This window comes from Rhinatrema bivittatum, chromosome 9, assembly GCF_901001135.1.
Source record: "Rhinatrema bivittatum chromosome 9, aRhiBiv1.1, whole genome shotgun sequence".
In the NCBI taxonomy this organism is placed as follows: domain Eukaryota; kingdom Metazoa; phylum Chordata; class Amphibia; order Gymnophiona; family Rhinatrematidae; genus Rhinatrema; species Rhinatrema bivittatum.
The window spans coordinates 170,807,403-170,951,581 of record NC_042623.1 but is presented as its reverse complement, the minus strand read 5'-3'; the positions used below and the strand labels follow the sequence as shown (position 1 = coordinate 170,951,581).

At 45.7% G+C, this 144,179-nt stretch overlaps 1 protein-coding gene across 3 annotated transcripts; it reads left to right on the top strand.

The window, feature by feature from the left end:
• Positions 1 to 42,507: 42,507 nt before the first annotated feature.
• On the top strand, positions 42,508 to 137,360 carry LOC115099245 (galactose-3-O-sulfotransferase 2-like). Of its 3 annotated transcripts, none has more exons than XM_029616726.1 (8): positions 42,508 to 42,791; positions 77,829 to 77,927; positions 107,317 to 107,596; positions 108,006 to 108,045; positions 109,300 to 109,386; positions 109,720 to 109,792; positions 110,566 to 110,683; positions 112,244 to 113,655. In XM_029616726.1, exons 1-8 carry the CDS (start codon positions 42,766 to 42,768, stop codon positions 112,445 to 112,447), a joined length of 927 nt encoding a protein of 308 aa, XP_029472586.1. In that variant the 5' UTR covers positions 42,508 to 42,765; the 3' UTR covers positions 112,448 to 113,655. The 3 variants fall into 3 exon arrangements, with proteins under 3 accessions (XP_029472586.1, XP_029472585.1, XP_029472584.1); XM_029616725.1 differs by having other exon boundaries at positions 108,006 to 108,138; XM_029616724.1 differs by lacking the exons at positions 108,006 to 108,045; positions 109,300 to 109,386; positions 109,720 to 109,792; positions 110,566 to 110,683; positions 112,244 to 113,655 and adding an exon at positions 135,864 to 137,360.
• The last annotated feature ends 6,819 nt before the right edge of the window (positions 137,361 to 144,179 follow it).

Sequence of the window (144,179 nt, the reverse complement as noted above, 5' to 3'; positions counted from 1 at the left end):
TATTTTAAAACTACTGATAAAAAGAATTTCTATTAATTAAAATCATATACATTTTTTACAATTTCCCAAACACCAATAAAATATTTCAAAACAGCACATGTATCAAATAACACCCAATAATTAAAACTAATAAGGATTTTAAAAAGCCCCTGCTGTCCATACATGGGAGCTCTTGATTTCCAGTCACCCTGATATTGTCGAGGATTAGGAGGTTATCCTCTCTCTCTCACACATACTTACATGTCCATTCTCTCCCACACATACACTGTCATATACAATACACATTCATGCTCTTACACCCACCATAACCTCTCGCTGTCACAGACATTGACACTAGGGATGTAAATCGTTTTTTGACGATTTAAAAAAATTGTCAGATATTTTTTAAATCATCAAAAATCGTTAAGAGTCGCGATACAATAGAAATTCCCCCGATTTATCATGAAAAATCGTAAATCGGGGGAGGGGGGAGTGCGGGGAAAACTGGCACACCAAAACAACCCATAAACCCACCCAGACCTATAAAACTAATCCCTTACCTTCCCCCACCCTCCCGAACCCCCCCCCAAAACTTTTTACGAGTACCTGGTGGTCCAGTGGGGGCGCGGGGACCGATCTCCCGCTCTCGGTCCATCAGTGCCATTTTGGCGGCGGCCATCGTAAAGATGGCTGCCGCCATCTTTAAAGATGGCGCCGGCCATCCAGTGCTCCTACCATGTGACAGGAGCCGGCCAATGGCACGGATACCCTGTCACATGGTAAGGGCAAAGGGCCATCGGTGCCATCTTTATGAGTGGCAGCCGACGGCTCGAGAACGGGAGATCGCTCCCGGGACCACCACTAGACCACCAGGTAATTTTAAAATGTTTTGGGGGGCTCGGGAGGGTGGGGGAAGCTAAGGGGTCGTTTAAAAAGGGTAAGGTGGGGGGGGTTTATCGGGCCATCGGCGCCATTTTTGAGTGGCAGCCAAAATGGCGTCGATGGCCCGAGAGCGGGAGATCGGTCCCCGCGCCCCCACTGGACCACCAGGTAAATTTAAAAAGTTTTGGGGTGGTTTGGGAGGGTGGGGGAAGGTAAGGGGTCAATTTTAAAGGATCGGGCCTCACTAAAAAAAAAAAAAATAACGGATTCCGATTCACATCACCACCGATCAGATTTTTTTCCCCCTCTAGCCGAGCCTGATGGTTAAGACGATCGGGCACATGAGTCACATCCCTAATTGACACACTCTCAGGCTGTAAGACACTCTCTCCCCCTCCACACACACACACACCCACACACTCTTACTCCCCTGGATTTTCTCATACACACTCATGCTCTCACTCTCACTGGCTCCCTCACATACACACAATCACACACACCCAGGCAAGCTCCCAATCATTCTCACACAAAAACACACACACAGGCAAGCTCCAAGTCATTCTCATACACACAGACCCCTAGGCAGGCACCAATTCATTCTCACATATACATATACCACAAACAGGCAGGCACCTATTCTCACACATATAAACCCCAGGAAGACAGCCATTCATTCTCATACACAGACACATCCTCAGGCAGGCACCCATGCATTCACACACATACATCCCCAGGCAGATTCCCATTCATACACATACACACACTAAAGGCAGACCCCCCTCTCTTTCTTTCTTTCTGTCTGACCATTTTCTCCAGGTGGACGGTAGTATACTCCTATCACTATACTCTTACCCAACACACATGGGATTTCTACCCATATCGATTCTACTGAGCATTTAGTCTCTTGTATGATCTTTATCCTGTTGGACTCTATATCCTCCTGGACATAAAGTGCCACACCCCCAACAAGTTGATCCTCCCTATCACTGCGATATAATTTGTATCCTGATATAGCACTGTCCTGTTGGTTATCCTCCTTCCACCAAGTCTCTGTGATGCCAGTTATATCAATCTCATAATTTGCTGCTATACACTCTAACTCTCCCATCTTACTTCTTAGAATTCTGGCATTGGCATACAGACATTTCAAAGTGTGCTTTTTGTTTGTATTAACAACCTGCTTTTCAGTTGTTAGGGATAATTCGGAAATCATTAGCTTCGGTGATTTTTTGCATATAGGCACATGGACTGCATTTGCTTTTATTGGAACCTCTCTGTTGGGATGCTCTAACTCTCCTGTTTCACTAGTACCCTTCAAGGATACATTCCTCCGAACCATGCACTGTTGAGTGACTGTCAGCTTTCCCCCTTGTTCTAGTTTAAAAGCTGCTCTATCTCCTTTTTGAAAGTTAGTGCCAGCAGCTTGGTTCCACTCAGGTTAAGGTGGAGCCCATCCTTCCCCAAAAGTTTCCCCAGTTCCTAACAAAACTGAATCCCTCTTCTCTGCACCATCGTCCCATCCATTCATTGAAACTCTGGAGTTCTGCCTGCCTCTGGGGACCTGCAAGTGGAACAGGAAGCATTTCAGAGACTGCCACCCTGGAGGTTCTGGATTTCAGCTTCCTACCTAAAATCCTAAATTTGGCTTCCAGAACCTCTCTCTCACATTTTCCTATGTCATTGGTGCCAGCTCCTCCCCAGCACTGTCTATAATGCTATCTAGTTGACGCTTTCCACGTCTCATTACGTAAGCCTCTTATTTTGTCCGAGTTTTCCAAAATTCCGCCTGAACCTCTGGCATCAGTAGAGGATATCACTTATCAGGTACAGGACGTCCTGAATATACGGAAAAGAGGAAGATGATGGGAATACCTAATAGCGTGGGAAGGCTTTGGACCAGAGGAAAACAGCTGGGAGCCCGTAGCTAATATTCTCGACAAAGAATTAATCAGGCAGTTTCATATGGCTCATCCTAGGAAGCCCAAACCCCCGGGGAGGGGCCCTAAGAAGGGGGATACTGTTATGCTCCGTGGCTGCGGCTGCTGTTGCTCACCTCTTTGTTTCCTGCCTTAGCTCCATTAGGGGAGCTAGCGGCTTCTGCCAGCTACCACCGGCCTTCCACCCTCTGTTCTCGGGCCTCCTCGAGTGGCATGAACGCTGCCGACTGTCATCTTACCTGTGGGGTTCCCTAGGCGCGCGTGCTCCCTGATCTGCTTTAACCACTACGTCATGGTGGGAACCTTGGGGGCGTCCCCACCAGATGACGTCACTCGACCTGGATACTTAAGTTCACCAGCCCAGACAGACAGTGACTTGGCAACGAGTTCATGTCCTACAACTATCTACTCTCTCTGCACTGTATCCCATCCTGCAGCCTAGACTCCGCCTCCCGACTGTGAGGCTCCTTCCCCTAGGTCAGAGCTTTCCAAAGTGTGTGTCGGGACACATTAGTGTGTCGCCTGTAGTGTGGAGGTGTGTCGCCCGGTCCACAGGGCCGGCAGAAGCAGGGAACTATAGCAGGAAGATCGGCGGGCAGTGGTGGAGCTTACATCACCACGGCCCGAAGAAGAGGGTCACGTTCACTCCTCCTCCTCCTTCCTGCCTGTGCAGCCCCGGAAGAAAAACGTTTCCGGAGCCGCGTGGGCAGGAAGGAGGAGGAGCATCTGCTGTGTACAGAAGAAGAGCAGCATTAATGGGCCGTTGCGGATCCCACGTCGCGACGGCCCGAGAAGAGGAGGAAACTCGATAGCAGGGCTGCTGTGGATGCCGAAAAGAGGAAACCCGATAGCAGGGCCGCTGCAGATCCCATGTCACGGCCAGGGAAGATCAGGGCCTCTGAAGAGCCCATCCTTCGGCAACCCGTGCAGAGGGACAGCATGTGCCAGTGAGAGCCTGTGCTTGAGCAAGAGAGCATGTAGGAGTGAGAGAGCCTGTGTGTGTGAGAGTGAGACAGCATGTGCACGAGAGAGACAGTATGTATGTATGAGAGAGAGGCATGTGAGAGTGAGAGCTGTGGATGTGTGAGATTGCATGTGAGTGAGAGCCTGTGTGTGTGAGAATGTGTGAGATAGACAGCATGTGAGAATGAGAACCTGATTGTGTGTTTGAGGGAAGAAGACAGATGGAGAGAATAGAAATAGAAAAAAAGACCCTGTAAAAGAATTGGCAAAAAAAACAAGAAAGGAAAGGTGGAAAAAAAAGCCTGTGACGAACCGATTAGAAAACTAAGATCAGACAGCAAACGTAAAAAAAATAAAATTACTTTTTAGTGATTGGCACATGTAATCTTTGGGAATGTGCAAGAGTAGCACTCTCTATGCCGATCTCACAATGTACGAGATCAGCATGAAGGAAGTGGAAGCCTGCAAATATTTATTATGAGAGGTTGTGTTGTGAAACATTTTATGTATATATTTAAGGAAACATACATAAATTGTTGAAATACATTTTGTTCGTTTAACCTTTAACTTCTGGTTTGCTGGTAGACTGAATTACTGTGTCACAAAATTATGTTTCTCTAAAAAGTGTGTCACTAACATGAAAAGTTTGGAAAGCTCTGCCCTAGGTAGTTCCACCTCTTGCCTCAGTCAAAAGGTCCACATACTTGCAAATCCTAACACTGACAATGCTACAAATTTGATCTTGAATTCCAAGGTTTATTGCCTCAAAACTTGGTCTATGGGAACGTGCCTAGCTGGGTGATCAATGAAAAGAAGTTGATGTAATCTGAAGAATCTACCTCCAGTTGTGGCTGCCATTCAAAAATACCAGTAATATATGGAGAGCAAGAGAAGAAATTCTCTTTTTATTTATTTTTTATTTTTATATATCAGTGTTCCTGTATGACATACAAATCACATCGGTTTACAGTGAAACATTGAAAAAAAGCAAAAGAACTTTGCTCGAAGGTGGTACATGGCACAAGGAATACAAACTGGGATAAGGGAGACTATTCTAGTTAAGTTATGGAATGGTCCCGAAAACCGGTAAACAACTAAACAAATCAACAAATAAACAGATAACTATAACAAGTAGTCAGTACAAAGAATGGGAAGAAGGGCCAATTACAGCTTGTAAGAGTAAACAGTAATCTGCAGCGTAGAATACTAGTAGGGTACATCATGCCCAGAACAATCTTAAATTAATCTGACATTGCTGATATATGGAGAAACAAGCAGGCAGGATATGGAGCGAAGGTCTTAGGTTCCTGGATAAGCTTGGCAGAAAGGCCAAGAATAAGAATAAGGGGCTTATGTTCCTGGATAAGCTTGGCAGAACAGCCAAGTTTTGAGTTTCTTTCTGAAAGTCGAGTGGCAAGATTCTTGTCAGATGTCTGGAGGGAACACGTTCCACTGTGTCGGGCCTGCTGTAGATAAGGCGCGTTTCCTTAGGGAAAATTTTGCTGGGGGGGGCATAGAGTGTGCCTTTGTATGCTCCTCTGATAGGTCTGGATGATGTATGTGGACACAGTTGGGAGCTTAGGTAGAGCGGGGAGATGTTGTGCAAGTCTTTATGGATAGTTGTTAGAACTTTAAAGAGGATCCTGTGTTTAATGGGCAGCCAGTGGAGGTTCTTAAGGATGGGGGTTATGTGATCTCTTTTGTTGGTGTTGGTGAAAATTCTGGCTGCGGAATTCTGAACCATCTGGAGTGGTTTAATGGTGTTGGTAGGGAGCCCAAGCAGGAGGGAGATGCAATAGTCAGTTTTAGATAGAATGATGGATTGTAGTACCATGCGGAAATCGTTGAACTGAAGTAATGGTTTGAGTTTTCTAAGGACTTGCAGTTTGTAGAAACAATCATTGGTGGTGATGTTTACAAATTTTTTAAAATGTAGCTGGTTGTCAAGGGTGACTCCTAGATCTCTCACATAAGATTGATTTAATTTTGGGATGGCTGATAGGCGGGTGACAGACGGGTTGAGAAGCCAGTTGTTGTCATCTTCTGATGTATTTACTGATGTGTCATCTTCTGATGTATTTCTGGGAACTTGGAGAGCAGCTTGTATTTGCGCTCTGGGATGACAGGTTCTTTCCACAGGACGTTACTGCACATGTCTGATGGTGGAGGGGTCATCGGAGCAGTATCCTCCAAGGCATCGTCATAACTGAACGCTCGATGATGCATTCCAATTGGTAGAGACTAGGGATGTGCAGCCAAAAAAATTTCATTGCATTCGTGATACGTATTCGTCGGGGGTCATTTCCGTTGCATTCGGACGTATGGAGAATCCGATATGTCGATATGTCAATACGTTTTCCGGTTCCCATTAAAGTCAATGGGGGAAGGATTTCCAGCCTATTTTTGGCTACAGAATTGGGGTTTTATTATCAATTTTCATGAAACTTCTGGGGAGCAATCATCACAACAACAAAAGAGATCCAAGTACTTAGACTGTGGCAGAGTGGCACCAAAGTGGCATGAATAGCCTAAGGCACTGGAAAGGTGCAAAGGGGTACCAGAAGTGGCAAGAGTGCTTTAACAGAGGCACAAAACAGCAGTGAGAATGTCAAAACCACACCACAGCTTCAAAAGAGAGCACTGAAAGCAGATGCATGAACCATCAAAGGCAGCACAACAGGCAAAGCGGCAAGACAAGTGGCATTGACATCCAACAGCACAATGAAGGGGGAACATATCAAGCAGATAGACTAGCACCAACACACTGAGGAACCATGAGAGTGGCAAGAACACCACAAGAAGTTAAGTGAGTCATCTGGTGTATGGCAGCAAAGCAGAGTGGCAGAAAGCTGATAGGGGCAAGACAGGCTGGCAGAGTGGAGGTAGTCTGGTCCCTTTGGTTTTGATAGGGGAAAGACAGGCTGGCCCAGGAGACAGTTCCCTTTCCTTTGTGCAGGAAAGAACTCCGTAGAACAGGTTCACCCCTAGAGTGGGATGTTTCCGTTGGCGTCTAGTGAAAACCGATGGCGTCTTGTGTATACCGTTGGCGTCTAGTGAATACCGTTGGCGTCTAGTGAATTCCGTTGGCGTCTAGTGAATACCGACTGTACTTACGCACTTCAGCTGATGACAAAGGAACTTGAAGAGCTCTCAGAAATAAGAATACTGCTATTCAAGCCCAAATCTGCAATATCAACCTATGTTGACTTTGTACCGTACAGTGCCTCTGTAAACAATGGGAACACAGAGGATGAACTAGAGTACAACTACCACCAGTTTTCTATAGCACTAGAAACAACATTAATGTAGCAACAAAGAAACAGCTTGGGAAAATGGCCCGTATTATGAAGGTCATGAAAACTATATCCTAGCTCCAAGCTGGACAGACAGGCACAGCGTTAGAGGTCGAGCCCTGGTAGGGACATAAGGCCTGGATGAACAGGCACATCAATCGAAGTCAAACACTTGAAGGAAAACAAGGCCCGGACTGACAGGCAAAGCAGTCAAGGACAGAGGTCAATCCCACCTAGGGACACAAGGCCTGGATGAACAGGCACAGCAGTCGAGGACAGAGGTCAATCCCACCTAGGGACACAAGGCATGGATGAACAGGCACAGCAATCAAAGTCAAACACTTGAAGGAACACAAGGCCCGGACTGAAAGGCAAAGCAGTCAGGACAGAGGTCAATCCCACCTAGGGACACAAGGCCTGGATGAACAGGCACAGCAGTCGAGGACAGAGGTCAATCCCACCTAGGGACACAAGGCCTAGTTGAACAGGCACAGCAATCGAGGTCAAACACTTGAAGGAACACAAGGCCCAGACTGACAGGCAAAGCAGTCGAGGACAGAGGTCAATCCCACCAAGGGACACAAGGCCTGGATGAACAGGCACAACAGTCGAGGACAGAGGTCAATCCCACCTAGGGACACAAGGCCTGGATGAACAGGCACAACAGTCGAGGACAGAGGTCAATCCCACCTAGGGACACAAGGCCTGGATGAACAGGCACAGCAGTCGAGGACAGAGGTCAATCCCACCTAAGGACAAAAGGCCTGGATGAACAAGCACAGCAATCGAAGTCAAACACTTGAAGGAACACAAGGCCCGGACTGACAGGCAAAGCAGTCAGGACAGAGGTCAATCCCACCTAGGGACACAAGGCCTGGATGAACAGGCACAGCAGTCGAGAACAGAGGTCAATCCCACCTAGGGACACAAGGCCTGGATGAACAGGCACAGCAGTCGAGGTCAAACACTTGAAGGAACACAAAGCCCGGACTGACAGGCAAAGCAGTCGAGGACAGAGGTCAATCCCACCTAAGGACAGAAGGCCTGGATAAACAGGCACAGCAATCGAGGTCAAACACTTGAAGGAACACAAGGCCCGGACTGACAGGCAAAGCAGTCGAGGACAGAGGTCAATCCCACCTAGAAACACAAGACCTGGATGAACAGGCACAGCAATCGAAGTCAAACACTTGAAGGAACACAAAGCCCGGACTGACAGGCAAAGCAGTCGAGGACAGAGGTCAATCCCACCTAAGGACAGAAGGCCTGGATAAACAGGCACAGCAATCGAGGTCAAACACTTGAAGGAACACAAGGCCCGGACTGACAGGGAAAGCAGTCGAGGACAGAGGTCAATCCCACCTAGGGACATAAGGCCTGGATGGGCAGGGATAGTAAATTTTTTTTCTTAATTTATTTATATTCTTATTTTCAATCGTTTCCAGCACTTCATAGTTGATTACACTCAGATACTGCAGGTATTTCCCTATCCCCAGAGAGCATACAATCTAAGTGAAACCCTTGTAGGACACAAGTCCCGCACTGACAGGCACAGCAGTCGAGGTCAAACACTTGTAGGAACACAAGGCCTGGACAGTTAACGTACAGGCACAGCGTTTCATGTCAAGTACATGTGCTGCAGTGCTTATATTATCTGGAGCATAGGAGGAAACTGGAGCTGCTGCAAGGCTTTGAATTGCTTTTATTCATCCTGCCATTCACAGGGAAAATTTGGAAACCCAAGCAAAGGCAGGTTTACTTTCAAAAACACTAGCATTTCCATCAAATCTGGTGCCAGCCTTGAGCGGTAAGGGCTCATGGTATCCCGTCATTGAAAAGACACGTTCACTGGGCACACTGGTTGGTGGACATGACAGATATCACTGAGCCACTTTGGCTAGGTGTGGCCAGACAGTGGACTTGTGTGCCCAATATGCCAGCGGATCTGTCTGCATTTTCTCTATCGGCTCTGAGAGATACTGTGTAACTGACAGCTGTGCTGCTGTCTCCTGTGCTTGGGCGGGCTCAGAATCCCTCAATCCAGCTGCTTTCTCTCTCGCCCATTGCTCAACTGATGAATCTTTATGGGCAACATGCCTTGGGTGTTATGACGTGGAGGAGGAGGTACTATCTGTCGCTGACACAGTGCTGCTCCTGCTTGGGCTAGCAGCACAACTCTCTGACGTGCCTGCTGTTTCCACCTCTGCTTCAAGCCTAATCTGTCTCCGCCCTTGGCGCTCCTGTTCACGGACCTTTGCTAACAGCAACTCCTTCACAAATGACAGACAATTGGACTGTAGGGCGCGTTTACCTTTCACACGGGGATCACAGACAGAGGCGAGCATGTATGTGCTGTCCTCTGTTAAAGGCCTTAATCTGTCTTTCACCTGTTGCTGCAAAACGTCCAGACACTGCAGCACCTAAGCAGTCATTCCCTCTTCCTGTTTAAAGGCCTCCAAATGTTCATCCAGGAAATTAACTATAGGGATGATGTCAGCCAAAGTGGCACTTCTGGAACTCAGCTCCTCCGTGACATCCTTGAAGGGCTGCAGGATTTTTACCAGCTGACTCATGACTAACCAATCATGATGCCCTAGGGGATTCTGCACACCTATGTCCATTGTACCAGAAAGTTCATGAAGGGGTGTCTGCATCTCCAGTAACCTCTCCAGCATCATAAAGGTAGAATTCCACCGGGTGGCAATGTCTTGAATGAGACGCTTGTGAGGCATATCCAAATCAGTCTGCTTTTGTCGGAGAACCTGCCCCGCCTTGACACTTCTGTGGAAGTGTGCTGCTATGTTCCTGCACTTCTGTATTAACCTATGCAGGTATTCATTCTCCTTGTCATTGGACTCCAAGCCCAGAGCTGACTTCACTACCAGGTGCAGAGTGTGTGCAAAACATCGGATGTTCTTAAACCACCCATCGGTTATTGCCTTAACCATGTTTGCACCATTGTCTGTGACAAACAACCCTGCCTGCGTTTTCCTGTCTCGCTGGTGTAGTTGCCAGCCCTCCAGCATCTGTCTGATGCATGCTAGAATATTGGCTGCGGTATGGGCCTGGTCCGTAAGGTGGGTGTGCAGTAAAGCCCACCTCCACTCTGATACTTCTTCAGTAATAGAGCTGCTGGCTGCCCCTGCCTCAGCCATGTCCCACCAGTGTGCTGTCAGAGAGAGGTAAGAGTGTGCAGCATTCATGGCGGTCCAGATATTGCAGGTGAAATGCACTCTTCCGTCTGCCTTAGCTAGCAGTGCTTGCATGCGACTGCGACACTGCTTGTACAGGCTGGGGATGACCTTTCTACTAAATGTGGTTCTGCATGGGATTTTGTAATTTGGAAGTACGACCTTCAAAAAACGCTTGAAACTCACATTCTGCACTAGCTGCAAGGGCTGGTCATCAAGGGCAATCATTTCCCCAATGGTCCTGGTTACAACTTTTGAGGCTGCCTGCCTCCTACCCCGGGATAGCGTTACCGCACTCCACCCCATTTCCTCCATGGTAGATTGTCGCTTCTGCCACATGTCAGGGGGTTGCTGGCCTGCCGCCTGACTGCTAGAAGGGGATGAGGGCGTGGGCTGACTCTGCTGCTTTCCTACCACTGCACACTGGTTGGAAGGGGTCCCCCGACTGGAACTGCCACCATCCCCAGATGGCAGTAATCTTGTTGGGTGTTGCCTCTTCATATGATGGTTCATGCCAAAGTTAGATAGAAGTCCCATTTCCTTGCCTCTGCTAATATCCCTGGCACAGTAATTACACTGAGCATAACGCAGGTCTTCCGTCACTTTAATGTGTTTCCAGATCGGAGATGTCTTTCGTGATCCTCCCCTATAACACCTTGGGGGTGGATGCTGGCACTGGAGTTGAGGTAGTGGGTGCACCCTGAGAAGCAATGCCAGAGGGGGCATCATTCACCCTCTGTGCCCGTACTGACTGCTCTTCCTCCTCCTCGTTATCACTGTCACCTCTCCCCTGCTGCACATTTCTGGAGGCTAAGACAGGACTAACTGATTCTACCGAAGATTCGTCAGCTATTACTTCTTCCGTTTCTGATGAGAATCCCACACAAGAAGATTCTTCATCTGAATCAGAAGCAAACAGTGACTGTGCTACCTTATCAACGCTAAGTGTTAGTCGAGACCTCTGTCCCCCTGCTGCTTTTGGGTGTCTACATTTTGTCTGGCATGACTCTGCCTCCCCTTCCCTCACATTCCAAAACTACAGGGCCAGAAACAAGTGGTGGCGATGGTGATGCATCATGGTCAGATTTCATTTTTTTTGGCATGGAACTACCATCCCCTACAAAGAGTTTAGATTGCGACAGTTGCCTTTTTAGCTGTACTGGTGGTGTTGCACTAGTGTCTTTTGAGGTGCCTCCTCTGCCAGTCCCAATCACTCGATTACATCTCTCTTTCCCTGACATTATGGATTTAATGTGACTGAGTAGTAACACTGCCCACTGTCACGGTGCCTGGCTGAGCACTAATGTGTGTGGTGTGCACACAGAAGCTGCTTGCTTGTAAGCACAAAAGAGGCAGACTCCCTGGGCACTTGACTGCACAGACCCAACCAAATACTTAGGATCAGTCTGTTAAAACTACGCACTGCCCACTGTCACGGTGCCTGGCTGTGCACTAATGTGTGTGGCATGCACACAGAAGCTGCCAGCTTGTAAGCACAAAAGAGGCAGACTCCCTGGGCACTTGACTGCACAGACCCAACCAAATACTTAGGATCAGTCTGTTAAAACTACCCACTGCCCACTGTCACAGTGCCTGGCTGTGCACTAATGTGTGTGGTGTGCCCACAGAAGCTGCTTGCTTGTAAGCACAAAAGAGGCAGACTCCCTGGGCACTTGACTGCACAGACCCAACCAAATACTTAGGATCAGTCTGTTAAAACTACCCACTGCCCACTGTCACGGTGCCTGGCTGTGCACTAATGTGTGTGGCGTGTACACAGAAGCTGCTTGCTTGTAAGCACAAAAGAGGCACACTCCCTGGGCACTTGAATGCACAGACCCACTCAATAATAAGGTTCAGTCTGTTTAAAATGCCCACTGTCCACTGTCACGGTGCCTGGCTGTGCACTAATGTGTGTGGCGTGCCCACAGAAGCTGCTTGCTTCTGAGCACAAAAGAGGCACACTCCCTGGGCACTTGAATGCACAGACCCACTCAATAATAAGGTTCAGTCTGTTTAAAATGCCCACTGTCCACTGTCACGGTGCCTGGCTGTGCACTAATGTGTGTGGCATGTACACAGAAGCTGCTTGCTTGTAAGCACAAAAGAGGCCGACTCCCTGGGCACTTGACTGCACAGACCCACTCAATAATAAGGTTCAGTCTGTTTAAAATGCCCACTGTCCACTAGAGATGTGAATCGTGTGATCAATCGTCTTAACGATCGATTTTGGCTGGGGGGGAGGGAATTGGATCATCGCGGTTTTGTTTTTTTAAATATCGTGTAAATCGTAAATCGGGGGAGGGCGGGAAAACCGGCACATTAAAACAACCCTAAAACCCACCCCTACCCTTTAAAATAAATCCCCCACCCTCCCGAACCCCCCCAAAATGTCTTAAATTACCTGGGGTCCAGTGGGGGGGTCCCGGTGTGATGTTCCACTCTCGGGCCACGGGTGCGTTGATAGAAATGGCGCCAGCGCTACCTTTGCCCTGTCATATGACAGGGCAAAGGTAGCGCCGGCGCCATTTTGGTTCCTGTCCCCCGACGTCACGAGTGCAGGAGATCGCTCCCGGACCCCCGCTGGACCCCCAGGGACTTTTGGCCAGCTTGGGGGGGGGGCCTCCTGACCCCCACAAGACTTGCCAAAAGTCCAGCGGGGGTCCGGGAACGACCTCCTGCACTCGAATGGCGCCGGCCATACGGCCATACGGCCGGCGCCATTTTGCAATACAGCAATATGGCCATACGGCCGGCGCCATTTTGCAACGAGTATTGCCATTTCTAGCAACGCACCCGTGGCCCGAGAGTGGAACATCACACCGAGACCCCCCCACTGGACCCCAGGTAATTTAAGACATTTTGGGAGGGTTCGGGAGGGTGGGGGATTTATTTTAAAGGGTCGGGGTGGGTTTTAGGGTTGTTTTAGTGTGCCGGTTTTCCCGCCCTCCCCCTTCCCCTCCCCCTTCCCCCGATTTACGACGATAAATCGTGGGAATTCCTATTATATATCGCCTCTAACGATTTTTGATGATTTAAAATATATCGGACGATATTTTAAATCGTCAACAAACGATTCACATCCCTACTGTCCACTATCACTAGCACAAAAGAGGCACACTCCCTGGGCACTTGACTGCACAGACCCACTCAATAATAAGGTTCAGTCTGTTTAAAATGCCCACTGTCCAATATCACGGTGCCTGGCTGTGCACTAATGTGTGTGGCGTGCCCACAGAAGCTGCTTGCTTGTAAGCACAAAAGAGGCACACTCCCTGGGCACTTGACTGCACAGACCCAGCCTGTTAAACTTCCTAGTGAAGCCCAGTGCACTGAGAGACTAAGTAATTGGAATTAAAAAAAGCAGGAATTTTTGTCACTCCAGAAAAATGGATGAAATTGAAAATAATATATCTCTCCAAGCCAGCCCAACACCCTAAATGGTGGTCAGTGCTAGCTGACCTGGCACAGCTTCTCTTCTCAGTTAGAGATGACCAAAATAAACAGCTTGAAAGAAACAGGACTAGTAGTAGCTGTAGCTGACCCTAGCACTGCAGCAAAACAATGAATAATTTTCTTTCCTTTACTAGTAGCAAGCCTATCTCTCATAGTTCTGCCTCCTCCCTCTTCCACCCAGCCCACCTCCCCACAGCATCGCTGGAAATAACTGCGTGGCTCCTCGTGCTGATGTTTATATACTGCTGGCTCATCAGTAAAATCCACAGAGAATGACAGCGCTATTGGCTGCATTCAGTGCAGCTCAGAAAATGTCAGCGTGGATACGCTGCGTTCCGGTATCCATGCCAACCTGTCCGACCCTTTCCTGTGAGTCACTATGACTCACAGGAAAAGGTCAGACAGGTTGGCATGGTTACCGCAGGGGCGCCGCCATTTTGTGCTAATCATAGGTTACAAGTAGCTAATGGGGGTGTGGAAAAGCGCGCGCTGCTGGGCGCGCCGAATTAAACAGAAAATACGTTAAATACGTGGGGAGTCGCGATGCGTTTCGCCTCCCCACGTATTTAACAGATAGGACAAAATACGTTGCGGATCACCAATACGTGGAAAACGGATGCACACCCCTAGTAGAGACATCTTACCTAGAAGCCCACCTGTACTGTGTTCGATAGTTTACCGGAAATGTCGGGTTGTCTTGGTTCCTTGACAGCAGATAGATGCGGGGGGTTTTCTACAGAATTCCAGAAATGTGATAAGTCAGCCACCACAGAGACATCAAGATGGTAAAGTCAGCATCCTGCAGGCCGGCGGCACTAGCAAGGGATCCCACAGTTTCCATGCAAGAGGCCTCAGCTAGAAGCACCAGCATGGCCCCCGCGCGTCCGGCACTTCTGCTAGGAGGACAAAACGCCGACCAATAAGTCTGAGCGGCCCTGGGATGGCCATAACCCGACAGCGCCTCACCGCCCCGCCAGTTCCAGCTTTTTCCTAAAACCATTTGAATGAGTGAGTGTAAGAGATGCAAACTGGAAGGGATGTAGCTGTGAACAAGAAAGCTTTGTAACCCACTGCTGCTCTTCAAATAAAGCTGGAGGTAGACTCTGAAGAAACCATTTTCTCTTGGTTCAGAATATTTCAGGTATTGTTAGAATACTTTGTAGAAAACATAAGTATGGAGTTAAGGCAAAACCTAATTTTGTATCTTGTAGCATTTTTAAGAATATCAGAATACAAGATGTGCCTGACTTGGTCAGAGTGAAGGTCTATCAAGATCAGCATCCTGTCTCCAACAGTAGCCAATTAGGAAGTACTCAGCAGATCCAAGTTCTTGTTACCCATTTCCAGGGATAATCTGTGGTTTTCTCCTAAGTCCACTTGGATAATCATTGTTTAAGGACTTTTCCTCCAGGAACTTGTTCATAGCCTTTTAAACCCAGCTATACTAGATGCCTAATCATAGTACTATTTAAAAGGGTGAATAACCATTCATGATTTACTTGCTCCACTCCACTCATAATATTTAGAGGTTTAAAAAATTATTAGTGGAGTGGAAATGGTAAATAGGGAACAATGAGGGGTAGATTTTAAAAGGTACATGCATACATGGATGTGCCAATTTTATAACATGCACATGCATGTTATAAAATCAGTGCGCTGGGCGCACATGAATGCCAAAATGTATCATCCATGTGCGTATGTGCGGGCAGCGTGCTCAGGGAGGCCTAATTTTTAAAAAGTATGTGCGGTGACAAGATCGAGCCTCTCCCAGTTCCCTCCCAGCCTACTCAAATTAAGGAACGTATTGGGAGGGAACTTTCCAACCCACTACCTAACCTCCCTTCCCCTTCCCCTCTTCTCTCCTCCCCACCCCCTATCCCTATCCTATATAAACCCTGATTTCTAATTTTACCTTTTGCTCCTCTTCCAGAGCAGTAGCAGTCAAAATTATTTTATATTGAAGCGATATATTTATTCTCTTAGTCATGTAAACCGTTGTGAAAGTTTTTACTAAACGACGGTCTAGAAAACCTGTTAATAAAATAAATAAATAACATAGTAACATGCGAGCACCAGCAGGCTGCCGGCGTGAATATCCCTGGCACAGTGGGAAATGGACGCTGTACTGGTTGCCTCCAGCCCTGCCTCTCCCCGCCCCTGGACTGCCCCTTTTTTTGGGCCCAGCACTTCGGCTCATAACTGGGGTTATGCGCGTAGCTAACATGGAATAGACTTAGTTTTTGGGTACTTGCCAGGTTCTTATGACCTGGATTGCCCACTGTTGGAATCAGGATGCTGGGCTTGATGGACCCTTGGTCTGACCCAGTATGGCATGTTCTTATGTTCTTATGAGCCCCTTTGAAAATGCCTGTGACCATGCTTGTAACTCCCGTTTTTTATGCGCGTGGTCCATTTAAACTTTACCCATTATTGACTAGGGTTCATTCCATGAAACTAACAAGAAGTAGATTTAAAATAATTGGGAAAAGTGTTTTTTCACTCAATGCACAATCAATTAATTTTTTGGTCCAGTTTCTAGTTCTTTAACATCTCTATTTTTTAAATTATATTTGAGTCTTCTATTTTTACTTCTACAAGTTCTACATCTGGCTCAAATTGCCACTCCCTGTTTAATATTTGGGGTATCACATTTTGACTATATTTATCCAACTTTACTAACTTTACATTGGCTTCCGATTTCACAGAGGATTCACTTTAAGATGATCCCTCTAGTATTTAAAGTGCCTTTCTGTGAAGCAGCATCCTCTTTTCCCTCTATCTCTTTTTATACTCCTGCCCACTCACTTAGATCTGCAAACAAACAGGCCGATACATTAAAGCGCAGCCGCGATTACCTTGCTTCTAACCCGCTTTTTACCCACAATTGCTTAAAGGTGGGATCCACTTCCTGGTACCTGTCATTTCAAATGTCATTTGAAATGACATTTGAAATGACAGGTACCAGCGCACCCAGGATACTGTATAGGTACTGTATAGCGCTCTATACAGTAAAATGGATTGCGCTTCATGGACGCTTCTTGGACGCGCTTTGGACGTGGCTTGCATTTGCATGCCATTTAAATACTGTATCGAGCGGTATGTGATCCGAACTGTGCGCGCGGCAAACAAGCGGGCGCCCGGCACTGCCGCACTCTTTCTACCGTGTCCTAACTGTATCAGCATTTGCTAACAATTTCCATGAGTAGTGGAGACCCTTTCTAGAACTTTTTCAGTAGTGGCACCAACATTGTGAAATGTTGGTGCCACTCAGAACCAATGTCAGGAAGTATTTCTTCATGGTGGTGGATGCCTGGAATCCCCTTCCGGGGGGCGTGGGATAAACACTGTGGATCCATAAAGTCTAGAGGACGTGAATGAAGAGTGGGTGGCTCGCGGGAATGAAAGCTACTGCCTGGAGATAATACCCTTATTCAATAAACATACACATGGTTAATGCAACTCCAACATTGCTCTAAGCTTCAACGGTAAGAGGAAATGTGGAAAAAAGGATTTGCATTCACAAAAAAGCGGGGAGTAGCTTGCTTGTTACCGTGGTTACTACTCGAAACCAAATAAGCCTGATACTTCACTTTCAATACATATCCAACATAGCTCTCTGCTTCAACGGCAGGGGAGAAAGACCAATGCTTCACAAATATTCAGCATAGCTCTTAGCTTATTGCGGCGGTTACTACCCCTAATTAAGCTAGATATTCACTTAGATGCAGTTCCAACACTGCTCTCTACATTAATGGTGGGGGTGCAAAGGAAATAGAACCAAAAGGTTATTAAGAGCCAAGACTAACAGAAGTATGAGAAAAAAAAAAAGTGCAAAGCTTACTGGGCAGACTGGATGGGCCGTTTGGTATTCTTCTGCTGTCATTTCTATGTTTCTATGAAATGCTTTGCCATGTGACCTTCAAGAAGTGGGTCATTCTCTCACTATCCAGATAGAAATAAAGACTTTGCTGTTAAATAGGATTGGTTTAATTTATGAGAATTTTTTGGTACATTATAAGAGTTATTTTTTTATGACTATTGCGCAATATTTATTGCAAAATATAAATGTTTTTTATTTAAATACAAATAAATAAATAAAGTTATTGCTGAGGATGTGGTCAAGGCATCTAGCATAGCTGAGTTTAAAAAGAATTTCAACAAGTTCCTGGAGGAAAATTCATCATTATATACATCCAGTTTTTCATTTTATTGTTTTTACTGTATTGGCTCTACTATTTCTGTTGCGCGTCCTGGCCGCGTCCGCTCTGCGGCCAGCCCTGCTCACTTCACTCTCCCGTCCACGACCTCTGGGCTCTCCTCCTCTGCAGCTGCAGCCAGTTCATGGCATCCCCAGCTCCCCTGCTCACAGTCTCCCGTGCAGTTCTCACAGCGGAGCTCCCGTCGGGGCTCCGCGTCCTCGGCCCCAGTCCTAGAGGCGCGCGTGGCCAACCTGCAGCCCTTTAAAAAGCCAAGCAAGGGAAAACCCCGGGAGACACACGCTGATGACATCACAGAGGCTCTATATATAAGGCAGGGCTCAAACCCCTCTTCCCTGCCTTGGCAATCAGGTCGTACACTCCGGTGTTCTCTAGTTTGCCTGTTCCAGTGTCTCCTGATCCAGTGTCTCCTGTTCCAGCATCTCCTGTTCCAGAGTCTCCTGTTCCTTAGTCTCTCCATCCCTGGTAGTACCCTTCAGACTGATCTCACGGTACTAACTTTTGCTTGCTCTAGACCTCGTCTGACTGCTGCCTGGATCCGACCTCTGCCTGTCCACTGACCACATCTGACTGGTGCCTGGAACTTGACCTCTGCCTGACCTGACTACTCCCAGATTGACTACAGGTACTGACCCCTGCTTTGGCTGACCATTCTGGACTGATACTCTGGCCTTGATCCTTGCTATCCACTCAGACACTCTATTCTGGCCTCCAGCGACCTCTTGACATTCTTGCTTGGACATCGACCGCGCACCTTTGTTCATGGTGGGCACTCCCCTGTGCTTCCTCTCTTGGAGACCCTGCGAGACCCACCTAAGACCAGGCGGCCCTGGTACCCAAGGGCTCAACCTGTGGAAACCCCAGTTGCTATTGGCGAAGCTCCAGCTAGCCTCTGTCTCCTCCTGTGCTCCACCTCCTGGTGGCAGGCGCTCTCTGGGTCCGACTAGAGGACTGTACCAATCCTGCATCAGGCCAATGGTCCACCTCCAGCGCAACAGGTTACTAAGGCCATGGACTCGGTGGAGCTTCCAGCCTTGCAGGCCATCCCTGGCTTAGCTGCTCATGTCCGAGAACAACAACAGGTCCCCGGAGCAGATAGGCGCTGGGAGAGAGGCCCGCGCAGCCGGCGCTTGAGCCCATCGGGGTAAGGCCATTAACTCTCGCCCTACCTCCTTGGGCCCCCGCTCCGGCCACGGGGAAGCTCCATACTTACCTCCTCCTGCTTCTGCTTCACATCGCGACGATCAGGATTACTCGCCGCTCGCTGCCCACCGCCGCAGGAAGCCTCAAGTCCGGCCCTCCTCAACACCAAGCAGACCGACGACGCCCCTGTCGCGCTGGTGACGTCAGCTATACGCGACCGCGCCAAATTTAAAAAAGCCGGCTCGACTGCAGACGCCCTCTTTACCGCCGACCGCACAACGAAAGCAGGTCCCCGGAGCAGATAGGCGCTGGGAGAGAGGCCCGCGCAGCCGGCGCTTGAGCCCATCGGGGTAAGGCCATTAACTCTCGCCCTACCTCCGTGGGCCCCCGCTCCGGCCACGGGGAAGCTCCATACTTACCTCCTCCTGCTTCTGCTTCACATCGCGACGATCAGGATTACTCGCCGCTCGCCGCCCACCGCCGCAGGAAGCCTCAAGTCCGGCCCTCCTCAACACCAAGCAGACCGACGACGCCCCTGTCGCGCTGGTGACATCAGCTATACGCGACCGCGCCAAATTTAAAAAAGCCGGCTCGACTGCAGACGCCCTCTTTACCGCCGACCGCACAACGAAAGCAGGTCCCCGGAGCAGATAGGCGCTGGGAGAGAGGCCCGCGCAGCCGGCGCTTGAGCCCATCGGGGTAAGGCCATTAACTCTCGCCCTACCTCCGTGGGCCCCCGCTCCGGCCACGGGGAAGCTCCATACTTACCTCCTCCTGCTTCTGCTTCACATCGCGACGATCAGGATTACTCGCCGCTCGCCGCCCACCGCCACAGGAAGCCTCAAGTCAGGCCCTCCTCTACCAATCACCCTCAACCAATCACGGAGAAGCACACAGGGATATAAACCCGGTCATCCTAGGCGTCGCGCGCCGAAGGAGCGCGACAAAGGGGCCCGCCCCTTTGTGCACCCCTTCGTGCAGCCCCTGAGAGCCACGGAGCACTCCTTTCTACTTACAACTTCCAACCAACATTGAGAGCTGGTTAAAACCTTCTATTACAACGAGACTCCCGAGCGCCCCAGAATCAGGACCGCTTACACCCTCCAGGTCATCCCTGGGAACGTTCACATCTATACCTTTAAAACACATTCTTCGCACTCAAATCAGGACAACTCATCCGGAGAAAAACAACAACACATGTGCCTTCATCAAAGTACAGAGTACATCACTCATCAATCGTCAGCAATTCAATCTTATCATATCCCAGCAACCATCCCCACAGTCTACTGCAATGCCTCTCAGAAACTACTCTTTCATCCTGCATCAAACAAAATCCTGCATCCACACATCTACCTTACCATCATCCATTCTTTTACCATCCACACAGCAACCGCTCATCTAATCGTCTCCTAACAGCCACCCATCTTTCATCCAACAAGCTACCAGACCTCCGTAATCTCAACCACATCTCCAGATTCCAAGAAAGGATTCAACTCAACACACCAGCACCTCAACATGCACCTTTCACCTATACCTACTATTCATTACACCCCCAAACTCAAACCCAATAAACCCAGGATTCTAGGCATACGACAACAGAGATTGATTCCAATCATGATCTCCCCCATTTCTCAAACGCTAGGATTAACACTATTCACACTCACACTATTCAACGCCCAATCGATCTCAAAAAAACTCCACCTCCTCAATGACCACCTGACAGACAACAACCCCGATATATGCGCCATCACTGAAACATGGCTGAAACCCACAGACACAGTACTATTAAACCAGCTACCCAACCATCTTTATGACATTCATTCAATCCCTAGAATCAAAAAAAGGGGTGGAGGGATCCTTCTAGCCACAAAAAAGGGCCTAGGGCTCTCACTCCAATTATCTACCACAATAAACAATACTGAAATCGCCTTTTTCAATTCGGACCATCTACAAATAGCTTTAGTCTACTCACCACCTGGAACTTTAGACACAGACCCTTCAACACTAATTGAATTCACAACAAAACATTGCAAACAGGACAAACCAGCTATTTTGATGGGAGACTTTAACTTACATGTAAACAGCACACCTCTAACCCATAATTGTGATATCCTTCTCTCAGCACTCAACCACCTAGGCTTCAATCAGATAGTTAAAGATCCCACGCACAAAGCGGGACATACCCTCGACCTGATCTTTCTCAACTATGGCATAACACCAACCAAGAACCCTAATTGCGTCCCAGTCCCATGGTCAGACCATCACGTCATCTCTGCAGAACTTCAAATTAAAGACCAGCCTCGTCCCATATTTCCAGCAACCACTATACGTTACAGGAAACCCTGCCCCATAGACAATCTTAGTAATATTCTTTCCAAAGAACTTGACCGACTGGATTTAACAGACGCTTCCACAGCTATCATCTCCTGGCTCAACATTACAAATGAGATCGCAGATCTCACATGTCCTTCTATCACCAAATCCTTAAAACCACCCCAAGCAAAAAGACAACCGTGGTACACTCCAACACTCAAAACCCTCAAACAAGAACTTCAGAAAAAAGAAAACAGTTGGCGCAAGTCTCCTTCCACCACCACAACACTAAACTATAAATCCCATCTCAACACATACAGATTAGCCATCCTAAAGGCCAAAAAAGACTTCTTTGCAAAAAAAATCCACAACTTTGCACTGGACTCAAAAGCTCTATTCTCATTTGTATCTTCCTTAACAAAACCCACTCCACCTATCATTCCAGATGAACAAGCAGCCAACAAAGCTGAGGAACTAGCAATCTACTTTGATAAAAAGATCACCAACCTCCTTAAGCCAATCTCCAACCAACAAACAACAGTACCACAGCTGACAACCTCAGCACATTACAAAGAATACAGCTTATCATCGTTCGAAACTCCTTCATCATTGGAAATCGAACTTATTCTCAAGAAGCTCAAACCATCTTCCCATCCTCTGGATACCATACCCTCCAATCTTCTCCTATCGACTCCTAACACCATCTCTAAATCAATAGCAGACATCATCAACTGCTCCTTAACCCAAGGAAAGGTCCCAGATCAACTCAAAATAGCCATTCTAAAACCTTTACTAAAAAAACCAAACCTTTCAACGGATGACCCTGCAAATTTCCGCCCTATCGCTAACCTTCCCCTGATCTCAAGAGTGATGGAAAGATTCGTCAACAAGCAATTGTCGGAATACCTGGAGGATAACAATATTCTCTCCCCTTTCCAGTTCGGCTTCAGGAAATCACAAAACACTGAAGCACTTCTAACATCATTATCTGACACCATCCTACTTAATCTCGAAAAAAAACAACCATACCTCCTTGCTCTTCTTGACCTATCCGCCGCATTCGATACAGTCAACCATTCCATCCTACTCGAACAGCTATCCGATATAGGAATTCAAGGAGAAGCGCATAACTGGTTCCAATCGTTCCTGGAGAACAGATTCTACAAAGTAAAAATCAATAATGAAGAATCGCATCCTATCAAATCAACTCGAGGAGTACCTCAAGGATCATCTCTCTCCCCTACGCTTTTTAATATTTACCTGCTTCCACTCTGCCACTTACTCTCTAACCTCAAGCTAAAACATTATATTTTCGCAGATGACATCCAGATCCTCATGCCCATCACAGAATCACTGCAAAAAACTTGGGCACATTGGAATAACTGCTTACAAGCTATCGACACTCTGCTATCCAGATTGAACCTCATACTCAATCCAAACAAAACAGAAATCCTCATCATCTCACCTGACGAAAACCATACCCTTACCAACTCCCAAAGCGCTACACAATTCTCAAAACTAACTATTAACCACTCCACCTCCGTCAGAGACCTGGGGGTGCGTCTCGACAACAAATTCAACTTTAAATCCTTCATTACCAACACAACTAAAGAATGCTATTTCAAACTCCAAGTGCTAAAAAATCTTAAACCTCTTCTTCACTTCAGTGACTTCCGGCTAGTAGTCCAGTCCATAATTCTGTCTAAGCTGGACTACTGCAACTCTCTACTGCTAGGCCTTCCAGCCTTATCCACAAGACCTTTACAGATGGTGCAGAATGCCGCAGCGAGACTACTCACTAACACAAATAAAAGAGCCCACATAACACCTATTCTTCACAGCCTTCATTGGCTTCCTATAAAAGCTAGAATCACCTACAAGACATTATCAATGATCCACAAGGATATCATGGGCATTGCCCACCTAAATCTAAACTCACAACTCCGCCCTCACACTTCACAAAGACCCATCAGGTACAACTACAAAGGTTCCTTATATGCTCCCCCGATCAAAACCAAACGAACAAAACGAGCACTCTCCACAGCCGGGCCCACCCTCTGGAACTCATTACCGCCGGATCTTCGCCAAGAGACTTGTCATCCAACTTTTAAGAAAAACCTAAAAACGTGGCTTTTCAGGCAAGCCTACACAGAATCACAAGATCACTCCGACACCGGTCAAAGAGAAAAATAGTCCAACATCTGATCCTCGATCAGCCATACTCCCCTCAAGATCTAACCACGTCAGATCTGAACTACACACCTGTTTAAGACTCCTTCTCTCATTCATCAGTCTCCTTTTACTCATGCATAACTCGGACTTTGCACAGCAACAAGGTCTATGTACCCACATATCACAATTTAGACTACCCCTCTAATTATTCAAGATATATACTCATGCCTTAAACATCCTTTGTATTTATCCACGTCCTGTTGATGAGTTATTATTATTATTATTATAGTCTATGTAATATTTAATTTGTATTATTTATTTTTTTTATATGATATGTTATATGTTACTCATATGTTAAGAAACGCTGTTTAATGTAACGCCTTTATTGCGACAGTTTTGTTCTTTGTAAACCGACCTGATTCGATACTTGTATTGAGAATGTCGGTATATAAAAATCCGAAATAAATAAATAATTACAGGATTCTGTTATGGCCAGTTCAGGGGGTCTGGCTCAAACCCTGCCCCTGCGGACATTATTGGCCCTCCCTGCTCCACCCCGTTTCAATGGGAATCCGTGCCTCTGCCAAGGCTTCATCAATCAGTGCTTTATGCAATTCGCACTGCAGCCTGCATTGTTTCCAAGTGAGACAACCAAGATTACCTTCGTCCTTTCATGTCTTGAAGGAAAAGCCCTGGCATTGTCTTCCCCACCTTGGGAGCGTTCTGATGATATCCTCTGTCATCTCTCCCATTTCATTTCCGTTTTAAAGCGGACCTTTGAAGGTCCCGGCTGACAGGCGGTTTGGGTCACCATCTTCTTCATCTCAGTCAAGGTTCGCATTCGCTCACCGATTCCACGGTAGAATTCAGGACTTTAGCCACAGAACTGGGCTGGCAAGAGGACTGCCTATGGGCAGTCTATCTAGAGGGCCTGTCTCCTGCTCTCAAGGACAAGCTGGCTGCTCATGAGATTCCCATATCTCTTGAAGACCTGATTTCCTTGGTTGGCAAAATTGACCATCACCTACATCAGTGACAGCAGGACATAAAGTTCCTCCAACCTCCTGCCGTCCGCCCAGCTCGTGCTACGAGCCCCCTAGTTAAAGGCCTTACCAGCACCTCCTCCATCACCAGAGGAACCAATTCAGATCAATCGCGGGTGCTTCTCTCCTGAAGAGCACCTCTGACGTAAGAACCAAGGCCTTTGCCTATACTATGGTGGTTCTGGACACCTTCTGCAATCTGGTCCCGTTCAGTTGGGAAACTGCAAAGCCTGAGCCTGGTGGGGGTCCTGAGCTTGGGTGCTACTGTTGCTGGCCCTCAATTACTACTCCCAGTATCCCTCTTTAGAGAATCACCCTCCTTTGCCAATACCACTCTCGTGGACACAGGGGCGACTGGCAATTTTATCCTGGATGATGTAATCACACTACTCCAGATTCCACTTCAACCCCTGAATGTACCTCTCTGCATCGCATTGATCCAAGGAGAGCACCTCCCTGGACACATTACTCATCGCACCGTGGCCTTCTGCCTCACTGTGGGAACCCTCCATGAAGGGGAAATTTCCCTGTTCATCTTGAAGCGTTCTACGCATCCGGTGATCCTAGGACTTCCTTGGCTCCAGGTACACGCACCTCACTTCGACTGGCAATCCCTGCAATTATTTCAGTGGGGACCCCAGTGCCAGAACCGCTGTCTGTGACAGATGTCTCCAGCGGTTACCATTCTGAATTCTGCAACCCTTTCTGGTTACCTGCTCCGTATTCTGACTTCAAAGATGTGTTCTCCAAACAAAATGCTGACATCCTGCCTCCGCTCTGAAAATTCAGTTGTCCCATTGAGTCCTACCAGGCACCATGCCTCCCAAGGGCAGAAGCTACACCCTCTTGCTTCAAGAAACCAAAGCAATGTCAGAGTACATTAAGGAGAACCTGAATAAAGGATTCATAAGACCCTCCGATTCCCTGGCAGGAACTGGCTTCTTCTTCGTGAAGAAGAAAGATGGCAGCCGCCAGCCTATGTCCTTGCATAGACCACTGTGGGCTAAATGCCATGACTTGCAAGGATCGTTACCCTCTGCCCCTCATCAGATAATTATTCAATCGCTTACAAGGAGCGCAGATATTTACAAAATTAGATCTCCGAGTGGCATACAATCTTGTGTGAATCCAGCCAGAGGACATCTGGAAGACCGCCTTCAATACGAGGGACAGCCACTACGAGTACATCGGACTTTGTAACGACCCTGCGGTCTTTCAGAATGAGATCTTCTAGGACCTACTATACTTGTTTGTTGTGGTGTATCTGGACGATATTCTGATCTTTTCCAAAGACCCAAAGTCCCACCGCTCACATGTTCAGACCATCCTCCATCGCCTCAGAGACAATCATCTTTAAGCAAAATTAGAGAAGTGTATTTTCAAACAGACCCGCCTTCCATTTCTGGGTTACATCATCTCCAATCGTGGCTTCACTATGGGCCCTGAGATACTCCAAGGTATTAGAAATTGGCCCCAGCCAGTGGGGCTCCACGCCTTACAAAGATTCCTTGGATTTACAAATTATTACAGGAACTCCAATGCTAACTAATCCACGCTAGCTGCTCTACTCACGGCCATGACTAGGAAAGGTAGTAACCTTCAGGTTTGGAGCCCCAAGGCTTAATTTGCTTTCCACGCCTTGAAAGAGGCCTTCTGTACCAGACCATGTCTACGTCATCTAGATCCTAACTGCCCTCTTAACGTCAAAGTTGATGCCTCCACCATTGGAGCCGGGGCAGTCCTGAACCAATATTCTTCCAAGGTGGTCTTAGTACCCTGCTCCTTTTACTCGTACAAGTTTTCTGCTGCAGAGCAAAACTACATGGTTGGGGATTGTGAACTCTTAGCTGTGAAAAGTACTGGTCTATTAAACCTTAATTATCGTTGGGGACAGGGTGTATGTCCGTGGTTCGGGCTCAAGGAAAATCACGGCCCTCGATGATGGCTAAGACTAACAAAAAAGAAAAAGAAAAAGTGTCAGCACCCGAATTCAAAATGGCGGCCGCGGCGGAAAGTGAGTCTCCCTCCCCCCTTGCGCCACTTACCATCGCGGAAATTAAAGTCGCGGTTCGGGAAGCATTAGAGGAAAAGCTGTCCCAGATCACCACTCAGCTTGGAGAGGTTCGAGACTCGCTGGCAGCGCTCCCCCCATGTTTGGAAACAGCAGAGGCAAGGATTTCTGAGCTGGAAGATGGCGGCCGGGGATAAAAATATACAGGCTCTCCAATTTAAAGTCGATGAGCTGGAAAATAGAGCGCGACGTGACAATTTGCAGTTCCTGGGCTTTCCGGAGGTGGTGGAGGAGTGCTCCTTGTGTTCCATTTTGGAGACCTGGCTCCCAGAGGTGCTTGCTCTGCCTCACTTACAGGGGAAGATTGTGGTGGAGCGCGCTCATTGGCTGGGAGTTAGATCCTCACCGTCAGGACATCCTAGTCTAGTCATAGCCAAAATATTAAATTCAGCTCACAAGACAGAGCTCTGGAGGGCATCACGCTCGAAACAGGAATTGCTATATCAATCACATCCCATCAGAGTTTTTCAGGATTTGTCAGTGTCAGAGGCCAGGCGGGGTTTCTCACCCATTTGCTTCACCTTGCACAACCGGGGTATCAAATTCACACTTATGTTCCCGGCACGCTTACGGATCTGAAACCAGGATAAGGTTCATACTTTTGATACAGTGGAGCTGGCTCGGACATTTGTAGACTCACTGGCTTCCTAACATTTTTTTTTTTTCACTTAACTGACACACGTCTCTGACTTGGGCTTGGTGTTGGATGGAAGTAAGAGATTTATAGGACTTGCACTGAAACCAGGATAAGGTTAGCAAGGATAAGGGTTCGCTCCATCGAACCTGTCGGATGGCTTACTTATAACACAGGTTCTTTTTTCCTGAGCTCTCCTTTGTTACTCCCTCTTGGATTTTTTATATATTTTTCTCAAGAATTCACATTTGGATTGAGCGCCCTATGGCTACCTCCAGGGGGTTGGCTCTGAGTAGCTGCCTTCTGGGGTATTGTGTAGGAATCAGCGGTGTGGGGTATTCCTTCATAAATCACAAACGTCATGATTCAACACTTGGACTTAGTATAAAAAATACTGTTCTCGTTTTGGTACTGACTCAACTTCCACAATTAATGAAACTTTGGTTTCAGGACGGATTACTTCAGAAATATTGAGGGACCATATCTCTAGGATCGTTTCTAGAGAGTGCATGAGAGACTTATAATGTTAAGGCCCTAAGTTTGTTTGTTTGTTTTTGTGGGGCCTGGCTATGTACTGAACTGTTTCCCTGATGGATTTCTTTTTCAGACTGGTTATAGGACACTTTCTTGGTTACCTAGGTTTAGATGTTTTTTTTCTAACCTAGGGGTTTTTAAAGTGGTGTCTATTTATTTGATGTTCAAGACTATGTCTCGTTAGTATATGCTCGAAGGAGATGGTGGGGCGAGGTCATGGGCACATCTACATGTGATCTACCACTTCCATTATGGAAGCGCAGGGAGGTGGGCTGAGGGAAGGTGGTCAGGGGGCAAGTCATGAAGACTTGGGAGGGTGGAGCTGGGTAGGGTTGGGAGGGGAGTTTGCTGGGTTGGGGGGAGTGGGAAGTGGGGGGGGGATTGTTTGGGGGGGAAGAAAGAGGTGAGATTACACAGGGTAAAAAGGAACTTGTAATACATGTGGAGGAAGATATATACCAATGTCTTGTTTTTTCATTTCTGTTTGCAGTCAAGTGTTCCACTGAGCAGGAGAAAGTTGGGGGAGCCCTAGCTGGGGGGGGCTTCTGCCACGTTGTATTGTATTTCAGTCTTCAAATTATCCTCTTGGGTTAAATACTGAGTAATCACACAAGGTTTGTTTCTTGGAATGTCTGTGGGATAAATTCACCTGTCAAGCGCTCTAAAATACTTTCCCTGTTGAAGAAAAAAGCGACCTTGGTGGCCTCCCTGCAGGAGACTCATCCCTCTGCGGCAGAACATGCTAAACTGCACCACGACTGGGTGGGGGAGGTGTGCTGTGCATCGGCCCCCTCGAGGTCCGCAGGCGTTGCTTTCCTGATATATAAGAAGCTTCCTATTAAAATCACCAAAGAAATAGTAGACCCTCAGGGTCATTTCTTATTCTGGTTTATGAATTATATGGTTGGATTATTGTTTTATGCAACATCTATGGCTCCTAATATTTATAGCCCAAATTTTTTTTCGGGGACTTTATTCTCATTTACTCCCTTATCTCAATGAGATTTAGATTATTGGGGGTGACTTTAACACTATCCATGATGCTACCCTGGATGCCTCTGCATCACGTATGTGTGAGCGGGGTATGGGCAGAGGTCCTCAATTGTTGGAACATTCACTCCATCTGTTGGATGCATGGCACTTACTCCACCCAATGGATCGGGATTTTACGCATATGATGCATCCCTCTCACAGATTGACTACTTTTTGATTAGTGATCACGCATTTCCTTTGGTAACAGATTGACAATATTGTTATTTCTGACCATGCTCCCGTTTGGGTTAATTTTCATTTTACAGGTGGTTATTCGTCGGCGAATTTTTGGCGCTATCCCTATTATTTAGCTAATGATACGAAATTCCGGGATTATCTGCGGACTAAATGGGCAGACTATGCGCCTCTTAACCAGTCTCATGGTTCTCAGCTGGTCTTGTTTTGGTCCGCGGCTAAGGCAGTTCTAAGGGGGGATATTATATCTTATGTTTCTCACCATAAACGGGTTTTGGACACACGTATTTTAACATTAAGTGGGCAATTACGCGGGGCTAGGATCCGATTGGCTGCGGGAGGGAGTGAAGAAGTGCGGGTTGCATATCGTTCCTTACAATTGGCTCTCAATTCCCTTTTACATCAGCGGGCGAAGAAGAGTTTCCTGTTCTATCAGTTCCATCTTTATCAATATAGCAATAAAACAGGGCGTATGATGGCTAATTTGATCCGGTCCTCACGGTCTAATCGGTTTATTCCAGCGCTGAGGACGGAACCCACTAAGGTGGCTCGAGATACCCCTGGCATTTTGGAAGGATTTGGGGACTTCTATTCGGTCTTATATACTTCTGAAAGAGGGTCGGAACAGACTAGTGCTAGCTAATGCTCCAAACTGCCCCTCCCCTCTCTGACTTTGGATCAACGGGCGTTGCTTAATCAGCCTATTCTGGAAGAGGAGGTTCATAAGTGGTCTTCCTAAATTTAAGGCACCAGGGCCTGATGGCTATACGGCAGAATTGTTTAAGACCGTGGTCGACCAGATAGCAAGCCCCTTAGCTTGGAGTTTTTCAGAGTTGATAAAATGTGGTTCCTTTCCCACTCATGACAACCTAGCCCTAATTACTCTTATACCTAAATCGGGCAAAGACCCTCTTATGCCGGATACTGCCCGATATCATTGTTAAATCTAGATCATAAAATATTGACAAAATATTGGCTGAACGCTTAGCTCCTCTTGTGTCTGTCGGTTCCCAATGCCCTCTCTCTCCACCCTCCTTGCCTCTTTGGTGCCTCCCTCTTTGCCCACGGGAAGATTGGCTGCCACGGCATTTCTCTGCCGAAGTCCTCCAGCGTCCCCGGACCGGTTCGACGCTGCTGACCACCATGTTTCCTGGAGGCCTAGGGGCACATGCGTGGCGCGGCCCCAACTTATGTACCGGCGATGTCGCGAACCTCGGGGGCATCCCCCGAAGATAACGTCACCAGCGACAGATATATATGGTCTCAGAATTTGCTAACACCTTGAGTTAGAAAGGATAAGGGTTCGCTCCATCTAAGCTACTCTGCCTCCTCAGACTTACCAGAGGTATCCACTCCTCGGGGGCTTCGCTCTCTCTCTTACTTTGTAGATTGCAGTCTAGAACCAGTACTCGGCTCCTCAATGGCCCTTGTTCCCGGATTTCTTTGAAATCACTTCAGCCTGGAAGTCATCACTGCCAACTACATCTGTGAGTTAGCATCGCTCTCTCAGAGCTTTCCCTGGAACCAGGTACTCCCTCCTCGAGGGCCTATACATTCCAGCTCCTGGGCTTCTATGAGACATTGTGTGAGTGTTACCATCGGGTTTGGTATATGATCTCTGCATACCCTGCCTACTCATTATATTTCAGTTTCTCTACAGCTCAGCCTCTAGGGATCGCTGTTACAGTATCTGAGGGAGTACAGCCCAGCCGGGCATTCCAGCTCACTACTGCCACCTCTGGTGGTTCAGTATACTGTCTAATAAAAGAACTAGCGTGTGTCTGTCTCCATATTCTGAGCCTGACCGGTGGTCCCTCTCGGGATCTTTTCCCCGAGGGCATGGTCATCTGCCACTGGTCCAAGGATCCACCCACAACTCTCCTAAATACCAACAGAGTTTATATCAGATTGCTAACTCCATCTGATTACTACTCCCATCACATAGCGAGTTCAGAACAGATTGCTAACTCCCAGCTTTAACAGCAGAGATTTCCAACAGATTGCTAACTCCATGGATCCGGCTCATCTCCAGTAACTCCATGGATCTGGCACAACCCAGTGCTTTGCAGGCCATACCGGGCCTGGCCCAGCGCATTATGGAGCAGCAAGACGCTTTGGAGAAACTTACTTCAGTGTTTCATCAACTACACACAGAAGGTTCAAGGCACAGCCTCCAACCAAGAAGGTCAGTCACCGGAGATAACTTTGAAGACTGCTGTACCACTGGCAGCTCCAATCCTCTTTTGCGGAGAAATCCAGAAGACCTGGGGCTTTTTGAACCAGTGCTGCATGCACTTTGCCTTACAGCCGTCTCTATTTCCTACAGATCTCTCCAAGACTACCTATATCCTTTCGTACTTGGATGGTAGGGCCCTGTCTTGAGCATCCACCTTGAGGGAACGCAAGGACTCCATTTTGCAGGACATAGAAGGATTTATTAGAGATGTGAATCGTGTCCTCGATCGTCTTAACGATCGATTTCGGCTGGGAGGGGGAGGGAATCGTATTGTTGCCGTTTGTGTGTGTAAAGTATCGTCATAATCGTTAAAATCGTGAGCCGGCACACTAAAACCCCCTAAAACCCACCCCCGACCCTTTAAATTAAATTTCCCCCCCCCCCAAATGCCTTAAATTACCTGGTGGTCCAGCGGCACACTAAAACCCCCTAAAACCCACCCCCGACCCTTTAAATTAAATCCCCCACCCTCCCGAACCCCCCTCCCAAATGCATTAAATTACCTGGGAGTCCTCCGTAGCGGTGGTCCGTGGCTAAATCGGGGGAAGGGGGAGAGCATGAAAATCGGCACACTAGATCGTGAGGTCTTCAGCCGGCGCCATTTTTCAAAATGGCCGCCGCAAAATGGCGGCGGCCATAGACGAAAATGATTCGACGCAAGGGGTCGTTCCGGACCCCCGCTGGACTTTTGGCAAGTCTTGTGGGGGTCAGGAGGCCCCCCCCAGCTGGCCAAAAGTTCCTGGGGGTCCAGCGGGGGTCAAGGAGCGATTTCCTGCCGCGAATCGTTTTCCGTACGGACAATGGCGCCGGCAGGAGATCGACTGCAGGAGGTCGTTCAGCGAGGTCCGGAAATCTCGCGAGGGTTCCGGACCTCGTTGAACGACCTCCTGCAGTCGATCTCCTGCCGGCGCCATTTTCCGTACGGAAAACGATTCGCGGCAGGAAATCGCTCCTTGACCCTCGCTGGACCCCCAGGAACTTTTGGCCAGCTTGGGGGGGCCTCCTGACCCCCACAAGACTTGCCAAAAGTCCAGCGGGGGTCCGGAACGACCTCTTGCGTCGAATCGTTTTCGTCTATGGCTGCCGCCATTTTGCGGCAGCCATTTTGAAAAATGGCGCCGGCTGAAGACCTCACGATCTAGTGTGCCGGTTTTCGTGCTCTCCCCCTTCCCCCGATTTAGCCACGGACCGCCGCTACGGAGGACTCCCAGGTAATTTAATGCATTTGGGGGTGGGGGATTTAATTTAAAGGGTCGGGGGTGGGTTTTAGGGGGTTTTAGTGTGCCGGTTTTCCTGCCCTCCCCCTTCCCCCGATTTACGATTTTTTGACGATAAATCGGGGGAATTGGTATTGTATCGTGGCCCTAACGATTTTTGATGATTTAAAATATATCGGACGATATTTTAAATCGTCAAAAAACGATTCACATCCCTAGGATTTATGGACTTGTTTAAATCCGTTTTTTATGAACCTGCTCGAACTTCTGTAGTCAGTTCTGCTTTAGTGGAATTGAAGCAAGGCAGCAGATCATTGGCTGAATTCGCCATAGAGTTCAAAACTCTTGCGGCAGAATTTTATTGGGACCCCAGAGATCTTAAGACTCTCTTTGAAGGATGAGCTGGACGTCCTGACTCGCGGGACAAATTGATAGCCTTAGCCACTCGGATTGATCACCAGCTCCAGGACAAAGTGAAGGGACTCCGGTCTAGGGTGTTATCCGGGTTGAAACAGGCCAGTGCTGTCTCTATACCTCGGATGGTTTCAGTAGTCCCTGCTGCTGATACAAATGAACCTATGCAACTTGGTTGTGGACACTTGACTTCCAAAGAGAGAAGATTTCGAAGAAGTGTAATCTTTGCATGTACTGTGGTAGGCCCAGCCATAATTTCTCCACATGCTCCATTCGTCCGGGAAACGGACAGGCCTAAGTCCTGCAGAAGGACTGTTCTTAGGCCATACCGTGACATCTCCTCCACTCTCTCTCCCAGTCTCTGACCTACGGACCGATCACGGTTCAAACTCCTGCCCTGGTGGACTCAGGGGCAGGAGGCAACTTCTTTCTAAAATGTCTAGTGGAATACGTAATCTCAAATGTCTAGTGGAATACGTAAAGAGTCCTCTCATCAAGCAGAAAGATCCACTACTTCCACTGAAGATCTCAGTGACATCCCCAGCAGCTCATCCATCGCTGCTGATATTCACAACAACATACTCTGTGAATTTTCTTCCAAGACTCAAGATTCACCCGTCATCAATGCAGAAGATGACTTAGAATACAAAGTCGAAGAAGTTCTGGATGTTCATAGAAGAGGCAAGACTTTTGAATACCTTCTGAAGTGGGAAGGTTTCGGCCCCAAAGAAAACTCTTGGGAGCCTCAGACCAATATCCTGGACAAAGAGATGCTTCGTCAGTTCCACCTCGCGCATCCTTCAAAACCTAAGCCCGGTACTTGAAGAAGATGTCGCTCTTTGAAGGGGGATACTGTTGTGTCCATCGGTTCCCGATGCCCTCTTTCCACCCTCCTTGCCTCTTTGGCGCCTCCCTCTTCACCCGCAGGAAGATTGGCTGCTGTGGTGTTTCTCTGCCGAAGTCCTCCGATCCCTAGAGGCTGAGCTGAAGAGAAACTGAAATATAATGAGTAGGCAGAGTATGCAGAGATTATATACCAAACCCGATAGTAACGCTCACACAATGTCTCATAGAAGCCCAGGAGTTGGAATGTATAGGCCCTCGAGGAGTGATTACCTGGTTCCAGCTCACTACTGCCACCTCTGGTGGTTCAGTATACTGTCTAATAAAAGAACTAGCATGGTCTGTCTCCATATTCTGAGCCTGACCGGTGGTCCCTCTCGGGATCTTTTCCCCGAGAGCGTGGTCATCTGCCACTGGTCCAAGGATCCACCCACAACTCTCCTAAATACAAACAGAGTTTATATCAGATTGCTAACTCCATCTGATTACTCCTCCCATTAGATAAGAACATAAGAAAATGCCATACTGGGTCAGACCAAGGGTCCATCAAGCCCAGCATCCTGTTTCCAACAGTGGCCAATCCAGGACATAAGAACCTGGCAAGTACCCAAAAACTAAGTCTATTCCATGTTACCATTGCTAATGGCAGTGGCTATTCTCTAAGTGAACTTAATAGCAGGTAATGGACTTCTCCTCCAAGAACTTATCCAATCCTTTTTTAAACACAGCTATACTAACTGCACGAACCACATCCTCTGGCAACAAATTCCAGAGTTTAATTGTGTGTTGAGTAAAAAAGAACTTTCTCCGATTAGTTTTAAATGTGCCCCATGCTAACTTCATGGAGTGCCCCCTAGTCTTTCTACTATCTGAAAGAGTAAATAACCGATTCACATCTACCCGTTCTAGACCTCTCATGATTTTAAACATCTCTATCATATCCCCCCTCAGTCGTCTCTTCTCCAAGCTGAAAAGTCCTAACCTCTTTAGTCTTTCCTCATAGGGGAGTTGTTCCATTCCCCTTATCATTTTGGTAGCCCTTCTCTGTACCTTCTCCATCGCAATTATATCTTTTTTTAAGATGCGGCGACCAGAATTGTACACAGTATTCAAGGTGCGGTCTCACCATGGAGCGATACAGAGGCATTATGACATTTTCCATTTTATAGCGAGTTCAGAACAGATTGCTAACGCCCAGCTTTAACAACAGAGTTTTCCAACAGCTCCTATTCTGCCTTCCCTGGTAGGTGACCATCAGGTTGGTTTTGTTCGTCAACAGTATACTTTGGCCAATATTCGTCGGGTACTGTCTGCCCAGACTATTTGTCTGCAGATGGACCACCCCCATCTGATTATCAGTTTTGATGCTGAAAAAGCATTCAATCGGGTAGAGTGGCGATACTTGTTTTTCATTCTAGGGAAAATGGGGTTTGATGGTCTCTTCCTTCAAGCAGTGCAGTTACTATACACAGATCCGCAAGCGGTTATTTGGGCCAATGGCGCACAATCGGAGCCTTTTGTGGTGGCCAGAAGCACTAGGCAAGGCTATCCGTTATCACCCTTATTGTTTATATTGCAATTAGAACCTCTTCTGTTAGCTATCCATCATAGTCGTGTTATTAGAGGTGTACATTTTGGCTCGCGCATCTTTAAAGGGGTGGCTTTCGCGGATGATCTGCTGGTTTTCATAACTGATCCATTAAGGTCCTTGCCCCTTTTACTGAACACAATTTTAGAGTTTGGAAACTTCTCTGGGTTACGTTTGAATGAGTCTAAATCCTCTGTATTAGCATATTCACCTACTCTTCCAACCTGTTGGTCAGGATCTTTTCCCCTGCATTGGGCTAAGGATTCTTTATCTTATCTGGGGGTGTACCTTCCAGAAGATCCTGAATATGTTTATCAGGCCAATATTCTTCAGATGTTGCAGACTACCACTGATCGCTTGGCCACATGGAATAAATTGCCTCTTTCCCTAATGGTCAATTTATTTACAATGACCATATTGCCTCGATGGCTTTATCTCCTTCAAACTCTCCCGATTGTCCTAAAGCGGATAGATCTCCAACAACTAGATGGCGCACTTCGGAGGTTTCTGTGGAGAGGAGGAAATGCTCGTCTTCCGTTACCCTGGTTGAAGGCGAGGTGGGGTAGAGATGGACTGGGAGTGCCCGAATTGGCTGCCTACAACTTGGCCTGTAATTTAAGGCTAATTCGAGTCTGGTTGCTGGATATCTCTGCTCATACCCTGTTATATGCGGATGCCACTTTGATGGCTCTGGCTTATGCTGTTCAATCCGGGGCTACTACATCTCTTCCATCCTTTCTTATGCAGACAGCTTTGGTGTGCCCGCTCAGGCAGACATGGTGGCGACTGATGAAATTTTTAAAGTTACCCACCCTATGTGCTTATTTTCTCCCTGTAGTGGGGAATTTTGATTTTACCCTGGGCTCCCAATCTTCATATTTCAGGGTTTGGGAGGGCAGGGGTATTACACACTTAGGTCATTTATGGACAAGTATGGGGGATATAATTTCCTTTAAGGACTTCCAAGCTCTTTATGGTTTCGGAATTACACACACTTTCCCATACATTCATATTGTACATTTCTTATGGGCACTTCCTGCCTCTTATTGGGATCCCTCGGTTCCCACACCTTAGACGGGGTTTTTTGTTTCACAAAGACCAAGGCCCCATCTTTGTCCATGTATTATAAACAATTACAAAAGCGTGCGGAGGTGGATATGTGTTCAACCTTGGAAACCCACTGGAACAGGGATGGTGATTTTGTTATTACTCAGACCATTTTGAAGACATGCTTTAGGCATATTTATTATTTATTTATTTATTTATTAATTTCTATACCGGCTTTCACGACCAAAGGTTGCATCAAGTCGGTTTACATTTAACAAGTCGTGTAATAAACATAGAACTAGGGTAATTGAACTGGTGCAGAAAATAATAATAGTTACAATGAACAAGGAAATTACCAACTGGGATAGGAGGAGAAAAGAGAAAAGGGGCAGGAATATTTGCATAGTAAAACGCATTTACAGTGAATATTTACATAGTAAGCAATAAAGGATCTGTGTCAAGAGGATGTCAAGAGCTAAATGTAGTCAAGGACGGGGAGGGGTATGGGCTGGTGGGGTCTGGGCTGGTGGGGTATGGGCTGGTGGGGTATGGGCTGGTGGGGTCCAGAATCTCAGCCAATATGTACTATAGAGACTTACAATTTAAATTTCTAAGTCCAGCCTATGTATCGTCACAAGTGGCCTTTCAATTAACCATAGCTTCCTCAGCTAGCTGCCCCCATTGTGGGAATGTTATGGGGATTTTGTCCCATGTATTTTGGACTTGCCCCTTTATACAGTGATTTTGGCGCAAAGTGGCGGATTACATGGCCGAATTGCTAGATGTTGTTTTTCCAATTTCCCCTCTCTGGCTGCTATTAGGGTGTATTTCACCGATCCGGATATGAGATCCTGGTTCACGTATGCTTCTACGTAAAGCTTGTCTAGTGGGGAAAAAAGTGATCCTCTCAGTTTGGCAGTCTCCTGATAACCTGCCCTTTTGGGCCTGGAGAAACTGTTTTCATGGGATGATGACCATGGAGTCTCTGGCTTCCCGGGCCTCCCCGCGCTGCAGGTGACGTTTTCTGATGGTGTGGCAGAATTATCTTCAATCTCTCCCACATCGGGCACTCAACCTTGTAGTGAATGATTAAATTTGATGCTTTGTGTGTCACCTGGGTGGAACTCTTGCCTTGACTGAAGGTGGCTTCCTTTACTCTGTGTGGCTCTGGGGGTGGGGGGAAGTGCTTATGCTTGTTGTTCTATTGTAATTCTGTTCTGAGGAGGGCTCAGAACTCAGCCCTCCTTAGTGTTGTATTACTAAGGTTATACAAACTTAATAAAAATTGTTTAAACATAAAACCTTTAGACAAGTGTTTAAGAACAATTGAGGGATAGAATGAAAAGTGTTGTGAGACAACAGCAGATGGGGTAGATGCCCCAGTGGCACATAATACCCCAGTATCCCACGACTTTACCCAATTACCAATCGTTGAAGGCTGATGATATCGCATTGCGGTGGAGGAATATAAAAAATTCATTTGATAATAGTGAAAGTAGTCGCTGTAGGAAAGATTCAAAAGTATAAGAGGTGAGTGATTACAGTTAGTGTAACATCTTTTGAGATTTATTGGTGGTCTAGATGGTGGTAATTGGGTAAAGTCGTTTGATCATGCGGTTTGTTTAATAAAATTTTTTAATTATATTAATCAAAAAATTTTTAGTTAATAGATTAGGAGAATGCAGCGAGTTGAGGAGTATAAGTAACAACTATTTGGCATAAGAAGTAAAGTTCCCGATGTGAAATGAGGACTACAGGAAGTTAAAATTGAATGGATGCTCCCTTAAAAAAATGAAAAAATGAAGAAGAACTAATGACTTAGAAGTGATCCCCTGAACCAATAGGTGAAACTAGAGTCTCTTGTCGGGAGTGGAGTGAAGAAAGAATAAGCGAATATTTCGGGAGTTTTTTGAGAAGAGGCAGTTTGCTGTTTTGGGGATATGGGAATTGTTGCAGAAATATTAACAAGAAATGTTGTATGAATTTTAATGTAATCGGTGTAATAGACTATATTGTGTTTAGTGTTATGTGAATATGTGCAATAGACAATATTGTGTTCAGTGTTGTGATTTGTGCAATAGGCAATATTGTGTTTAGTGTTATGTGAATATGTGTAATAGACAATATTGTGTTTAGTGTTATGTGAATGAATGTGGTATGAGTGTGAATATTACATGAATTTTTAGATATTATATGTATGTGATTAAAGTTAATAAATGTTGATGAAAAGTGATACAGGTATATATCGTATATTTATTCATGTATAATCAATACCTGTAGTATTACCCATTTGTTGTGATTTGTGATTGACCATGTATAGGTTGGCCAGACTGGGGCCATTGTGGCACCCATTGCGTTGCTACAAATCTGTTGAAAGAGCTGTTGCCAAATTCAATACAAATATCTGAGAAATGTTGGTCTATACAATGTGTATTGAATGATTTCTCTGTGTCTATGTTTCTTTCAATGAGTCCTTCTCTTATTTCTTTAAAACAATTTTTTGGGTTATAATAATAAAGTGTGGAAATTATTGGGTTAACTTGGTGAAAATTCAATTTGGTTCCACCTATATTATAGCCTTGCAAAACATTGGGGGACAGGTTTGTACTTCTTTGAAAGACCTCTGCTATATTTAGGACCTATTATGAACAGTTATACATGGCAGAAAGAGAGAATGCAGAGAAGAAACTTAGTTTTTGGAATCGACCGGAATTGCATTGTTCTGTGATCCCAGCAGAAGAACTGGGCATGTTAAGGTACCGGGTAGGTGGGAGGGAGAGTGTCAGATGCTGGGGATAGGGGGAGGGAGATTAGGAGGCAGTAGATGGGGGTTAAGTTTTCTATTTAGCGGAGATAGAAGAAAGGGGGAGGGCCAGGCCCATCATCATAGAAACATAGAAACATAGAAATGACGGCAGAAGAAGACCAAACGGCCCATCCAGTCTGCCCAGCAAGCCACGCAGTCCATCCACTTTTTTTTTTTTTTTAATCTTCCCCCCCCACCCCTTTTTTTCTCCCCCTCCCCCGTCACTATTGGCTTCCAGCACCCTCCGGCCCCAACTCCCCTCCACCCCCCCACCAATGCAGAGAGCAGCGCCGCATCCGCATCCCAATGAACATCCAGCTCAATCAGGGGTAGCAACCGCCGCAACAAACGGCCACACCCCTGCCCCATACCCTTACCCACCTCTGTTTTGCTTGTTTGTTTTTTGTTTTTTTGTTTTGGTTTTTTTGTTTTTTGTTTTTTTGGAGATGGCAGCCCTCCAACCCTCCGCTCCGCGAAGGGTTGGAGGGCTGCCATTTTTTTACCTTTTTACATTTGTTTTACCTAATGAAGGGGTTGGGAGAGTGGTCCAGGGCAGCAGATGGCTGATACTTGAGAGGCGGGTTTGGGCTGAGAGGTCCACGATTTTACTGTATTTATTTTAGTAGAGCGCTGGATAAGTAGCCAGTTATCTGGCCACATGAGGCCTGCCAACTTTAGGCCTAATCAGCCATATTGTTAGGGTTTGTATGTTTGTGGGCCCCTGGGCCGACGGGAGTGATGGTACCACCCTCAGGCAGGAGTCCTGTGAGTCTCACAGTCAGGAGGCGAGGTCTCGGCAGGCTTCAGACACAGCTGTGGAATAGAGTCTTTATTAGAGAGAGAGAGACTGCCTGAGAAGCGGGCAGTACAGAGGCAAGCACAATGTTCGTGAGATGGGGTATACCGAGAGGGAATACCTGCTAGTAGCAATCCGGTAATGGTCTGCAGAATGGGGTACACCAATAAGGTCCTCTCGTAGAGATGGCTTTGTAGTGGCCTGCAGCGCAGGCTACACCAGCGGGGTTCCTCACGTAGATCAGGAATGGTAGTGGCCTGCAGTGCAGGGTACGCCAAAGGATTCCCACAGATGATGGCATGGTGGAGGTCCACAGGCTAAGGTACTCATAGGCGGGTCCTATGCAGGTGAATCTGGTAGTGGCCCGCAGCGCGGGGTACACCGGAGATAGGAAGTAATCCAAAGAGTCAGAGTACTCACAGCAAGGTGCGTTCCAGCAGTAGTCCTGGGATGCAGGGTAGAGTGATAGCCCAAGGCAGAAGGCCCTCTGAGGAGCGGATAGCCAGAGACAAGGAAGGGCCCCCAAAGAGCGGGTACCCAGAAGGTGTCTCGTCAGAGTAGGAGCTGGAACGGAAGTCCGTAGCGTCAGGTGCGGAATCAGCAATGAAGGAACTCATTGCCAAGTCGTCAGTGGTCAGGTTCGGTCGGCTTAAGTATCCAGGAGTGGAGACGTCATCAGCAGAGGACGCCCCTGAGGTACTTGCCAAGCAGTGCTTAACTTGACCTGTGCACGCACGCACGCACGCACCTATGTGATCCCGGAGTCAAGATGGCAGTCGGCAGCACCCACGCCGTCCCGGGAACACGAGGTGGGTCGTCGGTAGCTGGCAGAAGCTGCCACTTTCCCCAGTGGAGTCACTGAAGAGAAGAGAGAGGTGAGCAGAAGTGGTCACAGCCATCTGCGACCAACGGGCGTAAAATATATATTTAAACTCTGGTCAATTAGGCCTAAACTTACCCGTCTATATATAGCTGGATAACTTTATAGTTGCATATTCAGTGGGATGTTTATTCCACTGAATATATGGAACAAAGTGTCTGGATAACTTTAGCTGGATAACTTGTTCACTACCCAGCCTAATGAATATTGGCCTCAATGACTATTTCACATATCTTCAGATCAAGAATTTAATTTACAAGACATTTAAATTGCAATCCGCTCAGTATATATCAGATCTGTTCCAAAGGTTGCCACACGTTTTTAAACAAAGTAAATATACATCATCATATCTTTATCAGTTTCTTCATTCTGTTAGATAGTATGGAACTTTACAATCTCTAGCTGCATGTTGGTGTAAGGATTTGAATCTAGAGGTCACAGAAGATATTATGTTCACTTGCAATGAGTTTCTCTATAAAAACACAGAGAATATTTCCTTATGGGAACTGAAACTTGGATTTTTAATATCAAACTATTTTTTCCCCATATATGGCATTTAAAGCAGGTATATTCCCTTCAAGAAACTGTTTGACGTATGAACGCTACATGTTCTCTGTTCAATACCCTGTTTATTGTTCAATGTAACGCCTCACCAGCGACAGTTGAGTTATATGGAAACCGACTTGATTTGATATGTATATCGAGAATGTCGGTATATAAAAAATCTAAATAAATAAAATAAATAAATAAAATGAGACTAGTAATACAACACTTATACATGACTTATGGAACTGTATCTTAATCCATGCTTTTTGGAAAGAATACTGCAATATCTATTTGGGCTACTATATGTACATGTGTCTTGCTCTGCTATGTTATTCATTTTGGGACATGACCCAGAGATTGAAGAGGTGGGAAAGTACTACAATATGTTGCTAGGTAAAAGTTGTCTCATTGCAAAGAGAATGTATATTGTTAAAATGGATGGTATCAGAACTTCCTCAGATAGATATGGAGAGCCAGAATAGTTAAACTGTTATGTTTGGAATTTAAGTCTATGGTAAACCTGAAACGTACCAGGGACATTTTTTTAAGTTCTGGGGTAAATTTGTCAACTCCCTTCCTAAAGACATCCATAAACAATGTATCCACCTGCGAAATTCGGGATAATGGGCTTTTGCAATATCAAGGAATAATTTGTATTCTTCCTCAACTGTTGCCTAGAGTGAATTTTCTATTTTGCATTTGCTGGAAGTGAGGGGGGAGGGGGTCTTGGGAACAAAGTTTTTGAAGTACTTGTGCAAATGTATAAATGAAACTTTAATAAAAATATTCTGGTAAAAAATATACATGTATTGTAATGAACCATGTGAGTGTGACTGCAGATAAATCAATCTTGCATGGTATAATTGGTCAGCTTTGATCTAAATCATTAATTATTATTCCAGTAATACCTGAGTATGATCGATGAATATAAATAGATTTAGATGAGTTCCTGTTGGGGCGGAAACATCAAGGACATAAAATCCTGTTCTGCAGTATGTCGTTCTGGCTATTAGATTTGATAATTACAGTGCACTTGGACAAATCCTACCTTTCCCTTGGCAAATCAGTTTCTGCACAGGCAGAAAAAGAGTTTGATTCAAAGCAATTTCTTTCACTCTGTGCGAAACAGTGAAGAAGTTGGGAGTAGGTGGAGATTGCAAACTTGGTGTGTGGAGTTGAGGTTTGCATTCTCTTTCTGTGACAGTGCAGGAACTGGAAGCAGTAAGAAGTTGTGTGCTTGGTCTAGTAGTGTCCTAGGCTCAGCGCTTTTTCTGTGTCCCTGGGAAAAGAAGACACCTGGATAGCAGCTGGGTTGGTCTTCCGAGAGAAGGAACAAGATGAAATTTCTTCGAGGAATGCGGAGGTAAGAGAGATAAGAAAAATAAGTTACAATATATGTTTATATTCCCACACTCATTCTTACTGTCTGTACATATTTTTCTGATTTGGGTCTTACCTCCTCCAAGCTGTGTGATATTTGCTTCTGTACACAGCATTCAGTGCACAAGAGATCAAAGAACTCTAACTGAAGGGATAGGTTCAATGTGTGACCAGTAAGAAGTGAATTGCAATAATTTTATCATGAGAGATCTAGTTATTAAAAGATTTTATCCACCTCTTATAAAAGAAAAACCATGCTAAGCGGTTTACATATAAACATAATAAAATAAATAAATATATATATATATATATATATATATATATATATATATATATATATACACAGAAAAACAAAACTAGTCAAACAAACAACGTATGCAAACAATAGAACAATGCAATGCTGGTCAAGAGAACCTAAGAATAGGTTTGTAAATATATCTAAACAATAGTGCAGGGCAAGATGTGCAGCCAATGCTTTTATTGAAAAGGGAAAAGATGCAACATCAGCCACACCATTATTAAGGCAAAAAAATGCTTATACAGCAAAACTGTCTCTCTGTCTGCCAGCTGGACCCCAGCTCTGATAAAAGCACTAGGTCAGTGGTCCCCCAACCCTGTCCTGGGAGCCCACCAGCCAGTCAGGTTTTCAGGATATCCACAATGAATATGCATAAGAGAAAATTTGCATGTTATGGAGGCAGTGCATGCAAATTTTCTCTCATGCATATTCATTGTGGATATCCTGAAAACCCGACAGGCTGGGGGGGCCCCCAGGACAGGGTTGGGGACCACTGCACTTGGTGACCTTTAGGCACCTAAGGTAGTGAATATTTAGAATGTAGAATTTGGCACTGTTTTGATATAGTTTAAATATTTTTTTTCTATTAAATACTTTTCCTTTTATTGTAAGTTTTATGTTCCTATGCTTAAACAGAAGAGGAGCTCAACTCCACCTCTTATCTTAAACCAGTAAGACCCGAAACTGCTCAAACATCCCAGTTTTTCCCAAAGGCAGCACAGCGCACGTGTTGTCGAATCCTGCCTATGGAGGGTCATCTCTTCCTTAGAGCTTACTTCAAAGAGCGAACTCCCCTATCTTTTTCTATATTATGTAAAGACGATCTGCAAACATTTTTATTAAACACTTTAATGGAGTCTTATTGATATTTGACAAGAGAAATTCAGGTTTCTCACATGAAAAACTGAGAGCTGTATGCTACTCTATGGTACCTAATTTTATCACATTTCCCTAGAGACAGCTTTCAGGAAGAATACATTTCATATAAAATATGAATCCTGATATTTAATTTGAATTTGTATTATAATTAGGTCTCTATTTACTAAGTTGTGACACACCACTAATGCCCTTTAAACAAAGCATTTTGCATTTCAAGTGTGTTAAAACAGTTTATTGCACGATATCAGTAATTCTCATATGAGTAAAAGGTTTAGAGCCAACATGAGTAAAATATTAATGAGCTGTGCTGCATGCAAATGCAAATGCATGCAAAGCAACTCAATATTATAATGGAGTAACGTAGATAACAATAAACCTCACAATAACTTTTCCAAAGAGTATTGAATGGCAGGTGCTCTTGAGAGATTCCTCCCAATCACTATAACCCTTAAAGGAGCAGAAACCATAAGGAGCAACCAATAAAAATCCCCCAACCAAAGCATATTTTTTGCAGCTTCTCCTCTTGGCACAGTACAACCCCAAACCCCACCCCCACCCCACACCGACACCCCAAACAAATGTACAATGTTAAGTCCCACCCCCTGGTTGAAACCCTGTTCCTACCCAATTCCAAAAAATGGGTGTCCTCATTGGTCTTCCATTATCCTGACCCCTTCATATCTCCCCTACCCTATCTGGAAGCCTCTGGGTCTCCCCTAGAATAGCAGCAATCCACAGCAACTGCTACCTTACTGGAGATATTATTCCTGGGCCATGTTTAGGTTAGGGTAGAAAAGTGCCCACATAGATTGTCCATAGTGCCCAGCATCCTTGCTCACTTTAGCAGTCCACCCTACCCTCACCTGCCTAGCAGCCATTCTCTCTCTCTCTCTCTACAACTCCCCCACCAATCCAGCTTCATCTCCATCTCTATATGCCACATCTACCCAGCACCCATTTCCTTCTTTCATATGGCGCTATGTCTTAATAATGGGAATGCGGCATTTGGAGGTTTATGGGCACTTGGAATTTTTTCCCACCCCCAGCATTTTGATGCCTTAGGTGACCTCCTAGTTTCCCTAATAGGAGAACTGGCTCTGCCCAGTTCCAGTGCTGCAAGGAACAGTATTTCACAGAGGGGGATATTGTCACCATTGAGTATAATGATAATCACTTCAGAAAACTTCAAATGAGGAAGTGCTGCACCTGTTGTGTGCCCCGGCCGCAGCAGGCTCGCGACCGGGCCTACTCACCTCCAGCGCCCGGCTCCCCAACCTGGCCTATCCTCACTAGCGGCAGTGGGCAGCTGCCTGCGATCCCGCACCCCCGTTGCCTCCTTGGGCATTCCCAGTTGCTCTGCAAACCCCTCCGGCTCACGGCGGGTCTCCCCACGTGCCGCGGGGAGACGTAGCCATCCAGCAACCTGCCTCCTCCTAGGCGTGCGCGCACGCACCCCATCAGCCTTTAAAGGAGCCGCAGTGAGTAGCGGGCCTTTAAAGGGGCAAGGAGTGAATATCGGGCCTCGCTATTTAAGGCAGGGCCAGCTACTCATTTCTTGCCTTGGCACAAGTCTCCACGCTAGTCGTGTGCTCCGTTGCCCATTCCTGTTCCTGACTTCATTCCTGGTTCCTACCTAGTCTCTGCCCAGGACTGATTACTGGCTTTGACCCTTGCTTCGTTGGACCACGCTCAGGGCTGATTACTGACTTTTACCCTTGCTTCGTTGGACTACGCTCAGGACTGACTATTGGCTTTGACCCTTGCTCCGCTGTACCTTGCCTAGCACTGCCGCCTGCCCCGACTCCAGCCTGTTCCTGACCTCGCTTCTGCTATCTCTTTGGACTTAGCCTTGTTAGGCTTCGACCTTCTACTGCCCGGGCGTCACCTATCCTTGCACTCTGGTCCATCATTTTGAAACATTTTCCGTGGAGACTCAACACAGCATGCTGCACAGACAAGGATTTCTGGAAGCAGCATAAGTCCAGAGGGAGCTTATAGCAGCTCATACCTCGATGTTTTACCAAAAAATAATTGCAGACAATTCATCATTAGCATATAACCAGTTTTATTGAAAAAATATATCACCTCATGTTGTACAGCTCATCCAATACTGTAAAACTGACAGTAAGAGCAAAATGTTTCATCCTACTTCATTTTGCTGTATATCACGATCCATGCTGATTCATGTTCTTATTCTAATATCTGCTGTTCCTAGACATTGTATCCAATTGCTCTGAAAACCTGATTGAGGAAAAGGTGTCATCCTATTCTCTCAAGCTGAACAGTATAATCCATATAAAGCACATTAAGCCCCTGAAGCAGTTCCAAGACAGGAGCAAAACTCGGCCTGAGTCAGGCTTTTTAAAGTGTTTTATTGTCTCCTTTGAAATAAATTTTAATTGACGGATGTCAGGCATCTATTTCTCTTGTTTACTGCCTACTTCGAACATCGACTGGGATTCATCTGATAGAGGCCCGCCTAATACCAGATGGGCCACGACACCCAAGGGTTCAACCTGTGGGGAACGAGGGCTGGTATTGGCGAAGCTCCTGTCGGCCTCCGTCTCCCGGTCTACTCCACCTCCCAACGGTGGGGACCCATGGAGATTGCCCTACGGGTAGCATCAACCCCACCTCAGGCCAAGGGTCCACCACCAGCACAACAATTCTAGTCCCAGAACTGTGACCAAATTAGTCTAAAACCATTCTTAAAAAGGAAAAATGGACTAATGTGAGTTATATTTAATATGTTTCAACTCACTTTCAAATACATTTGTAAATGTAACTCCTGAGCTAGCATCCCTTTATAAGACCTAAGAACATAAGAACATAAGATATGCTATACTCGGTAAGACCAAGGGTCCATCAAGCCCAGTATCCTGTCTTCAACAGTGGCCAATCCAAGTCACAAGTACCTGGCAAGTATCCAAACATAAGATAAATCACAAACAACTATTGCTTATTAATTACAGTAATAGCAGTTTATGGATTTTTCCTCTGGCAACTTTTCCAAACCTTTTTTAAACCCAGTTATACTAACTGCTGTAATCACATCCTCTAGCAATGAATTCCAGTCCTTAACAATGCATTGAGTGAAAAATAATTTTCTTCAATTCATTTTAAATGAGCTACTTGTTAATTTCATGGCATGCCCCCTGGTCCGTCTATTATCTGAGAGAATAAATAATCAATTTACATTAAATTGTTCATGTCCTTTCATTATTTTGTAGACTTCTATCATATCCCCCCTCAGTCGTCTCTTCTGCAAACTGAACATCCCTGACTTCTTTAGTCTTTCCTCATAGGGCAGGCGTTCCATGCCACTTATCATTTTGGTTGCCCTTCTCTGACCTTTCTCCAGTGCAGCTATATCCTTTCTGAGATACAGTGACCAGAACTGCACACAGTATTCAAGGTGCAGTCTCACCACAGAGCAATTCCGAGACATTATGACATCCTCCGTTTTATTTTCCATTCCCTTCCTAATAATCCCTAACATTCTGTTTGCTTTTTTGATTGCCACAGCACACTGAGCCGATGATTTCAATGTATTATCCACTTTGACGCCTAGATCTCTTTCCTAGGTAGTAACTCCTAAGATAGAACCTAACATTGTGTAACTACAGCAAGGAATATTTTTCCCTATATGCATCACTTTGCACTTGTCCATGTTAAATTTCATCTGCCATTTGGAAACCCAATCTTCCAGTCTCGCAAGGTCCTTCTGCAATTAATCACAATCTGCTTGAGATTTAACAACGCTACATAATTTTGTGTCATCCGCAAAGTTGATCACCTCACTCACGGTACCCCTTTCCAGATCATTGATAAATATATTAAAAAGCACCGGTCCAAGTATAGATCCCTGAGGCACTCCACTGTTTATCTTTTACCACTGTGAAAATTGACCATTTAATTCTACTCTCTGTTTCCTGTCTTTTAACCAGTTTGCAATCCACAAAAGGACATCGCCTCCTATTCCATGACTTTAGTTTTCTTAGAAGCCTCTCATGCGGATCTTTGTCAAATGCTTTCTGAAAATCTAAATATACCACATCTACCTTTGTGCACATGTTTATTCACCCCTTCAAAAAAATGATATATTTGTTATGTAAGACTTCCCTTCTGTAAATCTGTGTTGGCTGTGTCCCATCAAACCATGTCTATCTAAATGTTTTGTGATTTTATTCTTTATTAAAGTTTCCACAATTTTTCCTGGTACTGAAGTCAGGCTCATTGGTCTATAGTTTCCCAGATCACCCCTGGATCCCTTTTTAAATTTCGGGGTTACATTACATTGGATGATTTTAATGATAGGTTATAAATTAATTGAAATAGGTCTGAAATTTCATTTTTTAGTCTTTCATAAACCTGGGGAGTATACCATCCGGTTCTCATGAATCACACTTCAAATAGTTGCTCAAATTGTTACTTCTACTCTACTGATGTTAAGCCATTCTGAAAACTGTAAGACAAGACCAGATCTCGCTGTTAAAAGTTTACTGATTAATACTAGAGATGTGAATCGTGTCCTCGATCGTCTTAACGATCGATTTCGGCTGGGAGGGGGAGGGAATCGTATTGTTGCCGTTTGGGGGGGTAAAATATCGTGAAAAATCGTGAAAAATCGTAAAAAATCAAAAAAACGTAAAATCGCAAAACCGGCACATTAAAACCCCCCCAAAACCCACCCCCGACCCTTTAAATTAAATCCCCCACCCTCCCGAACCCCCCCCCCCAAATGACTTAAATAACCTGCGGGTCCAGCGGCGGTCCGGAACGGCAGCGGTCCGGAACGGGCTCCTGCTACTGAATCTTGTTGTCTTCGGCCGGCGCCATTTTCCAAAATGGCGCCGAAAAATGGCGGCGGCCATAGACGAACACGATTGGACGGCAGGAGGTCCTTCCGGACCCCCGCTGGACTTTTGGCAAGTCTTGTGGGGGTCAGGAGGCCCCCCCCAAGCTGGCCAAAAGTTCCTGGAGGTCCAGCGGGGGTCAGGGAGCGATTTCCCGCCGCGAATCGTTTTCGTACGGAAAATGGCGCCGGCAGGAGATCGACTGCAGGAGGTCGTTCAGTGAGGCGCCGGCCGAAGACAACAAGATTCAGTAGCAGGAGCCCGTTCCGGACCGCTGCCGTTCCGGACCGCCGCTGGACCCGCAGGTTATTTAAGTCATTTGGGGGGGGGTTCGGGAGGGTGGGGGATTTAATTTAAAGGGTCGGGGGTGGGTTTTAGGGGGTTTTAGTGTGCCGGCTCACGATTCTAACGATTTATAACGATAAATCGTTAGAATCTCTATTGTATTGTGTTCCATAACGGTTTAAGACGATATTAAAATTATCGGACGATAATTTTAATCGTCCTAAAACGATTCACATCCCTAATTAATACTGATAGATTGAAGTCCATTATCCAGAAGTGTGAGTTTACATCTGATTGATGGTCTATTGGGGGTTTTTTTCCTATGTAGGCAGGTGTCCTTAATTCAGACCTCTGGATACAGCCCATGGTGATTTTAAATGCATATATTCTCTCTTGGGAATCCTAATGGAGGTATCCCTGGATGTACTGCAAAAACCCTACATTTAGACATTTTCTTCACCTTGGACACCCAAGGTCTCTTGGGAGGAAATCTCAATGGAATTTCCTAATTCTTATTCTTCCTTCTTTTAGTTCAGTTGTTCCTTTCATCCTTGATCATTTTCCTGCAGACTTCTCTTAGGGAAAAGTCAGTGGAATCAGGCAGGCTCTCTGCTTTGAAAATCCCAGTGGGAAAGGGAGATCCAAAAACCTCCCCACTCTGCAAAAGTCCAAAAAATAAGGCTTAAAATGGATATCTCTTCTGCCTTCACTGTATCTTGAGCAGGATCCATCACTGGTGCTTGCCTAGCTAGGGTTTAGAATAAGCTCAAAGGGTGAGAGGGACTGAGAAGGATGGATGGCTTCTTACTAGGTGTGTTCTAAGGACAAGAACAATGACATTTAGTGGCCAGACAGGGAGTGTGTGCCACATTTGTATACAGCACTGATAATCATGATGGAAGTATTTAGTAGTTTCCAACTTTACTTTTACTAATTAAAGATGGAAATTAATCTAGACTCTGAACATGAGGTGTGTGGGGCTAGGGATCTGTGGTATGCCCTGCAGGCCTCCTGGGATAAGTTGACCATCCCTGACCCCGTGGCGGCCTTGCTACGTCCAATTCGTGGTGCTTGGTTCCGGTTGCTTAAACTTTTGCAACTCCCACAGGGATGTGTATTTTTCCTCCCCTTGCAGGGCAACCCAGACTTTTCTCCGGGATCGACCTCTGTGGTGTTCCGGCGATGGGCAGCTCATGGGATTACTCAGGTGGGCCATGTTTTAGACAACGAAGGTCACTTGTTGCAGCCTGCTCAACTGTCCTCCCTGTATGGCTTTGGAAATCTTTCTATGTTTTCCTATCTCCAAATTGCCCATTATGTACATTCCCTTCCGGAGGCTGGTTTTCAGTTACAGGGTTTCCAAGCTTTGGAGGCGTGTTTTTTACTGAAAGGCACCACTGTGCCTTCTCTCTCTCATTATTATGCCCACCTACGGAAGCTCACTTATCGGAATCCCTGCCTTGATTTGGCTGCCCGCTGGCAAGGGGACGGGGTATTTCAGGTCACGGCTACCCAACTGGGCATTTGTTTTCGGCGTATAGCGAGAGTCTCCCCCAACTCTTACTACCGGGAGATGCAATTCAAATTCCTCTGGAGGGCGTATGTGTCTACACCAGTGGCGTTCCATGCTAACCTGGTTTCCTCGGTCACCTGTGGGAAGTGTACCACGGGGGTGGGTACTTTGGCACATCTCTTTTGGGGATGCCCCATAATCCAGCAGTTTTGGAAGAGGGTGGTAGCTTATTTGACAAGACTGTTGGGAGTGTTCCTGCGAGCTTCCCCACTGCTGATTCTTTTCGAGTCTATTCCCCTGGCGCGATTACGGCCAGCGGGACATCATCTGCTCTTCATGAAAGCTTGTTTTGTAGGGAAAAAGATGATTCTTCTGCAGTGGCGAGAACCTGCGGCACCTTCCTTCTGGGCATGGCGGAACCACTTCCACAGACTTATGCAGATGGAACATTTGACAGCACGGGCCTCCCCGCGGCAACTCCGTCGCTTTTTGGACGTTTGGGAGCTGTATATTCAAGTATTGCCACATCGTGCACGGAGCTTGATTTTAAACAATTGACCATTGCTGCTTTGAACTCTGATTGTACGGGTCACTATATTCTCCATTTTTGCATCACAGTATGAATGTAGGGTTGTTAGTCTGTTGGGGGGGGTTGAATTGGGGGATTATTTTTGTATGGATACATAATGGCGACTTCTTTGGGCTATTGTCTGTTGGACTCTGAAGTGTACCTTTGTCCGACGGACTGATCCCTGTTTGGTTTCATTTACTACGCAATAAAAAATTGTTTATGCTAAAAAAAAAGATGGAAATTATGAAAAAGATTCTTTTATGGGTTATTTTTTAATACAATCCATTCAACAGCTTTAGATTTTCAATAAATTGGTGACCTTACGCTTTCTGTGAAGTTATTCTGTTGTTAAAAACAATTATTTTATTCCTTCTCCCTTCCAATCACTGGGATATTATTTAAGATTCTTCCCAATAGATGCTGTATTGGATGTTGACCCAATTTGAATATGTTAGTGTAAAGTCCCATTTTTCCTACCTAAGAACATAAGAAAATGCCATACTGGGTCAGACCAAGGGTCCATCAAGCCCAGCATCCTGTTTCCAATAGTGGCCAATCCAGGCCATAAGAACCTGGCAAGTACCCAAAAACTAAGTCTATTCCATGTTACCATTGCTAATGGCAGTGGCTATTCTCTAAGTGAACTTAATAGCAGGTAATGGACTTCTCCTCCAAGAACTTATCCAATCCTTTTTTAAACACAGCTATACTAACTGCACTAACCACAACCTCTAGCAACAAATTCCAGAGTTTAATTGTGCGTTGAGTAAAAAAGAACTTTCTCCGATTAGTTTTAAATGTGCCCCATGCTAACTTCATGGAGTGCCCCCTAGTCTTTCTATTATCCGAAAGAGTAAAAAACCGATTCACATCTACCCGTTCTAGACCTCTCATGATTTAAATCACCTCTATCATATCCCCCCCCAGCCGTCTCTTCTCCAAGCTGAAAAGTCCTAACCTCTTTAGTCTTTCCTCATAGGGGAGCTGTTCCATTCCCTTTATCATTTTGGTCGCCCTTCTCTGTACCTTCTCCATCGCAATGATATCTTTTTTGAGATGTGGCGACCAGACTTGTACACGGTATTCAAGGTACGGTCTCACCATAGAGTGATACAGAGGCATTATGACATTTTCCATTTTATTCACCATTCCTTTTCTAATAATTCCCAACATTCTGTTTTTTTGACTGCCGCAGCACACTGAACCGAAGATTTCAATATGTTATCCACTATGACGCCTAGATCTCTTTCTTGGGTAGTAGCACCTAATATGGAACCTAACATTGTGTAACTAAAGCATGGGTTATTTTTCCCTATATGCTTCACCTTGCATTTGTCCACATTAAATTTCATCTGCCATTTTGATGCCCAATTTTCCAGCCTCACAAGGTCTTCCTGCAATTTATCACAATCTACTTGTGATTTAACTACTCTGAACAATTTTGTATCATCTGCAAATTTGATTACCTCACTCGTCGTATTTCTTTCCAGATCATTTATAAATATATTGAAAAGTAAGGGTCCCAATACAGATCCCTGAGGCACTCCACTGCCCACACCCTTCCACTGAGAAAATTGTCCATAAGAACATATGAAATTGCCATACTGGGTCAGACCAAGGGTCCATCAAGCCCAGCTTCCTGTTTCCAACAGAGGCCAAAACCAGGCCACAAGAACCTGGCAATTACCCAAACACTAAGAAGATCCCATGCTACTGATGCAATTAATAGCAGTGGCTATTCCCTAAGTAAAATTCATTAATAGCCATTACTCTCTGTTTCCTGTCTTTTAGCCAGTTTGTAATCCACGAAAGGACATCGCCACCTATCCCATGACTTTTTATTTTTCCTAGAAGCCTCTAATGAGAAACTTTGTCAAATGCCTTCTGAAAATCCAAGGTTCACCTTTATCCACATGTTTATTAACTCCTTCAAAAAAGTGAAGCAATTTGTGAGGCAAGATTTGCCTTGGGTAAAGCCATGCTGACTTTGTTCCATTAAACCATGTCTTTCTATATGTTCTGTGATTTTGATGTTTAGAATACTTTCCACTATTTTTCCTGGCACTGAAGTCAGGCTAACCAGTCTGTAGTTTCCTGGATTGCCCCTGGAGCCCTTTTTAAATATGAGGGTTACATTAGCTATCCTCCAGTCTTCAGGTACAATGGATGATTTTTAGGAATGTGCAGACAAAAAGTTTATGTTCATAAGTCCATAAGTCGAAAGGGGGGGTCAATTTCGGTCAATATGGACATATGTAGAATTCCATAAGTTGAGTCTATGTCCATACGTGCACCGATTCCCTAAATAAAAATTTAAACCCCTCACCCTCCTTAATCCCCCCCCAAGACTTACCAAAACTCCCTGGTGGTCCAACGGAGAGTCAGGACGCCATTTCTTTATTCCTTTGCGAGGAGCACGTGACGTCGGCGTCATGTCGGAGTGACGCCGACGTCACGTGATTCCCCGCGCGTTCGCTCCGGGACACAACCGGAACTTTTGGCCAGCTTGGGGGGGTCAGGAGGCCCCCCCAAGCTGGCCAAAAGTTCCGGTTGTGTCCCGGAGCGAACGCGCGGGGAATCACGTGACGTCGGCGTCACTCCGATGTGACGCAGACGTCACGTGCTCCTCGCAAAGGAATAAAGAAATGGCGTCCTGACTCTCCGCTGGACCACCAGGGAGTTTTGGTAAGTCTTGGGGGGGATTAAGGAGGGTGAGGGGTTTAAATTTTTATTTAGGATCAACAATCGCGATTTCCAACGTATTCAACATAGCTATGTTGAATAAGTTGGAAATCCGATCGTTTTCGCCTCATCACTTTTTTAAGTTAAAAAACAAAATTACGTTGCGTTTTACATATGCGTTCAAAACGAATGCACACCCCTAATGATTTTAATGATAGGTTAGAAATTTTTACTAATAGGTCTGACATTTCATTTTTTAGTTCCTTCAGAACTCTGGGGTGTATACCATCCAGTCCAGGTGATTTACTACTCTTCAGTTTGTCAGTCAGGCTTACCACATCTTCTAGGTTCACCGTAATTTGGTTCAGTCCATCTGAATCATTACCCATGAAAACCTTCTCCGGTACAGGTACCTCCCCAACATCCTCTTCAGTAAACACTGAAGCAAAGAAATCATTTAATCTTTCCACAATGGCCTTATCTTCTCTAAGTGCCACTTTAACCCCGTGATCATCTAACGATCAAAGTGACTCCCTCACAGGCTTTCTGCTTTGGATATATTTAAAAAAGTTTTTACAGTGAGTTTTTGCCTCTATAGCCAACTTCTTTTCAAATTCTCTCTTAGCCAATGTTTATGCATTATCCTATTTTCTTCTGTTGGATCCTTCTTCCAATTTTTGAATGAAGATCTTTTGGCTAAAATAGCTTCTTTCACTTCCCCTTTTAACCATGCAGGTAATCGTTTTACCTTCTTTCCACCTTTCTTAATGTGTGGAATACATCTGGATTGTGCTTCTAGAATGGTATTTTTTAACAATGACCACGCCTCTTGCACACTTTTTACTTTTGTACCTGCTCCTTTCAGTTTTTTTCTAACAATTTTTCTCATTTTATCAAAGCTTCCCTTTTGAAAGTTTAATATGAGAGCCGTGGATTTGCATACTGTTCCTCTTCCAGTCATTAATTCAAATTTGATCATATTATGATCACTATTGCCAAGCGGCCCCACCACCGTTACCTCTCTCACCAAATCCTGTGCTCCACTGAGAATTAGATCTAAAATTGCTCCCTCTCTCGTCAGTTCCTGAACCAATTGCTCCATAAAGCTATCATTTATTCCATCCAGGAATGTTTAGCGTGTCCCGATGATACATTTACCCAGTCAATATTGGGGTAATTGAAGTCTCCCATTATTACCGCACTACCAATTTGTTTAGCTTCCCTAATTTCTCTTAGCATTTCACTGTCAGTCTCACCATCTTGACCAGGTGGACAGTAGTATACTCATATCACTATAGTCTTCCCCGACACACAAGGGATTTCTACCCATAAAGCTTCAATTTTGCATTTAGTCTCATGCAGGATGTTTATCCTGTTGGAAGATCCATTGAGGTGGTAGCCAGGTTTATCCTGCTGGAAGATCCACTGAGGTGGTAGCCAGGGTAGCAGTTTTTGGAGGATATATTTATTTATTTATTTAGTGCTTTTTTATACCGACATTCATGAACTAATCATATCATATCGGTTTACAAAGAACAGGGGTATGATAACAATAAACAGTAAACAACCATGGCAATAGTAAACATGCAGTGATGAAGCGATGATGACAATATATGTGCTGTAGGCATGTTTCGAAGCACTGAGAACCCCAGCTGGCGAGATGGAGTGTCTTCCAATCAAGCACGGGAGAATGTTTCTGGAGCCAGAGTAACCCCAAAACCATGGGATATATCGCTCTGTCCAGGATGAAGAAAGAGATCTGCTCCTTGTGCAAAAGTCCGGTGCGGCGATATAAAGTCTCAGTCGCAAATCCAATATGTCCCGGCAGGGGTTCTCCATAGATCGAAGAAATATATAGAGGACGGTCTCAAGTGCAGAGGGCTCTGGTGACAAAGTTCCCCCCAGCCCCAGAATCTACTAATGCCAGCGAGGAAAACTCCCTTCCGTCCTTCAGGATGGTTACCGGAAGAGTTAGTTGTGGGGATGCGTAGATACAGCCTAGGAGCATTTCCCCTCCGGCGACTAGGCTGATCCGTTTCCCGGCTTCTGGGGGCATGTATTTACCACATGTCCTCTACCGGCACAGAAAAAATATAGCCCCAAACTGCGTTGATGAAGATTCTCCTCAGACGAGATGTGGGTTCTTCCCAACTGCATGGGTTCATCGGCTTGTCCCAGGGAAGAGGCCTCTGAGCTGGTTGGGAGAAGAGGACGAGAGAAGAAGGAGCCAAAGGTGAGAATCTTCGTGGAGGACATGCCTCACGAGCGCGTTGCTGAAGACGTCTATCAATTGTCCCTGTAAGATCAATCAGCTCGTCCAATTAATCTGGTAACTCCCTTGCCGCTAATTCGTCTTTGATGCATGGTCTCAATCTTTCAAGAAAGATGGCCCATAAACTGTCCTCACACCAATTCAACTCTGACGATAGGGTACGAAATTCAATGGTGTAGTCTATCAAATGCCTGCAACCCTGACGGAGGTGAAGCATTTCTGTGCTTAATGTGGCTGATCTTCCAGGGTCCTCAAAAGCCTGTTTGAATATTCCTAAAAAAAGTGAAATAAACTGGAGCATGGGATCAGCCCTTTCCCATAAGAGTGATGCCCAATCAAGCGCCTTGCCATCCAATAGTGAAATGATGAAAGCGGTCTTGATGGCATCGGTGGAGAACTGGATCGGTTGTAGCGAAAAATGCATTAAACATTGATTCACGAATCCTCGACAAAGTTTGGGATCGCCAATGTACCTGGGTGGTACTGGAAGATGCAGAGGAGCAGGAGTTGCAAACGAAGTTGGAGGTGCTGGTATGGGTTGGGCTGCAGCTGTCGTTAGAGTGTTGAGATGTGCATTGAGACGATCCATGGTGGCTGCCACTGCCTTCAGACATTGCTGTTGCTGCTGAAGCTTCTGGGTATAACCAGGGATGGCCCGGAGTCCGGAGAGGTCTGCTGGGTCCATGGCCTTGCAAACTGTTGGCTGTTGTCAGCTGGAATGTGGACCCTTAGACCGAGGTGAGATGGGGCTATCAGGAGATGACCCCCCGAACCCTCACCATCAGAAGGCCTAATCAACAGTGAATAGGAAATCCCCTCACCTGATAGGAGAAATCCGGGTGCAGCCTGGTGTCGGAGACTGGCAGAAGGTAGACAGAGTCCTGTGTAGTCCAGATCAGGGCAGGCAGCAGGCAAGTAGGCTGGTCAGACAATCCAAGTCAAAGGTAAGCAGCAGACAGGCAGGCAAAGTCCAAAAGGTAATCCGAATCAGGCAGGCATCAGGCACACAGGCAAAGTCAGGGAATCTGGGTCAGAGGCAGGCGGCAGACAGACAGGCAGAGTCAGGTAATCCGGGTCAGAGGCAGGCGGCAGCCAGGCAGGCCGAGTCAAGCAGTCTGGGTCAGAGGCAGGCGGCAGACAGGCAGGCAGGCAGAGTCAGACAGTCCAAATCACAACCAAAAGCAGAGGGACAGCTAGGCAGGAAGACCTGTTGCAAGGCAAAGACTGGCAGGCAGGTCCCAGGCTATAAAGGAAGCTGTCACTGATGTCACTTCCTGGGGCTGGTACACTTCCTGGTCCCTGGCCCCTTTAAGAGGCGGGGCGAGTGCCTAGAGGCCTGTCCATGCCCGCGTTCTGCGACGTCGGAGGTCCTGCAGGAGGAGATGTCCCGGATGCCCCGTTGCATGACGGCGGATCCAGCTGAGTTGGTAAGCTGAGCTGGTCGCACGGCTGCGCAGCCACGCCGCGCAACAGCTTATGCTTTTTCCTATTTTCTTCAGATGGATCCTGCTTCCTATTTTTGAAGGATTTTTTTTGGCTAGAATTGCCTCTTTCACCTCACCTTTTAACCATGCCAGTAATTGTTTTACCATCCTCCCACCTTTCTCAATACGTGGAATACATCTGGGCTGTGCTTCCAAGATTGTCTTTTTAAAGAATGTCCACACCTGTTGTACACTTTTAACCTTTGCAGCTGCACCTTTCAGTTTTTTTCTACTTTCCTCATTTTATCAAAGTTTCCCTTTTGAAAATTTAGTGTTAGAACTGTAGCTTTACATATAATCCCCATTCCAGTCATTAGTTTAAATTTGATCATGTTATGATCACTGTTGCCAAGTGGCCCCACCACCGTTACCTCTCTCACAGAGTCCTGCATTCCACTGCGAATTAAATCTAAAATAGCTCCCTCTCTCGTTGATTCCTAAACCAACGAAAGAGTGAGCTTCATGTAGACCCCTGCACATATATATGCATATAAACATATATACACATGTAGATGCCTGTATATATAGGCATCCAAGAGTATTTTCTGTGCATCTTCCTTTTTATCTTTTGGAAATTTGTAAAAGCTGAAAATAGGATGGCTAACAAATGACACATATCCCTGCTTGGCAATTTAGTCCTTGCTTTTTCCTTTTTTTGGTGTGAATTCTTCCAGTTAGATGCCACCACTCGTAATCAATCCATGAGCATACCTATATCTAATTTCCTCTAAATTTTGGACCATGTCAATTTATTTATTAGAAACATAGAAACCTGGAAAGTGGTGGCAGAAAAAGACCCTATATCCCATCCAGTCTGCCCAGCAAGCTCCCATAGTCAGGGGCGGATTGGGCTATCGGGGCTTTGGGCATGCCCCAGAGGGCCGGTCACCCCAATCACGTGACAGGCGTTGCTCGCGGCCACCAGCAGCAGTCATCCGCCTAAGTGCTGCTTTTGTATTTTCGCCACGGCACCAGCCCCGCTTTCATGGGAACGACAGCAGTGTAGGTGGAGGCTGGCAACTGCGGCTGGGCCTTTTCTTCTTCCCACACCTGCTCCCCTGGCCCGGAACAGGAAGTGACCTGTAGTGGGGGGCGCGGGAAGAAGAAAGCCATGCCACATGAAAATATAGCGGCTGCAGCAGCAGCCCTGAGCAAAATCAGAAGCAGCCAGAAATCGGCACAGGAGACAGCAGAAATAGCCTCCTGTGGCCGATAGGAATCTTCTTTCTTAGCATGCGGGGACTAGAGGAGGAGGAGGCTGCTGCAGCTACCGTTTGTGCTTGGGTGAGGAGGGGGAGCAGGAAATGAGAGAGAGAGACAGCCAGCCTGTGTGTGAGAGAATGTGTTACGCTTGGGCTCCGGACAGGAGTCGTGCACACCACCCAGCAGGGTGGCTCCAGGTGGAGAGAGACAGGAGGCTCGAAACAGAGTCAGGTACCAGGCTGGGTCAGGGCAGGCAGCAATAATCAGAGTCTGGGTTCAGGCTGGGTCAGGGCAGGCGGCAAGTGGCAGTGTCTGGTACAGGCTGGGTCAGGGCAGGCGGCAAGTGGCAGTGTCTAGTACAGGCTGGGTCAGGGCAGGCGGCAGTCAGCAGTGTCTGGGTCCAGGCTGGGTCAGGGCACAGTAAGCAGGACAAGGCAGGTCAGAAGGCCCGTAGGCCACACACACACACACACGGAAGGCCCGTAGGCCACACACCAATAGCGGGGCAAGGCAGGTCAGAAGGCCCGTAGGCCACACACACACACACGGAAGGCCCGTAGGCCACACACCATAGACGGGGCAAGGCAGGTCAGAAGGCCCGTAGGCCACACACACACACACGGAAGGCCCGTAGGCCACACACCATAGACGGGGCAAGGCAGGTCAGAAGGCCCGTAGGCCACACACACGGAAGGCCCGTAGGCCACACACCATAGACGGGGCAAGGCAGGTCAGAAGGCCCGTAGGCCACACACACACACACGGAAGGCCCGTAGGCCACACACCATAGACGGGGCAAGGCAGGTCAGAAGGCCCGTAGGCCACACACACACACACGGAAGGCCCGTAGGCCACACACCATAGACGGGGCAAGGCAGGTCAGAAGGCCCGTAGGCCACACACACACACACGGAAGAAGGCCAAAAGGCCGCACAAGGCAAGGCAAGGATAGGCCCGAAGGCCGCGCAAGGCAAGGCAAGGCAAGGATAGGCCCGAAGGCCACGCAAGGCAAGGCAAGGCAAGGATAGGCCCGAAGGCCACGCAAGGCAAGGCAAGGCAAGGATAGGCCCGAAGGCCACGCAAGGCAAGGCAAGGCAAGGATAGGCCCGAAGGCCACGCAAGGCAAGGCAAGGCTAGGCCCGAAGGCCACGCAAGGCAAGGCAAGGATAGGCCCGAAGGCCGCGCAAGGCAGGCTAGAGCAGGGAGCCCAGGTGAGCTCGATGCCGAAGCACCGAGGCAACTGTCAGGCAGGGTTAAGAGGGCACACCCAGAGCATAGAGTGGACATAGGAGATGGACTGGGCCTGTCAGGAAAGCCAGCCCTAGAGGGACCCCTGGTGGTGAGGCGGTAGCACAGCAGCCACCGCCGTAACAGTACCCCCCCCTCAAGGCCTCCCCCTCCTCCTGGATCCCATCTGTGCAGGAGGTAATCAAGAATAACGGGAGACCACTCCGGGGGTGATGCGGCAGGTTCAACTCCTTTCCGAGGCAATAAGGCAGTCCATAACCCCTCCTGGGACAAGGCGGCAGGGTTAGACCCCTCCTGGGGTAGCAGAGGCGGTGCAGATTTCCATAACCCCTCCTGGGGTGACAAGGGGAACACAAACCCCACCTGGGGCAGAGAAATAGTCCGTAACCCTTCTTGAGGCGATAGTAGGACCGGTCCGGACCCTTCCAAGGTCGGCATTAAGACCGGTACAGGCCCCTCCAGGGGCGGCAGCTGGGCCAGTACAGCAGGCTCGGATCCTACTCGGGCAATTGTAGCAGGCTCGGACCCCTCTCGGGGCGGTGTAGCAGGCTCGGACCCCTCTCGGGGCGATGAAGCAGGCTCGGACCCCTCTCGGGGCATTGTAGCAGGCTCGGACCCCTCTCGGGGCGTTGTAGCAGGCTCGGACCCCTCTCGGGGCGATGAAGCAGGCTCGGACCCCTCTCGGGGCGATGAAGCAGGCTCGGACCCCTCTCGGGGCATTGTAGCAGGCTCGGACCCCTCTCGGGGCGATGAAGCAGGCTCGGACCCCTCTCGGGGCGATGAAGCAGGCTCGGACCCCTCTCGGGGCATTGTAGCAGGCTCGGACCCCTCTCGGGGCGTTGTAGCAGGCTCGGACCCCTCTCGGGGCGATGAAGCAGGCTCGGACCCCTCTCGGGGCATTGTAGCAGGCTCGGACCCCTCTCGGGGCGATGAAGCAGGCTCGAACCCCTCTCGGGGCGTTTGTAGCAGGCTCGGACCCCTCTCGGGGCGATGAAGCAGGCTCGGACCCCTCTCGGGGCGATGAAGCAGGCTCGGACCCCTCTCGGGGCATTGTAGCAGGCTCGGACCCCTCTCGGGGCGTCAGCAGGACCGGTATGGACCCCTCCAGGGGTGGCAGCAGGACCGGTATGGACCCCTCCCGGGGTGGCAGCAGGACCAGTTCAGCAGACTCCGATGGCTGACTCAGGAAGTCTGTCAGTAGGATTGGTTCGGACCCCTCCGGGGGCGTCAGCAGGACCGGTATGGACCCCTCCAGGGACGGCAGCAGGGCCGGTTCAGACCCCTCCAAGGGCGTTGTAGCAGGTTCGGACCCCTCTGAAGACGGCAGCAGGGCCGGTTCGGCAGGCTCAGATGGCAGAGTTAGAAAGTCTGTCAGCAGGGCTGGTGCGGACCCCTCCGAGGACGGCGGCAGGGCCGGTTCAGCAGACTCAGGCTCTTCTCGGGGTAGTGCAGCAGGTTCAGATGGCAGAGTAGCATGGTTAAAGGTAGTGTGCATGGAAGACACAGATTGTACTGCCGTGGGCTTGATACCTCGAGCCAAAGTCTGATGCTCCTGATTTTGTTTCTGGAGGAGCAGTTTAGAGAAGGCACAGGCAGTTCTAGGACGTCTAGGGAAGGTGCTCGTTAGTGTCCACTTGGCAGCTGTGGGAAGCTGAGCCCTGCTAGAGCTAATCAGCTCTCTCCGTTGTAGAGAAACCTGTTCCCGAGGCTCTAGCACTGGTCTCACAGAAGCCTTCTTGGCCAGGTAAGTCCTGGGTTTTTCTACCCTCAAACTGCCAGCAAAAATGTTTGTTTTAGTTGAGCCAGAAACAGAATACTGGTTAGGAGAGCTGAATGCCTTTTCTAATTGCACAGCTGGTCCTAGAGCAGAACAACAGGGGCAGGGTTTGCCTGGAGGTAACAAACACGGGAGACAGGAGCATTTCCACCACCCTGGTTTAGGAGCCAGACAGTTCAAACACTCCTGATAGACAGAGACATTTTTCTTGTTGCAGTTATTGCATGACCAGTGTTCCTGACCAACAAGTTCACAGGCTAGACAGTTCTGATAGCTAGGATAATTCAAAGTTTGACAGGAACTGCAGGTATAAAACTTTAAAGAAGGAGGCATCTTGAATTAGTGAAAAGTTGACTCACCGGCAGGACACAGACTTATCTCTTCCCCTGGAAAATGTGATGGCTTCGGCATACTGTTACGCTTGGGCTCCGGACAGGAGTCGTGCACACCACCCAGCAGGGTGGCTCCAGGTGGAGAGAGACAGGAGGCTCGAAACAGAGTCAGGTACCAGGCTGGGTCAGGGCAGGCAGCAATAATCAGAGTCTGGGTTCAGGCTGGGTCAGGGCAGGCGGCAAGTGGCAGTGTCTGGTACAGGCTGGGTCAGGGCAGGCGGCAAGTGGCAGTGTCTAGTACAGGCTGGGTCAGGGCAGGCGGCAGTCAGCAGTGTCTGGGTCCAGGCTGGGTCAGGGCACAGTAAGCAGGACAAGGCAGGTCAGAAGGCCCGTAGGCCACACACACACACACACGGAAGGCCCGTAGGCCACACACCAATAGCGGGGCAAGGCAGGTCAGAAGGCCCGTAGGCCACACACACACACACGGAAGGCCCGTAGGCCACACACCATAGACGGGGCAAGGCAGGTCAGAAGGCCCGTAGGCCACACACACACACACGGAAGGCCCGTAGGCCACACACCATAGCCGGGGCAAGGCAGGTCAGAAGGCCCGTAGGCCACACACACACACACGGAAGGCCCGTAGGCCACACACCATAGACGGGGCAAGGCAGGTCAGAAGGCCCGTAGGCCACACACACACACACGGAAGGCCCGTAGGCCACACACCATAGACGGGGCAAGGCAGGTCAGAAGGCCCGTAGGCCACACACACACACACGGAAGGCCCGTAGGCCACACACCATAGACGGGGCAAGGCAGGTCAGAAGGCCCGTAGGCCACACACACACACACGGAAGAAGGCCAAAAGGCCGCACAAGGCAAGGCAAGGATAGGCCCGAAGGCCGCGCAAGGCAAGGCAAGGCAAGGATAGGCCCGAAGGCCACGCAAGGCAAGGCAAGGCAAGGATAGGCCCGAAGGCCACGCAAGGCAAGGCAAGGCAAGGATAGGCCCGAAGGCCACGCAAGGCAAGGCAAGGCAAGGATAGGCCCGAAGGCCACGCAAGGCAAGGCAAGGCTATGCCCGAAGGCCACGCAAGGCAAGGCAAGGATAGGCCCGAAGGCCGCGCAAGGCAGGCTAGAGCAGGGAGCCCAGGTGAGCTCGATGCCGAAGCACCGAGGCAACTGTCAGGCAGGGTTAAGAGGGCACACCCAGAGCATAGAGTGGACATAGGAGATGGACTGGGCCTGTCAGGAAAGCCAGCCCTAGAGGGACCCCTGGTGGTGAGGCGGTAGCACAGCAGCCACCGCCGTAACAGAATGTATGTGTCATTGAGAGTGTGCATATGTAACTGTGAGTGAGAGCCTGTGTGTAAGTGAGAGCATTTGATTGAGATCATCTATGTAAAGTGTGTGAGAGAGAGCATGCGTGTGATTGAGAGAAACTGGTCAGGGAGGTGATGTGTGTGTGTGTGTGTGTGTGTGTGTATAGGAAAGACAATGGAAGTGACTGGTAAGGGAGATGACTGGAGTGTCTGTGTGTGTCTGTGTGTGTGTGTGTGTGTGTGTGTAAGTGAAAAACTGGTCAGGAGATGATTGGTGTGTGAGAGACAGAAACTGGTATGTGTGTGTGAGCGAAAAAAGTGATTATGGGAATGAGAAGCCTGTGCATGTGGCGAGAGCTATCATACAAGTAATTAACCTGGGTGTGTGTGAGACACAGCATGGGAGTGAGAAGCCTATATATGTAAGATAGAACATGGAAGTGGAAAGCCTGTGTGTATGTGAGAGAGAGAGACTGATCGGGAAGGTGACTGGTGTGTGTGTAAGAGAAAGACTGGTCGGGAGATGATTGGCGTGTGAGAGACAGAAACTTGTCATGGGGGTGTGACTAGTATGTATGTATGTGTGTGTGAGAGACAGAGAGACTGGTCGTGGGCCCTAAGGAAGAGAACCATGAGTACAGAGCTGCATCCACTACTGCTGCTTCTGGTGTGTGCTACGGCCTGCATGGAAGAGGAGTAGGAGAGCTGCTGGAGGGGGTTAGTAAAGGTGGCTTTTTAAGTTTATTTTTCTTGATTGAATGCCATTTTAATTACTGAATATTATGTGATGTGTCTGCTGTTTTGAAATATTTTATTTGTGTTTGGAGAAATTTTAAATAATTTTTATGAGTTTTTAATTGTTTGATATTATTCTGTTCATAGTTGTTGTGAAACATTTATTCTGCTTATTAGTATAGTTATACAATTATTTCTGCGTTGGGATCTATAGCTGCTTGGCTAGTTCTGTTTTCCTAATAGGAGGTGTATTGGTGTTTAGGGCCTGATTTAATATTTGTAGTGTTGCTTTTTCATAGATAGGGTTGTAATTGTTTGAGCGCATTCCATAATACAGGTGTAACTGTGTGCAGATTAGTTTATGTGCATTACTGCAAATCCTGGGAGTATGTTAGGTCGGTTCTGTGTATGTGACCAAGGTGATGTATTTTATTGTATCAGTCTTATTTGTTGTATTTTCTAAAGAAGACATACATTAGTGATAAACTGCTGTCTTTTCATAAGTAGGGCTATTGAGCCTGGTAGTTGGAGTTTGTGTTGCTGTTACTGAAATGACACTAGAACCAGAATATATTTTTTGTAAGGTGAGTTGTATGGGGAATGTCGTAATTCTGCTTTACATCCATAATTGTGGGTCAGGGGTTTCCTGTGGATGCTAACTGTACTTTTACATTTAGCCCTATGATGTTCATGTGTTCAGTGTGTCACGCATGTGAGAACCATCTGTCAGGTGTGTCCCGACAGAAAAAAGGTTGAGAAGCACTGCTCTAAAGCCCACTCAGACTCTCCTCTCTTGGGCCCTGCCTGGATTTTCCCTGACCACCAATGTTTTTTTACTTATTCACAGACAGAGGGGGAGAAAAGCAAACATAAGTGAGCATGTCTGAATGTATGAGGCAGTGAGGGTGTGTACGTCAGCATGTGTGAGCATTAGAGTGCAAGTGTGTCAGTGAGCATGTGTGCGAGGGAGAGAATGACAGCATGTGTGAGTGTGCATGTCTGAGCATGTGTATGAGTGTGACTGGACAGATGAGTCAGAGTTTGTGTGCCACTGAACATGTGTGAGTGAGGCAAGGCGAGTGTGTCAGTGAGCATGTGTGTGAGAGTGAATGAGTTAGCATGTGTGTGAAAGCATGCATAACGCCGTGAGTGAGAGCATGTGTGTCAGTAAGCATCTGTGTCAGAGCAAGCAAGCACATCAGTGAGAGAGGGAGACTGTGTGTATGCATGAGTGAGCATATGAGGGTGATGTGTGCTAGAGAACAACTAATTCATGACCATCTCAAGGTGACTGGAATTAAAAGTTCTCAGGTATGGAGAACCGGGGATTGTTTTCTATCCTTATTAGTTTTAATTATTTAATATTATTTGATGTCTGCTGTTTTTGAAATATTTTATTGGGTTTGAGAAGTTTTCAAAAATTTGTAATGAGTTAAATTACTGGAGGTTCTATTCATCAGCAGTTTTGAAATATATATTTTTAGTATGATTTTCCTATTGTGATTGATGTTTTATAGTTCTTGATTTATTGTTTGATGTTTTATGAGGAATGATGGTATTTTCTGTTTTTCCATTGCTGCATTACATACAGTCTAACTTCTTGTGATTTCCAGTTCAGTTTGTCTGTGCATTTCTGTGTATATTTTATGGTCCCTTTATTCTGTATTTGATGACTCACCAAATTGTATGTGTAATTGGGTACCCATGGACCACTATTTTCCCACAATCCGCCCCTGCCCATAGTTATCAGTTTCCCATACTTATCAGTTACTCAGACCACCAAGGTCAGTGCTCTTGTTGGTTACTGTTTGAGTCCAATTTCCTTCCCCCCTTGTCATTGAATGTGAGCAATGTGCAATGTTGGAGTTGGTAGCCAATGCAGGTTTTTAAGTATAGGGGTGATATGAGCTCCCAGGTTGGTGTTGGTTAAGATTCTGGCTGCTGAGTTCTGGAGCATCTGTAGTGGTTTGGTGGCGGAGATCGGGAGCCCTAAAAGGAGAGTGTTACAATAGTCAGTTTTAGAGAACAGTGTTGACTGGAGAACAGTTCTGAAATCCTGGAAATGAAGAAGGAGTTTAATTAACAATTAAATTAACAATTAATTAACAATATTGGAGTTGCATCAGAATTGTAGTATCAGGCTTTTTGGTTAAGGGTTGTAACTGCCGCATCAAGCAAGTTACCCCCATGCTTATGTGTTTTCCCAGATCATACAGTTCAATGTCTTTATATGTTGTTGACTGAATCCAAATCCTCTTTTCCCCTGCTTTTAAAGCAGTGAGCAATGATGCAGTTGTAGCCCATTTTGAAGAATATTTCTTAGGAGTAGAATCCACCACACCAGCAAGATACCCCCATACCTTACTTTATTTCCCTTCCCTTTATTTATTTATTTATTTATTAGTTTTTTTTTATACCGGTGTTGGTACATACCTTCACACCGGTTAACAAAATTTCATAAATTAATAACAACATATAATAACATAAAAAGAAGATAAAATACAATACACAGCCTTTAGGGATCACAGTGTTTATTCCATGCCCTTTTGAAATCTTGCACCATTTTTGTCTTCACCACATTCAGTGGGTGGGCATTCCAGGCATCCACCACCCTCTCTGTGAAGAAATATTTCCTGACATTGCTTCTGAGTCATCCTCCCTGGAGCTTCATTTCGTGACCCCTAGTTCTATTGGATTCATTCCAGTGGAAATGGTCTGTAATTGATTGTGTATCATTAAAACTTTTCAAGTATCTGAAGATCTGTATCATACCTCCTCTGTTCCTCCTCTCTTCCAGGGTGTACATATTTAAGTCTTTGAACTTCTCCTCATAAGTCATTTGATGGAGACCTCCCATCATTTTGGTTGCCCTTCTCTGGACTGCATCCAAACTGACTCTGTCCCGCCTCTTTCCGGACTCTGTCCCTTTTGAGAAACGGTCTCCAGAACTGAACTGTCAGGATTCCCAGCCGCATGAGACCGCGACCGAGTCCCCTCACCTGTATAGGCAGGCCCATGTCAGCCCTCCCATGTCGCCGACCCCTCCCGCTAACGCCGGACGCCACAGCAATGGCCCACTCTCGCAGTGCCTCCACACACTGCCGATGCTGATCTCCATGTCTGGCCCCCTAGGATCGCTTGCACGTCCCTACAGGGAATCTAAAAGGTCAGTGGCAGGAAAACTCTTTTCATCCCGAGGAGATGTCATCAGACACGCTGGAACTAAAAAATGAAATTTCAGACCTATTAGTAAAAATGTGTAACTTATCATTAAAATCATCCATTGTACCTGAAGACTGGAGGATAGCAAATGTAACCCCAATATTTAAAAAGGGCTCCAGGGGCGATCCGGGAAACTACAGACCGGTTAGCCTGACTTCAGTGCCAGGAAAAATAGTGGAAAGTGTTCTAAACATCAAAATCACAGAACATATAGAAAGACATGGTTTAATGGAACAAAGTCAGCATAGCTTTACCCAAGGGAAGTCTTGCCTCACAAATCTGCTTCACTTTTTTGAGGGAGTTAATAAACATGTGGATAAAGGTGAACCGGTAGATATAGTATACTTGAATTTTCAGAAGGCGTTTGACAAAGTTCCTCATGAGAGGCTTCTAGGAAAAGTAAAAAGTCATGGGATAGGTGGCGATGTCCTTTCATGGATTGCAAACTGGCTAAAAGACAGGAAACAGAGAGTAGGATTAAATGGGCAATTTTCTCAGTGGAAGGGAGTGGACAGTGCAGTGCCTCAGGGATCTGTATTGGGACCCTTACTTTTCAATATATTTATAAATGATCTGGAAAGAAATGCGACGAATGAGATAATCAAATTTGCAGATGACACAAAATTGTTCAGAGTAGTTAAATAACAAGCAGATTGTGATAAATTGCAGGAAGACCTTGTGAGACTGGAAAATTGGGCATCCAAATGGCAGATGAAATTTAATGTGGATAAGTGCAAGGTAATGCATATAGGGAAAAATAACCCATACTATAATTACACAATGTTGGGTTCCATATTAGGTGCTACAACTCAAGAAAGAGATCTAGGTGTCATAGTGGACAGCACATTGAAATCGTCGGTACAGTGTGCTGCGGCAGTCAAAAAAGCAAACAGAATGTTGGGAATTATTAGAAAGGGAATGGTGAATAAAACGGAAAATGTCATAATGCCTCTGTATCGCTCCATGGTGAGCCCGCACCTTGAATACTGTGTACAATTCTGGTCGCCACATCTCAAAAAAGATATAATTGCGATGGAGAAGGTACAGAGAAGGGCTACCAAAATGATAAGGGGAATGGAACAACTCCCCTATGAGGAAAAACTAAAGAGGTTAGGACTTTTCAGCTTGGAGAAGAGACGACTGAGGAGGGATATGATAGAGGTGTTTAAAATCATGAGAGGTCTAGAACGGGTAGATGTGAATCGGCTATTTACTCTTTTGGATAGTAGAAAGACTAGGGGGCACTCCATGAAGTTAGCATGGGGCACATTTAAAACTAATCAGGGAAAGTTCTTTTTTACTCAAAGCACAATTAAACTCTGGAATTTGTTGCCAGAGGATGTGGTTAGTGCAGTTAGTATAGCTGTGTTTAAAAAAGGATTGGATAAGTTCTTGGAGGAGAAGTCTGGGCTTGATGGACCCTTGGTCTGACCCAGCATGGCAATTTCTTATGTTCATCAAGCCCAGCATCCTGTTTCCAACAGAGGCCAAACCAGGACACAAGAACTTGGCATTTACCCAAACACTAATAAGATCCCATGCTACTGATGCAATTAATAGCAGTGGCTATTCCCTAAGTAAACTTGATTAATAGCCGTTAATGGACGTCTCCTCCAATAACTTATCCAAACCTTTTTTGAACCCAGCTACATTAACCGCACTAACTACATCCTCTGGCAACAAATTCCAGAGCTTTATTGTGCGTTGAGTGAAAAATAATTTTCTCTGATTAGTCTTAAATGTGCTACTTGCTAACTTCATGGAATGCCCCCTAGTCCTTCTATTATTCAAAAGTGTAAATACCCGAGTTGCATCTACTCGTTCAAGATCTCTCATGATCTTAAAGACCTCTATCATATCCCCCCTCAGCCGTTTCTTCTCTAAGCTGAACAGCCCTAACCTCTTCAGCCTTTCCTCATAGGGGAGCTGTTCCATCCCCTTTATCATTTTGGTTGCCCTTCTCTGTACCTTCTCCATCGCAACTATATTTTTTTGAGATGCGGCGACCAGAATTGTACACAGTATTCCAGGTGCGGTGTCACAATGGAGCAATATAGAGGCATTATGACATTTTCCGTTTTATTAACCATTCCTTCCTAATAATTCCGAACATTGTTTGCTTTTTTGACTGCTGCAGCACACTGAGCTGACGATTTTAAAGTATTATCAACTATGATGCCTAGATCTTTTTCCTGGGTGGTAGCTCCTAATATGGAACCTAACATCGTGTAACTACAGCAACGGTTATTTTTCCCTATATGCAACACCTTGCACTTGTCCACATTAAATTTCATCTGCCATTTGGATGCCCAATCTTCAAGTCTTGCAAGGTCCTCCTGCAATGTTTCACAGTCTGCTTGTGATTTAACTACTCTGAATAATTTTGTATCATCTGCAAATTTGATAACCTCACTCGTCGTATTCCTTTCCAGATCATTTATATATATATATTGAAAAGCACCGGTCCAAGTACAAATCCCTGAGGCACTCCACTGTTTACCCTTTTCCACTGAGAAAATTGACCATTTAATCCTACTCTCTGTTTCCTGTCCTTTAACCAGCTTGTAATCTATGAAAGGACATCGCCTCCTATCCCATGACTTTTTAGTTTTCGTAGAAGCCTCTCATGAGGGACTTTGTCAAACGCCTTCTGAAAATCCAAATATACTACATCTACCGGTTCACCTTTATCCACATGTTTATTAACCCCTTCAAAAAAATGAAGCAGATTTGTTAGGCAAGACTTCTCTTGGGTAAATCCATGTTTACTATGTTCCATTAAATCATGTCTTTCTATATGCTTTACAATTTTTTTCTTGAGAATAGTTTCCATTATTTTTCCCGGCACTGAAGTCAGGCTCACTGGTCTATAGTTACCCGGATCGCCCCTGGAGCCTTTTTTAAATATTGGGGTTACATTGGCCACCCTCCAGTCTTCAGGTACAATGGATGATTTTAATGATAGGTTACAAATTTTCCCTGTCATTCTGATGTGGTTTAGGAAAGAATGCGGGTAGCTCTATGGATTGATTCAAATGGAACTGAGAAACAATCTTTGGAAGAAAGTATGGATGCGTCTGGAGAATGACCTTGTGGTGATAAAATTGTAGATAAGGGCTGTAGTGAACCAATGCCTGTAGTTCAGTCACTCTGCATGCCGAGATGACAGCTACAAGAAAAACCACTTTCCAGGTGAGGTATTTCATGTGGGCGGACTCCATAGGTTCAAAGGTGCTAGCATGAGCTGCTCCAAGATGAAGTTAAGGTTCCATGGTACTGGAGGTTTTGCGATGGGTGGCCGTAGTCGCGAGAGTCCTTTAATGAAACGCGATACCAAGGGATTCAATGAGATTGGCAGGCCACTATGTGGGCGATGGTATGCCGCTATGGCGCTGAGATGAACTCTCACCGAAGTAGTTGCGAGACCTCCTTTGTATAGTGTGTGAAGGTAGTCCAGCAGTGATTCCGGTGGACAGTCTAAGGGGGGTATCCCCTTGGAAGTGCACCATGTGGAGTATCAGTTTCACTTGAAGCCGTAGTTCCTTCTCATGGAAGGTTTCCTGGATTCCATGAGGACTTCTTGGGCCTCTATGGAAATGGCCCATTCTGTCATGAGGCTCCGCTCAACCTCCAGGCTGTTAAGTGCAGGGAAGAGTGCATGGGGTGAACCAGGGTTCCCCCCTCTTGCATCAAGAGATCTGGCCGATCTGGTAGCTGAATGGGCTCTGCTATGGAAAGATGTAGTAGATAGGTGTACTATGGTTGTTGGGGCCAAGCTGGTGCAATCCAGCTTAGCTGAGCTGCATCCTGCATACATGTTTGAATAGTCCTGGTAATGAGAGGAATTGGAGGGAACGTGTATAGTAGACGTTCTGTCCAAGGGAGTAGGAAAGCATCCTGTGCTATCCGATGATGACTGGGCCACACCGAACAGAAACGAGGGACCTTCAAGTTTTGTTCCGTGGCAAAGAGATCCAGGGTTGGTAGCCCCCACTGCGTGAATACGTGGTGAAGCACCTGTTGGTTGATCAACCATCCGTGGGGGTAGACTACTCGGCTCAGTCTGTCTGGCAAGTATGTCACTTGGAAGTGGATGGAATGGCAGTGAGCATGGTCGAATATTAGCAGTGTCTCCTTGCAGAGTGACCATTAACCGGACCCTCCTTGTTTGTTGATTTAAAACATTGCTACCTGATTGTCGGTGTATATCGTGACATGGCGACCTTGAAGTTGAAGGAGAAAACCCATAGGGCGTTTTGAATTGCTCTTAGTTCCAGGAGATTTATGTGCAAACTTTGCTCTTGAAGGTACCATTGACCTTGTGTTTGTAGGTCATCCAATTGTGCCCCCCAACCTTTGGGCGAGGCATCCATCTTGAGAACTACGTTGTAAGGGGGAGTGTGGAACAAACTCCCTTTGACAGTGTGGTTTTGGTCAACCACCAGTCCACATCTTGTAACATCTCCTGGGTTAGGACAATTCTTTGATTCAGTGGTTGAGAGTGCTGTCTCCACTGACGTTTCAATCCCCACTGCAGGCGACGCATATGCAATCTGATGTTGGGCACAGTATAAATGGCTGCTGCCATTTGTCCCAATATGGTAAGTATCTGCTGTGCTGAAGGTTGATGTGTCACCTTGAGCGAGCACAGTAGAGAGTGCATCTGTAATTGCCTGTCCTCTGGTAGGAATGCTCTGCTTTGTGTGGTATCCATACGTACTCCTATGAATTGCAAAGTTTTCGTTTGGGTCATCAGAAATTTCTGATAGTTGATGACTAGGCCAAGCTGGTCCAAGAACTCTATGATTTGTTGCACTTGAGTCAGCAGAATTGTGAGATCCGATGCTACCAGTAGCCAATCATCTAGGTAGGGGAAAATGTTCATGCCGCGTTGTCGCAAAGATGCCACCACCACTGCCATACATTTTGTGAACACTCTGGGGGCCGCTGATAGTCCAAATGGAAGGACTGTGTATTGGTAATGAGTGTGCTGGAACTGAAATGACAGGTAACGCCATGAAGATGGGTGGATAGGGATATGAGTATATGCATCTTTCAAATCTATCACACACATCCAATCATTGGGTTGAACTAGGGGTAGAAAAGGGTTTTAAGGATACCATTTTGAACTTTTCCTTCACTAGATATTTGTTCAACTCTAGAAGCTCCAGTATGGGATGGAGGCCTCCGGACTTCTTGGGAATTAGGAAGTATGGAGAATAAAACCCTTTGTTGTGGGTATGAATCAGAATCTTGCGGATGGCTCGTTGTTGGATCAGTGAGGCTATTTCCGATGCCAACTGGGGTTGGTGTAACCTGGGTCCCCTGTTTGATGGATGGGGAAGCTGGGGTGAGTTGAGGAAGTGTAGTTGGTATCCTTTCTGTACGATCTCCAGTACCCATTGATCTGACGTCATGGCCTCCCAAACCTGTAGACATGCTGTTATTCGTCCTGGCAGCAATGGTTGCAGCGGTGGTATAAGTAATCTTAAAAAGATTGGGACAGCTTGGCTGATGTTACTTGCAGTTGAGTTTCAGGATGTTGAGATCTAGGTCTTCCCCTTCTGTTTTGGGTTTGGGTTGGTTGAGATCTCTGTTGAGGTTGGTAGGATGGCTGGCGATATGAGGTGTAAGGCCAGAAAGGACGGTGTGCAAAAACTTGCCTGCGAGAACCCGAGAAGTAGCGGCGTGGCGCATGAAAAGTGGAAGGTGGCACCAGGGATTGAATTGCTACAGATTGTTCTTTTAATTTTGCCACCGTCTCCTAGAATCTGTCGCCAAATAGATTATCTCCCTTGCAAGGGAGATTCTCTAGTTTTTCATGCACATCTTCACATATGGTACTGGCACGAAGCCATACCATTCTACATACTGCAATGGCTGATGATGAAGACATGGCTGATGTTTCAAAGCCTTCATAGATGGTCCTGAGGAGGTGTCTGAGTCCCTCCTCAATGTCCTGTATTGGTTGAGGTGTTGACGTTGAGAGCAATTCTGCCGTATACAACATCCCCTTCATGGCTTGTACACATTCAAATAAATATTGAATGATGTGAAACTGGTGCTGATTGATGCACGCTACCAGCATAGCAGATTGGAAAGCACGTTTAGTAAATTTGTCTAAGAGGGCGTGGAAGTGTGAAATTTGTCTAAGGGGCGTGGAAGTGTGAAGTTTCTGCTTCCTCGCCTTTTGTAGGGCAGATTCCACCACGATTGAATTGTGAGGAAGTTGTGGTTGGGAGTAAAACTGAGAGTGTTTCATTTTAAAGTTCAAGTCAATTTTTCTGGAGACTGGTAAATGGTGATTCCCAGGTTTTTTCAAGAAGCGTATCAAGAACCTGGAGGGATGGTAGAGAAGTGGGCTCTGCTGGTAGATCAAAAATGTTTAGTATGCCCAAGGTTTCCGCTCTAGGGTCTCTCAACTTTTGTACATCCAGATGTAGAATGGAACCCACTTTCTCCAGGAATTTGGGATAGGAAAGATCCTCCGGTGGCGAGTACGGTTCTGCGGGGTCTGGGGGGGGGGGGGGGGGGGGGATCTGAAGGATAAACTGTAGATGTATCCGGAGAAGATACAGGGGTATTGAAATGGACCGGTGAAAGTGGTATCTGAGCAGGTTCTTGTGGATGATATGGTTGATCTTGTGCAGGCGGATGCGGAGAGGCCTCCCTCGAAGGTGGTGCCGATGGAGTGGAACTCACTGTGGTGAGGGTGGCATTTGAAACAAAGCTTGTAATGTGTCAAAGAACCCGGAGAGGGCTTCCGATAAATTGGAAAACGCTTGCTGCGTTTGGGGTGGCATACGTGATTTCGGTGGTTTGTGAGGGTGCCGTTGTGTCACGGTCACCTTGAGTATGTCTTCTTTTCCTGTCCCACCAAGTGATCGATGTTTTCCCTTTTCAACCTCTACTTCCGCTTTTTGGAAGTGGTTCCTGTAGATTCTGGTCTCTTGCATGCCATTTGGCGACGAAGGAGAGGTCAGAAAAAACCTGTGATGCCATGGATGAACCAGAAGAATGTGATGTAATTTTTACCCAGTTATCTTCCGATGTTGATTGATCACCTAGATCCAGTTGTCCTGCAGACGAAGTGGATCATCTGGAATGATGAGAACTGGACATGGGTGAGTGAGATCGCGTGGAATCATGTCTGGTTCTGTGTAAAGGAAGTTCACTGGGAAAATGGGTAGGAATCCAATGCTTGGAGTCAGATTTCTTAAGGACATGAGGCAGACTGGTCCCAGTCTCTGATGTTCCCTCTTCTGAGAGTTGAATGTTTTGGCCTCTTTAATTCCTGCAGCGCAGGCAACACCTTATGCGTTGAGGTTTTAGGTTTATGCGTCGAAGATTTCGAGCTATGTCTTTCAGTGGCACTGTGTTTCTCTGTCGACGCATGCTCTGACACATCTGATGTTGACGCCCTTTGTTTCTGCTCCAGCGGATGTTTCGAAATCGGCGCAGCTGAGGAGTACATTGACGTCGATGGATGGTGCGTCGGCTTCGGCGCCAGACGATGCAGCAGCTTCGGCGCCAACTGTATAAAGTGCTGCACCGTACGTGTTGGCGGCGTCTGCGTCGGTCGAAACAATCCTTGGCTTACGGGCTTTTCGGCACCGTGTTTCTGGTCATGCATTGATTGCTCCGAGTACAAGCAGCACAATCACTTTGCCTTGTCCCAGTGTCCCTTGGAAGAAGTCATGTGAGGTTCTCGACCCCCTTCAATCTTTCCTAGGTCCCAATTTCAAAATGGTGCTAGCTGTCCCTAAAGTTGGCACTATTTTAGGGACGGCTAGCACCATTTTGAAATTGGGACCTAGTAGGCCAGGAGCAACTGGAAATCACTCCAACCACTTTCTATGTGAAAAGGTTTCACAGATCCCAAGAAGGGATAAGATACCTCTTGGGGAAGAGTGGAGGGCTTCTGAGGAAGGTCCAAGTAGAGGGGAGTTATTTTTTAATATTTTGCTAGCTCTCATTGAAAGAAGCCTACATTTTGGGAGTGGTGGAGGTAGGAATGTGTTTTGTCACATTTTTCATTTCATTTAAAAATTAATACACATCCCTTGAGCTCACGGCGACACGTAAACACCATAAGGGCCCATCCAGTCTACCAGACTTCCCCCTCCTCTGGCAGTAGTGCAGAGCCAAGCTGATCTCTAGCTTTACCCTGAATTCCCCACTAATTCTCTGTGCTTATCCCAGGCTTTCTTGAATTCTGATACTCTTTTAGCATCCACTACCTCCACTGAAAAGTTTCTTTCATGCATCTACCACTCTCTTTGTGAAGAAATATTTTCTTATATTTCAGTCTGTTCCAAATTAGCCTCATAGCTTGACACTTTGCTCTAACAGCTTTATTTCTATTAATCCTACTGCTCAGTGCTTTCCTATCCAAGAATAAATATATACCCAAGCCATGACATTTTCTAACTATTAAATATTTTTTCAAAAGACATTTTTCTACTTTTAATATCTAGCTTGGGAAATGGAAATTCTTGAAACAAGTGTATTCTTTTATTGGTTATTCAAAAGAGGTTCAAGAAATTCCCATACATGATGCTTATACCCATGTACTACCATGTTTCCTCGAAAATAAACCCTACCCTGAAAATAAGCCCTAGCTTGAGTTTTCAGGATTTTTGGAGTGGGCTTGAAATATAAGCCCTACTTCAAAAATAAGCCCTAGTTATAGGTGAACACGCAGTTGCACCTCAAGACTTGCTCGACCACCCCCCCCTCCCCCCGCCCCCAAGACTTTTATCGGCCTGCCGCGGGAAAGTTCGTTTTCCCGCGGTTCGGGCATATTTTATTTCGGCTGCCTCCTACCATGTGACAGAGGCCGGCCAATGGCACCGATAGCCCCTGTCACACAGTAAAGGCAAAGGGCCATCGGCGCCATTTTGATTACTGGCAGCCGACGGCCCGAGAGTGGGAGATCACTCCCAGGAGCCCTGCTGGACCACCAGGGAATTTTGGAAAGCTTTGGGGGGGGGGCAGGAGGGGGGGTTGCATTTAAGTAAATTTGAAGGGTTGGGTGGCTTTGTGTTTTGGGGTTGTTTTTTTTTACAACCCCATTGTAATTAATCAAATTTGAAGGGTTGGGGCTGGTTTCGGGTATCATTTCGGGGGGAGGGGGCAGCCAAAATAAAATCGGCCGATTTCGGAGTGGCCTCAGAGGGAACAGAGGAAGGCTGCACGGCTCAGCGCACGCAAGTTGCACAATTGTGCACCCCCTTGCGCGTGCCGACCCGGGATTTTATAACATGCGCGCGACTGTGTGCGCATGTTATTTATTTATTTATTTATTTATTTATTTAGGATTTTTATATACCGACCTTCTTAATACAAGTATCAAATCAGGTCGGTTTCCAAAGAACAAAACTGTCGCGGTTAAGGCGTTAGAATAAACAGAGTTTCGGAACATAGGAACATCAATAAATATTACATAGGCAACAGTAACTCGACAAAGTAACGTGGATAAATATGGGTACTAGCTAAATAGGGGTAGTGTAACTTGGGATATACAGTTAATAGAATAATGTGTAGAAGGGCGCAAACATGATTAGTGCAAGAGCTCGACGAACTAATATAATATATAATATATATATATAATATATAATATAATATAACTAATATAAAATCGGGTGTACATTTGTGCGTGCCGGGTTGCATGCACAAATGTATGCCCGCACGTACCTCTTAAAATCCTGCCCAAAGGTTTGTGAAGCATTAATATACTAGAACTTTGCGGGCTGTTATTCAGCTGCAGAGCAGCTAGTTAAGTCAGATATAGTTATCCGGATAACTTAACGGGGATGCCACACTGCTGAATATACCTATCTGAAAGTTAGCCAGATAAGTACATCCGGCTAACTTTAGGACAGCCCTACGGTGTGACCAGAGTTAGCCACAAAAGTTATACGCATAAGTTATGTGGCTAACTCTGCTCATCCCCAAAACTCTTCCTGTCTGCCCCAGAATGCCCCCGACTTATGCCCCCAGAATGCCCCTGACTTAGCTACATATGGCGTTTAATATTGCCTGTTAGCCAGTTAGACCAATATATTTTCAATTATTCATCTAAATGGCTTTTGAATATTGACCACCTCATTATTTGTGAAAATAATGACACATATATTAAATAATAGTGTGCATTTTGGCACATTAATGCATAACATATCGTCTTGAATAGAAGCCTATACAGTATTTGGTTTGTCTATTGCTGCTCTTGTGAGTTTTCAGTTGCAAAAGTCCATTTCCTTGAATGTGATTACTTTGATTACAAAAAGAATCTGTGATGATTTTTATTCTCTCTTTCTCTCTCTCTCTCTTCCAGCATTCCCAGAATCCTTCTCTTTCTGGTTTGTACGTTAGCAGGATTCATTCTTTGGGAGCAGATTTTCCTGCTGAATAAATACTGCAATACAGTTATCAGGTGAACCCACTTTTCACTGGTTTCTTGGTAGGGAAAACTGATTGAACCAACAAGGACAATGTCACATATTTTAATTTTTTTGTTTAAAAATATTTCTTGAAAAAAATGCTTTAGTTATTTACCATAGGAGCCTATGATTTTGGAAGAGTCTCATTATATAAATACTGTATATACAAACTGGAGGCATGAACCATAGATGTTCAACTAATACTTTCTACTAAGGATGGGCATTTGAGAGAAAGAAAATAGGAAATGAGATGAAATTTCCTATTTCATTTTGTTCTCAAAGCCAACTGATTGAAAATGCAATGAAATGTCATTGTTTTTCACATTTTGTTTTGAAAATAAAAAAATTGATTCATTAGACCTCGGCTCAGGGCAGAAGCCAGGATCTCACCTAGGGAATAGGCCAAGACCCAAAGCAGAGACCTTGGCCTACACCTGAGCGCAATGCTGGGACCTGGGCCTGGACATAGGCTGCAGCCTGACACAGGAGCCATAACATAGGCCCAAGCATGACGCTAGGGTCTCAACTGAGGCCCAATGCTGGGGCCTCGGCCAAGACCACAAAAATTTTTAAAAACTTGCCTGCTATATCAGGGATTCAGCGCCATGATCCAGGCCCAGACTCAACTCCTGAGCCTCGAAATAGACCCAGAATCAGGCTCAACACTGCAGCCTAGTTTCAGAAACCGAGTCGCAATGCCGGGGCCTTGGCCTGATGCCGCATCTCGATCTGGAGACTGAGTCCCAACACTGGGGCTTCGGGCTGAACCCAGGCCCAATGTTAGGACCCGATCCAGAGACCAGGTCTTGACACCAGGGCCTCGGCATAGGCTGGGGCCCAGGACCAGGTGGCTGATGCCATGGCCCAATCTGGAAACTGGGTTCCGATGATGGAGCCTCAGCCTGGACCCAGGTATGATGCTGGGGCCTGATTCAGACCCAGGCTCAATGCCAGGACCTGATCCTGAGGTTGAATCCTGACACAAGGGTCTTGGCCTAGGCTGTGACCCAGAACCAGGCCTGAAACCACAGCCCAGTCCAGAGATCAGGTCCAGACACTGGGGCCTCAGTCTGGACCCAGGTCCAGGCCAGAGCTTGTCCCGGAGGTTGTGTCCCAACCTCAGAGCCTCAAACCAGGGTAAGGCCCTGGCCCAGCATTCAGGCCTTGGAGATCTTCTGTCTTCTTGGATGGAATGATGCCATTCGCTTGGTAGGCAGCACATTAATTAATTTCTTCTCCAGCAGAAAGCACCATTTTGATGTATGGCAGCCCAATTGTGTTGACACATCAAAATCCTGCCCTCTGCTGGGGAGGATGTGTCAGAGTTAATTAACTCCAGCACATCCCAAGCAGATGGCGTCATTTTGTCCAAGAAGAAAGAACAAAAAAGTTCAAAAGACTTCTGAGGCCTGGGAGTCGGTCCTGGGCCTGTCCTTGGGACAAGGCCTTGGGGTTAGGACCTGGCCTCCGTATTGGGTCCCAGCATCAAGCCTGGGTCCGGGCATCGGGATCTGGGTTCGTATAGGGTCCCGGCATCAGGCTTAGGTCCTCGCCTAGAAGCCTTGGCCTTTCATAGGGTGAAAGTTGAAGTCCTGGCAACCTACTGTGGCCTAGGCGTATGCAAGGCCAAGGCTTCAGTCTGGGCCTAGGCATCAGAATTAGGCCTCAAAGCTTGGTCCCAATGCCTATGCCCAGGATGAAGCCTCAGCCTTACGTAGGCCTAGGCTGCTGTGAGTCACCCTAACCTCTGCTTAGGCCCTATGTAAAGCCCGGGCTTCATCCTGGGCCTAGGCCTCATTATTGGATCCCCACCCAAACCAGGTAAGGGAAGATCCTGGCCCTGGCATTTTTTGGGTAGGACAATGGGTAGGGGACTTGGGAGGCTCCATTTCTTTTTTTTTTTTTTTTTCATTTTTGTTATTTGTTATGTTTATTAAGTTTTTTTAACTAAATAAATGAAATAAACATTTGAAAAAATGAAATTCATGGGAAACCAAACCCCCAAACAAAATGAAAACAAAACCGCATTTTTTCTTCTTCCCCTCCCTACTATCCACTCACTCCTGAACTAGCAACTACATACTTATATGGCTTTTTATTTGCCTTTTAGAGACCTCTACTCCAAATGTATTTGTAACCGTATGGTCAGAGGAATATCCTGAATTATAATTTCTTTCAGATTATCAAATAATATTCACACACTCTGTCTCTTTCATACATGTGTTCATTCCAGTATTAACTCTTGACTCATACCTGAATGTACTAAGCATGTACATAGCATACCATGATATTTATTTATTTTATTCTTTTTTTTATACCGACGTTCATGACAAGTCATATCACATCGGTTTACATAAAACATAGGTGAAGTACATTGAACAGGGGGTGAAAACTTGGTCGGTTACAGAGAATTAACATTTTTTGGCAGAACCATTTAATTCAAATAATAATCATGAATTACAAATGGACAAGTAAAGCTGTATACCTATAACTTGGTATCCTATATTTCAAATGTACATTTATCTCTTAACAGACTATTATTAAAAAAAAAAACCTAATACTTAGTTTGGTACCAAACTTAAATTAAGCTTGCATATCAAATGTCTCGTCTCATGTGACAATATGTAATAGACTTAGCTTTAGTCCTTCACTGAAAGATTATGAACGATGCTTGCAACCGCAGCTGGCTAGTGTGGGTTAACTCTATCCTAGGCAGATGAAAAGCTTTAGATGTTTGTGACCAGATGCTGGCTTGCGATGCTCACCAGCACAGGCTGGAACTCTACCCACAAGACTTGGAACTCTGGTACTTATAGTCATCTGGCACCTCCCAACTCTTGAACTCCTCTGATTTATCTACTATCCTTGCCTAATAAATCAATAAAAAAAACTTGTCTCCCTATTCCAATTCTTCTTTCCCTTTGACTATAGTCTTGCTATGTGTATGCATTCAGGAACCTTAGTGTACTAGAATTCTATTGCAAAAATAAAAATAAATATTTCCATCACTCTCAGGTGACCTAACCTATCTATCTTAGTGTGTTGTTGATTGTAGACCTTCTTCAGGAATCAGTAAAAATACCAGGATTACAGGACCCACTCACTCACTGAGACACTCCAAGAAATCCCTCATATAATTATTCGGGATATCAGGTTAATTCCTATTCCTCTCAGGCAAAATTTCCAATTTTTAGTTACAGCTGAGTAAAGGTACTAATTTATCTATATCAGTTTTACCCTTTTCTTCAAATTGGAATACTGGTTTATCTACACCAGCTTTATTTCTCAAGGTTATAATTTATCAATTTAAAAGTTTTCCTAAATCTTTGTGGATTTTCATAAAATTATTCTAACATCCGTTCACTCATCTATCATTCATTCATTATCAAGACCAACAAAAATTCCCTGCGAGTCAGTCAAATTAAAGTTAATTTTACACTTCCATTCTAACTTCCCACCTCAGGATATTCAGTAAATATGTTCACAAACACTTTCACAAAAATCCAATGTGTTGCCTATCTTCAGCTAGAAATGTTTTTCTACTAGGCCTCTGAAATCAGCAGCAGCTGCGCAGGTCCTTCTCTCCCGCCCGCCAGCTTAGGAATCCCCCCAATATTCTAAACTGTAACCACTATATTAGCTTCAAGAGATTATTATTCTGGATGAGGTCACCAAACAAAATAGTTTTGCTTCTTCATGTGAGGTAAATAAGGACATATCTAACAATTAACTATTCCATTAGGGGCGGATTTTAAAAGGCTGCGCGCCGGCCGCCTATTTTGCATAGGCCGCCGGCGCGCGTAAGTCCCGGAGCTTTCGAAAAGGGGCAGGAGGGGGCGTGTCCGGGGGCATTCCCGAAATGATGTGGCGTTTCGGGAGCGGGCCCGGGGGCGTGGTCGAGGCCTCCGGACCAGCCCCCGGGACCGGAGGACGGAGCGGGGCTGCCGGCCGGCGCGCGCAAAGTTACGCCTGCTGAAAGCAGGCGTAACTTTGCCGACAAAGGTGGGGGGTTTTTTTAGATAGGGCCGGGGGGGTGGGTTAGGTAGGGGAAGGGCGAAGGAAAGTTCCCTCCGAGGCCGCTCCGAAATCGGAGCGGCCTCGGAGGGAACAGGCAGCGCGCGCTGGGCTTGGCGCGCGCAGGTTGCACAAATGTGCATCCCCTTGCGCGCGCCGACCCCGGATTTTATAAGATACGCGCGGCTATGCGCGTATCTTATAAAATCCAGCGTACTTTTGTTCGTGCCAGGTGCGCGAACAAAAGTACGCAATCGCGTATTTTTTAAAGATCTACCCCTTAGTGAACAATAAAGTTAAAGAGATTTTTAATCTACTTTCACTTTTGTTTATCTTCACAAATAAAATAATTTTAAGTGCTTTGACTTTAAAATACTCACATTACGGAGGTTGAGAAGGGAGTGATCCTTACAAGGCTGACGCAGGTTCTATAACAACTACTCCGAGGGAGAAGCTGGAATCCAGTCCTCGACGGTGAGCATGGTGCAGCTGGACTAATTGTTTCCTTACACGTCATCAGGAGGGTCCGGCTGAGAAGCCTCAAAGCCAGCCCCCCTGCAGTGCGCAGCCGACGCCGGCGTGCCAAAGGGCGTGCAGCTTTGAAAAATTTTCCTGGACATTTTTTACTTTGGAATAAGTGTCTGCTCTCCTGAGACTCTCCACCCAAAAGAGATCCAAGTTATATGAAGCTCCGGTGATATGTGAGTAGAGCCTGAAGGCATAAGCTATATTATTGTTTTCAATGCCTCATTCTGTGAGAAAATGGAGGGCCAAAGAGAAAGAGGCCCTGTCGGGATCTATTACCCCTATGCTAGGCCCGATGGACACTCATATACATCGAGGTACATCGATATCAGGTGAAATCTTGCTGAGTGAGGGTAGGGAGAAAGATTTACCTGGCCCCTCTCCTGAGTCTTATACCACCCTATCTCTGATAGAACAAACGCCCTCAAGCAATCCTGCAGAGAAGAGGCCTCAAAATCAAACCTCTGCTCCGGTGGTGATCGGTGTAAACCAGAACCCACTAGACCAGGGGAGTAAAATACCACAGGATATATCCAACTTCTCTATATTACCACATTCATTGGGGGAGAAATCAGAAGCACTGGGTTAGGGGAAAACCCTGGTGAGAAGTATGTTTTTCCACAGCTATTAAAAGTGGATTTGATAAAACCAACAGCTATTTCTTTAGATTCCATCTGGGAAGCTATCCAGACTTTAAATACTAACATTTATAAACAGATGACCCCAGTGTACACTTATCTGGAGAAAATGGATACACGACTTGTGAATATGGAAAAGGATGTAAAAGTGGATAAAGAGAATATTACCAAAATTAAAGCAGAACTGGAGAATAACAAAGCTTTGCAGAGCACAATAATGAAAGAAAATTATACTCTGACCACTGGGATGGAGAATATGGAAAATTTCCTAAAAGGAAAAAATTTACGGTTTATTAATTTCCCAAAAAATCAATTTATATCTCCAAAAGAGATGTGGAAAAAATATATGTTAGAAATTTTAAAGATTCCAGATCAAGCTTTGCCTGTAACATCGAGGATATATTATATACCAGTTAGCAAAGAGAGGAAAGAAGCTGAGGATAAAGAAAGTAAGCGTATCCCTCCAGTGGATTCATTGCAACTAAATTTAACGGAAATATTGGAAACTTCTCAGAGAGACCAGATTACTGCTTCTACTCTAGTGGTCTCATTCCTGCTTGAATCGGATAAAGAATGGACACTAAAAATGTTTTTTCGACACAGATCTGAATCCTTTTTAGGTCAAAATGTGAATATCTTTCTAAAGTTACTCAAAAAAGAAGAAAACAATTTTTGTTATTAAGACCTAGAGTTTTGGAAATTGGTGCTATGTTCTTATTAAAATTCCCCTGCAAATGTTTAGTTAAATATCAAAGTTTATCATATGTTTTTTTTCAACCAAATCAGCTCACAGCCTTTCTTGTAGGTAAAAACCCCTTACCAGGTAGCTCTTCCCCTATTGACTAGTGCAAAGTATGATATAAATGTTCGTCAATGACAAATATAATGTACTAGACATTAAGGTAAAAGCTTCTTTAGTTTCCTATTTAAATTGCTTTATGTAATAATTTCTCAAGGTTTAAACTTGGATCTCTGATTTGGATACAAATACTTTAAGATGTAAAACTTTATTGTAAAATGCCTAGTACTTAATTGCTAATTTGTATTTCTGTTTTCAAACAAGAATGTTTTTTCTTGAATATAAATTGTTTAAATTCAATAAAATATAAATAAAAAAAATACTCACATTACTCTGGCTTTTCCCTTCAAGAATTTTCAATAAAACTTCGTTGTCAAGGAGACTCTATCGTAACAGCTTCCCCTGCCACAGCTGTTCTGAGATTTGAACTAATGTAACTCATTCTCTCCAAGTGACAAGAGACTAAACTTTTAAATAAAATTAAATTCTATAGTTTCCAAACAAAATTTTATTTCTCCAAAAATATAAAATAAACACATCAAATCCACACTCTCACTACTCACATTACTACAGTACTCATATACTAAAAATCCATGAAAACCCTCAGAACCCCCTTCAGTTCAATGTCTGAATTTAAAACATTTCAGAAGAATTTCAAAAGTAGCCAAAAGCTTTTTCTTAACACATCTTAAGATGTTTATCAATACAGAGCAAATTTTGCCCTTGAATCTGTATTTTTATCTGGACTCCAGATTTGCTTATAAATATAACTTTTTAAATAAACCTTTTCAAATTCTCATTTTCACATGAATCACACTTTAATTAAGTCTTTTCATGACAACCACTAACAAAACTCTGAGGGATAGATTTTAAAAACATATGCATGCGCTGGCGCATGCATGTTATAAAATCCAGGGTGGCACAAGAGGGGTAGAATTTTGCAAGTTTCGCACAGTGATGCATCGCAGCCTTCCCTACCCCCTACCCTAACCTCCTTTCCCCTTCCCATCTCCTCCCCCTATCCCTATCCTATCTACCTTTGGGGTGGATTTATCAAAATGTGGTAAGTACCGCATGCGATAGCAAAAGGGGCGTGGTTTATGCTAATATAGCATTTATCGCTAATTACCTGTGCAAAGAGCTAAGTTAGCACAAATTGCGATACCATTTTCAGCGATAAATGCCAGACCTGTTGTATTTCCTGAGAGAGAGAGAGAGAGAGAGAGAGAGAGAGCAAGCCTGGCAATAATGTCATGGCCCATAGGTAGGTATTTGTATCCCTATGGTAGGCCCACCTAGTAACTCGAGGTGGGGTTTAGGTAACAATGTAGGGGGTTAGGGGCCACTTTGACATTCTACGTGACACCTACGAACAGAACAGTGGTCTCTTGTGAAGATTTGCTGGCCTTCGGAGTGAGGAAACTCACTCCAAGATGAGATTTGGGCAAGGTTCTCTCAAGCTAGCTTGATGTTACCCAGGTAGAGAATCCATCAAGCTAGGTTGAGAGAACCTTGCCCAAATCTCATCTTGGACACAAGAGCTGGGCCAAAGATAAGGAGCGGGAAGGGGGCAGGGACTTGAGGTGCTGGTACAGCAGCCATTTGCCGCTGTACCAGGGAAGCGCGCGCTGGCAGGGTGATGGCACGTGTAACTTTCTATTGCTCCTTTGGAGGAGCAACAGGTAAGATAAAAAAACAAACAAAGGGGGTCATTTATCAAAATTCGATAAGGTGTTTTCGCATGCGTTAAGGGCTTATCACATGCAAAAAGCCCCGTTATCGCATGCGAAAACGTGTTTACCGCATGCGATCGCACCGTTTCGTATGGTGCGATGCAAATTCCAAAAATAGGAGGAGTTAGGGGCAGAGAGTGGGCTGGGTTAGCCTGTCTGCGAAGAGCTATCGCACAGCCATAACGCCGATTTTAACAACACCTCTTTGGATTGCGTTAGCTGCCGTGACCATGCGGTAAGGTTTCATTGCCATTTGCGATGTCTCCCGTAAGTCCGATTTCAGCTGAATTGACAGGTTCAGAGCCAGAGAGAGAGAGAGAGAGAGCAAGCCTGGCCATAATGTCATGACTTCAGTCGATCTCGGGGCGATAAAAGGTTGTTGAAAGGTAGGGGCCAGACGAAATGTCCTTCGAGCGGCGGTAGGTTCCCGTGCTCTTTCTTGAAAGTGTAAATCCAACCGAATGGCTAAACAGATAAGTTCCTCCAAAGACTCTGGAGGATCCCGGCCAGCCAATTCATTTTTTATATTTTCTGACAGTCCTTGTTGAAATATGGCGGTGAGACTATCATATCCCCAAGCAAGTTCAGATGCCAAGGTTCGAAATTGAATGGCGTACTTGCCTACTGACCAAGAGCCTTGTTTGATTTGTAATAAATCATTGGCTGCTGAGGTAGATCGTCCTGGTTCATCAAAGATGAGACGAAATTCCTTCAGAAATCAATCCAGATTGTTGAGAATAGGGTCATCTCTCTCCCACAAAGGTATTGCCCAGGCCAGGGCTGGGCCCTCCAACAGTGACAAAATGAAGGTAACTTTAGTCTTATCCAATGGGAATAAGGATGACTGAAGTGAAAAGTGCATTCGGCATTGATTAATGAAGCCTCGGCACTGCAAGGAAGTTTCGTTAAATCGTGCAGGAGGTAGACGTATGGGAGTAGATGAGGGTGTGGTGGCTGCAACTGGAGCTGCCGGTGCTTGAGCAAGTGCATCCATACGAGCGACTAATCGGTCTAGCACTCCAGTTACTTGGTCGAGAACCCCTTGGTGTTGCTGTAGCTGGGAGGCCAAGCCTGGAATGGCCTGAAGCGCGGACAAATCTACTGGTTCCATGGCTTCGGCCAACTGTTACGGTTAGTAGTGGAACCAAGACAAAAGACTGCTTACGTTGTCTCGTAGAGACTCTGAAGTGCTGGAATAGGTGACAATCCAAAGGCAGACAACAGGTAGAGAAGTCCACAGGCAGTCCAGGTCAAGGCAGGCAGCAAACAACAGGAACCAAGGCGACAATCCAGAGGCAGGCGGCAGGCAGAGAAGTCCAAAGGCAGTCCAGGTCAAGGCAGGCAGCAAACAACAAGAACCAAGGCGACAATCCAAAGGCAGGTGGCAGGCAGAGAAGTCCAAAGGCAGTCCAGGTCAAGGCAGGCAACAACAACAGGAACCAACAAGCAGAATAGTGAACACTACTTGTGGCCGAAGCAGCACAGGAGTGAAGAACTTCCCTTTAAATAGGGCAAGCCTTCCCGTGCTGAGCAGAACTTCCGCCAGCAGCTGACGTGAAAAGGGGGCGTGGTCAAGCTCTGATTCACGCGGTGCCGCGCCGGGTTGGAAGCCGACGTCAGGGAGGGACGCCAGTGCCATCGGAGGCTCTCCTGCAGGTAACATAGCAGGTAGGTAGAGTGGTAGCAGTAAGACTCCAAGGGTGGAGAAAAGGGGGCATGGCAGGTAGGCATGTGGTAGCAAGGCCCTAGGGTAATATTTTTGGGGTATGGCAAATAGGTAGAGTAGCTTTCAGTCATCTTGCCACATACATAAAAATTATGAAAACCCAAGCAAAGATAGTTTGATTTTCAAAAAGACCAGATTTTCCATTGATTCTGGCACCAGCCTTGAGCAATGAAGACTCACTACATCCCCTGCCATTGAGAAGATACATTCTCTAACCACACTGGTTGGTGGGTTGGAAAGATATTGCTGAGTGACCTTGCCTATGGTGCTCCTCATCATACACCCTAGCAACCAGTATCTCCTTCATGAATATGAGATGCCAGAACTGGAGGGCAAGACTCCCTTTCATCCATGAATCACAAAGTGTAGCAAACATGTATGTATCATTTTCTGACACAATCCAAAACAACGGAAGCTACCTCCTCTCAATAGACACAGCAAAACACTATCATATGAGAGGGACAAGTCTTCTTCAACCCAATTCATACAAAAATATTCCAAAAGATCTCGTGTTAATTTATTTAATATAAGGAGGACACACAAGAACAGTCATTATGATATTGTCCTCCTTATATTAAATAAATTAACACGAGATCTTTTGGAATATTTTTGTATGAATTGGGTTGAAGAAGACTTGTCCCTCTCATATGATAGTGTTTTGCTGTATCATTTTCTGTACAGCTATCTCTATTTTTAGAGACAGACTATGAAGGGGTGTATAGCTCCACCAACCTCCACAGTATCATAGAGGTGGAATTGCAGCAGGTGCCAACATCTTGAATGAGATGATTGTGAGGCATCTCAAATTCTTCCAGCTTTTCACGGAGAAGCTGCGCTGATGCTTCAACGGAACTACCCTGCTATTATCCTGTACTTCTCTATCAGCTCCTGCAGGAATATATTCTCATGGGACTTGAACCCCAGCCCCAAGGCATTCTTCACTGTCAGGTGTAGGAAATGTGCAAAACAACAAATACTCTGAAAGCTCCCATCTTCTATTGCCTTTACCACATTTGAAGCATTATCTGTCACAAAGATATCTGCATTTAGATTCTTGTTTATCCAATCTACCTGCCAATCCTCCAGCATCTTTATTATGGGTGATAGAATATTGGCTGAAGTATAGGAGCTATACATCAACTAGATGTGCAGCAAAGCCCACCTGCACCCTGATGCACTGTTTCCACTAGACCTGCTGTCTATCCCTTCCTCAGCCAGGTCCCATCAGTGTGCCATCAGGAAGAGGTAGAATGGGTATAGCATTTGTGTTGGTCCAGATATCTGTGCTGAAATGCACACTACTGCCCTCTGCCTTAGCCAGTGTCCTTGGATGCAACTTGGTTTGTGGGCCCTTGGGTCGTGGAGAGAGCTGACTCCACCCACAGGGAGAAGCCCTGTGGGGACTCTCCACGACAGGTGGGGTCTCACAGGAATCAGAGAATATTTATTTTACAGCAAGGAGAACCTGAGGAGCAGGTTTCTAAACTCAGTCCTGGAGTAGGAAGACCTGGGATGGATTCTCCGGTAGTTGTCCGCAGAGCAGGGTAACCCAGGAAATACTTGCTTCTGGCAGGCCTTGTGCGAGGTAGCTCCGGTAGTGGTCCGCAGCACAGGGTAGGCGGGAGATAGATGTTGGCAACTGGCACAGGACAGCATGGATCCGGTAGTGGTCCACAGAGCAGGGTAAGCCGAGGATCCACACAGCAAGATGGAAGCAGTAGTGTAGAGCAGGTCTTGTACTCACTCCGAGCAGGTTTTGTACTCACTCCGTGGTGTTGTAGTAGAGAATAGAAGCAGCAGAGACCCAAAGCAGGAACAGCGATGTGTCGTCCAAGAACAGCGAGAGGAACTCACTTAGCTGGAGAAGATGAGACAGGCAGATAAGGCTCTCCGAGGAGTGGATAGCCTGAGTGTAGCAAGACTGAGTCACTCAGTCTGGAATGCAGGAATAGCGAGGCAATGTGTCTCAGAGGAAGGAATTGAGCAAGATGGAATCCTTGCTAACTCGTAGGTAGGAAAGTCTGGTAGGTTTAAATGCACGTAGGCAGTGATGTCATGCAGAGGTGATGCCTCCGAGGTTCCCGCCATGACATGCACAAGAAGGAGGCAGGGTCGAGCACACCAGATTTAAGATGGCGACCGGGATCACCCACGCCATCCCGGGAATGCCAGGGAGATTGGTGTGCACAGGCAGAGGTGGCCATCTTAACTAGAATCAGAGCTACTGGGCAAATTGAGGTGAGCAGCAAAGGTTGCAGCAGTCTGCGACTGATGGGCGCAATAGTAGCCCCCTTCTTAGGCCCCCTCCCAGGGGGTTTCGGTTTCCTTGGGTGAGTTAGATGGAAACGATGTAACATGTCTTTGTCCAGGATGTTGACAGCAGGTTCCCAGCTGTTTTCTTCAGGGTCGTATCCTTCCCATGAAATTAGGTATTCCCAATGCTTTCATCTCTTACGTACTTCCAAGATGTCATCCACTTTGTATGCGATGTCCTCTTCAGCATCCAGTGACTATAAATCTGGAGCCTTGCAAGAGAATTCTGAGAGGATTTATTTATTTATTTATTTATTTATTTAACATTTTTCTATACCGACCTTCAAGGTTGAATACCATATCAGGTCGGTTTACATCGAACAGGGGTAGATCAGTATAACATAACGTAACATAAGGAACAACTTTTTTATAATTAGCGGAGACAAAAGCAGAGAAGCAAAAGTTACATAATAACAAGGACCTTGAACTTGGAAGCTGGTTCAGCTGGAAAAAGAGAAGCCTTAAGAGGGTATTAAATTAAATACATTGTGAAATGTCCGAGCCTGGTCTAGAGCTAGTTAGCTTATTAGGGTAGCAAACTAGTAAATGAGGTGAGTATTGGAGGGGCGAAGTTCGAAATTCATATTCATAAGCTGAGTAGTTATCTAATGAAAGTTTGATGGATCAGGGAAGGCTTGTAAGAAGAGCCAAGTTTTGAGTTTTTTTTTAAAATGTTGGTAGGCACGGTTCCATTCTGAGATCTGCAGGGAGGTTGTTCCAGATGGCTGGACCTGCTGTAGAAAAAGCTCGGTCCCTGGTAGAGATGAGTCGTGTGGCTTTAGCTGGCGGGGCTTGTAGTGCTCCTTTGTAGGTTTCTCTCATTGGTCTGTTGGAAGTGTGGAGTTTGAGTGGGAATTCGAGGTCGAGATGGAGGCGGTTATGAATTGATTTGTGAATTAGAGTTAGAGATTTGTGTAGAGCCCTGTGACTGACTGGTAACCAGTGTAGATTGCGGAGGATGGGCGTAATATGGTCTCTCTGGTTGGCGCTTGTCAAAATTCTTGCTGCGGCATTCTGTATCATCTGTAAGGGCTTGGTTGTTGCGCTGGGTAGGCCGATGAGGAGAGCACTGCAGTAGTCAATTTTGGCAAATATTAGGGATTGGAGCACAGTCCTAAAGTCATGAAAATATAGGAGAGGTTTGAGTCTTTTTAACACCTGAAGTCTGTAGAAGCACTCTTTAGTTGTGGTTTTGATCATATTCTTTAGGTTAAGACGGTTGTCTATAAGTACTCCAAGGTCTCTCACATGAGTGTGGGTGAGAAGGTGTTTGTGATGGATCTGAGACGGGAGGTTTTCTTGGTTGGAGGAAATGAAGAGGAGTTCAGTCTTAGAGGCATTGAGGACCAGATTTAGACTGTTGAGGAGATTAGTGATGGCTTGTAAGCTGTTGTTCCAGTGTGCGAGGGATTTGTTAATAGATTCTGTTATGGGAATCAGAATCTGAACATCGTCTGCATAGATGTAGTGAATGAGGTTAAGACTAGTTAACAGTTGGCAAAGGGGAAGGAGGTAAATATTGAAAAGGGTAGATGATAGGGAAGAACCTTGTGGTACGCCAAGAGAGGAATTAGTAGATGGTGATTCTTTATTGTTGATTTTGACTTTAAAACTTCTATTACTGAGGAACGACTTGAACCAATTGTGGACTGTTCCCGATATGCCTATGTCTGAAAGGCGATTCAAGAGGATGGGATGGTTGACGGTGTCGAAAGCCGCCGAGATGTCTAAAAGGATTAGGAGAAAGGAGTGTCCTTTATCTAGACCCATAATAATATGGTCAGTTAGAGATATGAGTAGGGTTTCTGTGCTGCGAGATTTGCGGAACCCATATTGGGAAGGGAAAAGTAAGTTGTGATCTTCTAAATAATCCGAGAGCTGGATGAGAGGCTTCAGCAGTGAAATGTGGAAAGCATTATGTATTTTCGTGGACGATGGTAACTTCAGGCTGTAGGTCAAGGGACCTAAGCGGCGAAGGACAGAGAAGGGTCCAATGTATCTGTTTTATAATTTTGGTTTTAATATGAGTTTTTATGTATTATTTTTATGTATCACTCTTATAAGATGGATTTGTATTTTATGAAATTTTTTGTATCTTATCTTCTTTTTATGTCTTTATGTTATTATTATTTTAAGACACTCTGTTAACCGGTGTGAAGATATGTACCAACACCAGTATAGAAAAGCAAATCAAATAAATAAATAAATGTAGTGTGGAGCAAATCTGATTGAAGGCAGCTTAAGGCAGAGGTACTTGGTACTGAGCCATACCTTGTCTCCTGGCTCAAACTGAGATGCTGCTCTGTGATGAGCGTCGTATTTCTTTTTCGTCCTTTGTCCTGCTTTGTGTAGAAGGTCCTTAGTTTGAGTCCAGAGTTAGTGAATCTCTTCAGCTTTAGCCTGGGCCGCTGGTGATGTACCTGACAAAGGTATTGGAAGTGGTGGCAATGGTTGGTGACCATATACAATCTGGAATGGAGTGGATCCAGTGTCAAAAGCAGTTTGAGAGTTCAAGGCGAACTTAGCCCGTGGTAAAAGTTCTGCCCAATTACTCTGCCTAATGTTGACATAGGCACGAATGAACTGTTTGAGAGTACAATTCATTCTCTCTGTTTGCCCATTTGATTGGGGGTGATACGCTGATGTCAGGTCTAATGCAATGTCAAATTTACAACACAGTGCCCTCCACAACTTGGCGGAGAATTGAACACATCTGTCAGAAACGATGTGCTTCGGCATTCCGTGAAGCAGAATATATGTTGTATGAACAGTTTGGCAATTTCTGGGGCAGATGGTAGTCCGGGTAAAGCCACAAAGTGTGCCATTTTTGAGAAGCGGTCCACTGTGACCCATATAGTATTGTTCCCGCTTGAAGGTGGCAAATCAATGACGAAACCGGTCGTGATGTGTGTCCATGGTTCATCTGGAACTGGTAATTGCTGTAGGAGCCCCCAAGGGCAACCAGCAGGAGGCTTTTGTCTGGCATAGGTAGCACAGGATTCAACGTATGCTTGGACATCCTTTTTCATAGATGGCCATCAATAAAATCATTGAAGGGTGGCAAGTGTATGGGCCTGTCCTGGATGACAGCTAACCAGGAGTCATGAGCCCAGTTCAGAAGTTTCTTCCGAAGATTTTGAGGAACCACTGTTTTACCCCCTGGAACAGAATGGGTAGCAGCCAGAACTATCTTCTCTGGGTTGATGATGTGATGGGGTGTGTCAGGGACATCTTCAGGTGTAAAAGAGCATGAGAGGGCGTCTGCCCAGACATTTTTATCAGAAAGACGGTATTTGAGCAAGAAATCAAATCAGTTGAAGAATAATGACCATCGAGCTTGGCGATGGTTGATTCTCTGTGAATGACGTAAATATTCCAGGTTCTTGGGATCAGTGAACACTGTTATGTGATGTTGAGCACCTTCTAGCCAGGGATGCCATTCCTCGAATGCAAGCTTGATAGCGAGCAACTCTTTGTCACCAATGCCATAATTTCTCTCGGCTGGCGAAAAGCGTCTTGAGAAAAATGAGCAGGGATGAAGAGTATGCGTATCACTGTGCTGACTGAGCACGACCCCTATGCCAACATCAGAGGCATCGAGTTCACGATGAATGGCTGATAAGGGTCAGGATGACGTAAACAAGGTTTCTTGAGGAATGCCTCCTTGAGTGCTTGATAGGCAGAGACGGTGTCTGGAGACCACTGTGATGGGTTGGCTCCTTTTTTGGTTGTGGCTGTAAGTGACACTGTTAAGGTCAAGTAATTCTTGATGAGTGTGCGGAGAGGAAGGGGTGGAGAGCTTTAATATCGGTAGGCTGAGGCCAGTCTTGTATGCTTTCATCTTCAGAGGATCCATTTGGAAGCCTTTATTGGACACAATGTATCCTAGGAAGGGAATGGACTCCTGGTGAATGCATACTTCTCGAGCTTGGCATATAGACGATTATCCCGCAGCCTCTGCAAGACTTTGATGACATCTGCTTGATGGCTCTGGACATCACTGGAAAAGATGAGGATGTCGTCCAAGAATACGACCACACACTGATATAGCAAGTCTTGCAGGATGTCGATCATCATATTTTGAAAAATGGCCGAGGTGTTGCACAGGCAAATGGCATCACTAAATACTCGAAGTGGCCATCGCAAGTATTAAAGGCCATTTTCCACTCGTCCCCTTGACGAATGCGAACAAGGTTGTAAGCGCCCTTTAAATCTAACTTCGTGAAGATCTTAGCACCATGAAGCCAATCAAACAACTCTGAAATTAATGGTAAAGGATATCGATCCTTGATGGTGATTTCGTTCAGACCTCTATAGTCAATGCAAGGGCAAAGGGATCCATCCATCTTGCCGACAAAAAAGAATCCAGCTCCTGCCGGCAACTTAGATGGTCTAATGAATCCTTTCTGTAGATTTTCTTGAATGTAGGCCAACATGGCCTCGGACTCTGATAATGACAGTGGATAAACTCTTCCTCTGGGTGGCACTGTGTCCGGTTTCAGGTTAATCGCACAGTCAAATGGTCTGTGAGTGGAAGCACATCAGCTGCTTGTTTAGAAAATACATCTTGGAATGATGCATACTGCAGCGGTAGACCAGGGAGAGCAGCTGTAGTGGCCAAGCATGGCAATGGGGTTACTTTTTTCAAGCATCTGTTTTGGCAGGACGGATCCCATTGTGATGATTCCATTGAAGACCAGTTGAACTGCGGAGAATGGTCTTGCAGCCATGGGATGCCCAGCACTATGGGATGGATAGCTTTCTCGAAGATCAGAAACATGATGGTCTAGGTATGCAGGGACCCAGTGCATAGGCAAATGGGTTGTCTGGTGAACGAGACGTCCCCTGGCAAAGGCTCACCGTGTATGGACGAGAGAAGCAGCGGTGTTGGTACTGGTTCGGTAGGAATTCGTAGATGTTCTACCAATCTTTTCAGAATAAAATTCCCGGGGAGTCTGTGTAGAGGAGAGCAGAGGAACCCCAAACCCCGTCTCACCAGGAGGGTATGCTTGGACTATCTTTTCCCCTGTAACAGCTACAGGCTCTGGACTCTGGGACTTGTTTGGGAGGCGACCCCGGTGACGTCAGCAGAAGCGCCAGCTGCTATAAAATAGGCAGCTGGTGGAAAAGAACTTCGGGAGTCTGTGTGGAGGAAAGCAGAGGAACCCCAAACCCCATCTCACCAGGAGGGATGCTTGGACTATCTTTTCCCCTGTAACAGCTACAGGCTCCGGACTCCGGGACTTGTTTGGGAGGCGACCCCGGTGACGTCAGCGGAAGCGCCAGCTGCTATAAAATAGGCAGCTGGCGGCGCACCGCCGCCGGCGTGCTGCCTAATCCGCACGCTCCTTAAGGGGCGCGCGGCTTGGTCTGGCTTAGGCTGAAGGTGGGAAGGCGGCCCTCTCCTCTTACTGTGTGGGTCAATCTCACAGATCCTTCACTTAACCAAATTGTTTTGATCTACAGAAGCATGAGTAAACCCTGTGCTTGTTTCTTCCTTTGATCTTTGTCATTTTTTATCATGCCGCATACAAAGCGTAAGGGGAAGATTAGGCAGGATGCCTCAACCCCTGTAAAACCGACTCCTGTACAAACAAGATTAACAGGGTATTATCCACTGACAGAATCTTTAACTCCGGAGAGCCTAGATGTAGTGGGAGGTGGGGAGCAAGCACCTACACTGCTAGGCGATGTCAGTCTCAGTCCCGGAGCCCCAACGACTCCAACTCCTCCCAAGTGTATTTTAAACACTAGTGAACCAGGCTCATCTATGATACGGACTGCGTTTTCTGAGCTGAGCCCGTTTGAGGAGGTTCATTGTGTAGAGAGGGCAATACATGAAGAAATGGGTGGAAGGGAGCCCATTTGTCAACTAGTGGAGCAGAGAGATGGAGTGAATTCGGGTGAAACCGATGTGAGAACTAAGTTACTTGGAAGAATGGAGCCCTCACCTCTTGCAGGGGATATTGCTAAACAAGAACTTTCAGGAATATTAAACCTCTCTTCTACACCAAATGCTAAGACTGAGAGTCCTAAATTAATATCTATGGAAATATTATGGCAAACTATGACTTCGTTACAAAACAACATTGTAAACTTTAATACCAGTATTAAAGAAATGCAGTCAGCATTATTGAGTATAAACCCTTTGGTATCTAGCAATGAGGTAACATTGAAGAAGGTAGAACAAGATATAGAAATAATAAAGAATGTACAGACTAATATAATAAAAGGTGAAGCGTTGCTATCTAGGAAGGTGGAAAATCTAAAGAATTTGGCTCGCCATTTGAATTTGAGAGTGGTTAACTTTCCTAGATGCAAATTAACTTCCCCCAGGGAACAGCTCAAAAATTACTTCACTGAAACATTGATGTTACCACCAGATAACCATCCTTTGATTGCCAATGCTTTCTTTTTAGGGGGAGGCAACCAAAGATTAAATACAAATCAGGGAAATCAAGAGACAACTTTAAATGTAACTGAATTGCTGGAAACATCTTATAGTGCCCAGATAGAGGGTAGAGGTACCCTTATGGTGAAGTTTTCTCTATCTTCAGATAGAGACAAAATCTTAAAGCTTTTTATGATTCATAGGGCCTCCCCCTATCTAGGGCAGAAAATTTGGGTTTACCCAGATGTCTCTAAAGAGACTCAACTTAGGAGGAAAAGATTTATTGCATTAGCGAATTTAGCCAGAACCTTTGGTATCCAGGTAATTAATTATTAGGTTCCCATGTAAATGCATAATGCGTGTGAAAGGAGTTAAATATATATATTATGAACCGGAACATTTAGAAAAGTTCTTAGAGGAGCAAAGAAATCATAAAGAGAAGGGGGAAGCCCTTAACCAAGAATAACGTTGGGATATTTAATTTGATCTGTAACATCTGTATTTATGTAAAGATCTCTATAGATCTTCAAATTTGTTTAAATTCTTGCTTGGTTGTACTACCATCTATAGTTTTGTAAATGGATATCAGGTGAAGAATATTTATGGTATAACTTAACTGTATTGTGGAATTATTTTTCTTGAAACCTGTTTTCCTTAAAAATTCCTCAAAGGTTTTTTGAGGAATATATACATGTATTTTGCTTTATTTTGACAATATAAAGTTATAAATAAAGAATTAAAATAAAAAAAAGAATAAAATTCCCACCTGCACCGGAATTGACTAGTGCTTGTGTGGCGAATTCAAGAGGCCCAGAGATGATAGAGACCGGGAGAGTCAGTGGAGGAGATGGTGCAGTCAGACCTAAGAAGAGTCCTCTGGCAGATCCTAGGTCTGCATGTTTCCCGGACAGATGGGGCAGGTTTGGACTGCATGGCCAGTCTTCCTGCAATACATGCAGAGGCCCATCTTCTTGCAAAAGCGCCTCTCTTTGGCGGTTAAGTGGCTACGGCCTAATTGCATGGGTTCATCTTCTTCTTCAGGATTGGGTAATACCTGGACCGGAGCTGAAGGCAAGGAGCGAGAGTGATTACTTCCAGAGGAGTGTCTCTTGGGAGGTTTTACCTCAACAGATCACTCTCGGATATGGCGGTCAATCCTTCCAGCAAGGTCAATAAGAGAACTTACAGTGTCAGGCAACTCATGTGCAGCAAGTTCATCTTTTATATGGGAGTTGAGGCAGAAGATGGCTCGTAAACAACCCGAATCCCAAAGGAGTTCTGAAGACAGGGTTTTAAATTCAATTACGTAGTCCGGGAGTGGCTTAGCCCCTTGTTGGAGGTGTAGGAGTGCTGAACCAGCTACAGACTGGCGTGCGGGGTCATCAAATACAGATTTGAAGAGAGTCGGAAATCTTGGCAAGTCATTCAGGACTGGATTATTGCGTTCCCATAATGGTGAAGACAAGCCAGGGCTTTTCCATCCAACAAGGACAAGATATACGTCATCTTCGTAATCGCTGTAGTACAGCGGATGTAAGGAGAAATGCATACAGCACTGATTTAGAAAGCCCCTAAACAACAGGGAGTCTCCTGAGAAACGAGTAGGAGCAGGCAAAGGAACTGTAGTATGCCTAGTAACCACCGGGGGGTGATGCATTCTGGTCAGGAATAGGAGAAGAATTCAGTCTGGTGTTCAGCTGATTAAAGGTGATAGTCAATGACTCCAAAGATCTCTGTTGCTCTGAAATCCATTGGACCAGGCCAGGGATGGCCTGTAAGAGTGTTAGTGTTTGAGATAGTTGTGGGTGGATCCTTGGGCTGGTGGCAGATGACCACACCCCTGGGGGAAGATCCCGAGAGGGACAACCGGTCAGCCTCAGAGTTTGGAGACTGACACACACTAGTTCTTTTATTAAACAATATATTGAACCACCAGAGGTGGCAGTAGTGAGCTGGAAGCGCCCGGCTCGGCTGTAGTCCCTCAGATACTGGAACAGCGATCCTGGATAACTGAGCTGTAGAGAAACTGAATATAGTGAGTAGGCAGGGTATGCAGAGTTCAGGAACAGAACCTTGATGGTAACACTCACACAATAGTTTCTTACAAGCAGCCCAGGAGCTGGAAATGAATTAAGCCCTCGAGGAGCGAGTACCTGGTTCCAGGGAACGCTCTGAGCGAGATGGTAACTCACTGGTGTTGTAGGCAGTGAAGACTTCCTGGCAGAAGTGGTATTCAGTTGCAAGTCCGGGAACGTGGGCCCTCGAGGAGCGAGTACCAGTTCCAGATTGCGATCTGAAAAACAAGAGAGAGAGCGAGGCCCCCCGAGGAGTGGGTACCTCTGGTAAAGTCCGAGGAGGCAGCGTAGCAAGGTATGTGGAGAGGGAATCCCATCCGCAGCGATACCTGGAGGAAGCTAGGTAAACCTTTCCTCTCCGTTCCGTTGCTAACTCAATTAGTTAGCGAATTCAGAGACCTTAAGTATCCGGTGAGGATGACGTCATCTCAGGGGGATGCCCCTGAGTTTCGCGCCACTGCTGGTACTTGAGTCATGGCCGCGCGCGCGGCACGGCCATGACTCAAGTATCAGCAGTGGCGCCCTTAAGCTTCTGGGAAACATGGCGGATAGCAGCATCTAGCTGGTCCGGGGACGCCGGAGGAGGTCGTCAAGATGACGCCACGGCAGCCAAACTTCCATCAAGCAAAGAGGGAGTCACCAAAGAGGTAAGGTGAGCATAGTGGAGACGTCGGGCAGCGACGGTCGCAACAGTACCCCCCTTCAAACGGTGATTTCCTCTTCTGGTACCAGGCTTGAGTTTTGAAGGATGCGCAATGTGGAATTGACGAAGCATCTCTTTGTCCAGAATATTGGTCTGAGGCTCCCAAGAATTTTCTTCGGGGCCGAAATCTTCCTACTTTAGAAGGTATTCAAAAGTATTGCCTCTTTTGTGAACATTCAAGATCTCTTCGACTTTGAATTCTAAGTCGTCTTCTGCATTGATGACAGGTGGGTCTTGAGATTTGGAAGAAAATTTGCTGAGTATGAGCGGTTTCAGAAGTGAAATGTGAAAGCGTTATGAATATCAGCAGCAGTGGCTTGAGCTACTGGGGACGTCACTGAGAGCTTCAGTGGAAGTGGTGATATTGGGGAACATCTAAAACCCACTTCAAATGGTGACTCAGTAGTGAATCTTTCAATTTGATGAGGGGAATCCTCATGTATTCCACTAGACGTCTGAGAATGAAGTTGCCTCCTGCCCCTGAATCCACCAGGGCAGGAGTCTGAACCGTGACTGGTCTGTAGGTCAAGGAGACTGGGAGAGAGAGTGGAGGAGAGGGCGCAGTATGGCCTAAGAACAGTCCTCCTGCAGGACTTAGGCCCATCCGTTTTCCATACGAATGGAGCATGTAGAGACATCATGGCCGGGCTGACCACAATACATGCAAAGGCCGCGCTTTTTCCGAAGTCTTCTCTCTTTGGAAGTCAAACGTCCATGACCAAGTTGCATCGGTTCATCTTTATCAGCAGCAGGGATTACTAGAACCATCCGAGGTGCAGATATAGCACTAGCCTGTTTCAACCCAGGTAACACCTTAGGCCGGAGTTCCTTCACCTTCTCCCAGAGCCAGTGATCGATCCGAGTGACCAAGGTTACTAATTCGTCCAGTGAGTCAGCTGTTTTGCGAGCAGCCAGCTCGTCCTTTAAATAGATATCCAGGCCTCTGCAAAAGAGAGTCGTGAGACATTTGGGGTCCCAGCGGAGTTCCACCGCAAGAGTTTTGAACTCTATGGCAAATTCAGCCAATGATCTGTTGCCTTGCTTTAATTCAACCAAAGCAGAACCAGCTACAGAAGTTCGAGCAGGGTCATCGAAAACGGATTTAAACAAGTTAATAAATCCTTCTATGTCCTGCAAAATGGAGTCCTTGTATTCCCACAAGGTAGATGCCCAAGACGAGGCCCTACCATCCAAGTAGAAAAGGATGTAGGTAGTCTTGGAGAGAGCCGTAGGAAATAAAGATGGCTGTAAAACAAAATGCATGCAGCACTGGTTTAAGAAGCTCCAGGTCTTCTGGATTTCTCCAGAAAAGCAGATTGGAGACACCAGTGGTACAACAGTCTTTAGAGCTACCTCCTGTAACTGACCTTCATGGTTGGAAGCTGTGCCTTGAACCTTCTGTGTGTGTAGCTGATGAAACGCTGAAGTAAATTTCTCCAAGGTGTCTTGTTGCTCCACAATGCGCAGGGCAAGGCCGGGTATGGCCTGCAAGGCATTGAGTTGTGCCGGATCCATGCAGTTAGCAATCTGTTAGTGTTTGAGATAGTTGTGGGTGGATCCTTGGGCTGGTGGCAGATGACCATGCCCCGGGGGAAGATCCCGAGAGGGACCACCGATCAGGCTCAGAGTTTGGAGACAGACACACACTAGTTCTTTTATTAAACAGTATATTGAACCACCAGAGGTGGCAGTAGTGAGCTGGAAGCACCCGGCTGGGCTGTAGTCCCTCAGATACTGGAACAGCGATCCTGGATAACTGAGCTGTAGAGAAACTGAATATAGTGAGTAGGTACGGTATGCAGAGTTCAGGAACAGAACCTTGATGGTAACACTCACACAATAGTCTCTTAGAAGCAGCCCAGGAGCTGGAAATGAATTAGGCCCTTGAGGAGCGAGTACCTGGTTCCAGGGAATGCTCTGAGAGAGATGGTAACTTACTGGTGTTGTAGGCGGTGAAGACTTCCTGGAAGAAGTGGTATTCAGTTGCAAGTCCGGGAACATGGGCCCTCAAGGAGCAAGTACCGATTCCAGACTGTGATCTAAAAAACAAGAGAGAGAGCGAGGCCCCTGAGGAGCAGGGACCTCTGGTAAAGTCCGAGGAGGCAGAGTAACAAGGTATGCGGGGAGCGAATCCCATCCGCAGTGATACCTGGAGGAAGCTAGGTAAACCTTTCCTTTCCGTTCCATTGCTAACTCGATTAGTTAGTGAATTCAGAGACCTTAAGTATCCGGTGAGGATGACATCATCTCAGGGGGATGCCCCTGAGGTTCGCACCACTGCTGGTACTTGAGACGGGGCCGCGCCAAGTGTGAGCCCTTAGGCTTCTGGGAAACATGGCGGTTAGCAGCGTCTAGCCGGTCTGGAGAAGCCGGAGGAGGTCGACAAGATGACGCCACGATGGCCAAACTTCCATCAAGCAAAGAGGATGTCGCTAAAGAGGTAAGGTGGGCGTAGTGGAGACGTCGGGCAGCGACGGTCACAACAAAGGCTGAGAGCTGAGCTGGGTCCATGGAGTTAGCAATCTGTTATGTTTGAACTTGGTTTGTGAGCCCTTGTGTCATGGAAAGAGCTGACTCCACCCACAGGGAGAAGCCCTGTGGGGACTCTCCATGACAGGCAGGGTCTCAGCAGTGATGGACACAGGAGTCAGAGAATATTTATTATACAGCAAGGAGACCCCAAGGAGCAGGTTTGTAAACTCAGTCCTGGAGTAGGAAGGCCTGGGATGGATTCTCCGGTAGTGGTCCGCAGAGCGGGGTAACCCGGGGAATACTTGCTTCTGGCAGACCTTGTGCAAGGTAGCTCCGGTAGTGGTCTGCAGTGCAGGGTAGGCCAGAGATAGATGTTGGCAACTGGCACAGGACAGCATGGATCTGGTAATGGTCCACAGAGCGGGGTAACCCAAGGATCCACACAGCAAGATGGAAGCAGTAGTGTAGAGCAGGTCTTGTACTCACTCCATGATGTTGCAGTAGAGAATACGTAGTAGCAGCAGCAGAGACCATAAGCAGGAACAGCGATGGGTCGTCCGAGAACAGCAAGAGGAACTCACTTAGCTGGAGAAGGTGAGACAGGCAGGTTGGTTAATGATTATATGGTATACACTACTGGATGTAGTGAGACAGAGAATTGTATGAAACCTTCCTTCTCTCTCCTTAAAGTTTTTGTTTTTTCATAGTTTTGGTTGGTAGATTATTTTTTAAAGAAAGAATTAAAAAAAAGATACTTAATTGTAGAGGTTTAAAAATGGCGCCGGCCGTACGGCAAAATGATTCGAGTGCAGGAGGTCGCTCCCAGACCCCCAGGGACTTTTGGCCAGCTTGGGGGGGCCTCCTGACCCCCACAAGACTTGCCAAAAGTCCAGCGGGGGTCCGGGAGTGACCTCCTGCACTCGAATCGTTTTGCCGTACGGCCGGCGCCATTTTGCGCAAAATGGCGCCAGCCGTACGGCAACACGATTCGACTCGAATTCGACTCGAATCGTTTTGCTGTACAAATTGGCGCCGGCCATACGATGTATGGCCGGCGCCATTTTGTACGGCAAAACGACGTCAGGAGTGTAGGAGATCGCTCCCGGACCCCCGCTGGACTTTTGGCAAGTCTTGTGGGGGTCAGGAGGCCCCCCCCCAAGCTGGCCAAAAGTCCCTGGGGGTCCAGCGGGGGTCCGGGAACGACCTCCTACGCTCCTGCCGTCGGGGGACAAAAAACAAAATGGCGCCGGCGCTACCTTTGACCTGTCATATGACAGGGCAAAGGTAGCGCCGGCGCCATTTCTACAATGCACCGCAGGCCCGAGAGTAAAAGATCATACCAGGACCCCCGCTCTGGACCCCAGGTAATTTAAGGCATTTTGGGGGAGTTCGGGAGGGTGGGGGATTTATTTTAAAGGGTCGGGGTGGGTTTTAGGGTTGTTTTAGTGTGCCGGTTTTTCCGCCCTCCCCCTTCCCCTCCCCCTTCCCCCGATTTACGATTTTTGACGATAAATCGGGGGAATTCCTATTGTATCTTGCTTCTAACGATTTTTGACGATTTAAAATATATCGGACGATATTTTAAATCGTCAAAAAACGATTCACACATTGCTGACATTAAAACATTACCATTGTAATTAACCAATTCTGATATCACTCAAACCAATTCATCTTGGGATGAGTTGGTGTGACTTAGTAAAAAACGAATCCGAGTAGAATTACATGGCTCAACATTGATAGAGTATATAAAGCAACAAATAATTCCTAGAGGATTGCGGATCCAAAAGGAACCGATGCTATTTACAGATGACAAAGAATTCATGCAAACCTGGATGGCGATACTTAATAAATGCTCGCTCGATTTGACACTGCTTATCGTGGGACAAGTTAAGAAATTTAGTAGTGAGCTAACGAAATCAATAGAAGAACAGATGGAGGTCATCAAGAGAGATATTGAGCTGATTAAATTTGAAGAGAAGTTACAAGAGCATACCTCGGCACTGGAACAATTTAAACAGAGCTGTTCTGTCCCCAGCAGTGGGTACATGTCTGTATCTGTATATACTGTAGTTTAACTGTGTTTAGTGCAGTTCTTCCCTTCTGAGGATTCTTGATACTGAAACACTTTTTGTAACCCATGATAAAAGTTTGTGAGCCTTGCCTTTAAGAAGAGCCTTTGCCCTTAAGAGAAGCTTCCCCCCCCCCCCCCCCCCCCCACACACACTTTCTCTCAATATCGGAAGAGCTCGAATGCCTCTCAATCTAACTTGAGTCTTCCTAGGTGCTTTATAGGTTCAAGGGACTGTCCTTCATGCTCCCCCTGTGTCACATGGTTCTTAGGCTCGCTGCCATTGGACCTTGCCCCCCTGCCCCCAGCTTGTGCAGGCGTTTACCTTAGCAGCTCGGGATGAAAGCCCAGTCTTGCCCATTAGGGCTCCAAAGTCAGCAGCACATGAAAAGCTTCCTGAAACGATCGAGTTTTTACCTTCTTTTTTTTACTGCCTTCTTCTGAAGACTAAATCAGCCTCATATCTGTCAAGCTCCCTACCTCTACCATAAATTAACTCCTGCAACACAAGAAGCTTCCTTCTCCCTTCTACTACCCTGTCTCCAGTTACCAAAGATCTTTACCTTAGGACTCACATTTGAGATGCAACAATTGTAAGTAGAATCTACCTGTACAATAAATAATTTCAAACTTAAAGAATCTTTGTCTTGAGGACTGGTTGGAAAGAAAGTTTATCTGCCTGGATGGCAAACTCGGATGTCTGTCTGATCCAGATCAAGAGCATTAAAGAGATGAAAATCAGTAAATTTAAATGAGATCAGATGGATTATAAACTCGATAGAGTTTATAATTGGTGGGGAACCAAAAATCAACAGAAAAAAGTTAGATTCAATTTCTCGTCTGACGATAATTCCAGCGGATCTGAGGAAATGGAATGTATAGCTCCAGAAACAAAAGAACAAGAACGGAGTTTTTTACCCAAATGAGGAACAAAGACAGCTCAATCATATCATCAGCGAGGTCGACGTCGACAAGGCGAGTCGGAAGAGACGGGATATCCCACCAGGAACAGCAGGACACAAAACAAAAGGGGACAGCAGTGGTAAATTTGGCATCTTTAACATTAACATCTGATCAAATTGATGTATTAGATCATGGTTCATCATTTGTGCCAACATCTATACACTCACCATTTGATGCTAGAATATCTCTTCAATGTTTAATCCGTAAGTTGAATTTAAAATTATTTTTTTCCAAAGAGCAGATAGGTACTACGTGTGACATCTCTATTGTACAACCACAGTCAAGGTGGAATCCACCGGGACCCATGGATCCATTTATAAAGACATTTGAATAGATGATCTTACATGATCTTTCAGCATATGAGAAAAGTAATCCCAAGTGGCAATACAATTTGCCACAATCTTTAAGAACAGCATTGAAGTCATTGGAAAATTCCACCGAATTAATAATCAGACCAGCCGATAAAGGTGGCACTGTGGTTCTACAAAACAAAATAGATTATAATACAGTGATGTTACAGTATCTTACTGATGAAAAGTATTATCGCAAATTGACACAGGATCTGACGGGGACATTGGTAGAGACAATAAAATCAATTGTTGAGTCATCAGTTGGATTGACTGAGAAAGAGAAAAAAAATTTGATGGTCTCACTCCCAGGATACCTGTAATTTATTCCTTACCAATGATACATAAGGACATTGACAATCCTCCGATCCATCCCATTTCATCTCTCAATTCATCAGTACCTGAAGCATCAGCAAAATTCATTGACTGGATTTTACAGCCACATTTGTAAAACATGCAATCATACACAAAGGACACGATACATTTTTTACAATTACAAAATTGTACGATGGATCTACACACACATTATTGGTTGACATTAATGGATGTGTCCACCCTGTACACGAATATATCACAAGACCAGGCATTAGACATGATACAATTGACAGTGAATCAAAGACCAGGGGCACAGAGGATATCAACCAATCTCATAATGCAATTGGCTGAGTTAGAATTAATCAATAATTATTTTTTATTTGAATCGACGTGATATCTACAAACCCATGGAATTCCCATGGGTTTACCGCTTGTCCCAACTACAACTAATTTGTATATGGCATGTTTTGAAAGTGAGAAAATCTACATGTCTGAGTGGTGGCAGGACATTGTCATTTGGTGTCGGATCATAGATGACATTTTCTTCATATGGAAAGGTACTGAAGATTAGAGGTGTGAATCGTGTGATCGATCGTATTAACGATCGATTTTGGCTGGGGGGGAGGGAAATCTGATTGTCGTGGTTTTTTTTGGTTAAAAATCGTAAATCAGGGGAGGGCGGGAAAACCAGCACACCAAAAAAACCCTAAAACCCACCCCGAACCTTTAAAACAAATCCCCCACCCTCCCGAACCCCCCCAAAATGTTTTAAATTACCTGGGGTCCAGTGGGGGGGGGGGGTCCCGGCGCGATATCCCTCTCTCTCTGGCCACCGCTGCGTTAAGAGAAATGGCGCCGGTGGCCCTTTGCCCTTATGTGACAGGGCAAAGGTAGCGCCGGCGCCATTTTGGTTCCTGGCTCCCGACGTCACGCGTGCAGGAGATCGCCCCCGGACCCCCGTTGGACCCCCAGGGACTTTTGGCCAGCTGGGGGGGGGGCCTCCTGACCCCCACAAGACTTGCCAAAAGTACAGCGGGGGTCCGGGAGCAACCTCCTGCACGCGGGCCATATTGCCAATCTTCAAAATGGCGCCGGCGCTACCTTTGCCCTAACTATGTCATACGGGCAACGGTCCCAATCAACACTCCTGTCATGCCCAACACCCTCTCCTGTCACACTCCATCCTCAGACCTCTCATGCAGACACAGTCCTCTCTTCCACTCTCAAAATGACAGACAGAAAAACAAGACATAGCACAAACTCTCACACTTCTTTGACACACAGGCAAAGACAGTAGACAAAGGGGAAGGTAAGCAGTGAAGAAACAAAAAAAATAAAACAAAGACAAAGCACTCATGTAATTGAAATACAACTCTTCTAACTTCTGACCAAACTCTTTTAACCTCTTGCTAAACTCCTCTCACCACCAACTCCTGACACACTCTGAAAGGAGCAGCTGCGGGAAGCTTTCTTTCAAAACTATGCAAGTTGTTTTTCAAGGAAAAGGTATCTGCAGCACAAGCAGATCTCTGCAGGTACTCGTTCCTGGGGCAATTATCAAAGGGAAAGTGTACCTGTACTTTGCCTTTGAGAACTGGCACAAAGTCCATGGAGCAAAGTACCCATGGACTTTGCAAAAACACGGGTACTTTTGTCAATTCATCCTTAATTCTTGATCAAATATTTCTGCGGTTTGAAACCTATCAGCTGGTTTTTATGTTTGTGATTACTTAATAGTTCTTGCCATCATTCTGGACTCTGAGGACCTGGAAAGATGTCATAGTAACGATGGAAAGTTATAAAGAAAACACATACATTTGTAACACCATCAGGATACTGCCCTGGGTGTTTGCTTATTAAATTAAATTTTGGGTTCTCTTGGAGTCTTTCGTCTACTGTTTTGATGGCACATTCCAGAGGTCTGGGTCAGAATACTTGGCAGTGATATAGTGGTTAGTGGAAAAACCTGGCATAGTCTCAGTAGATGAGGCAGTCCTACCTTACTGACATGTATCAGAGCATAGCAAGAAAAACTGGCAGCCCAAATAATGCCTTGTCACAGATAAAATTGGTCTTGGCATGGATAAACTGCTCCCATTCTAAGTATCCATGAAATTTCTTGGATAGCATAAGATTAAACTAAGTCTTGGGAGTGTTTTGATTTCCATTGACAGATAAATAAGTAATAGATGATAGCTTCTCTCATTCCTACGATATGTGATGTTGTTTTATAGACTGATACATCTCTGTCTGCTGTAATGTTGGCTCCTCTCATTCATATGTATCTCATTATTATACAGAAACTGGAATCTCCTGGAAATTTCCCATATCAATCCAATTCCTTGTCATCCTGTGACAAACATCATGTTCCTGAAGACGCATAAAACTGCTGGTAGTACCGTCCTAAATATCCTGTACCGCTTCGTTGAGAATCATAACCTCACTGTGGCCCTTCCAGTAGCAAAAATGCATATATTTCACTATCCTCGGCCATTTAAAGCAGCGTATGTTGACGGGTTTCCTAACATCTGGCAAAAGTATAACGTGATGTGTAATCACATGAAGTTTGACAACACAGAGGTAAGATTTTGCACTCTGGGACATTTGGGTTGCAATGCGAATAGTGGGTTCTCCACATTTTAACAGGATAATTATTATATTCCAGAGTAGACAATGTTGAAATGTTGTTATGCATAGAATTCTGGTACTTACTGTATATGCTGAGAAAGAAGGATGTATTTTTAAGCACTATTGAAATCCAATGGATTGGATGAATTTGTAAACCAGAATGTGGGTTTATCTCTCTAAATGGAGAATGATTGGCCACCTTATTATATTCATGTTATGTACTGTACTGTACCATTTATAAAACAGTGTCTCGGAAACACACAATCTGAGAAACTAAAAGCTATTCAGGACGTTCTTCAACAAAGGCCAATAATGTAAGAGTGGTAGTCTCAAGGTAATATAAGCAAATATTTCTTCACAGAAAAAAAACAGTGGATGTATGGAACCTGACTCAAATGAAGGTACAGGAGACAAAAACTTTACTGACTTTGGATCTTGTTTTCAAAAGAAAACTGCACCATTGGCTGAGATGAACAATTTTCTCATTCAGCTAGGTGAACTTTTTTTATCAGTGGAAATTTTCTGTGCTTTCAAACAATGGAATTTAAGACTCTAACTTTCAAACTTTTCTGTGGAATAGCATTTTGTGTGCATAAGTGGATGCACTGGGATTAATCCTAGCATTTCATAAACTGTTCTGCAGAAGATGCACAGTTTATAAAATACAATGAGGACAATATTCAAAACTTAAGATGCCACTTCTCCAGATTAAAAACTCAAATTATTCAGATAGAATGACTTATCCAGCTACATAGCATTTTCAGTGGGCACTACTTATCCAAATATCTCTGCTGAGCGTTGCTATATAGCCAGATACAAAAAGGAGGCCTTTCAGGGGAGTTGCCAAAAGTTATCTGGATAAATAACATATTCAGCTCCTGCTACCGTACAATAGATGATGTATATCTGGCTAAATGGCTAATCTTAGACCCACTATTTAGACGTCTGCTGCCACAGGCCTTTTAAAATAACCAGATATCCTTTTCAGACAGCATTTAACATTGCCATCACAGCAATCCCTGCTGCTTGCAGCCTTTAAAAGACACATGATGCTGCTGATATAGTGGATTTAAGCAAAATGATGCAAAGGAGAAGGGATTAGCAGGAAAGACAGCAAAAAAAGGAAGGAAGTACCAGTCACAAAGGGCGAACAGACCCAGAATTAATTTTTTTGAACTCGCTTAAGAGCAAGTATTCATAAGATACAGGTTTAAAAAGCAAATGTTCTTGGATTTGTGTGACTTTCTGAAAGAGGATCCAAAAAGTAGGACACAGAGAAGTCGTGCTCTGCCAGTCCCATATAAAAGTCACCACTGCCTGGACTTCCTAGCCACTAGCAGTTTTCAAACTACTGTAGGAGACACTAGTGGTAGAATACAGACTAGCACATTCCATTGCATACATTGCCACAGTTATTTGCCAAAGAATTAAGGACTATATTTCTTTTCCACACACTAGACAGCAGAGAGAGGAAGTCATGCTGGACTTCTATAACATGGCACAGTTTCCCTCCGTATGACTGGCACAATAGGCTGTACCCATGTGGCATTCAGATCAGAACTTGAGTATGAAAGAGCCTATATGAATAGGAAAAAGTTCCACTCCATGAATATGAAAATAGTCTGTAATGCCAGACATTGTTGCTAAATATCCAGGATCCTGCCATGAGGCACACATCTTCTCACAATCAGGACTGGTACAGGAGTTTGAGAATGGTGAATATCCAGATACATGGCTTCCAGGTAAGTCTGATCCTCTTATATTCTCTTCTTCAAATGTTATTGTATCATGTAGCTTTGGGATGTGCTAGCTAGCTATTTTTTGCCTCTCCTTTCATTTACCCTAAGGGCTTCATTTCCTCTGTGTACAACTAAGAGGTCACCATGTGCACTGTTAGTTACATCATCACCTCTGATCTATGCTGGAGCTTCCTGATGTATATACTAGTGTACCATGTCATACTGACAGACATGCATGAAATGGGGGCCATCCTTTCAGCAGCTGTACTTCACTGCCTGTTTGTCTCCATAAAAAATAACTGCTGTACTGAACCTCTATTTTTCTCTATGGCACAGGTGATAGACGCTACCTGCTGAAAACTTGGCTGCTCACCTCCCTTAGAAATCCACAGACTCCAGCAGAGCAAAGGTATAATAGGTCCCTAAATCACTGATAGAGTGGACCTTTGGCATACTGAAAACATGCTTTAGATGTCTGGATGCGAGAAGTCCTGCTATATAGTCCAGACAAGATCTATCATATCTGTGAGGCCTGTTGTATTCTCCACAAGTTAGCGACTCAGTGAGAGATCCCTGCACCAGATGAGGAGGTTGGAGAATAAGCTGACTCTGATGCTGACTCAGAATCTGATGTACCAAACATATCAATTCCGGCAGCTGCTGCAGCCAAATCTCTAAGACAAAGTTTGATAGAGGAACATTTCTAATTAACATTTCCTCCATAATGATTGTGTAAGACAGTGTAAAAGATACAGATCTTGTATTTTATGAGGTTCCCCCCATCCCTCTCAGTGGTGTGGCCATGAGTGGGCCACAGCCCACCCACTTTAGGCTCAGGCCCACCCAATCAGAGTTGCCTGGTGGCCCAAGAAGAGAGACTCTGTTGCAGGGCTACAGCGGACACGCCAGGCATGCACATCCATGGGAGTAGCAAAAGAGAAGAGAAACAGGCCTGGGAGGCCACCAGTGAACCCTATCCCACCAGCGGCTGAAAAGAGGAGGCCCGAGAATCCGCTGCCAGTGGACATATGCCATGGGCAATTAAAGAAAAAAAAAACCTCACCAGGAAGAAGCCCGTTCTCCCACTCCTCCAAGTGTGCAGGCTCTGTAGCAATCAAAACACATACGGCTAGCAGGTGCTCTATGCTGATCTCTGTACTGAACATCTATTTTTCTCTGCAGCACAGGTGATAGAGGCTACCTGCTGAAAACTTGGCTGCTCACCTACCTTAGAAATCCACAGATTCCAGACAATCAGCATAGAGGAAATTCTAGCCCTGAGAGTTTTGAACACTATGGAGTAGGTATACAAGGATCAGCAACAGCAGAACAGGCTTCCCCCTTCTGCTCCCGATGGGGATCCTGTCTGTGTTTTGTGTGTTTGAGTGACTAGGACCCTACCTGGGGGGGGGAGGGTATATGTGAATGGGAGTCTGCCTAGGTGTGTGTCTGTATATGTGAATGGGAGCCTACCTGGATGTCTGTGTATGTGACTAGGAGCCTACCTGGGTGTGGGTGTGTGGGTATACATGGGAGCCTGCCTGTCTGCGTGTGTATATAAATGGGAGTCTGCCTTGGGTGTGGGTGTGTGAATGGAAGTCTGCCTGAGGGGAGTGAATGGGAGCCTGCCTGGGGGTATGTGTGTATGGATTTATTTATTTATTTAAAAATGTTTATATACCGCTATGGACTGAAGTGGAGGAGGTTTTCTGTGTGGTGTGAGCAGAAGGCCCTGGATCCGTTATCCTGCCCCACACAAAAACTACTTGATTACCTTTTATACCTATCGGAAGCTAGCTTAAAGACCAACTCTCTTAGAGTTCATCTCAGTGCAACTGGCACATACCACCAAAGTGTAGATGGTACGCCCATAGTTGTACAATTCATTCAGGATCTGTTTCAATTGAACCCTCCCCTAAGGCCTCCTGCTGTGTCTTGGGACCTCAACATAATGTTAGCTCAGCTGATGAAAGTTCCTTTTGAGCCGCTATGCACCTGTGACCTGAAGTATCTAACCTGGAAGGTCATATATTTGGTGGCAGTCACATCAACGCACAGAGTCAGCAAGCTCCAGGCCTTTGTGGCTTATCCACCTTACACTCGGGCAGGTGTAGCTTTTTGAACAAAGGTGGGGGGGGGGGGGGTTGAATAGGGCTGGGGGGATAGGTTGGGTAGGGGAAGAGAGGTGAAGGTGCAGGGGTGGAAAGAACGGAGGCAGGCTGCGCGGCTCGGCGTGCGCAGGCTGCCGATTTTGTGCAGCCTTGCGCGCGCTGACCCCAGATTTTAAAGGATACGCGCGGCTATGCGCATTATCTATTGAAATCCGGCATACTCTTGTTTGCGCCGGTCACACAGATGGGAGTACGCGCGGGCGTCCATTTTTAAAATCTGCCCCTTAGTGTTTGCCAGGTGTTTGAGGACTACCACCATCCTTAGTGTCTGCCCCTTAGTGTTTGCCATGTTCTTATGTCCTGGATTGGCCACTGTTGGAAACAGGATGCTGGGCTTGATGGACCCTTGGTCTGACCCAGTATGGCATGTTCTTATGTACTAAGTTTTATCATGACAGGGTGGTCTTATGTATACACCCTAAGTTCCTACCAAAGATGATGACAGACTTCCATCTTAACCAGTCCATTGTCCTGCCAACATTCTTTCCCAGAACCCATTCGCACCAAAGGGAATGAGCACAGCACAGTTTGGACTGCAAGTGAGCCTTAGCCTTCTAACTAGAGCAGACGGAAGCCTATAGACAGTCCATCCAATTTTTTTTTTCTTTTGATAGTAATAGGTTGCGTGTTGCTGTTGCCAGACACTATCCAATTGACTAGCAGATTGCATCTCGTTCTGTTATGCCCAGGTGGGACTGCATCTTGGGGATCATGTCAAGGTTCATTCTGTCAGAGCCATGGCAGTGTCAGAGGTCCACTTGCAAGCAGTTCCCAAGGAGGAGATCTGGAAAGCTGTGACATGGAGTTCTTTCCACACATTTACATCTCACTATCGGGATAGAGATGGCCAACAGGTTCGGCACTCTGTCCTTCGGAACCTGTTTGAGGTGTAGAACTCAACTGTCCCTGTCTAGGGCCCATAGTTTGGGTTTTGACTGCCTCCTCCCTCTATTAACAACAGCACCATGTTTGTTGTACCCACTGGCACTTAGTTAGGTCACAGTGTCTGTTGGTCCCCTTATATGTTGGGGAGCAGCCTGTAGTTAGGGATTCACCCATGTGTGAGGACTACCACCATCCTGCTTGTCCTCAGAGAAAGCAGAGTTGCTTGCCTGTAACAGGTGTTCTCCGAGGACAGAAGGATGTTAGTCTTCACGAAACTGCCTGCCACACCACGGAGTTGAGTTTCTCCTATTTTTTATTTTAATTATAATTCTGTGATACAAGACTGGAGAGGGGGCCCACATAGATGGTATAAGGCATGCTGGGCTTGCTAATTGTGTCTAGTCAAAGTTCTAAAAACTTTGATATAAGTTTTCCACATCAGGGCTCCATCTGATGATGTCACCCATGTGTGAGGACTAACATCCTGCTGTCCTTGGAAAACACCTGTTACAGGTAAGCAACTCTGCTATATTGCTTTTTGAGTGTTTTCCCCTCATTGTTCCTTAGGTGTATAGGAGATTGCTTGTTCGTAAAAAAAAAAAAAAAGGCTTGTGCCCTGGGGAAGAATTTGATCCTTATGTATTGGAGAGGAAAGGATAATCCTTCTTTCTGGCATTGGAGAAATTTGCTACATAATCTGATGCAGATGGATAACATGGCTTCTAATCTGTCCTTCAAACGTTGGAAAAAGTTTTTAGTGATTTGAGAAAAATATATTCAGATTTTGCCCCCTTGTGTGTGCAGTTTGATTTTAAATGACTGAACTGACTTACTTTACAGGGAGCAATAGTTCGGTGTTTTTGTATTGTCTGAGTCTTTTGACCATTTGGAGCAGTGGGATTATAAAGGTTGCTTGTCATCAATATTCATCTGTGAGGGGGGTAGGGGAAGGGAAAAGGAAAAGGGGGATGGGAAAAATGTAAAAATGTTTTCTGTATTATGATGTGAACTGTTTACCATGGGAATGCATAAGAAGTTTTGTACTCCAGAGTAAACATAATCACATTGTTGTTTCATAAACAAATTTAAACATAATTGTATGGTGAGAAAAATGAAAATGTATAAACATTGTACTTTTACTCACTGTGTATAAGAATCAACTGTACAATGGGTATTTGTTTATTTGACTTTATTCAATAAAGAGTTGAAACAAAGATATACATATGTTGTTTTATTATTAAAGGGTAATGAATGGTTTATGTATGCTAGCAAAAATCTCTGCTGGCAACAGGTAGTAGGTACTAGACAACTACATCATAACTACATCTTAATTAAACCATATTCCTTCAGTGTGGCTATAAATAGGTAAATACAGGCCCAATAAACTTGTGAACACTTACCCTCAGCTGCCTGGAGTTCTTCTCGAACTCTGTGTATGAGCTCAGGCTTCTTCCTCCAGATCTGCTGATACTTGGCTTTCAGCTCCTCATATTCCTTTGAGGTATAGGCTTGCCTGGAAGAAACAGTATGGCATATAAACAGTATATCCACACATCCAAGGAGATGCAAGAAATTAAATAAGGTCCAAATCAATTCATAAAGTTCAATAGTTGAGGGGTAGATTTTCAAAGGGTTACGCGTGTAGGTTACAAGCGTAACCCCCGAAAACCTACCCCAAACCCCCCCTGCGTGCGCTAAGCCTATCTTGCATAGGCTGCCGGTGGGCGCAAAGCCCCAGGACGCGCGTAAGTCCCGGGGCTTTCCTGGGGGGCGTGTCGGGGCCGGCGCATCATCGGGGCATGTCGGGGGCGTGGCATGGCCAGCGCATCTTCGGGTGCGTTCTGGGGGCGTGGCCGCGGCCTCCAGACCAGCTCCTGGACCGGATCATAGTGCGCCGGCCATGCCTCGGGCAGGCGTAACTTGTGCAACAAAGGTAGGGGGGTTAGATAGGGTCGGGGGGTGGAAGGAAAGTTCACTCTGAGGCCGCTCCGATTTCGGAGCGGCCTCGGAGGGAACGGAGGCCGGCTGTGCTGCTCGGCGCACGCCAGCTGCCGATTTTGGGCAGCCTTGCGCGCGCTGACCCTGGATTTTAACAGATACGCGCGGACAAAAGTACGCGCGCTCGCTTTTTTATAAAATCTACCCCTATATTTTTAATTTTTCAAAATCGGCAACTCCATTGCTCATCTTTCAAAGTACAGTTCTCAATGAGGTCCCCCGATACGGACCCCGTGTTTCACTGAACAGGCTGCGTCGGGAGGGAGAACAATTTCAGTAACTGAAAATAAAATAAAAAAATAACTTCAATTTATTATAGAAACAAGGACCAAAAAAATGGGAATTTACCGTAGCGTATTTTGCTGTATGACATGTTAGACTGAACTGTCACTTACAAGGTATGTTTATCGGCAAAATACGCTACGGTAAATTCCCAATCCGGTGCAAACAAAAGTACGCCGTATTTTATAAGATACGTGCGTAGCCGCGCGTATCTTATAAAATCCGGAGTCGGCATGCGCAAGGCTGCGCAAAATCAGCAGCCTGCACACGTCGAGCCGCGCAGCCTGCCTCAGTTACCTCCAAGGCCGCTCTGAAATCAGAGCGGCCTCGGAGGGAACTTTCCTTCCGCGTCCCCCCAGCTTCCCCTCCCTTCCCCATCTAACCCACCCCCCAGCCCTACCTAAATCCCCCCTACCTTTGTTGTGCAAGTTACGCCTGCTTGAGGCAGGCGTAACTTGCGCGCGCCGCCTTGGCACATCCTCCCGGCCCGCCCCCGAACTGTCGCCACACCCCCGGACCGCTCCTGACCCCAGACACGCCCCCGGACACACCCCTGACCTGCCGACACGCTCCCAGACACGCCCCCTCCCGCCCCTTTTATGAAGCCCCGGGATTTACGTGCGTCCCGGGGCTTTGCGCGCAGGGCTTTTAAAATCTACCCCTATATACATATAGACACATAAACCTAGACTTTTCATGCCACAGTCTCTGATGAATGTCTAATCTGTGATTTTTGCAGATTGCAACAAACAGTAATCCCACAATATTCCTAAACTTGTCAATTAAATGATTAACACTACACTAGGTAAAAATAATCAGTGGCAAGGCTGGCTGGGCTGAACTTAAATTTGTTTTCTTCACAACTTACCATGGGAAAAACATTCACATTCTGGTGTCACTTCACTTACAGAGACAAATAGCCCCTCCATTAGGGGTGTGCATTCGTTTGCAACATATTGGTAATCACAACACCCCCGGTATCAGGGATAGGGCACTGCGTGCAGGAAGATCACAACACTCCCGGTATCAGGAATACGGCACTGCATGCAGGAAGATCACAACACTCCCGGTATCGGGGATAGGGCACAAGTTCTAGTTACATTGACTGATCACACTACTTTTTTTGTCAAGCTACCAACCATTTCCATTTTCCATCCCCCATATATTAAACCATCACGTAAGTGGGAACCTTGGTAACATGAATAAATAAGAGGGCAGCCAATAGGAATACATATTCATTCCTAAACTGACCTTAACTGACCTGAAAAGTGTCAAATTGTATCATTTTCTGTTAGTGCGCACTAACGGGAGTTAGTGCGCACTAACCAAAAAATACGATTTTTCACGATAAATCGGGGGAATTTCTATTGTATCGCACTCTTTACCGATTAATGATGATTTAAACCTTATCGGGACGATAATCTAAATCGTTGAAAAACGATTCACATCCCTTGAGATTATGGCATCATAGAAACTGCTTGATTTCAGCTGCTAGCACAGTTCCAATACGGCACAAAAAGGGTGAAGCCCGATCCTCCATCTCCCTCTAAAATAGCAACAACTTGGGAAAATGAAATCACATTGCAATCCATTATGACTGAGTTGTAACAAATGAAAGACCTGATCAAAGACAATTCACAATGATGGAAATCAAATATGAGATGTTGGAATTTAAGACCGAGTTGGTAGATTTGAAACAGAGGGGTGCTACTGCTGATGACAGGATCATAGTGAACACAGAGCAAATTGGTGAGTTACAATGACAGGCCAAGAAGGTAGATTAGCTGGAAAAGGACCTAGATGATTTGAATAGTCAGTCCAGAAGGAACAACCTCTGAATTTTTGGGATTCCAGCAAGGGTCAAAGGGGCAGACTCGATTGGGTTCCTGCAGTCGTTTTTACCAAAGCTTTTGGATTTAAGTTTTATCCAGCCATTTGAAATTGAACATGTACATAGAACACCATCTTCTATCTAGCCAGGTTCAAAATATCCTTGCCCATTGGTTATAAAACTCCTAAGATTTGTTATAAAACTCCTAAGGATTTCTTCCACAAGTGGAAGAAATCCTTCACAGGGCTCGCTTGAAAACTCTGTTACAATATGAGGAAAAAATATTCTCATTTCCCCTAATCTACCTAAGACTATAGTCGTCCAACGCAAACAATTTTTGGCTATGAATGGCCAACTGAACAAATAGAACACTTGTTTTAGTCTCTATTTTCCTGCATGGATGTGAGTGACCCTACTTAACTAAACTCGATATTTTGGGGTGCTGTCTAAGGTATAGTCGTTTATAAGGAATGGATGTACCAAGAGATAGAATTTAAGTGAGTTCCCGGATGTTCTCCTGACTTTTCTATAGGTATTCCTATGGTTTTCACTTTTCATCGGACACTTATCTTCTTGTCTAGAGACCTGCGATATACACTGTTTCCTTCTCTATTTTGGATCACCAAAAGGGATTTATCTGAATATGCCATCAGTTGAGACTGAGAATCTTGGAGGCCTTCTTTCACAGTTGGGATGATGTAGTTTCTGATGTACACAGACCCTGTTTGAGTGCCTCTTTTCTTTAATCCCTTTTCTGCTTAATAAAGTTCTGTTACCCTTTATATAATCCCCTAATTTACTACTTTAGGATTGGTCATATTAATTTGATGGGGATTTTTTTCTTTCTTTTGAATCACATTGCGGTCGAGAAGATTATTGAATCTGTTGAATAGGATTTCAAGTATGATTGATTTGCTTGAATGTGTGAGGTTTGTAGAATGGATATCTAATGCTTGTTAGAACACTTAGGTGATGTATGTGTTTGTGCACCAACAGGGCTGGGAGATATGGAGAAATTTGGAGGACATAAGAAGAGTATACAGGATTGTGAGACAGTGCCCCTGGTGTTCCCCTATTTACCTGTGCAGGACCAAGCTAGACACCTGGTCCACCTTAAGTGTCTTAAGGAGAGTATGCTCTATGGGCGGGATCCTGCAGGGCAGGTGGGGCTCAGAGGGCATACCCAGTGACAGGGGAATAAGAGCTGAGATCCAGGTGGGAATAGTCAGACCAGGCCCAGGTCTCCGGAAGGAAGGCAGCTCCTGTAACGTAAAATTGTCTAAACCCTGAGCTGAGACAAAATAGTATAAATTGTGAGTAAAGAGGGTACACTATCTGAAGGTAAAGGCAGTCTATTCTTGTGAATATGATTGAAGCTATGAATAAAGATTATGTTTTAAGAAAGGATGGAATCAGACTGAATTTCAGCCTCCAGGCCTGTGGGAATCACCACTCGTTCCCACATACCATATCCCATGTATGACACCATTTTTCTAAACCTTTGCACAGAAAAGAAAACCAGCCTCCAAGTATTTTTTTGGAGTAAAGAAAGAGTTGTGAAGAGGACCTGTGGATATAAATGAAGTACAGAACACAGGGAGGCCTGTGGCTCTAAAACAAAGAGCTCAGGGATGCAGAGAGCACGGTAGCTTGTGTGAAAGGGTGTGACTCAGAAGCTGCACTAAAGAAAAAAAAAACCCAAAGTTTAAAGTTTCAGATAGAGAGGAAACTGTGAGTGGGCCTGATTGCAGGGACAGCCAGGAAGTGGTAGGTTTATACAGGCTAATGGGAGAAGGCCGACTGGAGTTAGATAGGGAATTAAAAGTGATTTTGTTATTGCTGGTCATGCAGGCTTTTTTAAACTATTTTTTTTTTTGCCTTGAGAAAAGAAAGAGGCAAGAACACTGGTGCAGCAAGGCTATGCTGAACAGGGTGTGGCCCTGGAAAAGCTGCCAGAGTGGGCTCTGAGTGCGGTGAATGTAAATTGGGTGGGACCCATTTCCAGCAAGCAAGCTACTCTGCAGGGAAGGAATGAAACCATGTACGTCTGGCTGGCAAGAGTTCCCAGCTCTCCAGAGCCAAAGGGAAGAGAGAACCTGAAGCTGAAGATATGGGTGCTTGAGAGGCAAACCGAGGCTTGGAAGCCAGAAAGCTCGCTCTCAGGTGCCCTGGCCAGGCAAAGAGATGGATGAGTGTAGATGGTGGCAGAGATAAAGGTGATTGCAACAGAGAATGATCAGGTACTCAGTAAGCTCTGGCAATGTGCCCTAGGAGGAAAAGCTGCAGTAAGCCCTGAAGGGGGCAACATTGAAAAGCCAGAGGTTGGCACTACATGGTCGGACCCAGAGAGCGCCTGCCACCAGGAGGTGGAGCACAGGAGGAGACAGAGGCTAGCTGGGGCTTTGCCAATAAGTCCGGGGTTTCCGCAGGTTGAGCCCTTGGGTACCGGGACCGCCTGGAATTAGATAGGCCTCAGAGGGTCTCCCAGAGAGATAGCGAAGGGGTATATCCACCACGAACAAGGGTGAGTGGCTGTTGTAGAGAGACTGGACCAGACCCGAACTGGAAACTCCGGAGACCTCAGGAAGGAGACAGTTCAGGAAGGTTCTCCGAACATGACAGGCAGTTCCTGTTGTGGTCCCGGGCCATGCCCTGGTCCCTCCACCTACCTTGGGGGCGGCCCGGGCCGTTTCGAGGCTTCCTCGGGCCTGCAGGCCCTCCAGCGCATCTCTCCCTCCTCGGGAGAGACGCTGACGGTCCGGTGCGGCTGGCCCTGCCCCCTGATGAGTGTGCGCGCACGCGGGGAGGAGCTCCACTTAAAGGGGCCAGCGCGGGAAAACAGTCAGTCCGGCTGTAGATGACATCAGACGCCCTCAGGGTATAAGTACCCTGCACCTAGACCACTCCAGTGCCTTGCAACAAGGTTCCTCAGGTTTCCTGATTGCTAGTTGCTGCGTTCTTCTGGATTGCTCTCTGTTCTCAACCCGGCTTGACTCCTGACTCATTTTCCGTCTTCGTCCCTTGGCTCTGGTATCTGTTTCTGACCTCTGGTTCTGACCCAGCTTCGTCCACGACTTCACCTTCAGCTTCTGTCCCTGGTTTGGCTCGCTCTGACCTCTGGCTCTGACCTGGCTCCGTCCACGACTCAGTCTTCTGCCTCATCCCTGGCTTGGTTCCTCCTCCGGCACCCGGCTTCCGGACTCGGCTTCCTTCCTGGTCTTCGCTGGCCCAGAAGATTCGCCTAAGTCCCAGCAGCCGGGCCCCTACGGGCGCCTCCTGGGGGGGTTCCGGCTTCCAGGGTGAATCTCCAAAAGTCCCAGCGGCTGGACTCCTACGGGCTTCTCCTGGGGGAGTACCGGCTTCCAGGGTGAAGACTCTTCAGTTACCGGGGCCCAACGTCGTCCGTCCTCTCAGCCTTGCCGAGTCCTTGGTCGCATAGGACTCCACCTTGTCCCAGTGCCAAAGCCTTCCCTGAGTCCTCTGAGCCGCCTCCCGATTGGGACGCTTGCCATGGTCCTCCACAGCGCACCATCTTCTGTCCCAACCGGCCCAAGGGTCCACAACCATAACAGTTTCTGCAGGTCTAGTTAGGTGAAGGCTGTGGGTGGATTCCCAGCAGGTTGGTCTGGTAATCACAGTAGGCCAGAAGACAGTGTCTGAGTGAAGCACAAGGGTCAGAGCCAGTCCAGAATGGTCAACCGAAGCAGGGGTCAATAACAAGATCAGTCCAAGCATAGTCAAACAAGCGAGGGTCAGTTCCAGGCAGCAGAGGAAGAGGATGGTCAGGCAGGCAATGGTCAGTTCCAGGCAGCATACAAGAGAATGGTCAGGCAGGCAGAGGTCAGTACCAGAGATCAGTCCGAGGAGGTACTTCCTGAGGATACAGAAACACACGGAGACTCAGGAACACAGAGACGCTGGAACAGGGAATGCTGGAACAAGGAGACGTTGGAACAAGGAAACACTTGGAACAGGATTAGGCAAGCTTACTATACCACAGTGCCGACCCAATTGCCAAGGCGAGGGCCTCGCTTTTATTCAGAAACTAGGTGTCGTCATCGGCTGTGCCACAGAGCTGGATCCCGCCCTTGGCCCTTTAAAGGGTTGGGCGGTCCGCGCACGTGTGCCTAGGAGAAGCCTGGGCATGGAGCTAGGCATGATGTGGAGGGCCTGGGAGACGCCGCTGCAGTACGCTGCGGACGGGCAGTGCTGGCAGCAGCAGCGTGAGAGGACCCGTTAGCACAGGAGCAAGGTGAGCAGGCCCGGGTGCAGGTCTAGTGTGGACGGGACGCACAACAGTACTCCCCCTTCTAGGTCTGTGTTTGTCTGGAAAGGTTCAATGGAAGACTGCAAGGAAGTCTTTGTTGTAGATATGGTGAGAGGGCTCCCAGGAATTTTCTTCCGGACCGAAGCCCTCCCATGACAGGAGGTACTCCCAGTGACCTCGACGACGACGAACATCCAGAACTTCCTTGACTTGTAAGGTATCTTCAGATTCTGCAGAGTGTTGCGTAGGAGGAGGAGGCCTTCGGGAAGGCCAGGATAGAACCAAGGGCTTAAGGAGCGACATGTGGAACGTGTTGTGAATTCCCATTGAAGTTGGAAACTTTAGATGGTAGGTGACGGCTCCTATGCGTCGAAGGTCAGGAAACGGACCAATAAATTTAGGCGCTAGCCACTGAGAGGATAGTTGTAGCTGGATGTGTTTGGTACTAAGCCAGACTTTCTGTCCAGGCAGGAACAGAGGGGCAGTCCGACGGTGGGTGTCCGTGAAGTGCTTGGCTCGGTCAGAGCCGCTCCCTTACTTGGTTCCATAGTTGGAGTATGGTCTGTGCCATAGACTGGGCTGCAGGTGAGGGTACGCTGAGCGGAACTGGCAGAGGTAGATGTGGTTGGCAGCCAGAGACCACAGCAAAGGGTGAAACTTCTGTAGCAGAGGCGAGATGGGTGTTATGGGATAGTTCTGCCCACAGTAGGAGGTCAGACCTGTTATCTTGTTGGTTGTTGACATATGATCGCAGGAAGGTTTTCAAAGAGTGATTAGTCCTCTCAGCCTGGCCATTTGCTTGCAGATGGTAGGCTGATGTTAAGTTTAGTGTAATATTGAACTTTTTACAGAGAGACTTCCAATATTTAGCGGCAAATTGAGGGCCACGATCGGAGACGATTTCCTGTGGTAGTCCATGTAAATGAAATACGTGGGTTAAAAAGAGTTGAGCTAGCTCTAGGGCCGATAAGAGTCCAGATAAAGGGACAAAGTGGGCCATTTTTGAGAAGCGGTCAATGATGACACAAATTACAGTATTTCTTTTTGAAGGAGGCAGATCCACGATGAAATCCATGGGCGACCGGTCAGAGGTTTTTGCTGCGCGTAAATTGGACAGGAGTCCACGTAGTCTCTGGAGTCCTTTATCATGCTGGGCCACCAATAGTGCCTTCAGAGCATTTTGAGAGTCCAGACTCGGCCGGGGTGACCAGCCAGCTTGAAATCATGGGCCCAACGGAGCACGCGTTCACGGAAATGGCAGGGGACCACCGTCTTCCTGGCTGGTACCATAGTGGTGACTGCAATTGATATGCAAGCTGGATCAATAATGTGTCTGGGGGTCTCGGGTGTGACTTCTGGCTCAATGGAGCGAGAAAGCACATCCGCGTGGAGGTTTTTCGTTGCTGGGCGATAGAAGAGCTCGAAGTTGAAATGCTCAAAGAATAGGGGCCAGTGGGCTTGTCTTGGGTTAAGTGGAGGAGTAGGGTTAAGAGGAGGAGTAGCCTAGTGGTTAGATCAGTGGGTTAAGAAACAGGAGACCAGGGTTCAAGTCCTGCTGTAGTTCCTTGTGACTTTGGGCAAGTCATTTTATCCTCCATTGCCTCAGGTATAAACTTAGATTGTAAGCCCTCTGGGGATAGGAAAATACCTAAAGTACCTGACTGTAATACACTTTGAAATGCTGAAAAAAAAAGTGTGAAAGCAGAATAATAAATAAATATGGAGGAAGTAACTGGGCCTCCTTTAGGTATTCCAGATTTTTATGGTCAGTAAATATTGTGAATTTGTGCTGCACTCCTTCAAGCCAGGGATGCCATTCCTGGAGGGCAAGTTTCACTGCTAGGAGTTTGCGGTCCCCTATAGTATAATTCTTCTCTGTGGGGGAAACTTTATGTGAATACAACGAACATGGAACTAGGGTCCCTTGGTGGAGTATTGACTCAAGACCGCTCCTACTCCAATGGCGGAAGTGTCGACTTTGACTACGAAGGGGTGGTTAGGATCCGGGTGACGCAGACACAGGCTGGTATAGAAGACCTCTTTCAAGGCGTGGAAGGCTGATTGGGCCTTGAGGCTCCAAACCCTTCCTTGTCATAGCGGTGAGTGGAGCAGTCAATGTGGAGTAATTAGCGATGAGGTTTCGATAGTAGTTTGTAAATCCAAGGAATCTTTGTAGGGCTCAGAGACCCACTGGTTGAGGGCAATCTCTAATACCCTGGAGTTTGTCAGGATCCATGGTGAATCCACAGCTGGAGATGATGTAGCCTAGGAATGGGAGACTGGATTGCTCAAAAATGCACTTCTCCAATTTAGCATAGAGATGATGGTCTCTGAGGCATTTAAGGACTGTTTGAACATGGGAATGATGAGACTTTAGGTCTTTTGAGAAGATTAAAATATCGTCCAGATATACTACGATGAATGAGTACAAAAGGTCCCGGAAAATCCCGTTCATTAGCCGCTGGAAGATTGCAGGGGCATTGCAAAGCCGGAAGGGCATTACTTCGTACTCGTAGTGACAGTCTCTTGTGTTGAAGGCGATCTTCCAGATGTCTTCCAGTTGAATCCGTACTAAGTTATATGCCCCCCGTAGATCTAGTTTAGTAAAGATTTGTGCACCGTGTAGGCTGTCGAACAGTTCACTGATAAGTGGCAGTGGGTACTGGTCTTTCTGGGTTACAGAGTTCAGGCCTCTGTAGTCTATGTACGGTCCTTAGACTGCCATTCTTTATAAAGAAGAACCTAGTACCTGCTGGGGAAGTAGAGGGTCTTATTAACCCTTTAGCAAGTTTTCCTTGATGTATGCCGACATTGCTTGAGTCTCTTGGAGTGCCCTTTGGAGGCAAGGTACCAAGTATGAGTTCTATGGGGCAGTTATACTTCCAGAGTGGAGGCAGGATATTGGCATTTTGTTTAGAGAAAACATCTTTAAATTCTGAGTATGGGCCAGGTAACCCAGGAAGGGTTGTAGCGCTAAGAACTGTCACAGATGGAGACACTTGTCGTAAACAGTGAGTTTGACATTGAGGGCCCCACTGGGTGAGTTGCAGGGATTGCCAGCTGAAGTGGGGTTCATGTAACTGAAGCCAGGGAAGTCCAAGGACTACGGGGTGTGTAGATCGTTTCAAGATCAGGAGGGATATTTCCTCGTCATGGAGGGTCCCAACAGCGAGACGAATGGCCATGGTACGGTGAGTGATATGATCAGGGAGAGGTTCTCCCTTGAATTGAGGTGATACGCAGAGGTACCTCTAGTGGTTGGACTGGTATCTGAAGGAGCTTACCGATTTCTTCCATAAAGAAATTTCCACTCACCCCGGTGTCCACGAGGGCAGTAGTGGTGAACGAACGTGACTCCCTAAGAGGGAGATTGGCAGCAAGAGTTGAGGGCCGGAAACTGTAGGACCCAAGGTCGGGATCCCCGCCGGGCTCAGGCTTTGGAGTTTCCCAGACGCACAGGGCAAGTCTGAAGAAGGTGTCCAGAACCGCCGCAATATAGGCAGAGACCAGCTTTTCTACGTTGAAGACGTTCCTCTGGAGTCAGGCGGCCGTGGTTAATCTGAATAGGTTCCTCAGGTGGTTGAGGAACCGCTAGTAAGTCCTTCAACCGAGGTCTCGCCGAACGGGTTGGATGTAATGCAGGAGGTCGAAGGACCCTTACCTCCTGATGCCATTGTCGAAGGTGGTAGTCGATGCTACCAACCAGGGAGATCAGGTCTTCCAGAGATACGGGGATCTCGTGGGCAGTAAGTGCATCTTTAAGGGCAGGAGACAGTCCCTCGAGGTAAAGTGCCCGCAGGCAGTCTTCTTGCCAACCCAACTCGGTAGCTAGAGTTCTAAACTCCACTGTATATTCAGCGAGCAAATGCAAGCCTTGATGGAGGTGGAGTAGGAGGTGGCCAGCGACCGCCTGTCGGCCTGGGTCCTCGAAGGTGCGTCGGAAGACAGAGATGAACTGAGGGAGCTAGTGAAGAATTGCGTCAGACCGCTCCCAGATTGGGGAAGCCCATGCCAGGGCCTTCCCCTCAGACGCGAAAGGATGAACGTAACCTTAGTTACTTCATCGGGAAAAAGCAAGGGTTGCAGTGAGAACTACATATAGCATTGATTTATGAAGCCTCAACAGAGGCGAGAATCCCCATTGAAACGGGGTGGAGCTAGGAGGGCCAGTGGTGCCCGTGAGGGCAAGAGCCCCTGTGTTGGACATGGCAGATTCCTCCAATTGAGAACGCATATTTTCCAATGCTTCCATGATCCGTTGTGGTTCTCGGATATGAGTGACCAGACCAGGGATGGCCTGCAAGGCAGGAGACTCCGCCGAGTCCATGGTCTTGGCAACCTGTTGCACTGGAGGTGGACCCTTGGCCTGGTGCAGGATTGATATGGCCCTCTTTTCGGACCCAGAGAGTGCCTGCCACCAGGAGGCAGAGCACAGGAAGAGACAGAGGCTAGCTGGAGCTTCACCAATAACAGCATTCACACGGGGTGGCCATGCGGGATACTGCACGTTTTACTATATAGGGCTATTAGCATGTGTTACTGCGTGCATTATGGCAATTAATACATCCCGTGCTGCCACTGGTTTTTGCCGTACATGCCCAAAAAAAATCCATGCAGAAAAATCAGCAGGGATTTTATTACATCATCCCCTTTGAAACTTATGTGTATTTTTAGCCACATTTGAGGAGAGCAATTTTCAGTTAGTATATTTTATTGGCTAAATACCAATTAAAATTGCCCTCTGTTTTCTGCATCCTTAATGTGGGTGAATTGAACCCACTATTACAAATTAACAATAAATGTCTGTACAACTAAAGTCTAATCATGTTTCTTGTTTTTTATTTGCATTTCAATCACCATTCAATTGAAAAAAAAAAACAAATTATTACATATATAATCAAAGAAAACATATCATCATTAGAGAAATTTGGAATCACATTCACGCCATAGTTATGAACAGTCTACAATAGATGGAGAAAAAAGAAATATTTTAAAAAATATGAAAAGGAAAAGAAGTAGAAAGTACTAGTTGTTGCTGAGCTACATTCCATTAAAAGGTCCCCAGACCCTCATAGCTCATTATACAACTAATATACTGAAGGGATATAATAGAAATGTTAATTGCCAACTACTTTATCAGAAAGAAAAATAACCAGTTGTGAAGGATCAAAATAAAATAATGTATTCCCTTAATACTGAACCAAACATTTACAAGGAAACTTAAGAAAGTTGCATAGATGATCAAACTCCTCTATTCTAGTTGGAGAAAAGTCTTCCTCTTAAACTGGGTGACCCTGGTTACTGTGGGAAAAATTCTAAGTTAAACTCAGAAAGGAATGTCTCTATTCCTAGAATAAAGTTTGAGCACAAGTTCCTTATTATATTTGAGACTAAAGCAGACTGATAGAATGTCTCGAGAGAAGATCACATCATGAGATGATTTAATAAAAGCTGACAGGACCCAAACTATCCACAGTTATCAGAATATTCATCCCACCCTCTTCCATGTTAGACTTTTTCCTAGTGGCTGGAATATAATGTGCATATATCTTAAATGGGGTTCCTTCCTATCTAACAGGTCATTCCAAATCAAATTGGGCAATCACATATATGATAAGTTCCATATTGATACAGGTGTCTTTCAAGGTTCAGCCCTCTCTGCAACACTATTCAGTATTTATTAGGGATGTGAATCGTTTTTCTAACGAATTGAAATATCATACGATATTTCTAAATTCGTTAATATAGTGGGTAAAAAAAGAAACAATTAGAGATGAGCTTAGTTTTTCCGTGTCGGGTCGGATTTCGGTTCAGGCGCTTCGCTGAAAAATGTCATTTTTCCGCAGGTTGTTTTTCGGCAGCATGAATCAGAGAAAACGAGTCAGAAAACAAATCGGGAAAAAAAATGAATCGGGGAAAAAAAATGTCAGAAAAAAACTACCCCAACCCTTCAATATTCCCCCCAACACTTGCCAAAAGTCCCTGGTGGTCCAGCGTGGGTCCTGGAGCCATATCCTGCACTCGGGCCGTTGGCTGCCAGTATTCAAAATGGCGCCGATAGCCTTTGCCCTTACTATGTCACAGGGGCTACCAGTGCCATTGGTCGGCCCCTGTCACATGGTAGGAGCACAAGATGGCGCCAGCCATCCATTGCTCCTACCATGTGACAGAGGCCGACCAATGGCACCGGTAGCCCCTGTGACATAGTAAGGGTAAAGGGCACCGGCGCCATTTTGAATACTGATTCGTGGTAGGCCCGACGGCCCAAGAGGGAGACATCGCTTGCGGGACCCCGCTGGACCACCAGGGCTTTTCGTCGCACTAACCCAAAAAATGAATTTTCCCCAAAGTTTGGGGAAAATCTGTTTCGGGGTTTGAGTGCCCCAAACCATGACGAATTAGGCAATTTTGTTGAAATTGCCTAATCTATATAAATACAAATGTAAATGTTCGTTTGTTCAAAATCTTAAATCTCTGAAAGTTATGCACCGATTGCTTTGAAATTTTGACACATCGTTGCATTCGAACACGCGCGTGTTTTAATATAACTATATTATATAGATGTCACACCTGTGGCAGGTAAAAACATGCTTTTTTGGGAAAAAAGCGCCATCTGTTGGACATAAAAGCAACACACGCCATCTACAATTTAAATGGGCTCTGACCGACGGACCGTAAATGCGCAGTAGAGAGCAGCTCTACCGCGTATGTGCGGAACATAGAGCTCTGCGCTACGTGCTGGGTGTCAGAGAGGGGAGGAGGAAAGGGCAGACCAGTTGCCGCGCCGAGAAACGGCTCAGCCTGTTCCTCCACCACTAGGGAAGGGGGGAGGGACTAGGGACTGCCGGACAATTACACACAGGAGGAGGAAAAGGTAGAAGAGTCGCCGAGCCAGTCCGTCCACTGCCGGGGAAGGGGGGGAGGGAGTTGGGATGGCCGGAGCAGAACAAATGCAGTAGAAAGCGGCTGTGAAGAGATCACAAGCAGCTGCAGACTGCAGCAGCCAAAGCACAAAGAGCTGAACAGAGAACAGCTCGCCCTCCTCCCCTGCCCCCTGAGTCCCGCAGATAAGGAGAAGCCAAGTAAATATCCCGCAACTTCAGGGGGGGGGGGGGGAGGAGAGGGAAGGCAGTGCTGTCAAGCCGCCCGTGGGTCTCAGCCACCATGGGAAGATTTTACATGGGTATCGCTCCACCTCCACTCCCAGCAAAGCACCGTGACGAAAGTGAAAGCCAGAGCCCTGCTCCCTCCTCCCTCTCAAGCCCCCGATCAGATTTCTTAAAGGCACAGGTCTCCTAGAAAGAGTAAAGTAAGCTAGGCAACGTGTCCCAAATCTGTTGCAGTGCCTGCCCTTTGCAAGGGGGGGGAACGGAGTGTTTTCCTCACTCTCCCAGACACAACAGGCATGGGAACTTTGCAAGCAACTTTGCAAGCTCTTGCAATAGGCATGGGAACTTTGCAAGCTCTTGCAAGCTCCACCTAAGTCTTTGCAGAGCAAAGACTTAGGTGGAGAGGGGACAAAAATATCGCCCGTTTTAACTGTGTGAGAGAGAAGTGTGTTAATGTGCGCTGAAGGTGAGTGTGAGTGCCAGAGAGGGAGACTACGTGAGGGATTGTGTATAGGTGTGAGAGGGATTGGGTGTGCGTGTGTGAGGGACAGAGGGAGAGTGTATGAGAGAGAGAGAGGAAGCCTATGTAGGAAGCTGTATGAGAGAGAGAGTCTCTACCCCCCCCCCCCAGCTCTCCACTTATAGGTTAGAATGGAAGGGGTTGAGTGTAGAGGGGAATGGGAGAGCAAAGGAGTTGGGGCCTGTAAGGCTAGAGTGAAAGGGGTCTGAGCCTGTCCCTCCGCCACCAGGGAAGGGGGGAGGGAGTTGGGATGGCAGGACCATTATGCCTCGCGAGATCCCCCTCGGCCACTGCTGCAGCTCCTATCACCGCTGCTGCCTCTGGCCCTTCGTGGTACTGGGGGGGGGGGGAGGAGCGGAACAGAGCAAAGATGTAGGAGGAGAGGGGACAAAAATATTGCCCATTTTAATGGGCTTAACGGCTTGTACTAAATATTCTACGATTCCATTTCAATGTTTCCGATTGCATTGTTAAATTGAATTTTCATAGATTTTGATTTATTTTCATTTTGATTTAATTATTTCGTGTGACATTGCGTTGTAATTCAGCTGTGTCATTTACCATACCGTTCATTTAGTGAATATAGTTTTTTTTTTTTCTTTTTTCATTCTTTTTCATTTCTAGAATTATGCGGTTTACATCTAGACACGGATTGCTTCTCACATGGACAATTATATGTTGCGTGTTCTAGAGTTGGCAAACCAGACAATCTCTATATCTGCACAGACAATGGAACAACAAAAAATATTGTATACCCACAAGCATTGTGAAATTAAACATATTAGAAATGTTCGCTTTCTCTTTCCTTTCTTTTCCATTTAACCAGACTGAGCCACAGCAACACGTGGCCGGGTACAGCTAGTTTGTAATAAAAGAATGCACATCTCTAGAAACGATCACTTTTCCCCCCCGAATTTTTGTAAAAATCATTTTTTGGGTTAGTGTGTGCGAACTCATGATTATTTTTGTTATTTTTTGCTATTTTTGTTAGTGCGCGCTAACATGAGTTACCGCGCACTAACCCGAAAAACGATTTTTCACCTAAAAAGAAAATCAGGGATCTGCGGGAAAATTAGATTTTCCTGCAGTCAGATGAACCCAAAAGCGGGAACAATTGGGCACCCGATTCACATCCCTAATATTTATATGCTCTCATTGTGCAAATTACTGGTAGATTTAGGAATTTCTTTCTTCTTGTGTGCTAATGACTTACAATTTTACATAAAAAAAACCCAACAACAAAAGGACACTGTATATCGTTTTCAATGCTCTGACATAATGTGAATAATCAAATATTGATAGTAGTAAAACCGCATCAGCAAGCCTGACAATGGCAGTATATCAAACTGCCATCCGGTCTAATCGTCACTTGTGGTGTTGTTCTTTTTAGGCAAGATGCATTGCTAAAATACTGATTTCAAATGACCATTCAAAAGGTGTATAAATAGTCACATGTCATCACGCCCCAAAAAACGCGGGCTATTTAAAGGGCCAACCGGTTCAGGGTGGCCTCTGTCCCGTTTACAGTGGAAACAGTTGAGACGCTCAAGTCCGGGATAAAGGTTGGTCTTGCTGTGACTTCAAAGTTAAGTATTATCCTTTAATAATTTTGAAGGTTGTTATTAAGCATTCTTTCGCTTGAATTGCAGCATCTGTTCTAAAAAACATACTCCTGAAGAAGCGACTGTCTAGTCGCGAAACACCGGCTGCTGTCGGGTCTCTCAATACATTTATGCTTACGGGAACTGATGGACTATTTATACACCTTTTGAATGGTCATTTGAAATCAATTTTATAGCAATGCATCTTGCCTAAAAAGAACACCACCACAAGTGACGATTAGACCGGACGGCAGTTTGATATACTGCCGTTGTCAGGCTTGCTGATACGGTTTTACTACTATCAATATTTGATTATTCACATTATGTCACAGCACTGAAAATGATATACAGTGTCCTTTTGTTGTATTTTTGTATTTTTTGATAGGACTGTTCTATTTGGGGTTCTTTATTTTTTTGTTACAATTTTACATACCATTCTCTAAGTCATTGGAAAATACAGTATCAACACTATTGACCTATATGAAAGCAATAAAGCAAGAACTATCTAATCTTAAAGTAACATTAAATCCTAGAAAGACTGAAGACATTTGGCTAAGTAGAAATCCTTCTACAGTTAAACCTCCAGTTCTAGATGTGAGTACTTTTCAAATTACTCCCACAATCCAAGTACGGAATTTAGATATCTAGATGGATGAAAACCTGACAATGAAAAAGCACATCAATAAAATAATGAGTACAGGTTACATCAAGTTACATATCATATTACACCGGTTGAAACCTTTATTAACTTTCGAAAGCTTCCGTACTGTATTGCAAACTAATTTCTCAAATATAGACTACTGAAACTCTCCATTACTAGGTCTTCCCGCATGTCTCTTGAAACTATTACAACTATTACAAAATGCCTCAGCTAGACTTTTATTAGGAACTTGGAAATTTGATCATATTACACCATCACTGATCTTGCTGCACTGGCTGCCTGTACAATCATGAATCTATTTCAAAGTATTAATGTTAATATTTAAAATCATTGGCTTGATCATTAAATACCAGTGGACTTCATCCAGATAAGTGGGACTGACACCTAATAGCTTCATATGGAAGAATCATAAAAAGTTGTATCAAGTGACCTAATGATTACAAAGCCCTAATGCTCACAGGGTGTATCATGAGAACATAAGAACATAAGAACATAAGAAAATGCCATACTGGGTCAGACCAAGGGTCCATCAAGCCCAGCATCCTGTTTCCAACAGTGGCCAATCCAGGCCATAAGAACCTGGCAAGTACCCAAAAACTAAGTCTATTCCATGTAACCATTGCTAATGGCAGTGGCTATTCTCTAAGTGAACTTAATAGCAGGTAATGGACTTCTCCTCCAAGAACTTATCCAATCCTTTTTTAAACACAGCTATACTAACTGCATGAACCACATTCTCTGGCAACAAATTCCAGAGTTTAATTGTGCGTTGAGTAAAAAAGAACTTTCTCCGATTAGTTTTAAATGTGCCCCATGCTAACTTCATGGAGTGTCCCCTAGTCCTTCTACTATCCGAAAGAGTAAATAACCGATTCACATCTACCCGTTCTAGACCTCTCATGATTTTAAACACCTCTATCATATCCCCCCTCAGCCGTCTCTTCTCCAAGCTGAAAAGTCCTAACCTCTTTAGTCTTTCCTCATAGGGGAGTTGTTCCATTCCCCTTATCATTTTGGTAGCCCTTCTCTGTACCTTCTCCATCGCAATTATATCTTTTTTGAGATGCGGCGACCAGAATTGTACACAGTATTCAAGGTGCGGTCTCACCATGGAGTGATACAGAGGCATTATGACATTTTCCGTTTTATTCATCATTCCTTTTCTAATAATTCCCAACATTCTGTTTGCTTTTTTGACTGCCGCAGCACACTGAACCGACGATTTCAATGTGTTATCCACTATGACACCTAGATCTCTTTCTTGGGTTGTAGCACCTAATATGGAACCCAACATCGTGTAATTATAGCATGGGTTATTTTTCCCTATATGCATCACCTTGCACTTATCCACATTAAATTTCATCTGCCATTTGGATGCCCAATTTTCCAGTCTCACAAGGTCTTCCTGCAATTTATCACAATCTGCTTGTGATTTAACTACTCTGCACAATTTTGTGTCATCTGCAAATTTGATTATCTCACTCGTCGTATTTCTTTCCAGATCATTTATAAATATATTGAACAGTAAGGGTCCCAACACAGAACCCTGAGGTACTCCACTGTCCACTCCCTTCCACTGAGAAAATTGCCCATTTAATCCTACTCTCTGTTTCCTGTCTTTTAGCCAGTTTGCAATCCACGAAAGGACATCGCCACCTATCCCATGACTTTTTACTTTTCCTAGAAGCCTCTCATGAGGAACTTTGTCAAACGCCTTCTGAAAATCCAAGTATACTATATCTACCGGTTCACCTTTATCCACATGTTTATTAACTCCTTCAAAAAAGTGAAGCAGATTTGTGAGGCAAGACTTGCCCTGGGTAAAGCCATGCTGACTTTGTTCCATTAAACCATGTCTTTCTATATGTTCTGTGATTTTGATGTTTATAACACTTTCCACTATTTTTCCTGGCACTGAAGTCAGGCTAACCGGTCTGTAGTTTCCCGGATCGCCCCTGGAGCCCTTTTTAAATATTGGGGTTACATTTGCTATCCTCCAGTCTTCAGGTACAATGGATGACTTTAATGATAAGTTACAAATTTTTACTAATAGGTCTGAAATTTCATTTTTTAGTTCCTTCAGAACTCTGGGGTGTATACCATCCGGTCCAGGTGATTTACTACTCTTCAGTTTGTCAATCAGGCCTACCACATCTTCTAGGTTCACCGTGATTTGATTCAGTCCATCTGAATCATTACCCATGAAAACCTTCTCCATTACGGGTACCTCCCCAACATCCTCGTCAGTAAACACCGAAGCAAAGAAATCATTTAATCTTTCCGCGATGGCCTTATCTTCTCTAAGTGCCCCTTTAACCCCTCGATCATCTAACGGTCCAACTGACTCCCTCACAGGCTTTCTGCTTCGGATATATTTAAAAAAGTTTTTACTGTGAGTTTTTGCCTCTACAGCCAACTTCTTTTCAAATTCTCTCTTAGCCTGTCTTATCAATGTCTTACATTTAACTTGCCAATGTTTATGCTTTATCCTATTTTCTTCTGTTGGATCCTTCTTCCAATTTTTGAATGAAGATCTTTTGGCTAAAATAGCTTCTTTCACCTCCCCTTTTAACCATGCCGGTAATCGTTTTGCCTTCTTTCCACCTTTCTTAATGTGTGGAATACATCTGGACTGTGCTTCTAGAATGGTATTTTTTAACAATGACCACGCCTCTTGGACATTTTTTACTTTTGTAGCTGCTCCTTTCAGTTTTTTTTCTAACAATTTTTCTCATTTTATCAAAGTTTCCCTTTTGAAAGTTTAGCACGAGAGCCTTGGATTTGCACACTGTTCCTTTTCCAGTCATTAAATCAAATTTGATCATATTATGATCACTATTGCCAAGTGGCCCCACCACCGTTACCTCTCTCACCAAGTCCTGTGCTCCACTGAGAATTAGATCTAAAATTGCTCCCTCTCTCGTCGGTTCCTGAACCAATTGCTCCATAAAGCTATCATTTATTCCATCCAGGAACGTTATCTCTCTAGCGTGACCCGATGATACATTTACCCAGTCTATATTGGGGTAATTGAAGTCTCCCATTATTACTGCACTACCAATTTGGTTAGCTTCCCTAATTTCTCTTAGCATTTCACTGTCCATCTCACCATCTTGACCAGGTGGACGGTAGTATACCCCTATCACTGTAGTCTTCCCTGATACACAAGGGATTTCTACCCATAAAGATTCAATTTTGTATTTAGTCTCATGCAGGATGTTTATCCTGTTGGACTCTATGCCATCCCGGACATAAAGCGCCACACCTCCTCCCGACTGCTCCTCTCTGTCATTGCGATATAATTTGTACCCCGGTATAGCACTGCCCCATTGGTTATCCTCTTTCCACCATGTCTCTGAGATGCCAATTAAGTCTATGTCATCATTTACTGCTATACATTCTAGTTCTCCCATCTTACTTCTTAGACTTCTGGCATTAGCATACAAACATTTCAAAGTTTGTTTTTTGATTGTATTTTTATTCTGCTTTTAATTGATAGGGATAAGTTACAATTTTTTAGCTCAGGTGAGTTTTTAGTTACAGGCACTTGGACTACTTTTCTAATTATTGGAACCTCACTGTCGGATAGCCATAAAGTGAATAGTGGCGCTATATGAAGGTCACTTGAAACTAAATGAGTCTCCTCACATAGCAAGTTTTGAATTATATTAAAAAAATATATATTTAAAATCATTAAGTTTAGTAACACTGTTATGATTGGCATGACATTACAACCATACACACTTCTGCAAACACTTATTTATTTATTTATTTATTTATTTATATATATGCTTTTCTTTGCCGACATTCGTAAAGCACATCATGCCGGCTTACATTGAACTGAAAAGGAGGAAAATACAATGAACAGAATAACATAACTGTTCATTGAATTACTTAAGATCTCAATAACTTAAGATCTCAAAATAAAGGTCTATTGAATGTTCCTACTATACAGAGTACACATCTGACCCAAGTAAGAGATAATGTGTTTTCAATAGCAGGGCCAAAGCTTTGGAATTCTTTACCTGAGATGTTACATGTGATATCAGAAAGAAAGAGATTAGAATGTGAACTAAAATCATTGCTATTCAAAAATGCATATATCCTAACTTAATATCATCAGAATGTCAAGAACTACAATAACAAGACAGATGAGAGATATTAATTGAAGCATGAGGAAGAATGAGAGAACATAAGAATCTTAAAACATATCTCATTTCATTTGAGATATGTTAAGCTCTACTTATGAACACTACCTATATAAATCATCAAGATTTCTTGATTAATAATCATAAATGTTACATATGTAAACCATTGTGATCATTACATGGAACACCGGTATATAAAAATCTAAATAAATAAATAGCAAATGATATAGTGCCATTATTTATTGAACTTCCATTAGCAAGATAAATAAGCAAGTGTACATGGCCTGTAAGAAAATAGTTAAGAATACAATATCCTTTGGGCCAGATTTTGTAATCCTCGCATGGGCATAGATTTGTGCGCGCAATCCGGAGCGCACAAATCCTCGCCAGATTTTATAAAATCCGGGGTCGGTGCGTGCAAGGGGGTGCACACTTGTGCACCTTGTGCACACCGAACCCTAGGGGAGTCCTGATGGCTTTCCCCGTTCCCTCCAAGGCCGCTCCGAAATCAGAGCGGCCTCGAAGGGAACTTTCCTTCCACCCCCCCCCCCCCCACCTTTCCCTCCCTTCCCCTATCTAACCCGCCCCACCCCCAGCCCTACCTAAATCCCCCCCACCTTTATTTCTTTATTGCGCGCCGGCCATGCATATTGGATATATATTAGCAGATATTGGATATAGATTAGCGTGCAAGCCCCTGGCACGACCGCTGTGCTGGAGGCCTCAGTCCCACCCCACCCCTGCCCCTCCCACTCCCCGCCCATTTTTTCAAGCCCCGGGACATGCGCACGTCACCGAGCCTATGTATAACCCTTTTAAAATCTGCCCCTTTGTATTCTTGTATGACCTATGGTCAATCTCCTTTACTTGATAAATCCACAAGAGTTAAAAAGGAGCTTCCCTAAGGGAATCCTTCTATCATCCAATGATCTCTGCTAATATATAAATACCTTCAGAAATCAATTGACTGATGCTACCTTGTACTTTTTTTCTTTGTAATATAACAGGTACAGAAGATAATGCCAAACAACACCCTGTATTTCTCTATCCTGCGGAACCCTATTTCTGTGCTAGAATCTTCCTACGCTTATTTCAGATTTCTTCCATCCTTTAATAAGACCAGGACACTGGATCAGTTTCTGGCTGCTCCACTCAGTTATTACAATCCACATGAATCTTATCAAATGCTTATCAAGAATACTATGTGGTATGACTTTGGTTATGATAACAATGCAGAAGACAGAGAGGACTATGTATATTCAGTCCTAGAGGAGATTGAGCAGAGGTTCCAGCTGATTCTCATCGCTGAATTCTTTGATGAGTCCATGGTCCTCTTGAAAAACTCCCTGTGCTGGGAGCTGGAAGATGTGGTCTACTTTAAGCTGAACTTCAGGAGCCAGGACACTATTCAGAACCTGACCCAAGAGAGCAAGGAGAGGGCAAAACAGTGGTGCTCCTTGGACTGGAAGCTCTACCAGCACTTCAACAGGACTTTCTGGAGCAGAATCCAGTTAACCATTGGGCTTGAGAAAATGAAGCAGGAAGTGGAACTCTTGCAAGCAAGGCAAAAAGAATTCATGAAGATTTGTCTTCAGGATGGAAAAGCAACAGATAAATCCAAAATCAAAGACTCAATTCTCCAACCTGCCCAGGCAGGGAAAGCAAATATTTTGGGATATAACCTTAAACTGGGATTGAATATTAAGACCATGAAAGTTTGTCGTAGGATGATAATGCCCGAGCATAAGTACATTAATCTTATACGTGATCATCAGCTCCTACAAAAACCAAGAGTATTATAAAACGGTATACCTTCTACAACATGAAGAGTTCCCACCGATAAAATAATTTGAACCTTCAATAGCAGCATTTTCAATTGATAAATCAAAGTTCACCTCTGCAAACAAATCTAACTTCACGAAGAGATCATAGAAAGTTGTGGGAAAGAGCAATGGCTGACACAGTGGAGTAACACTAGGAAAAATACCATTTTTTCCTAGGAAGGAATTGAAAATCTTAGTCCAATTTTCATTGAAACACTCAATTCAGGAATTCAATGATTGACTATTTAGGACCTTCATATTTAGAGTTTCTGGCATTGCTAATAGCTTCAGCAGCTACTCTTTGATCACCAATGCCCAATATAATGCACTCATTTGTCCATGTTCTTTAATGGTTATAGGATGAACAAAGAGATCAGTTAAAACATGACTAAATGAACATAGCAGTTGTTTGGTTACTCGAAAGTCAGTTGCTCCAATAGCCTGACATTGTCTGGACAATTCCCATGATTTTTCACAGTTACATTGGCTAGTCAATGAACTGGTTTCCCACCAGCCAGGGGAGGTAATAGGGGAGCAATTCTAGATATACACTTTGAGCGCAATATGTGCTGATGGACTAAATCTTGAAGTGGTTTGGTATTCACTCATTTAGAACTTTACGTGTTTTGAGTTCATCTTATCTGTTTATTTCAATAAAGTTGCATTGTCTATTAAGTATGGGCAACAAAATGGATTAGATGCCAAATAATGTCCGTTTAGAATCTTTATTAAGGAGCCTCGTTCATCCAAATAAAAGCCCGACTCAGGCCGAGTTTCACCCACACAATGGGGCTGCCTCAGGGGCTACAATACACAAATATACAGGACATACAAAAATAAATCATAAAATAATATTCAAATAAAATGGTAACATAGATTGGAACATATAAAATAAAACATGAAAATTGAAACATAAATTGAAAACTGTGTTGTGACACGCCTCCTTCTATGACGTCACCCCCTTCTGTGACATCAGATGCTGGGGGGATTTAAACCCGGCGTCTCCTAGGTTTCCTTGCCTTGCAACACAGTTACCAAGAAGGTTGCTTGCCTGCCAGTCTGCCTGCCTACCAGTCTACCTGCCTGCCTACCTGCTTACAACAAACTGAACAAAACTCGACAATCAGACCAAAACAGTGAGTGCAAAAAAATGTATGATTTTACCTGTATGTGATAACTCTTGAACATATATGATTTTAGTCCCAAACCATATAAATTTTAATCAAGGAGTCTGTAAATTGTGCAAAAACAAATAACAAAAAATAAATAAATAAACACCAAAAGTTGGGGACAATGACTATTGCAAGCGCACTCTCTACAAAAGTGAGTGTAAAAGCAATAAAAAAATAATGACAGCGCAATATTCCCTTTGCCAATATGTCTGATTCACTTCTAATCGGGAGTTTGATGAACATTAGAGATGCACTCTCTAAGTGGTATAAAAACTGCCTACCTGCCTAAGCTCAAAAAAATCTAAAGACCTACAAAGGAGCATGAAGACACAATTCATCGGGGTGTACTATATAAAAAAATCTTTTGTCTATAATTTAACTACATCCATGACTGATTTAATTAAAGACATGGCTCAAAGTCTGGTAGACAAAATAATCGCGGCTCTAAAAACAGCGATAAAATCCATAAAGATAAGGTTTTAAAACTTACTTGCCATGCATTCAAGCAGCAATCGGGACTCCTTCCTAAACGCAAAGATGAATGCGATAGATAGTGTAGCCTTTAAGAACGCCCAAAACCGCGCCAAAATCATTGTGAGTCAGCGAAGGGGGCGTGGTGAAGCCAGTACCCATATGTGACAGCTCTAACTACGGGCTGCGTAGTTAGAGCTATGGATCTGTATTTAATTACGGGCATTAGCTAGTCACATCCCCTTTACTTACTTATAATGTTTTCGGTGCGGTTTTGTGCAATTAAATACAGATCCACAGCGTTTTTTGTTTTTATTATTCACCCTAAGTATACACTTTATCATAGTTTTACTTCATTTAATTTATTTTATATCATTGTTAAGAGTAATCTTGGTTTTGAATAGCAGCCCGTAGTTAGAGCTGTCACATATGGGTACTGGCTTCACCACATCCCCATCGCTGACTCACAATGATTTTGGCGCGGTTTTGAGATTTCTTAAAGGCTACGCTATCTAACGCATTCATGCTTGCGTTTAGGAAGGAGTCCAGATTGCTGCTTGAATGCATGCCAAGTAAATTTTAAAACCTTACCTTTATGGATTTTATTGCTGTTTTTAGAGCCGCGATTATTTTGTCTACCAGACTTTGGGCCTAAGAGAGAGAGAGAGAGCCTTACTATAGTGCCTATGCCCTAGACAGGTATTTGAATCCCTATGGGAGGGCCACCTACTAACTCGGGGTGGGGATTAGGTATGAGCGTCGGGGGTTGGGGGCCACTTTCGCATTCCACATGAGACCTACGGACAGAACAGTGGTCTCTAGTGCAGATTTGCTGGCCGTCGGAGTGAGGACGCTCACTCCAAGAGGAGATTTGGCCAACATTCTCTCCACCTAGCATGTTGTTGCCCAGGTAGAGTGTCCATCAAGCTAGGTAGAGAGAACGTTACCCAAACCACTTTCGCCTATTAAACTCTGCCTTATGTGTAATCATAGGTCATTGTTGTAGAAACATTTTTTTAGAAAATTTTTTAATGCTATTAAAATTATAAAGTCATTGGCTCTTTCTGCCTTCAAAAATTATCCTTTGTATATATTCCTTATAAAGAATCCATCACTTGAAACATTCCAACTTATCTTAAGGTGCTTCAGTGTTTCAGTCAAAAGTCATAACGATATTCACAGTGCTGATGACCCGACACGGAGCCGTGTTTCGGACTGCTATCACCATCTGCCAGTCCTTCTTCAAGGGTAATAGTTCTGCGTCGGGACAGAAATTCATGCTAAAATTACTGGTGATTCGAGCATCTTAAACAACAATTACGGTGGACTATAGTTACATCAGAACTAGCCGTATGACAAGAAAGTACTTACAAGTTTGTCGAACATTTTCAAAAATGGCGCTTTGGCGTTTTCAAAATCATTTCCGGTACCTTACCGGAACCCTCAATTTAAATGGAAAAATTGATGTAATGAGACTCCTCCTACCTGTTCGAGCCTCGGCTCGCCCTGCCCTCCCCTAATTTATGTAAGTGTGTACCATTCAATGGAGGCGTTGAGCCCTGCCGGGGTAACAGTATTCAACCTAAAATCCACTGTTGTTCTTTGATATTAAGAATTTTATTAATATCTCCTCCACGGGGATGACTTGGAATTTTCTCTAAAATTCTCCAACGCAATGAGTTAAACGTATGCTGGAATTCTTTACAATGCATTGCCACGGGAGCTGTCAATTTCTCAGTAGTGATACAGCTACGATGCTCTATTAAGCGTGTACGAATCATCCTTTTTGTTCTGCCCACATAGCAGAGTCTGCACGGACATTCGATGAGGTAGACAACGTGAGTGGACCGACAATCTGTGTAATGGTGGGCAGTATGCTTATACCCTCTAGCATCTGTCCAGGTTTCCCCAGTAATAGCTTGGTTACACACCGAACATCCAGTGCACGGCCAAGTGCCGTGTGGTAAAATGTCTTCTGGTGGTTCTTGTAAAAACGAATGCATCACTGTATCTCCGATATTACGTCCTCTACTGTAAGCGATAATAGGACAGTTCTCAAACAGATTATTATGCGGGCGTAGAACGTGCAATGGATCCAGCTCTATCAGAAAAAGGAATTGTGCAGACTAAAGGAGATTGATTATCATTAGATTTGTCCAATAATAGCCAACAGCGTTGTGCATTAGCAGCTCTTTTCCATGCTTTCTTGATGTATCGAATCGGGTATCCACGTTGTAAGAGTCTTTTTGCTAATCGCTCCACTTGTAGCTGGAACTGCTCCATAGTACTGCATATTCGTTTAAGCCGTAAGAACTGTCCTATCGGCAGATTTTTCAACAAGTGATGGAGGTGAAAGCTAGAAAAATGCAGAAGGATATTGCGTTCACAAGATTTGCGAAAAATCGTGGTGACTAACTTATTTGCATTCTTTGAAATATGTATATCTAAAAAATCTATCTGCTCATGATGGAATGTCATCGTAAACTGTAAATTACTGTCCAATGTGTTAATCCAATTATGAAATTGCATTAATGCGTCCTGATTACCATGCCACAAGAAGAACACGTCGTCAATATATCTAGTCCAATACGTAATATTTTGGAATTCCATGGCATCATACAGATATGATTCTTTGAACTGTTCTACATAGAGATTTGCTAAACTGGGGGCCATAGTGGCCCCCATCGCGGTACCATGTACCTGCCTGTTACGACTATCCAATCCGGGAAGTGGATCCTTGGGCCGGCCGGCCAGGAGGGACGACCAGGAGGCAGAACACACACTGGGCTGACGAGCTTCACCTGGAAACCCGTGATTCCTCCAGAGGAGCTGTAGGAACCCGGGTCACTAGGGCTTAGGCGTCTTCACCCTGGAAGTCCGAGGTCCCCCCAGGAGGAGCCCGTAGGGACCCGGACCGCTGGGACTTAGGCGAAGTACTGATGAACCCAGGAAGAGTGTGAACCGGAGTCAGGACTGGCTGCAAACAGGCAAAGTGAAGTCACGGAGCTGAGTCAGGACTGGAGGCTGGCAGCGGAGACGGAGTCACGGACCGGAGTCGAGGCGGGCGGCAGTCAAGCAGGGTCGGAGTCACAGGCAGAAATCAGGGCAGGCGGCAAACTGGCAAAGTCAAAGTCACGAGCTGGAATCAAGGCAGGCGGCAAACAGGAACCAACGATTAAGCAAGCAGAATAAAAGGCAGGCAGGCAGGAATCAGGAACCGACAGGAGGCAACTAGCACTTCAGAAAGTGACCTCGTTGCTAGGCAAAGATAGAATCCCCGGGCTCAGTTTAAATCCCCCTTACTGGCGTCTGACGTCATCAGGAGGCGGACTCTGACATCCGGGGCTGCACCAATAAAACAGCGGTCCTCGCGCGCGCGCGTGTGGCACTCCAAGGGGGCGGAGTCTTCGGCGGCGTCTCCCTCGTGGAGACGCCGCTGCCATGCGGCTTGGGAGGCCCAGGAACCGGCGGTTTTCAGCCGCTGCCACGCGGCTTGAGAGGCTCGGGGACCGGCGAATCGCGGCGCCTCAGAAAGAGGTAAGGGCCCGGTCACAGCCCCAGTGACCGGAATCGCAACAGTACCCCCCCTTTTACGCCCCCTCCTAAGAGGACCAGGTTTTCCAGGATTGTCCAGGTGATATTGGGTCAGCAAAGACTTGTCAAGAATATTCCGTGCCGGTTCCCACGAATCTTCCTCCGGACCACAACCCTCCCAGGCAAGTAAGTACTCCCAGCGCCGACTATGGAAGCGCACATCCTTCACCTCATGTACCTGGTACACCGGATCTGCAGGTGTTGAAGCGGGTACCTCATCTTGAGTGATGCGATGGAAACGGGAGTACACTACAGGTTTTAAGAGGGACACATGAAACACATTGTGGATGCGTAGGGTTGAAGGCAGCCGAAGCCGATATGAAACCAGGCCTATCCGTTCTGGTCCACAAAATGGTCCACAAAACTTGGGAGCTAGCTTGCGGGACCGTCCTGGAAAATGAAGGTTCTTGGTGCTTAACCAAACCTTGGACCCAGGCAACAATTCAGGGCCTGGACGTCGATGACGATTGGTAGTGTCCTGTGCTTTTCGAGCAGCAGTAGCGAGTCGTTGTTGAAGTAGTTTCCAGAGTTGATGAAGTTGCGCGGCCATAGTTTGAGCCGCTGGTGAAGGAACTTCAACCGGAACTGGAACAGGAGACCGAAGATGTCGTCCAAAGACAGTTTGGAACGGAGATTGCCCTGTAATTGAATGGATGTGATTATTGTAGGCAAACTCGGCCCATGGGAGTAAGGAAACCCAATTATCCCTACATTCTGAAATGAAGCTCCGAAGGAAAGTCTTGAGAGAGCGATTCATCCGTTCAGTCTGTCCATTGCTCTGTGGGTGAAACGCGGTGGACAAATTCAACTGTACTCCGAATTTCTTGCACAGAGCGCGCCAGAAGCGGGCCGTAAACTGTGGTCCTCGATCGGAGACAATGCTCTGTGGAAGACCATGGGCTCGAAAGATGTGCTGAGTAAATAAGGCTGCTAGTTCTGGTGCAGATGGCAGTTTAGGCAGCGGAACTAAATGCACCATCTTAGAGACCCGATCCACGGTGACCCATATTACCGTGTTGCCATCAGATGGGGGCAAATCCACTACAAAATCTGTGGCAATATGGGTCCAAGGTTCTGTGGGTATGGGCAGAGGATGAAGAAGACCCCAAGGCCATCCAGTTAGCGGTTTCTGTCTGGCACAAGTCGGACATGCCGCCACATATTCTCGCACATCCTGCCGAACTCGTGGCCACCAATAGTATCGGTTCAAAAGAGTTAATGTTCTCTCCTGACCGGCGTGACCTCCCGTAAGAGAGTCGTGGGCCCATTCTAACACCCTTCTACGATCCCGTCGAGAAACGACCACCCTTCCTTGCGTGGATACACTGGTGCCAGCAAGGAGAACTCGGGCCAGATCGATAATGTACTGTGGGGGGTCATCTTTTTCTTCGAAAATGGTGTTACGTGATAAGGCATCAGCCCGGACATTCTTAGCGGCAGGCCGGTACTTCAGAATAAAATCAAATCGGCTGAAGAAAAGAGACCACCTAGCTTGCCGAGGATTAAGGCGCTGGGCTTGTGCTAGGAACTCGAGATTCTTATGGTCAGTGTATACGGTGACCTGATGCTGGGCTCCCTCCAGCCATTGTCTCCACTCCTCGAAAGCTAATTTAATGGCCAGTAGTTCCTTATCGCCAATTCCGTAGTTGCTTTCTGCAGGAGTGAACGTTTTGGAGAAGTATGAGCATGGTAATAGCTTCCCCGTGCTGGAGTATTGAGACAGAACCGCCCCTACAGCCACACTAGAAGCGTCCACCTCAACTATGAATGGACGCAAAGGATCAGGATGGCGTAAACATGTCCTCGTCAGGAACGCCTCCTTTAGGTCTTGAAACGCTTGACATGCTTCGGGAGGCCAGAGTCGAGTATCTGCCCCTTTTCTAGTTAGGGCCGTCAATGGTGCTACTAAACGTTAGTATCCAGGGATGAAATGTCTGTAGAAGTTCGCGAACCCTAAAAAGCACTGCCAGGCTTTTAATCCGATAGGTTGTGGCCATTTCTGGATTGCTGACACTTTCTCGGGGTCCATGTTGAACCCGGTAGCGGAAATAACATATCCCAAGAATGGTACCGAATCCTGTTCGAATAAACATTTCTCTAGCTTCGCATATAGGTGTTGCTCTCGGAGAATCTGGAGTACTTGTCGTACCTGGCGTCGATGAGACTTCAAGTCCTGCGAGAAAATAAGGACATCGTCCAGATACACAATAACACAAGAATACAATAGTTCACGAAGAATCTCATTCATGAGATACTGGAATAC

Excerpts from the sequence above, each read along its gene's own strand:
- LOC115099245 (XM_029616724.1), top strand. The coding sequence starts at position 42,766 with ATGAAATTTCTTCGAGGAATGCGGAG. Across the intron at positions 42,792-77,828 it reads TTTCTTCGAGGAATGCGGAG|CATTCCCAGAATCCTTCTCT; the intron begins GTAAGAGAGATA and ends TCTCTCTTCCAG. Across the intron at positions 107,597-135,863 it reads TGAAGTTTGACAACACAGAG|GTACAGAAGATAATGCCAAA; the intron begins GTAAGATTTTGC and ends GTAATATAACAG.